At 47.8% G+C, this 118322-nt stretch overlaps 16 protein-coding genes across 20 annotated transcripts; 7 read left to right on the top strand and 9 right to left on the bottom strand.

The window, feature by feature from the left end:
• Positions 1–1791: 1791 nt before the first annotated feature.
• Positions 1792–2986, bottom strand: LOC6595916 (charged multivesicular body protein 5). The gene is made up of 5 exons (XM_026989569.1): positions 2828–2986; positions 2612–2763; positions 2385–2550; positions 2089–2319; positions 1792–2024 (listed from the first exon to the last, which is right to left on the bottom strand). The coding sequence occupies exons 1-5, from the start codon at positions 2894–2896 to the stop codon at positions 1956–1958; spliced, it is 687 nt and encodes a 228-aa protein (XP_026845370.1). The 5' UTR covers positions 2897–2986; the 3' UTR covers positions 1792–1955.
• A 1505-nt stretch (positions 2987–4491) lies between these two features.
• LOC6595917 lies at positions 4492–18662 on the top strand. Its single transcript, XM_026989446.1, has 7 exons — positions 4492–5339; positions 13753–15758; positions 15819–16429; positions 16496–16696; positions 16774–16945; positions 17419–17643; positions 17713–18662. Exons 2-7 carry the CDS (start codon positions 13770–13772, stop codon positions 17959–17961), a joined length of 3447 nt encoding a protein of 1148 aa, XP_026845247.1. The 5' UTR covers positions 4492–5339; positions 13753–13769; the 3' UTR covers positions 17962–18662.
• A 42-nt stretch (positions 18663–18704) lies between these two features.
• LOC6595919 (protein melted) lies at positions 18705–27569 on the bottom strand. 4 transcript variants are annotated; one of them, XM_026989447.1, is made up of 9 exons: positions 26763–27569; positions 22947–23158; positions 22630–22881; positions 20998–22557; positions 20693–20930; positions 20411–20580; positions 20214–20342; positions 19311–19592; positions 18705–19240 (listed from the first exon to the last, which is right to left on the bottom strand). In XM_026989447.1, the coding sequence occupies exons 2-9, from the start codon at positions 23049–23051 to the stop codon at positions 18983–18985; spliced, it is 2994 nt and encodes a 997-aa protein (XP_026845248.1). In that variant the 5' UTR covers positions 23052–23158; positions 26763–27569; the 3' UTR covers positions 18705–18982. The 4 variants fall into 4 exon arrangements, with proteins under 4 accessions (XP_026845248.1, XP_002021065.1, XP_026845249.1 ...); XM_002021029.2 differs by having other exon boundaries at positions 20411–20562; XM_026989448.1 differs by having other exon boundaries at positions 22947–23155.
• A 3626-nt stretch (positions 27570–31195) lies between these two features.
• LOC6595920 (acyl-CoA-binding protein homolog) lies at positions 31196–32392 on the bottom strand. Its single transcript, XM_002021030.2, has 3 exons — positions 32375–32392; positions 31737–31768; positions 31196–31572 (listed from the first exon to the last, which is right to left on the bottom strand). The coding sequence occupies exons 2-3, from the start codon at positions 31749–31751 to the stop codon at positions 31324–31326; spliced, it is 264 nt and encodes an 87-aa protein (XP_002021066.1). The 5' UTR covers positions 31752–31768; positions 32375–32392; the 3' UTR covers positions 31196–31323.
• A 464-nt stretch (positions 32393–32856) lies between these two features.
• LOC6595921 (acyl-CoA-binding protein) lies at positions 32857–33291 on the bottom strand. The gene is made up of 2 exons (XM_002021031.2): positions 33253–33291; positions 32857–33181 (listed from the first exon to the last, which is right to left on the bottom strand). Exons 1-2 carry the CDS (start codon positions 33259–33261, stop codon positions 32936–32938), a joined length of 255 nt encoding a protein of 84 aa, XP_002021067.1. The 5' UTR covers positions 33262–33291; the 3' UTR covers positions 32857–32935.
• Positions 33292–36789: 3498 nt separating this feature from the next.
• LOC6595922 (acyl-CoA-binding protein) lies at positions 36790–37314 on the bottom strand. Its single transcript, XM_002021032.2, has 2 exons — positions 37254–37314; positions 36790–37193 (listed from the first exon to the last, which is right to left on the bottom strand). The coding sequence occupies exons 1-2, from the start codon at positions 37260–37262 to the stop codon at positions 36954–36956; spliced, it is 249 nt and encodes an 82-aa protein (XP_002021068.1). The 5' UTR covers positions 37263–37314; the 3' UTR covers positions 36790–36953.
• A 519-nt stretch (positions 37315–37833) lies between these two features.
• Positions 37834–38232, top strand: LOC6595923 (acyl-CoA-binding protein homolog). Its single transcript, XM_002021033.2, has one exon. The coding sequence runs from the start codon at positions 37978–37980 to the stop codon at positions 38230–38232; it is 255 nt and encodes an 84-aa protein (XP_002021069.1). The 5' UTR covers positions 37834–37977.
• Positions 38233–38323: 91 nt separating this feature from the next.
• LOC6595942 (Bardet-Biedl syndrome 1 protein homolog) lies at positions 38324–40319 on the bottom strand. Its single transcript, XM_002021034.1, has 4 exons — positions 40043–40319; positions 39744–39979; positions 38847–39681; positions 38324–38793 (listed from the first exon to the last, which is right to left on the bottom strand). Exons 1-4 carry the CDS (start codon positions 40317–40319, stop codon positions 38324–38326), a joined length of 1818 nt encoding a protein of 605 aa, XP_002021070.1.
• Positions 40320–43336: 3017 nt separating this feature from the next.
• On the top strand, positions 43337–45760 carry LOC6595944 (protein male-specific lethal-3). Its single transcript, XM_002021036.2, has 6 exons — positions 43337–43482; positions 43622–43800; positions 43875–44435; positions 44495–44994; positions 45071–45155; positions 45217–45760. Exons 1-6 carry the CDS (start codon positions 43381–43383, stop codon positions 45329–45331), a joined length of 1542 nt encoding a protein of 513 aa, XP_002021072.1. The 5' UTR covers positions 43337–43380; the 3' UTR covers positions 45332–45760.
• Positions 45761–45833: 73 nt separating this feature from the next.
• Positions 45834–73185, bottom strand: LOC6595945 (FH2 domain-containing protein 1). Its single transcript, XM_026989956.1, has 11 exons — positions 72511–73185; positions 57693–58061; positions 57450–57624; positions 54370–54403; positions 51319–51466; positions 50122–51122; positions 49713–50063; positions 49273–49652; positions 48679–49213; positions 48105–48238; positions 45834–48032 (listed from the first exon to the last, which is right to left on the bottom strand). The coding sequence occupies exons 2-11, from the start codon at positions 57873–57875 to the stop codon at positions 46072–46074; spliced, it is 4902 nt and encodes a 1633-aa protein (XP_026845757.1). The 5' UTR covers positions 57876–58061; positions 72511–73185; the 3' UTR covers positions 45834–46071.
• Positions 73186–77473: 4288 nt separating this feature from the next.
• LOC6595948 (pupal cuticle protein Edg-78E) lies at positions 77474–77932 on the bottom strand. The gene is made up of 2 exons (XM_002021040.1): positions 77921–77932; positions 77474–77851 (listed from the first exon to the last, which is right to left on the bottom strand). The coding sequence occupies exons 1-2, from the start codon at positions 77930–77932 to the stop codon at positions 77474–77476; spliced, it is 390 nt and encodes a 129-aa protein (XP_002021076.1).
• A 4621-nt stretch (positions 77933–82553) lies between these two features.
• Positions 82554–83183, top strand: LOC6595949 (pupal cuticle protein Edg-78E). The gene is made up of 2 exons (XM_026989833.1): positions 82554–82565; positions 82632–83183. Exons 1-2 carry the CDS (start codon positions 82554–82556, stop codon positions 83181–83183), a joined length of 564 nt encoding a protein of 187 aa, XP_026845634.1.
• A 1417-nt stretch (positions 83184–84600) lies between these two features.
• Positions 84601–85076, top strand: LOC6595950 (pupal cuticle protein Edg-78E). Its single transcript, XM_002021042.1, has 2 exons — positions 84601–84612; positions 84705–85076. Exons 1-2 carry the CDS (start codon positions 84601–84603, stop codon positions 85074–85076), a joined length of 384 nt encoding a protein of 127 aa, XP_002021078.1.
• A 16316-nt stretch (positions 85077–101392) lies between these two features.
• Positions 101393–103352, top strand: LOC6595952. Its single transcript, XM_002021044.2, has 5 exons — positions 101393–102444; positions 102503–102647; positions 102718–102843; positions 102930–103079; positions 103147–103352. Exons 1-5 carry the CDS (start codon positions 102299–102301, stop codon positions 103333–103335), a joined length of 756 nt encoding a protein of 251 aa, XP_002021080.2. The 5' UTR covers positions 101393–102298; the 3' UTR covers positions 103336–103352.
• Positions 103353–103381: 29 nt separating this feature from the next.
• Positions 103382–104863, bottom strand: LOC6595953. Of its 2 annotated transcripts, none has more exons than XM_026989815.1 (3): positions 104304–104863; positions 103698–103892; positions 103382–103612 (listed from the first exon to the last, which is right to left on the bottom strand). In XM_026989815.1, exons 1-3 carry the CDS (start codon positions 104656–104658, stop codon positions 103389–103391), a joined length of 774 nt encoding a protein of 257 aa, XP_026845616.1. In that variant the 5' UTR covers positions 104659–104863; the 3' UTR covers positions 103382–103388. The 2 variants fall into 2 exon arrangements, with proteins under 2 accessions (XP_026845616.1, XP_026845617.1); XM_026989816.1 differs by having other exon boundaries at positions 103382–103609; positions 104304–104860.
• A 2646-nt stretch (positions 104864–107509) lies between these two features.
• LOC6595955 (GTP-binding protein Rhes) lies at positions 107510–110428 on the top strand. Its single transcript, XM_002021047.2, has 4 exons — positions 107510–108340; positions 108440–108633; positions 109506–109689; positions 109759–110428. The coding sequence occupies exons 1-4, from the start codon at positions 107772–107774 to the stop codon at positions 110165–110167; spliced, it is 1356 nt and encodes a 451-aa protein (XP_002021083.2). The 5' UTR covers positions 107510–107771; the 3' UTR covers positions 110168–110428.
• Positions 110429–118322: the final 7894 nt, after the last annotated feature.

Genomic DNA, 118322 nt, shown 5'->3' with positions numbered 1-118322 from the left:
CTCATATAGGAAATACTCGAAAGGCAAACAAAGAAGAGCTTTTGATAATAATATAAATATTTCTATATTATAGTTTCTGTCTGTCTCTACTGTTCATTTCGGTTTTATCCTAAAAACCGATCCACTCCCATTTGTCTGGATCCCTTTATCTATTTTTCTAAACTTGTAATAAGAATTGTATAAACCATAAATATCGTATATATTAGCCATATGAATTTATGTATGACCGACCGACAGTCGATGACGAAATAGAAATATAAAAAGCTTTTTCGCACCATTCGCTTCCTGCATTCGGGGCGACTGCTGGCTGCAACTCCCCCTGCACTCGAGTCGAATCGCGAATGCAACGCTGCGTATGAGCGATCTACACCGAAATAGTTCTCGTGGAAATTCTGTGCAATGTACTCGTATACACATGATATCTTACCATCTCAAGCAAAATTAATCCAATTGGCGGTGTATCCATTATGTTTCAGCATGCAGCAGCAAATTCAAATTCAATGTAATATTTAATGTTTCAAGTTTTTATTGGTGATATTTGTGTTTTCTGTTTTAAGAACTATTTCCACTTGCACAAAAAAAAGTATGTAAAAAAAAGTTGTTGTTTATGTAAATATGTACGTATTTATTTGGATAAACTTTCAGGCACTTGTTGGTTGATTGTTGGTGGGTGGGACGGTTGTGGGTCTGGGTCTGGGTCTGGGACGGGGGACCAGGAGTTAAAATTACACAAGACTCTCCTTCCTGGCTCTTAAATTACTCTGCCAATTTTCTGCAGCATTTTGATGACAATCAAAAAAAGGTTCACAAAATCTTCAAGATTTTTCAACCCGCGGCTCTTTTGTGGCGCATTTTGATGGATTAAAAAAAACGATCGGATCGGTTGGGGATTGCACTTTTGATCGGGGGATATTTTCCACGGCAAATCGTTTAATTAGCGACGACACTGGCAGTGGCAGTGGCTGTTGAGGGGGCGCGGGTGGAGGCACACACGCTTTTACAGTTACGTTTTAACAATTGATTTTTGTTGTTGGTGCTTTTTTTTTTTGCTGTTGTTGAAAAGCGAAGGTTTTTCTCTGTAAATTAGCTTAGCGTTTTTTTTTTTATTTGAGGGGGAAAATTGCGTCCGTTACAGCCAGCCGTCAAAAGACAACTAAACGGCGAACGCGAACGCTTTATTTTTGCACACAACACCGAGGGACTGCACTGAGACGCAGACAGAGACGGAGACAGCGCGCGCACACGCACACACACTCGGACAGCGGCGGCAGAGAAACACGCGCGCGTTTGCTCAAGTTCATGAGCAGGTTCGTTCATGCTCATGCAGAGAGAGAGACGGCGAGAGCGTATCTGTGTGTGAGCGGGGCTGAAAGGCGGGAGTGTGTGTGTGGGAGAGTGAGGTTAAGAGAGTACTGGCTGCAGTTGCAATCTGACTGCAGTGCAAAAGCTCTCTCGCGAAAGAGTACGGAATACGGTTCGTATGGGCGATATTTCGCCAAAAACTGGTGGTTGTTTTTTTTTTGTTTTCGGCACCCTGGCTCTCTTTGATTGAAATCCGCTCTTTTTGCTTACGCTTTACTTAAGATTAAGCAGTTGAAAAGTTTGTCACTTAAAATGATTGAAACCAAAGCTTCCACAGAGGAAGGGAGCGGGGCAGGGCAATCAGATACGGGATATTATATTCTTCATTCCGGGGGTAATAATGATCCGATCGGGAAGAGATTCTGGAATCTGGTAAATCCTATTTTAAATAAAACGTGGAATTGCTAACGAAAACAATCATAGCTGGGCTTTGTTTTTACCGGCTATTTATTGAAAAAAAAAAAAAAACAGAAAATGCATACAAAGGTGAAACTTAAGTGAAATCTTTGATGGATCCAACCATATTTTATATATAATGTACAAAGCGTGCCTGAAACAGTATGGAAAATAGTGTGACGCCTGCGGATCCTTCTCTACGTGGTCTTCAGGGATGCTGGAATCTTGGGCAAGCCAAACTCGTCCGTCTCGATACCAGTGGGGGTCTATAGAAGATTAATGAAAATGTCAGCTCATCCAAGCAGTCGTTCTTATAGATAGAACACAAACCTTTCCCGGGACGATGCTGTCGGCGCCTGGCTCCCGACTTGGGGCCTCGGGGGCCTTGACCACATCATCCAAATAGCTGGAGTCATCATCCAAAGCCATTTCATCGCCCAAGGCATCCAGTTCTGCCTGCAAGTCATCATCATCTACTTCGGGCATGCCGTAGGTGCGGCCCAGGGCTTCTTGTACCTCATCCGCCTGCTCGAACATGTCGGCCATGTCATCTTGGATGTCCTGCAGGAAGAAAATCAATATTAGCAAACATTTTAATTGGTTACTCTACAAAAATGGGAATCCACCTCGATTTGATCAATGTTGATCTTTTTGTATTCGGTCTTCATCTGCTTGACGCCATCCTTCATGGCAGCCACCGTGGCCTGAGTATCCTTGAGTGATTGCGCGGCATAGTTGGCCTGCTCCATGTTGAACGACTGGTTGCGCAGAGATTCGGACTGCTGTTCGTAGCTGTGGGACACACACCAATAGTTGCAGTAGAGGTCTGAGATCTATGTGGTCCTGCACTTACGCTTTCTTTTGTTTCAGCACTCGCAGGGCCTTTTGTTTGACGGAGTTCTTGGCTGGTCCCTCGCGCATCTTGGACATTTGCTCGCGATATTTGCGCAGCTCCGTCTCCAGCTTGGCGATCTTCTCATCGATGTTGTTGGCCCGAGCATCGACCTATTTGAGTAATTACAAATGTCGTCATTTCTTTGTTTATTGTCTGCATATTTGTTTTACTTACGCCCGAAATGCAGTCGTTTAGGCTTGGTCCCGGCTCCTTGGGCTTGCCGCGTCCAAAAAGGCGATTCATTTTAAAGTTTAAATAGTCTTACGCACCGAACTGGTTGGGAAATCCGCTGAATTTTCTGGGAATTTCGTTTAAAATTTTTGTTTGATGACTAATTCTCTGCTTCTTCCTCGCTGAACAAACAGCTGTTCGCCAGTGTTGCCCTTTTTAAGTAACAAAGTCACAGCCCTTGCATCGATATTCGATGCATTATTCGATAGTTGTTTTGTTTCAGAATTTATGCCGTAGAAATTATATATCGAACCATAGTTGAGCTTGTCATTTTGAAATAACAATTACGAAATCGGAGCTGGGCGCTTATATTGTCATTTTTTAAATAAAGCGTCGACCAATTCCACCTATCGCACAAAAATGTCAATATTTTGTTGCATCGATATGTAGTATCAAAAGTCGGTATATCTGATACAACGACGTGAAACAACAGAAAAATTGAGTTATTTTGCTCAGAGTTGAAAAAAGTAGTTCGTTGAAGACATATTCTTCAAAACTATGCACATTAATTCAAAATTCAATACCTACATATATATCATCAATAAAAAAACGTCTATCGATATATCATACATTTAACTTCCCTAGCACGGCTCTTCAGGGTGACCATTTAAAATTTGTTATCCATGGTTTTTGTAACGGTACGTTTACGTGATTTTTGTTGTCCACCGATGAAAATCGTCGAAACTATAATTCTCTTGACCTAGATAATTAACTATGTTTTTTATTGACTTTTATTTTATCACTTTTATTTTTGAGCAGCTTAGGTAAAAGGTATCTTGCTGTTTTTGTTAAGCGAAGATGAAGAATAGGATGGACCCACAAGAGTAATTATTTTTTGTATGTTGTTCGGCTTAACTTAAGTTATTATCCAGATCAAAGAAAGGGCGGTTGAGTGAGCTAAGTTCGTTTTTCCATCGTTCTTCTTACGTAGAAGTAGGCATTTTTATGAATTTTTAAATTTTCTATCGGACTGAAATCAGCTGAGAAAAAACCATTTATCGATTTCAGCTGAGAAAATCAGCTGAGAAATTTGTAGTTTTCCGAACTACTGCAAAATATAGCAGGTCACACTGGTTGTGCTCTGTCCTGCGACGAAAAAATGAGTCGTAATTTTGAATGGGCTATAAAAAAGGGTATGGACAACAGGCCAAAACAGCCAAAGCAAATTGCAAGGTTCTTACGAAATGGTATTTTGGTATATAAAAGTATAGTTGATCAAATTCATCTATTAAGTTTTTATAGGCATATTTAACAACAAGGAGTGTAGAAACTTCCATGCGTAGGTTTATTTTTGATCTCTCAAATCCTTGACGCTCATTCACTTTCCAACAATTTCTATTGGCGCGCTCATTCAGGGACTTATTTATATATTTTGGTATATTTTTGAGGGTCGGACGGTATATCTTATCGATAAGTCCGATAGCCACTCGTCCTAAATGAAACAACAAAAAAAATTTCCAACTCGAGCGGTCGTGTTGCTGCGCGCGCGCGATAAAGAAATTGAAAAGTCGCTAAAAGTGTACAACAAAAGTCAACTGAATCGCTTGCTGCAGGTTGTTGATAAGCTATTGTTCATAATATATTTATGCATACTTATACTATAAATATTTTATTAGTACATTTTTTTTCCTGTTTGAATGCTCTTTGCGCGCGCTTGTGTGTGTTTTTCTGTGGCGCGCGGCCCCTGAATGCGAACGGGTTTTCGGTTTTCTGTGAAGCCTTATGGATCGCATTCGCGAGGCTGGCCCCAGGCCCCAGACCCAATAAAAGCGACACAAGGCTGGCTTTTCCTTAATGCCAAAGCCTCCGCCTGTAAATGCCAAAGAGACCCGTTGTTCTTCAGGCTTGATTCAATCGATTTTTCCATTGAAACGCTGCTGCTGCTGCTGTTGCTGCTGTAAGCGCGAGTGTGTGTGTGTGCGTGGGTCCTGCGAGGACTCTATACAAATAAACCATTTGGTTAGGTAAAACGAAACGAAACAATAGGCCCCGGAGGAAGCCGCAGCAGGAACTCGACTCGTCCTTCTTCCCGTCCTTTCCAGCTGCTGCAGCTGTTGTCGCGCGCGTATTCGTGTGTGTGTTTTTGTTTTTGCGTACGTGTGAGCACTGGAACGATCATTCCCGTGCCTGTGCAGAAGTGTGTGTGAGTGCAGAAAATTTGAGCAAATTCCGTCCGCGAATCCGCAATTTCTGCACCAACGGAGCCACGCGCAAGAGAGAGAGAGAGAGAGGAGAAGGGGACGCAAGCGACACAGGCCATAGAATCGAAAGAGAATGCTCTGGGAGGCCCTCTGACATTTTCATCATCTTCTTCATAATCCTCCCCTCCGGAGGAACAGCGCTGCTCCCGTCTCCACTCTAATCGACAATCGACTCTACTCCCTCTGTTGCTGCCACATCGCTGCTGCCTCACTGCCGCCTCACTGCTGCTGTCGCTGCTTCTGCTGCTCTGTGGGTGAGTACTCTCAAAATATTCGCGGGTAGAAAGTTGTTATGGAACACCATGATGCGGGGGGACTAAGATGGAGGTGGAGTGGGAGTGCGAGCTCCCTCTGAGTGGGGAGGGGGCAGGTCATAGGTGTCTCTTTCTCTCGCCCTCTGCGGTTGCCTGTCGTCGCCTTGTCGTGGGTTTAAGCTCTGTGGCTGTAGCTCTGCTTTTTAGCAGGCATTAAAAGGTCAGGGCAACCCGACCCCCGGGGCTTCCGTATTGTGTATCCTGGGCACGTCCCGAGCGTGCTTCATTATGCCCCGTGTTGCAAGTTGCAAGCAGTTTGCATGACACCGTCGATAATCGATTTCGAAGCGACAAGGCAATCAGGAAGAGGTGCAATTGTCAATCAGCCAAGTCAATCACTGGCTTGGCCAATATCTGGTTAGCGTTTAGCATATTCATGATTATGCGGAGCGGACATTGCAACCGCTATTCCATAATGCGATACTTTTCTGTAGCTGTGGGCTAGCCATGTGGAGCTGGAGCTGGAGTTGGCGGAGTGCCGACTCCAGGAAGCCGCTAATTAAGCTTCAATTAATGCAGTTTCCGCCGAGAGTCTCTCCAATCTCCACACTCTGTTCCTTGCTTTTTCTGTGTGTGACACACGCCCCGATATGGCCGCCAATCAGCCACTTTCCGACTTACCACTTAATGTTATCTGGCGACTGCACTTTCACAGAACTCCCCCAACGCCACGCCCTTATCACACAGTCCGATAACAGACCTCTAGATTCCCGATTTGTGGCAGCCCAATCGCAATATGTACACACACACACATGCACACATACATATGTATGTACATATATGTAATTCGCGATAAACAAGTTTTAAATGTGCGAAATTTAGCAGTCCAGCCTGTTCTTTCCGTCGAAATGTGAAATGTGGTTATATATGGGCTTGATATATGTGTGTCTGGGGCTGGGGGGTTCTTTTGTGCCGCATTCAAGGTCAGTTGAACGCCCTGATTTAGGTCTTGTTTGATCCGGCAGCTTTTTGAAACCGGAGCAGATGAGCCCCGTCTCGGCTTACGTCGGACAAAAGGCAGGCCCTCATTGCGTTTCAAAGAGAGAGGGTAGAACGAGAGGACTAGTACCGCCCTGGAAAGGGGCCTGGGCCTTGGGCCTTGGGTCTTGCGCCTGGAACCTTGCCAAAGTTCTCGAGACACCACCACACAAGTTGACAATGAGCGAGGCCCTCAGGCGAGACTCGGTGGCGTCTCCAGCAGCAGCAGCTGCTCTTTGAAGTCTCTTTGCCGCTTTCTGCCATTCGGGTTTCTCGCTTTGGTTGGCTTTACGATTGCCTCCAGTCATGCCCAACAACTGTGCTCAGAGTCTCTGGTCTCTGGTCAATGGTCAAGACTGTCTGTGGCCCGACCCGCCCCACCACATGCCGCAAATCTCTCTATAATGGAGAGTGTCATGTGGCGCATGCCGCTGAAAAAGCGCTGCCAAGCGTGAAGTACACAACTCATTGTTTTTGCCACAGACCAGATTCGACCAGAGTCGGGGGCTCTAGATATACTATCTCCTATTCGTATTCGTATTCGTATTCGACCGAGTGGCGTATGGCGTATGGCACAGGGAGGAGGCGGCAACGGCATCCATCAGGTATGAAAAATATGTGTATTATGGCATGTCATAAAAAGCCATTTTCTTGATATCCCAAACACTTAAAGAGCAGCCAGTAGCTGCCATGAAAACCCAGACTCAGGCCCAGACCCAGACCCAGACCCAGGCTGCGATTGCGGCTGAGACTCAGACTCGGATGCACAGAGACTTTCTCTGCCATATGACAAATAATTTCAGTAGTTGGCGGAGTAATTGCCAACGCAATGAGTTGTTGATTAAGCCAAAAGAGCTCCGGAAAGAGCCAGAGAGAGAGAGAGGGAGAAATGCTAGTCACCATTTCATTCCGGTTCATTTCGGTCTATTCCGGTTCGGTTGGATTCGGTTTTAGACCAGGCCAATGAACGATTCAACGCCCTCGACAACTTAAGAACTCTTAAAACAAATCAAATTTGTCGCATACTCGCACTCCCATGGTTTTCTTGGCAATTTCGAAAGAGAGTCTGCATGGTTTCAAATGGTTTCAAATAATGAAAGGTTTTCCAGCAATCAGTAGCTTTTCTTAGTAAGCAAAGTCTACCAAGCCCTAGAGATTCCAAACCTTACTACAATATCCCTAAAACCTGCCAGAAAACCAAACCCTAGCTCTGATTTCAGACATCTTTCGTTGAATTTGGGACATTGGTATACATTTAAGGTAAAAAGGCAAAATAAACCCGGATTTTTAATCTAACAATAGCCTTAACTTATCACCCTTGATTAGCCCTGTTATTAGTGCGGAGGTTGATTTAGGGGTATTTTTTGTTTATTATAAATTGCCAAAAAAAACAGAAGAGGTTTTCGCCGCTCCAAACATCGAAACCAGCGCCAATATTTCAATGTGACTAATTTTAGAATTTATGATAAATGATTCCATTCTTTGTTAGCACTTTCGGGCGCCACGAAATTTGATGGGATTTATAAAAGTCTAAGAACTATAGCCGCTAGCCGAGATTGGGGCTAGGCATAGATGTTTCTAGGACTTTTCAAGGATAGTTTAATATGTAAAAGAGACTTTGTGGAAGAACTTTCATCATAAATGTTATTTCGTATAATAAAAAATCCCGATAAAATGAACTTTTACTGATTTAAAGAGGTTTTTACATCAAAGTTTTTGAAGTTTTTGAAAGTTTTTTGAATAAGTTTAGAAAATAATATTGGTACAGAATTATATGGACAGGTGTGTTTTATTGGCTTTAAATTTGTTGTTATGGATATTGGTATTTTCTACAGAAAAGGCCAGACATTCAATCGAAGGGTGTCCCCCCCCCAACAAAGCTCCAACTTAATTTGGTATATATTTTCAAGTTTTTTGAGACTGAAGCTACATCTGGTGTTGCCTAATCTCCGCCTGCTGCCAGACTTTCCTTCAAATGCAAAACGAAACTTTTGCGTGCCGCCAAAAATTGTTTATAGCTTGCGGCATCAACAACAAAAACAAAAACAATAACAACAACTCCATCAAATGGTAAATCAACAACAATCCATGGATCCAGCGATCCAGAGGCAACTTCAAAAGCGATTCAGTCGGCCGCTTCTTCCTGCTCTTTGCTGTTGCTGTTGCAAGAGCATTGCCTTGCCCCAATGCCCCGAGAGAGAGAGAGGGAGAGAGTCGAATGCCCGATTCCCGATACCCAGTGCGGCCGATCCCCAGTGCCCAATGCCCAGTGCCCAATGCCCCAAAAGCCGCGTTCGTGACAGCCATCACAGACCCGCCCCCGCCCCCGTCTCCGCCTCCGCCCCTGGCCTGGCCGTTCTTCTTCGATTCACGAAACATGCGGCAGCAACGCAACGGAGGAGTTACTGCCCCCAAAAACAAATTGAAGAAAGACTGCGAAGGCGGTGGAAAGAGGAGGGGCAGCAACGGAATCGGCTAAAAATTAGAAAATCATGCTTACAATTCTCTTTCCCGTTCTGTTCTGTGTGCATAATGCGCGATAAGTCGGCAGGTGCAACATACAGCAGCACCACTGAAGAAGGGGCAACACCCAGATGGAGAGGGAGGGTAACGGAGGAAGAGAGATGGATGTGGCATAGAACCCGGAAGAGTCGAAAAGTTCCCCTCCGAAAAGTGAACTCGTCGCCCAAGTCCCACTCCCAGCACCAGCACCAGCACCAGCACCATCACCAGTTGCAGTCGCAGTTGCAGACACACTCCCTGCTCCAATCCCACAGACATAAACTGTGCGCGCAACTTGCAACTGCAACACATTATAGCCGTGACTGCGAGGGGGCTGCGACTGCGACTGGGGGCTTGGCTGCAGATGCGGGCCTGCTTGATTGTAATTCGCGGCACAAATGTTTCACTTCATTGGAGTTTCGTGGATCGTCGCCAGAACAGGAAGTGCTTTGACAAACAACAAACGGGAACAAATCGGGGTGTGGAGTGGTTTGGGCCCCCAGGGGCGTGACCGGGCCCCGCGGGTCTGGTCTGTCCACCTGTTCAGGGAGGAAGACCCCCACGACACACGGTTCAATAGCATATCAATTGACGAGAGTCGTCGCCGCAATCAACCATCCAAAACATTAAGTTCCATTGAGTTCTGGATGTGGGGGGATCCCATGCACAGCCCAAAAGAGGTACTGCTAATCCCCCCTGTCACCCCCAGTGGAAATAAATTGCTATAAATACCCCGTTGTATATGGAAATAAATTGTTTCCAATGCAACTGCCACAACAGACATCATGTACACACATATGTGCATACGAGTATGCGTGCGAGTGCGATGTATGCCAGTGAACGTGCTTCCCTATGAGCATATGACACAGATAAACCAGGGAGATCGCCAGGGAGCTTGCCAGGGAGCTTGCCAGGGAGATGGGGATCGCATAAACATCCATCCATATGCTGGGCCCTGTATGTTTACAGTGCGTTTCGAACCTGCAAGCTTGACAGCCAATTGACGCGTGCTACCATCAGCAACAACAACAACACCTTATCGGCCTCCACAACCAACATAATTCAAATGTTCTACTGCACTGTATCGATTCATATTTTTCGTATATCTTATCAGTATTTCCAACGGTGCCTTCCTGGAAAAGAGACGAATCACTTAACGGAAGAAATTTACAGACTGCACAAGGCCTTGATCGCAAAAAATACCGTATAACGACTACGAATGTAGTTGTTTGAATTATATGGGATGTCACGCCACCAAAAGTCGCTACTGACGTAAAATACATTTCTTAGACTCAATAAACCAACAGTTTTTGTAAAAGAAGACAATATCCATTTAAGATGATATGGAAAAACATTAAACCAACGCTGGAGAGGCTTATGTTATGTGAACCTTAGAATCATATATGTACCTATCATACCAACCAACAATCCATGCAATATCATGCACACGATATGTATGTTGATCTTGTACCATTCTCCTGCATTCTCTTTTGGAGCATCTCGAGTGTGCCCTCAAAAACGATGCCCTTATAGTCATGAAACGCACTGCATATGCAGATTCAGATTCACGTTGGAACTGTGATGCGATGTGTCTGTGTGTGGGAATGCATAATTGAGGAACAAATTGCGAAAGCAGTTCCCAGAAAACAGCTTGACCGTGGTCCGGACCGAATGGCGTTGATCTGAGAAGTTCTCTCGAGAAGAGCATTTATATGGGATGGAAAACCTTTTCGTAATCCTGTGCCCATGAATGAGAGACGAGAGGATGGTGCTACCTGCCTGTATCCAGGCGGGTCCTCTTAGTGTCCAGCTGGCAATAAAAGAGAAAACTCTTTGTAGATCGAAATCAGGTATATCTTGTTTTTCCCAGAGAGCCTGCCGGAAGAGCCTGCCCGTACCCTCCGCTGTTCCGCTCTGCTCGATGAAAAGATGCTAATGTGCGGCAGGCAGGAGGAGGTGTCTCCGCTGTGGCGGTGCCAGTCGCAGGCGAAGACATCAAAGGCAGCAATTAGCGTGGAGCCAAGCGCTAAGCCGTTTCCCATCCACGCGCTTTTTGCACTCGTCGCAATTGTTGCTGTGGCTGCAGCAGCAATTAAGTTGGCATTGCCACGACACTGCCACGTTCGGGGCAGCCCTATTTTTGCTCCATCAAGCGCTTTAATCGAATTAGGGGCTATGCGGAGCTGATGGGGGAGGACGCTGTCCCAGCGACTGGCAATTGAGAGCATCGTCCATTGATTGGAGCTAATGTGCCGTGACGACTGGCCCTTGAAGGGTTTCCAGACGGTCTATTCTCCAGGCGGCACACCGCTGCGTGTGGTCGCCTTGAACTATCCGCCATCCCTTCGCCCTGTCCATGTGGCAAGAGCGTCAGAGAGCTCTCTCTAGAAGTGACAGAGGCGACTCCGATAAGGCGTTGCGGAACGAAACTTGTTTCTCTCGAGCTTCGGAAACTTGCATCTTTCACTGCCAGGGCCACTCGGATCGATTCTGTGGATAGTGGCGGCGACAACTTCATTCCCGACGACCCGCTGTCTGCGGCTGTCTGCTTTCAATATGTATCCAGTAGACACTTTTTGTGTGTCTACTCCTCGTATCTTTGCGGTTGCAGACATGTGTGGCTCCGCTTCGTTTCATTCCAGGCCCTAGTGGGGCCCCCATGCCTCCACGCGGCACTCAGAAGCTCCCCCTGCCCGTTGTGGCATCCTCAGCGCCTTCAAGTGGCCTTCATTAGACCGCTGTCGTGTCTAGGGCGGAGGCCTAGAGCCTGCCTGCTCTTTAACGTCTCTTTAAAGTCCACTCGAGCTAGTGGAGTGGCCCGACAGCCGCAGCGCCGCAACGCCGCAACGCCGCTTGAGACAGCCTTTAACATATCGTAAAACAAGGTCGTTTTCAGGATCCAAGCCCATTCTCGGGCTGGAAAAGGTGGATAAGAAACGGACCAACAAACCGGTTGGCACTCTGCCAAAGCTATTCGAGGCACCTTCGAGGCACATACTCGTACTAGCATTCATTCGCACACAATGTGTATTCGTAAAGTGATTCGCTTCAAATGAACTTGCAATTATCTGAAAACTGGAGCAACTTCATTAAGCTGATTCTCCCCTCGCCTCCCCTCCCCTTCGCACACTCTGCCGAAAACAACAGCAAACTCGTGATGAAATCTCCAAAATTTTTGGGCTGGGAGATCTCTGGGAGATCGCATAACAACATAACAACATGACACTAATGACGTGTGTGTCTGGGAGACCAACACAAGCCACAAGCCTCCGCAGGCAGAGGCAGAGGCAGGGTGGAGAATATCTGATACTCTCTCTCAAAGACGAAGCTAAACTTCCTTGTTCCTGGCGACGAGAGCTGTGGAAAATACATACAAAATATGATGTATGCACGGGTAGTAATCTATCAACTAGATAGATGGCAAGATGCAAAGATGGATGCGATAAAGTGCGAACTCCCAAGCGAATCTCTGGGACAACAATGTGCCACACGAAATTGGATGCGAATTTGGAAAGTTCCGCAATAATGCTTTGGCCACGAGAGTGTCTCGGCTGGGGCACAACCAAAACAGTTGGGTCAACGTGCCCCAAGTGCCACAGAGATGCGTTGTCAACGACACTGAGAGAATCCACCTTTGAGATCAGTCGGGAACAAAATGTGGAATAGCTGGCACTATTCGAAAATTCCCCTTCTGACATAAATTTGCATGGACTACCCTTAATACATATTGGATTATTATCATTGTTGAAAATTCTAAGGAGCAAGAAGTCTGTTTCTGCTCGAAATGCGATTAAAACTTGAAACAGTGAAGATATATCTTGAATATAGAGTTTCTAATAATTTGTACCTATTTTTTGTCCAATTGTTGGATGTGTTCTTAAGTTACCAACTAACAAATGGTTATGTGTTCTCTGAGAGAATACTTTGGTATAGGTATGATCCGGCATAACGACAGACTTAATACTAAAGAAAATTAAATTTAAGAAAACCAAAAAGTCTACTTTATTGTTACTAGTATTTATGCAAAGTTTTAAGTCACTAAAATACAAATAAAAATAATAATAATATGGTGTATTGATAAGGTGAATAATTTAGATTTGTTGTGTAAACTTCCCATAGGCGAACGGACACTTTTGTTCCGAATGACACGAATAGAGAGGATTTCACAACATGTCATGGAATGGAAATTCATTTGGTATTGGCTTCAATCTTTGTCGAAAGTCGAAAATTACCATTTAAATCTTGATTCTTGCTCGCCTGCTTTCCTCTCAGTGCACGAGTGTTTTGGCGACGAGACAATGGGACTCCTCATAACTTATTTATGCCCCCAGACCCAACTGAGAGCCAACGCAGGCGATGTGGTGTCCCAGTTCTGTTCGGTGCTTGGACAGGTGTTGCGGTGCCAGGCAGTGCGGTGTCGTGTCGGGTCATGTCGTGTGGCTGTCTGTCGCCTGTGAACTAGTTCGAGTCAATCACAGCCTTGGGGGCCTTTCCACTTTCCTGGCCGCAGAGCAGTTGTGCCATTCCATCTGCCAGATCGAAACGGATCCATGTTGCGTGCATGCGTGCAACTTGACCGAAAAAATGAATTGTGGCCGAATCGGTGGCGGAGGGAGGAGTAGGAGGAGAAGGAGAAGGAGGTGGTGGGGCCCGGCACGGGAGGAATACCTATTTTTGCATTCGGGGAAAAGGTCGGTGGCATGCAACTTGTTTGTGGGAAAGGAAATGGGAGCGGGATGCGACCGAAATGCCAGCATCCCAAAAATACGCAACCGAAATGTGGGTCGCCACAAGTGAATCACTCACGAATCACGAACCACACTCATACTCACACTCATCCTCTCTCTCTACTTGTTCTTTGTCTCCTCCTCAGTGGGCGAGTGAACGACCATGTCTGCCACGCTCTTCGACATGGCGGCGCAACCGGAGGAACAGCAACAGCAACTGCAACAGCAACAGCAACAGCAACAGTCTCTCCTGTCGACTCTCGAGGAGCAGCAACTGGTGGCCGGACTGGCCTGTCTGGAACTGAGCGAAGGGATCACAGCGACCAGCAACTGCGATGGCAGCGACAGCGGCCTGGACGTGGCCAGCAGCTGTTGCCTCTCCCGGGTGACGCTGCAGCGCGGCCTCAGCAGCACCAGCGGGGGCTACACCAGCAGCAATGGCCTGGAGGACATCTACGACAGCTGCGAGCTGAAGGTGGTCACCAGCGGCACAGTGGATCTGGCTCCCAGCGAGACTGGCAGCGAGAAGGAGTCGCCTCCGAGGCGCACGAGCACCACCAGCGCCGTGAAGAAGAAGGTGGCCCTGTTCGAACCGGAACAGAATGCAGAGAACGCCACCCCGAGGGCACAGCCCCTGGAGCAGCTGCGTGGCCGAGTGGCCAACCTAAAGCGGGCCGTGAGCTTGCCCAGAAACAGTGCGGCACCTCCGTCCCCGGCCACGCCGTCAGCCGGTAGCCGCGAAAAGGCACGGCTCTCGTCCTCCTCCTTTCGGGTGCCGACCACGCCCACGGCCACACCCACGTCCACGTCCGCGTCTACGCGACTGGCGCGCCCTCAGAAACCCGATACGCTGCCCAGCGCCCTCAATCGGGCCCAGTCCGTGCAGCGCCTGGCCCAGGTTCAGAGAACCCCATCCCTCAGTCGGGCACGGACGCCAGGAACCCCCTCCGACGATGGTCGCTGGCCAGCTAATCGGGGGGCAGGAGGAGCCCGTCGCGGAATGTCAGTGACCCCGGAAGTGAATGTCAGTCGCATGAGGGGCAGTCCGGCACCAGGGGGAACCCTGCCCCGCCGTCGCAAGCAGCAGTCCGTGGAGGATCTGACGGGCGGACGGCTCTCGAGGAGCAACTCGATCAGTCGAGCCGCCGCCGCCGCTGTGGATGCCAGGATGACGTCCTCGGTGATGGTGGTGCCCACGAGCAGGCGGAGCTTGGCTCCGGCCACCGCCAAAGTGAACTCCCTGCGGCGTCCCCTGCAGGCGGTGCAGGGCAGGACGAAGATCTATCACGAGACGGCAGTGCAGACGGCGCTGACCAGCGAGGACCTGGAGCAGGTCCTGGGCGGGGGTCTACTGCAGACGCGAGCTCTGGACGCAGTGGAGCAGAGGGATCAAAGTAGCCAGGCGGAGCCAGACCAGCGGGACTTTGAGCTGGAGCAACTGCGACAAGAAGTGCGCCAGCTGAGCGGGAAACTGCAGCGGGAGCGGGAGGAGAAGCTGGCCATGCAGCAGGAGCTGCACCTGAACACGGAGCGGGTCATGGGGATGCTGGAGCTGGCCCGCGTGGTCAGCGCCAGCGCTGGGACGCCCACATCTGAGGAGAGCAACGACGGAGGCGGCCACGACAGCCTCCTCATGCTGGAGTCGCAGATCCAGATGAGCGGACACGAGCTGTTCGAGCGCCAGCAGGAGATTGGCCAGCTGCGGGCCATGTGCCGCACTCTCCAGTTGGAGATGCGCCGATCACTGGCCACGCAGCAGCTGCTGCTCCAGGAGAAGACAGCCATCGAGCTGGAGTCCAGCGAGCTGCAGGACTTCCTGCAGCACGAGAAGGCCGCCCAGTGCGACGCCCTGCGAGAGCTCGAGGGGGAGCACCAGGCGGCTAGGGCACAGCTGGCCCATCGCGAGGAGGAGGCCAAAGTGCTGCGCGACGAGTGCCGGCACCTGGTGCGGCTGAATGAGCAGAGGCGCCAGGAGAACCGGCTGCTGCAGACCAAGTACGCGGCCCTGGAGACCAGGTCGCGGGAGCTGATCCACCAGCAGAATGCCTCGGTGGCCGGCGCCTCCACAGCCCTCTCCGGACTGCACTCCCGGCTGGATGGACTCGTGGAGCAGCTGGTCTACTCCTACAGTATTTCCGAGCAGGATTTGGAGGTAAGTGGACCCCAAAGTAGTGCTCTTGTGGTGGTTCTAATCCTTTGAAACTCCTTGCAGGACATCCGCTTTCAAGCAGAATCCGAACAGGTCCATAATGGCGTTAGGCCCAATGGACTGGACCTCCAGCTCTGTCCGGCCACTGCTGGCGAGGCCATGCACACGCTTGTCCTAGCCAGCGATGGCTCCCTGTCGCCGCAGCGCAACCAATCCTTCATAGCAGCCGTCATCGGTGCCATTCGCCAGGCCACCACACACTCTGGCAAGCGTCTCTCGCTGCGTCAGGCGGGAAAGCGCAATGGAGGAGCAGGATCAGGAGCAGGCGGCGGAGGAGGAGGAGGTTCCACTCAAAACGGGTCGGGAACAGCCACAGCAACAACGGGCCATGAGCAGCCAGGAGAAGACTCCGACTCGACGGAAATGCTGGACTCTGAGACGGAACCCTGCCTGCTAATGATGGACAATGTGTTGGAGGATGTGGTCCATCCGGACTCTCACTCACACAACATGGTCTCCTCCTGCACGGGAATGATCTCCCAGATCGAGCTGCCCACAGAGATGATCAGTCACCAGAACGGAGGCGACGACTCGCTGCAGCAGCTGTCGCAGGCCATCACCAATCGCCAGCAAATGGAGCTGCACATGCACAAGATCAGTGCACTTTCCATGAAGTAAGCCATCGCTACCTGTTGTTATTATAAAAAGCATTAGTTCTCATGGGTTCGGTCTCCTTGCAGTCCACGCGATCAATGCAACACAGAGGAGCTGAGCTGCCACGACTCGCTCGCAGAGCTGCCGTCTCTGATGGAGTACAGCACGGCCCAGGCAGTGGTGGATCAGGTGATCGAGGTGGACACGCTGGTCACCAAGCTGCTCAAGGTCCTGAGACTTGTTCAGCTGGACAACGACAATTGCATCCAGCAACTGATTGTGGACAAGTGAGTGGGGGGATTGTTTTGAGCTATTGAGCTTTGACTGATTGCTGATCGGTTGGTTGTCTGTGGTTTTTTCGTAGGAACAAACTACAACAGCATAAGGAGGACATGCTGGAGAAACTAAAAGACTTGGAGGACGTCAATCTGAAGCTGCAGGACGAACTCATGGATGCCACACAGGAGCTGATGATCAAGGGGAGTGACCTCAGCGGGGCCAAGGCCGAGATGCAGCGCCACCGCAACGAGATCGACGTAAGATTCTAGATCTTGATTTAGTGGATCCTTTTGTGTTGCGCATCCTTCGAAGACATTTCTATATATCGTTTTTCGTTTATCGGCAGATATATATACTATATTTTCATATGTTACAAACCAATCTCTCGACCGCGATCTTATTTTATTTTTTTTGAATCATTTAGTTTAGTTGTAGTCTTAAATCCAAATAAATCACTTGGCTTATTTATCTGTTGTGTTCGGCTTCGGCCTTGGCCTCGAGCTTCGAGCTGAGATCTTCGTATATAATTTGTTTCACTTTGTTTCCAATCATCACTCAATCATCTCCACTCCATCAACCACACGACATCGCTGGTACGGCAGTCACAAATCAAGCTCAAAAGCGCACTCTTTCGTTTAAAATGAAACCCAGAGCCCAGTCCAGAACTAACCAAACTAATTGCAAACGCTAATCCTTCAACCGCTAACCGCTAACCGCTTCAACCGGCCAGCGCCTCAACGAAGACATCTGCACGCTGAGCACCCTCTGCAGCAGCTACAAGAAGCTGTCGCCCACCACAGAGTTTCCGCCCATGCGCCTGCTCTCGCCCCCCAGCCAGGACACCGAGCAGGGCGATGTGGCGGGTATCCTCAATCTCCTAAAGATGTGGCAGGCCGGCGGTCAGCTGCAGGATCCACGCCTCAGTGGGTATCTGCAAACGCTGTGTGGCAGCCAGGTGAGAGCCATTGAGTGGGCCATTCAGCCACATCGAAAGCATCTAACTTATTTCCTTCCCCTTCCACAGGTCCCGAGTCTGCCGCAGGACAACAACAATGTGGAGCGCCTGAGGATCTACGCCAACCAACTGGAGCACGTCTCGCGAGTCCTGGGGGATGGCCTGCCCTTGGAGCTGCACACGCCCCTCCAGCAGCTGCGGCAGGACATGGAGACCGTCAGGCTAAACGCCAACTGGACGCAGCTGCTGGATCTAAACGAACCTGACCACAATGCCAATGGGGATGTGGACTTGGCCTCATCGTCGCAGTTGCCTTGAATCGTGTCAAATTGTTGTTAATTCTCTAGTTAACTATTAGTACTATTGAAAGTTGTTTAATAGATAGTTACAAATGTTTGCGTCCAGCTCTCGTCTGTAATGCGGATGGAAGTCACCAAACTCCAAACTCCAAGCAAAACTGTAGTTCTAAATGTTTTAGCCCCTCCAAAGGTGGAACTATTTTAAGAAAACAAATATTGTCTTACAAGCTGCTGCAGCAGTGCCATATGTAGCATTTTTGCTGAAGGAATCAGTTCCTTAATCCAGTCCTGGCGTCTCATTGAAAGTATTAGAGGCATTCCTGCAAGGAATGCATTAAACCTTGTTCCCAAGCCCAATTTTCAATTTTAAGCTATAGTCGATTTTAGTTCGATTGAAAACAGTTTCGTTTGCATTTCTAGTAACAAGATACACAGACAAAAAAGATGTTTTATCAATTCTGTTTTATCCGATAGCAACGATAGGTATTGCCACAGTTTATAAGTGTGTCAAAGTCACAAATTAACTCAAAAAGACGCGTCCATTTTCCACTGCGAATATTAGCAGCAGATATTAAGAACTCCCTACCATTACGGCCGTAGCTCTGATTGTATGTAGATAAATCTGCGTTAGCATTGGGCGTGGAAAGGTGAAACTCTCGATCCGACTTTGAAAGCAAGCTGTTTGTTTAATACACGTACAATAAATAAGCATAAACTAAATACATATGTATAAAAATCAACTATAAATGAAAAAACAATTTCGCAAAATTTTTGAAATCCCTTGAAACGGTAAGTACTTGCTAGATAAGTCTATGGATAATAAGTACATGTATATGTATGCTGTGTATATATAGAGTAATATATATATATATTGTATATATGGTGTATTTAGTGCGTGGAGGGGGATACAGCTGTCCTCTGGGCGCCGTTGTCCCTTGTCTTTTGTCTTTTGTGTGTGTTGTGGTTGCTCTGTCTTTACATTTACAAATAATCTCACAATGTGGGTGCTCCGCATCCTAACATCCTAGCCCTCTAGCATCCTAGAAGGAGGGCTTGCTGCTGCCCATGCTGCGGGCCGGCAAGCTATTCGTCTTTGCCGTGGGGTTGTCGCGGGCCTGCGAATGGGCCACCACGATGCTGAGGCACTGCACCCACTCCTCGGCATTCTTGCCGTCCTTCGGCTTGAGTATTAGGGTCTGGTCGGCGGTGAAGATCTCAAACGCCTTGGGTATGTTACGTGCCCCCCGCGACACCTTAACCGATCGGATCTGGTTCACATCGATGCTCTCTCCCCCGCTCTGAAGAAAAGAATAAACCCAATCGGAATTACGATCCTCTCGTATAGTGATTGCTCTGGCGTGCTCTTACCGATCCCTTGCAGGAGAGATGGGCACCGGAGAGCGTGAAGTAGCGCGTCCGCCAGCGCCTGAACAGCCGCCACTTGCCCTTCTTCTCCTTCAGCTGGCCCTCGATCATGGGCTGGTTGCTGCCGTTAAGGAAGCCCACCGCCTTGTCCGGATGATTGCACAGGAAGCAGCCCCACTGGTACTCGAGTTCGTTGCAATTCGGGTTGGATTTGTCGGTGATGGAGACCTCAAACACATCCAGAAATCCCGAGTGCCGCAGTTCATTCACGAGTATCTCGCGGTCCTAGAATTAGGTCAAAGATTGGATATATGCATAAAACGAGCGGGAACGTTTGTGAGCCGCGGCAAGGGCCGCGTATATGTATATATAGTCTTAAGATTTATGTAACCTACATATATCGAAGCCGATTACTCTCTCTCTCCCTCTCGCTCTCGCCGTTTTTTTTAAAGGCATTTGTCGTGACAGATGGAAATAGATAGATAGATAGAAAGAGAGGAACCAAGACCCGTAAATACTAATTCGTGAACTTTGTCTATCCTCCTTTCCACATATGGAATTATTTTATTCAAATTTTCCTCTACTGTTACATATTTTATATCTCGCTCCCTCTGAGGGCACACACTGCACGAGGAAGGGTGTGTTTGTAAGAGAGAGAGAGAGAATGAGTAAGCGCGTTTCGTAGTCCCTACAATTTATTTGTTCCTTCTGGCTAAACCGATCTAAACCAGATTACCGAATGTCATTTTCAATGATTCAGGCACATTGTGGAATCGCAGGAGACTGAGTACCAAATTGGATTGCTCTAGCTCTTATGGTCTCTGAGGTCTAGGCGCTCATCGAGCTGTCGGAAACAATTCCTTTTGGGCGTACTCTTTGAGTATTGGGTATAAAAAATGAACCCACCTTGACCTGGGGAAATTGGCTGGTGACCAGCTCCGTGAAACTTCGGTTCTCGCACTTGAGTATCTGCCAGATGTTCTTGAGATTGCTGATACCGGATTCGCGTGTGCTCAGCACGCACTTCTCCTTCACCTGAAATGGGAAGTGGGTGTCATGATTAGGTTCTGCGACCTGTACGGATCGGTGCGGATCCCACTTACAAAGTGCCGCACTTGAAAGTCCAGGAACATCATGTGTATCCAGGTCTTGGGGTTGCGGGTGCGCATCGTGAAGCACGTCTTCGAGTAGAGGCAGTGGGGTCCGCGTATCTGGCAGGCGAAATGCAGCTTGGCCACCTTTTTCGTTCGTCGCTCTGCGAATTCATTGGAAACTGTGTGATGTGTTTGTGTATGGATGTGTTTGGTGTGTGGGGTGTGTGGGGTGTGGTGTATACGGATGGTCAGAGATCGAGAGAGGAGCCAGAGATCGAAGCACAAGCTTACCCTCGATACTGCAGCGCGTGGGTGGAGGCAGGTGCTGCGAGACCTCGTCCATGTAGGACTTGATCGAATTGAAGTTCTTCTCGCAGAACTGCTGGACGGGATCGCGCATTATCTGGTACGGCTCGAAGGTGCTCATCCTTTGGTCCATCACACTGTTGGCATTGAGGAGGGTCCGACTGGTGTTGTCGCTGCGCCGCGGCGCCACATTGGTGGTTGGTCCCGAGACGATGACTTCGCTCTGCAAATATCAGTGGATCGTTAGCAATCAGCTTTCGTTATGCATTATCGTGCCTGTTTCCACTTACATTCCCGTTTACGGGCAGCTTCATCACCGACTTTGCGTTGCCGTTGCTGGAGGATGCGCTGGGCAGTGCTGGCGAGGCATGGTGCACGGACACCGCATTCTGCGGCTGCTGTGAAGGGGCCGCAGCCGCAGCTGCAGCCGCCGAGGCTGGAGGTATGGAGATCGATCCCACCGACTGATTCAGGGCATCCGTGCTGTACTTCATCAGCACCGTGCTGGAGTTGAGCAGTGTCGAGGGCCCCTGCGAATGGGGCCGCACCTTGGAGGGCGACGTGGTGACGGTCACTCCGCCAGAGGTGACGGGAATCCCGTGCTTGTTGTGGCCCGTGATGACCACGTTGTTGCTTAGCGGCGGCACAGGCGTCACGGGCGGGTTGCTGAACGTTGCCGGCGTCTTGGGCGTGGCCCCCGACTGCACCACAACGTTCCCGTTCGAGCTGCCTCCCGGCTGCTGGTTAATCTGCGAGTTGCTCAGCCGTGTCATGCTCTTGTGGAGGCCTCCGACGGAGCCGCTGGCCACATTCAGCCGCGTCACGCTCCTGTGGGTGTTGCTGGCTGGATGCAGACGTCCCGTGCTCCTGGAGTCACCCAGTTTCACGCGCCGCGTATAGCCCGCGTGCTGCGCCGTTGGCGTCGGCGTGGATGTGGCGATGGGCGCTGAGGTCGGAGCCGCACTGGGCGTGGCATTGACAGTGCTGCTGCTGCTGCTGCTGGTGGTGGCCGCCTGTTGGATGATCGGTGCTGCGACGGGAGCTGGCTTCAGGGGGGGACTGGGGCTGGAGCTGGTGCTGTTCAGGCTGACGATAGTGACGCCGCCGGAGGTCTTGTTGGCCGGGACACTGCCCACATCCTGCTGGGAGCTAAGCGCCGCATTCTTCTGCCGCACGCAGGCCAGCACCTTGTCCGTGAAGAGCACGGGATATGCCGAGCACAGCCGCGTGGCCTCCTGCTGCAGCAGCGCCTGGGTGGGCAGGTGCTGCAGCACGAAGTCGAGCGCCTGCTGGGCCGTCACCTTGCTGCCGATGCCCGCGGTGGTGAGGATCTGGGCGCACAACGTGGCCGTGCTGGGATTGGTCTTGGCCGCCAGACGAAGCTGCTCGAAGTGGTCGACGAGCAGGTGGGGAGCGTGCTGCGCCAGCTTGAGGAGGATCTGCATGGTGATGCTGGAGGTGTCGTTGTCGAGCAGAAAGCCGCACAGCTGGGGCACGCACTCCTCTAGCACCTCGGGCGACTTCTGCACGATCAGAAGGTAGAGCTGGAAGACGGCCATACGCTCCTGGGGGTCGCACTGGGGCAGCAGCGGCATGAGCAGCGGTGCGTGTGGCGTCACCGCCTCGGGGGTGACCTCGTACACCTGCGAGAGGACGCGCAGCAGTCCGTAGTTGCCGGAGAGGATGGACTCCATCACGGACTCTGTATGGGGACTCAACAGGATGGCGTGGTCGATGGCCGCCAGCGACAGGTAGCTGGCCAGGTTGCGCGACAGCTCCTTGTTGCCCTTCGGCAGGAACTGTACGGCAATGGGCAGCGCAATTTTCATCAGTTCTTTCTTATCGTAGTTCTGTTTGGGTTCAAGTAGAGTGGATTAGTATCTATGATCATGGATGATTCTATGATTCTGGGCGCCACTCACTAGAAATATGCTAGAGATAATGTCAGCGGCGATCTTGGCGTGCGGCGGCTCCTCCTTTGTGGCGCTGGAGGGCTGCAGGTTCCAGAGCAGGCAGGTCTTCAGCAGGTCGACCAGGGCGGCACAGTAGCGCTCCGCACTGCGGGTCTCCCGGATGCAGGAGAGCACCCGCGTCACGCAGATCTCCACCACGCTCTGGTCGTTGTTGTTCTTCACGTAGTCCGCATGGGAGATGATCGGGCTGATCTCCGATAGCTGCAAGCGAGTGAAGGAGAAGGTGGATCGGGGTTCATAAAAGACTTGCTTGCAGATAGACCTACCACCTCCGTTATGTCATCCACAATGTCCGCATCGGGCACGGAGAAGAGATCCCCGGCCCGGGACAGGTCGCGCTTGGCGAGCACTTTCGTGAACAGGTCGTGCATCTCGCGGGGTTCGCTGGAGCTCAGCTGGAGGTGGAGGCTCCCGGGAATGGCGGCTGGCGGTCAGTCAGTGGCCTTCGTGGCCAGCGGTGCCTCATCTGTGGCAGCTGCTGAAAGCGAAACGAACTCGAGTTAGGGACTTGCTTGCTGTTTATTTTAGTCGCTGCATTTTTTTCACTGTCATGTCTGGCTGGCTGGCCCATTGCCAAAGTTCAGGCGCCTCCGGCAACAACTTTTTTATCTTATCGGCCGGCACTCGCAAATGCGCGAACTAGTCCAAGTATAGCGGCCCCCGAAGCCCCTGCCGGGACTGCCCAAATATCCGAATCGCTCCAGAACGGTTTCTGTTCTGTTTCTATTCTGTTTCTGGTGCACTCGCAGTGCTCCAACATACCACAATAGCTGTATAAATAGAGACGTACTTGTTGCATTGTCTAGTCGCGTATTATCTGGATTTAGATGCCCTTGCATAGCTTCTGTTTGAAGCGGAAAGGGTACTAGGCTTTCCACTAATATAATATTACATCAGCATGATGATATCTTGTCTATCTATACGGCCACTCGATAATCGGAGTATCTTTATTGAACTTTCGGATGACTAGTGTGGGTATCCAATTCCATACCCCTCGGAACATCTGAGGGATCTAGAGGAATCTGCTGTTCTGCTGTTCTGCACTTTCTGCCACTGCACTACGAGACTCGTACAAGTGATTCCACGAACTGGATGGAATTCGGTTTTACTCAAATATTTCCGTTCAGTTCTGTTCTGTTCCGTACCGCACCGTACCGTGGGGTTTCCCTCTATCGCTTGCACTTGGCTCAGTTGTTTTTCTCTGATAGCAGGCACAAGCTGTTGACCAACTTGCAGCCGTCTTTGGGCTTTGGGCCTTAGGCCTGGGTCTGGGCCTGGGTCTGGGCATGGGTGAGGAATGGAATGCGTTTGGGCCAAGCTGTGGTTGGCTACGGATTTTGATTAGATGCGCAAAATTCCGCTGGGGGATTAGCCCCGACTTAACGGATCACTGGGGAATTTGCTTGGTGGCCACATGAGTGGGCGCCGAAGAGCTGACAGAGAGGGAAACGTCATTTCTTGTCTGGCACTGCAGTCGCGCCATCAAGGAAGCCAACGCCAACGCCAACGCCTAAGTTATTAAATTTTCAAATAAAAACCAAAAGTTGCATAATCCATAGAGGGGGCCAGTCCAGTCGTCCGTCAGTCGTCAGGCAGCTCTGCACGCGAATTGCAGACGGTCTTGTCTTGGGTTTGAGTTTGAGTTTGGTTCGGGCCTGGGACAGACATTTGCTTCCTGGAAACCGGGACAGCGACAGCGACAGAGACAGAGACTGGGACTGGGACAGGGACGGGCAGAGGGAGAGGGAGAGGGTAAGGAGACAGAGACAGAGACAGAGACGTAGCTCTTTGGGTTTCTTTGGTTTTCTTTTGGCTTGTGGTTGTTGTTATTTATGGCTCATTCGCGCTCAGGTTGCAGCACCAACAACAAACAGAAAAACTGGTTAAAAAATAAATAAAGAAGCAGCAACAAGTCGCAGCAAGCAGCAGCAGCAACTCAGAGCGCCCCGAGAGAAAATTAAAAGAGAAATAGAAACACACATATGCACATGCACATGTGTCTGTACGAGTATATATGTACATATGTATGCACGAGTACGAGGTATACTCGTAAGTAATGGATGGGATGGGATGGGATGGATGATGGCGTTGGCTAAAACATAAACCGAAACCGGTGCGGCAGGTTAATACACACGAAGCACGGACCACGACCACGACCACGATCACAGACCACGAACCAAAAGCCAAGAGCCAAGAGTGCGGTGGGGCTGTCGGGCTGTGGGGCTGTGTGGAGCGGCAGACACAGACTCGTAGCTCAAAGATTTTGGAGACACGAGTGGAAACAAAGGCTGTGCCAAAACCCAAGACAAGACTCGATTGGAGGTTCCATAATTCTCTGCTTCGATCTTATTTGCATTGCCCCTCAAATGGCAGGGGTCAGACCTGTCCGTCTGGCTATAACAAAATGGTAACAACTTTTAAGCCTTTTAATTACCAGCGTTTCGTTGTGATCGGTGTGCGAATGACTCAATTTCCACTCCGATCGAGAGATCGGGGAGACAGAGAATGCGTAACCCTATCTGTGAGGCCAGGGCTCCTCTGGTGGGCAACCAGGTGGCAAGGCCTTAGGCCTTCCTCTCCTTCTGCGGATTTTTTGCAAACCCCTCTCTGGCCCGCCCTAACTGTCCGCAGTCTCACATAACCGTCACACTGGTCGTATACGTATTCCGATACCAGGCTAACATTCAGCTTTTCCGACTCGCATTGCGTGCATTGCCAGTGTTTTGTTCTTGTTTGTGCATTCTTTTGTCACAGTCGCTGCTCTGAAATACCTGGCCAGCGGACAGTAGACAGACAGAGCCCGTTGCCAGCCCGGAGCCAGCGGCCAGGGGAGCGTCAAGTGTCTCGATCGAATGCAACGGGCAATGGGCGACGGGCAACCGACTGTCCAGAGATCTGGCGACTGGCGCGACTGCAATTACCAGTCAGAGTCTGCCACGGGGGTGGGGGCGGGAAGGGGCTAAGCGGGGAGTTTGGCGAACGGCAGTCATAGAGCTGGCCGCAAAGCACCCAACTAGCACGAGTATCAGTGGCCGATGTTGTGTCTGGAAACCCGTTTTCGATATTGCCTTTTTTCGTGCACAGAGCACCGACGGTCCACCCTACGCATGCGCAGACAGTCACCGTCACCGTCCCCGTCATTTCTGGGTGGATTGGTACGATAATATATTTGTCTGGCTGCTGAAATCTGGGTTGCAGATGTCATCAATGGATGATTTGTTTCTGGATGCGATATTCCTTTAGGTTAGAAATGTGGGGATTTCATCTATAAGTTTTTGTTTGCCAGCAGTTTCATGGTATCCGTTCGCTTATGGGAAATTATTCACACATAGCACGGATCGGATCGTTGGATAGATCGCAATGATTTCTAAAGATCTAAAAGAACTATCCTTGAGTTGATTACCGAATCAAGATCTGTATATCACAGAAGATAATGCATGTTAGAAAATATCTGAAGCACTAGGATGGCATGGCACTGCGCTAATATTTGCCTCATGCTATCACCTGGGGATTTACAACTTCTCTCTCTATCTATCTACCGCAAAACAACAAAACTCAAAAGAAGTATATTTTATTCGTCTTTCCCGTCTACGGATTGCTTGGGGGGAGGGGAGGGGGGGTTGCGAAAAGTAAAGACAACATCAACACGGTAATCCGAGAACCAGGGAATGGATAGGAAATAGAGATGGTGATAGGGGGATATGGGGATGGTTGAAAAATGAGCGGCGCGTGAAACTTATTAATGAAAAGTGCCGCAAAATAAGAAATCGCTGCGAATTAGCACAACAACAGGAACACGAATCACATTTGGGGAATATTCATATAGTAGATCCCGCCGCGTATGAGCCCACCCGTACACACTCAAACTCACTGAAACACACACACAAACACACCAATACTGACACACACACACGTAAGAATTTTTTTGCAGATTTGAATGAGGCTTGAAGCACGGTTAGAGGAGCTACCTGACTACCTGGCTGTCTGAATTGTGTCCGCGATGAAACTGAATTTGAATTTTAGCGTTGAATTTTGAATTTTGGATCCGATCACAGCCCAAACGGTAAATGGCCGAAACTTACCGAATTGCATCTGAGGCTGGCAGACAGCTGGCCATATCAGTGGTGGTGCAACAACTGCTGGAACTGGTCGAAGTAGCTCTCCCTCTCTCCCTCTCTCTCTCTCTCTCTCTCTCTCTCTCTCTCTCTCTCTTTCTATCTCTCGCTTGGCTCTCTTTGTGGCTGGTTGAAAAGGTAGAAAATGTTGCTGTTGCTGTTGGCCAAGTCAGCCGCACAGCCGCAGATCCGTGGTTGTATTTGTTGCCGTTGCCTCTCGCTTTGGGTGTAGTTCAATAATAATATAATTGTTGCTGCTGTTGCCGTTGTTGTTGCTGGTGTTGTTGCTGGTACTGGTGCTGGTGTTGCCGATAAAGCAAAAAACTTGGTATTGCCGTTAGTGTTACTTATTTTTTAGGGCCGTGCTTTGTTGCAGCGCCAGCGCATTGCTTTTTATGCAAATTTTCGTATATTTCGTCCGTATATTATGTATATTATGTATATTCGCGTATATCTTGAATTATTTGTTCTTTATTGGACCTCCTGATGTGTGAGTGCGCCAACGCTGCTGCCGTTGTTTTAGCCACAATGCCCTGCGTTCCACTACGCCTGATTTCTTTGTATTTTTGCTAATCACATTTTGTTAACACACACTCGCGCACACAGGCGCACACGTATCCGTACACACGTACAAAAAAAGAGAGCGGCCAGCGAGGTGAGGTATAGACCAGACCCACCGACGACGACGACGACGGCGACAGCGAACGAACGAACGAACGAAAGACTCGGTGCGCGTTGGCCAAACGAACGGCGTTAAGGCCCAAACGTAGAACCGGGAATGGCGAGGCCTCAGCAGCCCAATTGTCTGACTTGGCTCCGATCGCTCCGATCTGGCCATATATCTGCTCTTCCGGCCGCTTCTCTCTTGTTTGTTTTGCACGATCGCCTATGGTATAACGATTTATGTAGGGTAAGGAACACTCAGGGAGTGGTTTCTTCTTGAGGGACATAATTGCTTATACAAGCAGTCGACACTTACAATTGAGCAGCTTAAGTCCCTCAAAGAGCGGAATGACCGTACCATTTATTGATATATCATGATCGCCCGCTCTCTGCGCTCTTTATCTCTCTCTCTCTCTCTCTCCGTCGCTCACCATTTCTGTTCACCTTTATCGTCTCCTGACGCGTTGATACCTTTGCTGCAATGGGTAGCGAGTGGTATATTGGATTTATGGGAAGGCGCCTGTAGATCAACAATAAGATAAATACATGAGAATGATTCTAATGACTTATTTAGTACTATGAGACTAAGTATAGTTACATATGTATATCTTACGTTTTAGTGGGAATTAAGGGAGTCACCTGTACGTGTCAGGTGTGCTTAACGATGTAGGACGAGTGGGCTGATTACATAATCATTTTTACAATAAAACTTGTCATGGCCCTGATCCGTGCTGGTCCGCTGGAGATATATGCAGTTGATTTCTAGCAACCCTAACGTTTCATGCGCCTAATTTAATTATAATAATACACAATGGATCATATGTATACATATTGAGTTTCTAATTCTATTCGTATCCCAGCGAAGCACCACATGTGCACACATATGTATACAGGGCATCATATCGTCGATCCTTCTTGGTTAGCTTATTTCTCTTTTTGCCTACACAAATTTATCGCCGTTTTGCTTTTCGCCTTTCATTCATAAACAAAAAACCAAGCCTTGTTGTTGGTTTATGTTGCTCGGATTCTGTTCTGCTTCGGCTTCACCTGTTGCGCAGCCCGAGTTCTTGGACTCATGTTGCTAGCCAGCACAGAGATTTTTTATACCCGGTACTCGAAGAGTATATGGGTACTATATTCGGTTTGTGGTGAAAGTGGATGTGTGCAACACCCAGAAGGAAGAGTTTCCGACCCCATAAAGTAGATATATTCTTGATCAGCATCAATGGCCGGATTAATATAGCTATACGTTGGTGTGAGAAGAGAGAAAGGGATACAGATGTGGCGGGATAAAAAATTGAAAGAAATAAAATATTCTGAAATTCGAATCAAATAGGTCATTAGGTTAAAAGGGGTAAGCCGAAATGCAAGAACTAACAGTTAGGCTCTAACTAGCGGTCGTGGTTCCTTCCTCTCTCTTTCCTTGTATGTTTTTTGCCATCTCTCAAAAGTATCGGGAATACAAGAAGAGTCGCAGCTTTTATAGTTTCAATGTAAAGGCTTATAATAATGATTAAGTTTCATAAAATACAAATTTAAAAATAAAAATGATTTTATCTTCTCGTCAACGGTAAAATGTTTTGTGAAATGTGTTTTCTGCATCGCATCACATACCTATAGTATGACTCTTCTACATACTCTATGCCGTAAAATAATATGAATGGCAGGCAGACCAGGTCCAGGAACAGGAGCACTGCAGTGGATAAAACGAATGGAATAGAGGTCCTTCTTTTAGTCCTAGAAAAAGTTATAGATATTTATTAAACTTCATCAGAATTTTGATTACATTCTTGTAATACGAGCCTTCTCCGGTGGGGGTTTGATTAGGGTTATTATAAGCCTTAGAATAATTATTCTTGCTCTTCTTGTTGCGCTCTTAAGGGTACATGATTTCGAGCAAGCGGGAGCAAACCGGTAGCAAAACGAAAATCTTTCCTGGTTAAACTTCTTGACGCTTGTTTAGCGATGAATTGTGGCTTGCAACCACTTGTTGATGGACGATCTCGTGACCTAAACGAGAGATGTATTCACAGTGTCGCTAGTGGCATAAGCCTGGGGGATGTCACGAAAAGCTGCCTGTCTGCCATAGTTCGTACAGACCCTCCATGAATTACCTGATAATCGAATATTATAGGGATATACTGTTTTGTATTCCGCTACATCTGTCTCTCTCTCTTTCATTTCTCATGCCAACACCAGCCGCAATATCTCGCTTCCAGCCGACAGGGGGCGCACACTGCACGATTAAGAGTGAGAAAGATATATATAGAGAGAGAGAGAGAGAATGAGTAGGCGCGCGGGAAAGCTTAGCCACTCAAATGGATTTTATAATTTGGGCTTTAACAATAAAATAATTTAGCATTCTCGTTGATATGGTTTCTCTATGGATCTGCGTTTTTTGCGTTGTCGGTTTTCTCGTATCTTCAAAATTGTGGATGAAACAGATTTTCGTCCTTTGTGTGGGCGGAAGGAAAAGGGAAGAGTAAATAATGATAGCTTGTAATAGTGTGATATTACAGAAGTCTGGATACAATTTGGATATAGTCTCTGATATCTAGGCGCTCATCGGAACGAATAGACGGACAGACAAACATGGCTATATCGACTCGGCTATTGATGCTGATCTATTAATTATTAATGCTTTATGGGGTTGTTCCATTACACTTTATGTATTATCCATAGCCAATCGATATAGCCCTGTCTGTTTGTCCGTCCCAATAAGCGCCTAGATCTCAGAGAATATAAGAGGTAGAGAAAATCAAAATGTTCCATCCAGACTTCTGTGTTAACGCACTGCTACCAGTATATTTCAAAATTTGAGCCCTTCCACCTCTAAAAATTACGAAATTCTGTGGCATCCCCAGGTATAAAGATACGAGAAAACTTAAGACGCATAACTATAGAGAATAACTTATCTACCAGTTTGTCGAATCTGGATCAGATAGGATTATTAATATAGCCAGAAGGAACAAATCAATTCGCTTTTGCTAAGCAAGACCGCCACGTGCTCACTCTTTTGCTGCCTCTCTCTCGCCTACTCTTCGTGATGCAATGTGTGCGTCCTCTGGCGGAGAGGAGCCATACTGACTGGTATAAATGTAGAGTCGCGGCCGTGGCTGCAACTCACAACGTTCCTCCTTGTTTATCTGTGGAAATTACAAATTTCTGTATACGTTTTAGTACTATGAATGTATACGTACATATGTATGCAATAATCAAATAATTTTAACCTAATAATCTGTCCTATTAAACTTTCCGCCAACAGTTTTACGAGAAAATGAACTAATCAACCACTGTGCGACTGCTAGTTTTGCCGGCTTGGATGTTCCCGATGATGCACTTGAAATGTTGCAACCGATACCGCTGAAAGTCGAACTTTGTTTTATATAATTTTTAGAATAACAGCCGTTTAGTGGAGTTCACTTTTTCTGCCCTGCCGCAAATGGGTGACTAAAGGTCACCTCCATACTGTTTGAGAGCAAACCACAACAAAACTTAACCGGCAGATATATTCGCCATTCTTCCGGTCGACATTGAAACCCGTGCGTTTCGGCAAACATACTCATAGATCCATTAACAGTTTTCTGCTAACAAAACGCTACTTGAGCCGGTACAGGGTGCAGCACAGCCTTTTGTTTGCTCCGCAAACAGGGGAGGCAAGGTCAAGCCCGGCCTTCGAATGCAGTACGGTGAAAGGGGCCTGCTAGTGGGACTACAGAGGGGGAAAGCCAGAGAAGTACAAAATTAACATACAAAGTTTATTTTGCCTTCTACGAGTAAATAACATAGATATTGCATAGGGTTGAAGTCTCTCTCTGGTTAAGATCAATGGTGATGGGTAGGTAGTCCTGTCTGTTGGGACTCTCTAGGCATACTTGGCCACCAGACCCTCCACAAAGGTGACATACTCCTTCTGGGCAGCCTCGGTGGACTTGCCCTTCTGCTTGTTCCAGGCCTCCCACTTGGCCTTGCCCTTCAGGTCGAGGAGACCCGGCTTGTTGGTGTTGTTGTCGCCAACGGAGGCCTGCTTGAAGAGGGCGTACAGCTCCAGGAACTCGTCATCGCTGGGGCGCTTGGTCAGATTCTTCACCTTCTCGGCGGCGGCGTTGAATTGCTGCAAATCAAGAGTGGGTACATATGTATATAGATTAGCAGTCAATCGGGAAGGTGATAAGGCAATGGCTTATCTGACACGCTGTATCTGCTGTACAGTGAAACTAGTGCACCGTGCAGCAATCAGCAATCAGAAATCGGCAAACGTAGGAAGTGCGTACTTACCTCGGTGAGGGACATTCTGGTATAGATTTGATCTGCAAGAAGTGTGGAAGATTTGACAAAATATAATTAGTTGCTGTTGCGATAGGATTGGATTATAGCTGGTGTATCATTGATCGCTAAACCCGTTTGGAGCAAAATGTTTGACGGCCGGCGAAATGTTTAATGAACTTTGGCACGCATCGGGCGATCTTGGAGAACACTGCTCATATACCATGTATGTAGAGGCTATGCTTTGGGGTCCGACAAGTCAAACTTTCACCTGAATTTATGCTGCGGAAGCGGAGGCAACAACAAGCAGACGACACGCATATTTATCTCTTGGTCAAGAATTATGAAATATGGACCAAGCAACCGTTAGCCGCCTTTTCAGTCCAGTCAAGCGAAATGTATCCAAATATGGAGACGGGCGTGGGCCACAGTACACAGTACACAGTACGTTTCGTACATATTACTCGTGTGTATCCGCATAAGGCACACGCAGGTGGCCGAATTCGCACAGTTCTTACTATCTAAATGAGTTCGATATTTGTCACGCGTTGGTACTAAAGATTTCCTGCATAAACTGATAGATATACCCAGGCACCAGGCACCAGCCACTAGGCACCAGGCTACAGGCACTATCACTTGACTCGACTTACTTGTATGTCTCGGCCGTTACAGAACTAAACACAGTCTGAATTCCAATCTTGATTTGACTTTCAATTTAAGTATTTCCACATCGCACGATCGCCCTGAAGCCACAAAGCTTTCTTCCAAAGAGCGATAGAGAGCGAGACACTCTCTGGAGCTTTGCTAATGTTCTGTTCTGTGTTCTGAGTGGGCTTTATGGGTGGAACTCAACTCTGTGTTGCAGGCAGCTTTGCTCGAGTGGGTTGGTTGGGCAATCGTGATAGTGCAGGCGGCCCTGCTGATAGCAGAAGCGATTTGCTGATATATGTTTGGGAAACCTACCAAGGCAAGACCCGAGAGCGAAGCCACGTAACACGGCCACCCATCGGGTTAGGTTCGAAGTTCGAGCGGCTTTCCTATCGCAACTTTTGGCCAAAAGTACCGAATGTACTACAGAAACAGTACATGAAAGCTTCAATAAAAAGCCGCTAGCTGGGCCAACACTTGAAGATTACTGTTTTCATATCTCTGGTATCTTTATTGCTCGACTAGTTAGTTGCAGCAGTGGGAATTGGTAGCCGGTAACCGGTTTAGGCGTACTTGGGAGCATACTTCTCGTACACCTTGACGTAAGCATCCTTGGCGGCCTCCTTGGACAGACCCTTCTGCGAGTTCCAGGCCTCGTACATGGCCTTCTTCTTAAGATCCAGAACGCCGGGCTTCTCAATGTTCACATCGCCAACGGTGGCCTGCTTGAAGAGGCCGTAGAACTCCAGGAATTCGGCATCGGTGGGCTTCTTGGTGAACTTCTTGGCGAGTTCAGAGGCTTCTTCGAACTGTTTAAACATCGAGATCCATAACTGATCAACCGAATCTTGTAATATTTATCTATGATTTATTTACTTACGGACACCATGTTGTTAGTTCTGTGGTTTTGCTAGTAGTGCTGCAAGTAATTCAATCGGCGTTAGTATTTGGCTGTTGGGTCTATAAGGACTTGAGTGCTTACCACTTGAAATGGCGAAAGGCGAATGAGTACTTAGGGGCCTTACAGTCGAGCTTTTATAGGTTCAAATATTTCAATTGAAGCTCAAGTGAAATATAGACATATTTCGCTGATTAGCCCTGAGTTTACCTCACCCGACTCTGCCGACATCGATATCTTTATTTCGCCAATTTTGCTCCTAACATTATTGAAGGTAGCGATATGGAAGATAGCCCCCGGATACACTTATCATTTATAACACCAGCAAAGTCGCTGGCTGACCAAGTCTCTGAAACCAAGGGAACACTGTAGTTAGACACTCCCGCGAATTTTCGTCCCGCACTCTGAAGTTTTTACAATTGGCAATAAATAAATGACGTTAGTTGATATATATATACAAGCTGTAATCTGATGGATTATAAGATCTAAGAAATATATATTACTTGTCGTAAAAGCTGATGTACGTTTTGTAGGTCAGCGACGAAAGTCATTAACCCGTTTACAACTTTACAGCTTTATGTCTAAGAAGCAACCATTTTCGGCAAAGTTTGTTTTATCATAATATCCCTATTATCTTTATTCGAGCAATAATGGGGTTGATTAAAACCTTTAATTGGTCCCCCGGTCAATGTCTCAACAGCAGCTATGACACAAACCTGCAAGAAAGTTATTGAACTAATTTCCGATTGTGGCTAAACCGTTAAAGAATCTGCAGAAGAAGTGGCAGATTAAGATTAAAGATGTTCCTTTCTGCAGGACTCTTTTAGGGTATCGGTTAACCGCTTGCGGAATTACTAGGAAGATCCTAATTAGGGTTCTTACGAGATTCTATTGATCACAAAAACCTGTCTAGCAGGTTATTAACTCTTTTCCTACAAAATATGCATCCATTTGCTTTGCTTGACATGACATTACTTACATAACGGATAGTTCATTCTACGTCCTTTGAAACATATTTTTTATTAACAAAGATTTCAGTGTAGATAAAGAATATACATCGTGAAAATAAGCGCCGGAACAGCATGTAGTTTTCAGCTTTCGATTATTAGGTCATAAATGAATTCATTTTCTATTAGATTGGTTACTTAAAATAAAAACGAGGGGGAACGTTGTGAATTGCTGCGGACACCGCAACTCCCGCACAGCATTTATACCCGATACTTAGTCAGTATGGCTCTCCTCCGGCAGACGCCGCTACTATTAAACGACACGACAAAGAATGCGTGCGAGAGGGACAGAAAATCAGTCTGAGCGTGACGTCGGGCGCTGCGTAGCCACTGCAAATTGATTTCTTGCCTTTGGCTATACAAATTATCCGATCTGATCCTGATTCCGCAACCAGATAGATATGGTCATTCTCTATGATTGTGCGTCTTTAGTTTTCTCGAATCTACAATATTGTGGATGCAACAGATTTTCGTCCTTTGTGGGGGCGGAAGGGGGTGGGGCGAAATTTTGAAACAAACTCGTCTCGGTCCGATATCTTAGGAGTGTGGATACCAAATTTGGTTGCTCTAGCTTTTATAGTCTCTGAGATCTAGGCGCTAATGTTTTACTCTAACCAAAGCCGCCTATGCTACCTGTGTGTTAGAGAGAGACAGGGCGAGAAAAAATGAAATTGTTTTCTTGATGCTGGCTATAATAATAATACTATCCAATTCAGATTCTGCAGTCTAAAAGATATGGTCATTCTCTACGATTCTGCGTTTTTGGTTTTTTCATATCTGTAAAATTGTGGATGCCACAGATCTTCGTTCTTTGTAGGGGCGGAAGTGGGCGGGGCGAAGTTTTGAAATATTTTTGTAGCAGTGACATATCACAGAAAAGATCCAAAACATTGTTGCTCTAGCTCTTATAGTCTTTGAGCACTAGGCGCTGAAGGGGACGGACAGACGGACAGACAGACAGGGCTCAATCGACTCAGCTATTGATGCTGATCAAGAATATATATACTTTATGGGGTCGGAAACGATTCCTTCTGGACGTTACACACATCCACTTTTACCACAAATCTAATACACCCCAATACTCATTTTAAGTATCGGGTATATAAATGTTAAAGGCTAAGGACAAAACTGTCGTATGGAATTAATTCTGCTACTTGGCAACTACACAGAGGTGTTGCCGCGAATGGAATGCATTATACATGAACTCTACATGAAAATGAATTCTATACAAAAACTAATTCCAAACCAAAATTAATACTACACAAAAATGAATTCTACACAAAAACGAATTCTGTCCAAAGCCCCAAAAGTATAATTTATTTGCCAAAAGGTCGTTCCGAATGAATGTCTGGAGGTGGTGGATCGAAAGGGTATCATTTGATAACTATGTACATATGTTCACCGTGTGGAAGGCATTTGTTCCACTTCTCGTAATATTTCGTGGGAAACTTGTCGAATCGCCGAGTGAGCTATTACGTGGTAGACCTACCCTCTGGGTTAATTATGGTGTATATGTATATAACTGTGTTTTCGCTGTGGCGTACATTGTGGTTGCAGGGACAAGAAATGAGGATAACTAAATTGATTTATTGAGGTTAATACCGCGAGTTTGGAACTGATCTCCGACTATTACAATTTTCGAGAGCATGGGTTCGTTATCCCAAAGTTTTCTTCCCTTATAACCTTCTCCTTGCAAACACCAAGAAAAAAGCCGTATGATATACATATATATGTATGTATGTAGATTAATAAACTTTTTCTTTAGGCATTGATTTCTGCTTACTGATGATTAAAAGCCACGCGACGTATTCAAAAAACAATTTCATTATTATTCCATTTTGTAGGCGATTACATTCTTAGGATAATCTCATTGGAGGGTAGATTCTAAACATCCATTCAATGGTACTGTTGCACTTCCCTAACCTTTAGTTTGTAATGCGATTGATTGTGTTAAATTGATTACCATGAATCAGAAATGAGTAAGCAGTGACTAAAAGATGCATATATGTATGTACCTACATATATATCAGATATTGCTTTATATAGAAAAATTAATTATCAAGCAGTGGAATTTTTTTCTATATTTTACTAAATTTTCACGTTTTTGCCTTATATTCTAATTATTATTATATTTTGTACACCGCCTTTAGCTTTTATTTGGCAATTAATATGGCCATACCTTGAGGGTCCTAAAAAAAAGACTCTGGAATATGCATTAAAGGTATGTATTTGCTAATATCATTCTACCGAACCAAAATTGTTCATCCATAAGTAAATTGATTGTCGTTCCATGTGCATATAAAGAATCGCATGATAATCTTGGGAACCATCCGGTAATCTAAGATTTTTGATTTCCATATTCGCTGGACTTCTTCCTAGAACTTAAGCGAGAGTTTTACGATGGCCACCCACCTGATAAAGCATACCCATTATATGATAAGATTGGAGTTGGTCATATGATCGTATTTGGAGACGAAAGCGGAAAGTTACGGAATGATTCAAACACATTATCTATTTTAAATGCATGGGCGTTTGTTTGGTTTATTCCAAAATGACATTACAATAAATACATAACTCTTCAACAATGATTCAGATGCATCCAGTAGAAGGGGAAACTCAGTAGAAAAGGTCACAAAAAATAATAGGTCTACAGCTACGTATACAAAAATGCACAGCTTATTCGGATTGGGCAGCGTACTTCTTGTAAACCTCGATATAGTATGCCTTGGCATCGTCGATGGTCAGACCAGCCTTGCTCTTCCAGGCGTTGTAGCGAGCCTTCTTCTCCTCATCCTCGGGCTCCTCGATGTTGCAGTCGCCGACGGTGGCCTGCTTGTAGTAGCCATAGAACTCCAGGAAATCCGCCTTGGTTGGGGGGTTCTTCAGGGACTTGGCCTTCTCAACGATCTCCTCAAACTATTCAAAGGGAGAAGCATAAATTAAAATGCATTTCTATGGAAATGTAGGAAGACTTACGGTCAGCATGTTGTAAAATTGTTGTGGTTGTGGGAAACAAAAACAAACTGTGAGGATCGTCCCACGGACACTGTTATATATTGGCAAACATAGCTCATGCTTTTCGGTAATCTTATCGGAGTCCCAGCTGCAATAGTAGTTCCCACTTGGGCTTATCATAAAAGGCTCCCCATGTACGATTGTATTTTGGGGGTTGGCAAAGTGCGCTGAATTCCCGTCAAAGTATATAATTAGTCAGCTGCGGGGATTGGCTTATCAGAGTTGACAAGTATGCTCTTGCACTTGCCAAAAAAATTGAATCAGCTATGTATCAGGTATATGCATGCCCACAGGTATACGTTATCTGCTTGATTGATACGACTAGACGGCCCTAAGAGAGGGGCTGGGGTAACACTCACAAACTATAGCCAGAAATCGGGCTACTGCTCGTCACTATGGGTGAGACTTGTGAGTCAGGGGCTACCAATCAGGCCGAAGTCACTAATATTAGTGATAATAATTATAATGCGGCCAACATTGGAGATAGTACTATCGGCTTTTAAAGATTTCCAAAATATTAATTAAACGATTATAGGGGAGTCTTAGAAGATAGAAGATACACATTTGGCTAATGCCATATCCAAGTTAATTAAATTTCCTAATCCCAGTCGCTCGAAGGGAGCTATAAAAGTCAGATGTGAGGGGACTACAGTCATCATTTAGTATCACCAATAACCCAAGCAACATGGTCAGTTTTGAGGAAGCCGCCGAATTAGCCAAGAACTTCTCCAAGAAGCCTAGCGACTCTGAATTCCTGGAGTTCTACGGTCTTTTCAAGCAGGCCACCGTTGGCGATGTGAACATTGAGAAGCCCGGCCTTCTGGATCTCAAGAAGAAGGCCATGTACGAGTCCTGGAACTCGCAGAAGGGTCTGTCCAAGGAGGCTGCCAAGGAGGCTTACATCAAGGTCTACCAAAAGTACGCTCCCAAGTACGCCTAAACGCCACGTTTTGGGATTAATCTAACAGGATAAAATAAACTCGAAATCTTACCACAAAAATCAAAGACAGTTGACTTCCATTGTGCGCCCCTTAGAAGGCCGCCTCCGACTGGGGCATGGTCACGGCGGCTGCAATGAGGGGCTTGGCCTGGCCAGCCTTCATTAGCATGACGCGGATGAGGGAGTTGTCCAGGGTGAGGCTGGCGGGTGGGAGTTTGTCCAGAGGATCCAGCAAAGCCACCACTTCGAAGTCAACGCGCAAGGGGATGCCCGGCAAAACACTCGGCAGCCTGGCCAGGGTCTGTTGTATGGTGTAGTGGCGTCGATCCGCGTGGAGCAGAATCATCAGATTGGAGGCCATCTTGAACGTCGAAAGGTTCTGCACGGTGAGGTAGAGTCGAAAGGCAGGCCCACTGCCGCAAACCTCCGCCGAAAGCTTGACGGGAGCATGGGTCAGATCGCCGGATATCGTGCTCTCCGACGAGTTGATAGCGTCGATGGTGGCACGGGCTGCCGTGTGCCGCAGCCGCCAGAGCTCCACCTGAAAGCTGCCATAGGTTGCTGAGAGGAAGAGAAGTTGATGAAACGAGAGACAAGTTGCGAGCCACGCTCACCTTTCGCCTGCTGCTTCTCCCGGGCCGCCTGCTCCACAAATATGGAGCTCTTTTTGGGCTTATCCAATATCGTGGAGCCATCAGTGAGTTTTTGGTCACTAGCCCCCAACCGTCTGCCTGCCAAGGCCTCCGCTTTAGGCTCAAAGCGCGAAACGCGGCGCAATATCTTGACAATCATCTGGCCCGACTGCGTAACGAGAGTCAGCACGTGATCCTCCATGCCCATGCGCCCGTACAGCATGGCATCCACCGTCTCCTCCAGGACGAACTCGTCCACCTGATACCGCTGGAGAAAAAACTTGACGGCGCCTCCCTTCAGAGCAACGGCCACCAGAGTGATGCCCAGATGTGTCATGGTCAGTGGCAGGATGCAGACCGGCAAGGAGTCCAGCTGCACCTGGTAAAGCAGCTTGCCCCGCTTCGAGTAGCACTGGTAGCGGTTGTCCATGGTCGAGGCAAGTATCGTTTGATCAATGGGCAGCAGCAGCAGACCCGTCAGCGGTGTGCTCAGCTTGAAGATCTCCTGTCCCTCGCTGTTGGACTTTCGCAGCAGATAGACACCGCCATTCCGGGTAGCCACCACAATGCAAAAGTCCGTTTCATAGGTGCCCTGGACGGAGAGCAAGCTGGGAACAGCCGTCTGATAGCTGCAGGTCCGCCCCTGGTACACCAGGTTGAAGCCCTGGGGTTCCAGTATGAATATGTGGCCAGTGTCCGTGGCCAGCACTAGGTGGGAAGGGGGATTGGCATCGCTGGAGACGCGTTTTATGCAGCACATGATTACTATGCTGCCCACCCGCCCCACAGGCGAGTCCCTATGCGTGTTAATGAATGGCTGAGAGACAATTCGTGATGATATTGGTTGAGAAAATCGACGTCCAAATGGGGAAGACTCACAGCACGTTCGGCCTCAGTCAGTTGCAGCAGGCGCTGAGATTTCCTCGAGAGTTTGGCGTGGTCGATGCCCTTGAGCGACTCCAGCAGGGCGTCGTGGGTGTCGGCCTTAACGACGGGCAGCTTGCGCCAGACCTCCAGCTCCAGATCATCGGAATCAAGGGCGGGAATGGTGTACTTGAAATAGGGCTTCAGGTGTCGGTAGAACAGCACGGACTCGGCAATGGCCACAGCAATGACTGTGCCAGGGGATGAGGGGATGAGAACAGGCCCACCACTTTACGATGTTATGACATACGCACCCGGCGTCTTTGGTTCTGTTTCGTCGATGTAGAGGCTCTCAATGGCAGTCGGTATGCCCGGAAGTGGCTGCTCCTGCTTCAGTTTTAGTCCTCGAAATACCTTAAGGGTGGCGCTCGGCTCGTGCGCCTCGTCCTCCAGCGAAATGTCGGCTGCCAGTAGTCGGATGTAGCCATCGCACTGGACGTCGCTGAGCGCCATGCAACTTGACAAAGTTGTCAGACGCGGACTTTCATCCTCCGTTTCCACATGGAGCCAATTTGGAGCGCCACCAGCCATAACTTTGATCAGTTGCAGAAAATACTTTACGTGGCAGTGTGAAAATGAACAGATGATTTAATAATTGCTCCAAGGAGTTTTGTTTTGGTTTTCTGCGCCTTAGCAACGGCGCCAGTACATTTGAAATTTCTATCGAATTATCGATATCTCTGAGAAGTCGAAGCCAGAGTTGCCAATTCCGAAAAGCATGTTATACAACTGAGCATATGTTTGTCATCCCTTTTTAGTGCTAAATGGTATTTTTGTCAATTTCATCAATCTATTAATTTAATTTTCAATGTTATATAGAAATCCAATAAATGCAAGTATTTCGAATAGACCAATCATGTATAGAATTGATTCATCAATCGTATAAAACTGAGTGGGCATGGCTAAATGTTCCATATAGATAGTATTATTCAACGGAACAAAGAATTGGTCGTTTTTTGAAAAAAAAAATTTGGGAAATATTCGGTATTTTCCGGTGGTATTTTAAAACATGAAAAATTCGTGGAAAAAAGAAGAAGAAGACGAATTCACAGCAAAATCACAGCAAAATCATAGCAAAATCATAGCAAAATCATAGCAAAAGGAAGAAGAAGAACAGACCGCGGACTGGGGGTGGGGGTGAACAGCTGTTCGGCTAAAACGGCAACTGGCGTCTGGTGCGATGGAAAGACGTGGGGAATGGGGCATGTTCTCGCGTCGGTCCGATGCGGAGGCTCATCTCATCGAGATCACCCGCGTGGATGGCAGCCGTCGTGCTTTGTGGAAGGGGGGTGGAGAAGCCGCGTTCCCTCGTCCTCGAGACGCGTCGCGGGTGCATTACTTGAACAGAGTCGCCCCGGACTCCATAAGCCGCGCCACGATGGACGAATCCGAGCTGCAACCATAACCGGGAGCTCACATTCAAAAAAGTTCGATTTGGCGCGCACCTCTCGGTATATTTTTCAAGTGAGACCGTATATACTGTAGAAACTGGTTTTCGCCGCGCTCCCATGTGGTGTTTTTTAGTGCTAAATGGTATTTTTGTCATCTATTAATTTAATTTTCAATTTTATATAAAAATCCAATAAATGCAAGTATTTCGAATAGGCCAATCATGTATAGAATTGATTCATCAATCGTATAAAATTGAGTGGGCATGGCTAAATGTTCCATATAGATAGTATTATTCAACGGAACAAAGAATATGAGGAATTGGTCGTTTTTTTTTAATTCGCCGCAGTTCGCCGCAGTTCGCCGCAATTTCGCTTTAGCAACAATGAGTCTCGTTCCATACACAATGTTGCGCATTCCATGCACACATACCCTGGGGGAAATGGATGCTATAGAATTGTGAATACGTTTGTCATCCAAGGCTCAGTAGGTATCAGGATCGAGATAAATATATAAAAGATACTAATAATACACATGAACAAGTCAAAAACATGTCAATTTGAGAAAAGGTCTTAATAAATTGCGTTTGATCTACATGGAAAATTAACAAAATAGGGTGCACAAAGGCCTATACACGCATCATGTCTTTAAATACCAGCAACATTGCGGCTGATTTTTTGTTGAACTATTTTGTTTAAACCTTGTTTTAGTCAAAATACAATAAAAGCAAGGACTAAAAACTAACCAATTGTGTAGAAAATTGATTCATTAATCGTATAAAATTATGTGGGCATAGATAAAGGCCCGGTTGACAACATTTAAATCCTTGTCGCTCACATTCAAAAAATTTCGATTTGGCGCGCACCACTCGGTATTTTTTTCAAATGAGACCGTATATACTGTAGAAACTGGTTTTCGCCCCGCTCCCATGAGGTGTTTTTTAGTGCTAAATGGTATTTTTGTCATCTATTAATTTAATTTTCAATGTTATATAGAAATCCAATTAATGCAAGTATTTCGAATAGGCCAATCATGTATAGAATTGATTCATCAATCGTATAAAATTGCGTGGGCATAGCTAAATGTTCTATATAAATAGTATTATTCAACGGAACAAAGAATATGAGAAAATTTGAATTCGCCGCAGTTCGCCGCAGTTCGCCGCAGTTCGCCGCAGTTCGCCGCAATTTCGCTTTAGCAACAATGAGTCTCGTTCCATACACAATGTTGCGCATTCCATAGACACTGTTGCAGCAACATTTACTTGAAAACCGTTTTTTGGTCAAAATAAAATACATTAAGGTAATTAAAAGAAGCAATCTTGTAGAAAATGCATTTATCTATGGGATAAAGCTAAGTGGGCATCTATAGCTTGAAATATAGGCAATACCCGATTCGCCGCAGTTTAGCTTTTGCAACAATGAGTCTCATTCCATACACAAATGTTGCTAATTCCATGCACAAATGTTGCTAATTCCATGCACACATACCCTGGGGGAAATAAATGTTATAGAATTGTGAATATGTTTGTCATCGCAAAAACAATTTATTTCTAAAATATTTTAATATTATTCAATATTATTTATTATACTATTTTTAATATTTCAACGATATTTTGAAGCTTATTGTCTTCTTGTAGGGACCAAGAATAGGTATCAGGATCGAGATATATATACAAAACACTAATCATATACATGAATATGTCTAAAAAATGTCAATTTGAGAAAAGGTCTTTATTAGTTACGTTTTATCTTCATATCAATATATATACTTTCATTTACAATTAACAAAATAGGGTATACAAAGACCTATACTACGGCTTTCACGCAATATAGCGACTCTTTTTTTGTTGAACTTTTTCGTTTGAACCTTGTTTTAGTCAAAATACAACAAAAGCAAGTACTAAAAACTAACCAATTGTGTAGAAAATTTATTCATCTTTGTTCTAAAATTATGTGGGCACTGCTAAATGTTCTATTTAGCTGGTAATATTCGACGGAATATCAAAAACGAGGAATATGCATAACAGAACTTGACTTTGTCAGTATTTTTACGGTATATTTTCCAAATGAGACGGTATGTTTCGGTATATTTCTGAGGGTCGGACGGTATTCTTTATCGATAAGTCCGCGGTCACACTGAAGAAGTCGTCGCAGCATTTTTTAATAATAATAAGTGATTTGTTTAGGTTTATTTTGAAGTAATGACGGCTAAAGAGGACGAGGTACAGGTTTTCAACAAGGGCGAAAAGGTCCTGTGCTACGAGCCGGATAAATCGAAGGCGAGGGTTCTATACAACAGCAAGGTAAAAACACACAACAAACATGCCCACGCGCATACACACACAGACACACACCACCACAGCAAACGTCAAATAAACGTCAGGCAGCGACGCATTCGCGCACTTCGATTTTTCACTGAATATAGCACCGAATTTTTCGCAGGTTTTGACTGTTGTGGAGCGCAGAGATGAACATGGCCTGAGGTACTACGACTACAAGATCCACTTCCAGGGCTGGCGGCCGTCCTATGATCGAGCTGTGCGTGCTAGTTGTCTGCTGAAAGACACGGAGGAGAATCGTAATCTTCAGCGCGAACTGGCAGAGGCCGCACAATTACAGATGTAAGTCCCGTCCCCCCAACCGGTGGGCTGTGTATTTGTGTGCGAAGTGTTATTACCGGCTTTTTCACTTACAGAAGTGGAGGATACTCGTACAAGGGCACGCCCTCTCAGCCTCCCAGCAAGAAGAAGCGCTTGACTCGCGTGGGAGGCAACGTCGAGGATCAGGAACCAGCCTTGGACACCACTCAGGGACAGAAGGAACCAGAGGTGCCGCCTACAAACGGCACTCAACCCGCTGCCGGGAACCGCTCGCGGGAAAACAGTGGAGGCCGCAAAGCAGAAAAGAGTATCGGTGCCGAGGAGCTGAAAATGAGGAACACGCGTGGTCATTCTACAGGGAAAAAGCCAGCCAAGAAAGAAACGGTAGAAGTGGAGAAATATGTTGTCCAAGAGGATCGTGTAATGTTGCGCATCAGCGAGCGTCTGAGAGAGTACATGGAGTACGACTACAACATGATTGTAAAGTTGGGAAAGCAGCATGCAATGCCTGCCCGTATGCCCATCATCTGCATCTTGGAGAACTTTGTGAAGCAGCGGGCCGTGGAGCTGGCTATTGGAATCAAGCAAGACAGCAAGAGGAATACTCAGAGTCGGAATGCCCGCATGGAGCGGGAGTATGATCGGGTCATGTCCAAGTGAGTAGCGGCAGAGGTTCCATAAAAGAAATGGTTAAATAATTGTGCAACATTTGCAGCGTCTGCATGCTGAAAGAAGTCGTCGATGGACTGCGCATTTACTTCGAGTTCCATGTGGAGGATCATCTGCTCTACAAGGAGGAGAAGGAATACGCTTATAACTATCTCACGGACGACAACTTAAAGAACGTCAGCGTGAAGCTAAACAGCTCCTATGACTTCATCAACCCAAACTGCGACACAGAGCTCATCTCAATGGAAGGAACCCAAGGGGGGGCTAGTGCACCTGGCCCAATAAACAACTACGGAAGCCAAATTATCAACGGATTAGAGTACGAAAAACAGTTTCAAAGGTGTCTTCTCTACATCGCAAAGTCGAGTGGCAAGAATACGGCCAACTCCTATGATCCGCGGACATGTCCGTACACGGCTGCCGACAAGCTGCCCATGGAGATGCGTGGTTTTCTGCGCGAAACCTTCAAGTGGCGTCTGCTCTCAGCGGAATCTATGCCGGAGAAGTCGATGGTGTTTGGCGCTCCCCATCTAGCACGACTGATGAGTAAGTTTTGATTGTAAACTGAAACTGAATGCTGTGTCTGGAGACCTCATACCTTTATTTGTATCTGTATCTGTAGTTAAAGTGCCCGAGTACTTGAATATCTCGCCCATATCAAATCAAAAGCTAGAGGATCTGCTACCACATCTGGACTCATTCATCAAGTAATTCCCAGATCCCTGCCATGTTTTTGAACCCAAACTAAAATGCGTGTGTTGTTTTCAGTTACTTGGAGAACCACAAGGAGTGGTTCGATAAGGAGAACTACGTGCATCATCCCACCGTACACCAGGAGCAGCTGCAACGAGAGCTGCTCGTGTCACTGGAACAAACCGCATAGAATGGATAGAGCGATGGTCGTGCGGCTTTCTGACATTTTAGTTCAAATTAATGCTATGGTATTTTATTTATTATGCAGTTTAAAGCTTATTCCTCTTTTATTTCAAGATTTGTAATTGTCATTTTCATGATTTGGTTTCTTCAACTACACTTTGTAAATAACGCGCTTCTATAAAAAAAATATGTTTCCTACACATGTATAATCGAATAATGTCTAGAACTACATGTTAAATATGGAAAATACGAGTTTAACATTTTTTTAAACCTTTTTCTGTTTACTTAATCTTAGGTTTAGTTGAGTAGTTTTACATGCTAGTATTTTGTCTCTTTTTTTTTGTGCTCAAATATATTTAAGAATTTGAAAGATGTGTCTTTTAGCAGGTTGGAGGTCGGACGCGGCCTCCTTCGTCTGCTGGACTGTCGATTGGAATTGGAGTATGTTTTGGAATGTGCGGGGGAATCATTGGGTAGACACTAGAGTTTTGTATAACATCTCAAAATATCGCTTGCAACTGTAACAATTATCGGACGTGCAACGAGTGTGTGTTCTTTTGTTTGCGTGTGTGTGTGTGTGTGTGTGTGTGTGCAGGACGGATCCTGCCCGGAAATTCGAGATTGTTGCTTGTTGTCGTTCGCTTGGACGGCTTAGAGTAGATGCATTTGCGGTTGCTTTTGTAACTTATCTTTGTCATGGCGTTTGGGACGTTAACTTGGACGATGGACCCCCTACCCATCACCAGCTCATTTCTGCCTCTTGGTGGCACTGCTGGCCGTGGGACGCATGAAGCTGCTCACAGAGCGACTGGTGCTCGAGCTGCGCTGCTGCGGACTGGTCTTGGCCGCCTGCTGGTTCAACACGTTCTTCACGAGCATTGCGCTTCGGGCAGCACTGATCCTGGACTGCGACAGGGACTGGGGATGGGAGGCCGAAGCCCCCGATTGGTTCTCCTTGAAACTGGTGCTGCCTCCCAGGGATGGGCTAATGGAGACCGTGGTGGCCCTGGGGGTGGCGCTGACCTTGCTACGCACTAGAATGACACTGGGTCCCACACTGGAGCCACTGCTGCTGCTACGGCTCGCTGGCACCCCGCGTCCTGGCGTTGGGCGGGTGTTCTGAGCAGCCAGCGGCCGCTTGCTGGGGGACGAGTCCACGGAGACAGTGGCTCCTGCTCGCTGGACGGCTGGCAGGCGTCTCACCACGGTTTGGGTGGAGGCTCCGCTGTTGATGGAGGACCGCGAGGAGCGCAGACTGTTGCGGGAGCTGCTGCGCTCCACGCCGGAGAGGACCTGCTGCTCCTGCGGCGATCGTCGGACCGTGGATGCTGAGCGAATGGGCGTGGCACTGGGCAGTGGATTGCCATTGGGCATGCGCATGGGTCGACTGGCGGAGATGCTGCGCTTGATCTGGCCAGCACTGGTGGCTGGCATTTGGTTTTGTGACTTGGTTGCAGCTTGTGACGCACTGGAGGAGGCTGTGGAGGTGCCTCTGAGGCGTGCCACCTGCAGTCGGTCTGCCAGGCGGCTGCCCATCTGAGTGATACTGGTCGTGGTGGGCTTCTGCTTCTGGAGCGGGCGTGTCCGGCTGGGGGCATCGTTGGCCTCGTTGCACGACGAGTTGGTGCTCTCGCCCTTGCCGTGGGAGGGGGTGTCGGAGACGAGGCTCTGCGTCTCCTCGAAGCCCTCGTCGTTGAGCTCGTGGTGTCCGCTGGCGGAGATCTTCAGCTTTGTGGGCGTAATCTCGCGTGGTGGACTCCAGGGGCGCTCGGGCGTTCCCGTGGGTGATTTTAGGTTGCGTATGGCCTCGCGGACATCTTCCTGGTTAATGGAGCTGATGTGGCGCCCCACTTTCTCCAGTTTGGTAATCGTTCGCTCCTTCTGCTTGGCCTTTTCCGGTTGCTGTGCCTCCTGCTTGCCCGTGGACGGTTTCAGTTCAGGCTTGGGCTCCTCGTTGCCACTGCTATAGTCCGTAGGCCGCTTATAACGACGCGTGCGTCGTCCCAGTGCATGGCGGTCAAAGTGGCCGGGAGCATCGTGCTCTGCAGCCCCCACGACAATGCTGATCTTCTCCTCGGGCACAGCTTTGGGCTTGTCCGTCATGCTCACCGTCACCACTGTGGTCGTGGGCGTGGCTATCACACGACGGCTCGCCGGCGGCGTCTCGATGTTGTCGGCATCGACCTCCTTGGAGGAGCCCGCCCCACACTGCACCTCGTTGTGGCTCTTGTGGTGATTGAGTAGACTGGCAAAGGTGTCGTCTTGCTTGGGCTTTGGTGATTTGGGGGCCAGCTGGTCCTCAGCCTTCTTGGTCGCCTCAGTCGGCTGCGGGTCGAGGCCCGCGGGTCGTCTGCCGTCACGGTCGCCCAGCTTCTGGATGAGCGTCTTGCGGCGATCCTCCTCGGCAATCGAGTGCAGTACTCCGGGGCTCTGCTCCTGCGATCGCTGCCGGCGGTACTGGCGGAGTCCTTCGGCAGTGTTGGAGTGCTGTGCAGCCTCCGCCGTGCTACTGGCATCGGCTATGGCCTGAAGGTGGCCCACCACATCCGTCTGCTCCAGGGTCTTCGATGGCTTCCAGTCGGAGTAGACGCGCTGGTACTTGGACTCCTGGTCCTGTCTGTTAGTTGGGTTAGTGGTCGGCATGTTCGTTGGCGTCGTTGTCGGCATGATCTTCTCCTCCGGCAAAGGGTCCAGTTTTCGTTCGTTTTCTGCGCGAGTAATGGATATAGTGGATGATGTATCGACGGATCTATGGACGTGGCTGCTCTGCAGGGACTTACCTGTATCGTTTTCGAGCGACCGCCGATTGGCGTTGACCAGACGACGCTTGCGCTTGTACTCCTCGTTCTGTTTCTCGTCGTTTTCGTTGGACTGCAGCCACGTTTCGATCTTCTGGCGCCATTCACGGGATATTCTTGAAATGGAACACAATTACACGATTAAATATTTCAGGGCTTTTGTACTTCAAAAAGTAATAAAATCTAAAACCATTTAAACCAATATATAGCCCCATATAACGACTCGACTGGTCTTGGTGTATGTGAGAAGTGAAAGAGAGAGAGACGGATATATGGGAATAAAAACCAGTAGAGCCAAAATGGAAACAGATAAACTACTGGCGTTCTTTCACTTTTCCCATCGCTCTTCCCTCAAACACAGAGAGAGAGCGACTAAGAGAGGGAGAGAGCATGCGGCAGTTACCGGGTACAAAAGTAGATCCGCTTCCCTTGCCGCGGCTCACAAATTCCCTCTCTTTTTTTAGATGCTATAATGCAAAGTCTATGTTTTGGCGTGACCTCCACTCAACTCTTGTGGAGAGTCTATCGCCGGGGGTACACCTCTGGAGTTACTTACCTCGGTTTCGCATCCTCGTGCACTGCCTGCGCTGGCTGGCCAATCGTGTTGGCTGATGTTGTGGGCGTGACGGCACCACTGGCCAACGGGGATGGCAGCTGCTGCTGCTGTTGGAGCAGGGGAGCCGGCGAACTGGCCCGCTCCCGGTCTAGGCCAAAATCAATGTTGAGCAGATCGGGACGCTTGCGACTGGAGCTGCCGGAACGGGCGCGACGGGCCCAGGAGCGGTCCAGACTGCCGTAGGCGGCTGCCTTGCGCTCGCGACTGATGTGACCGTCGTGGGGTCCCGTGGAGCTGCGCAAGAACTCCATGAGGTCATCTTCCTCGGCCAAGACGCGACTGCGGCGACGCCTCAGGCTGCCGTTGGGCGTGATGTCCGGCGAGGCGCCGTCCGGCTCTAGGCGAATGAAACCATTGCTGATCTCCCCGGAGCCCAGGTGCCGTCTGCTCAGCGCTGGGCTGGCGCGCGGATCAAACAGGGCATCGCCCAGAAACGAGTGCTCCGAGTCGGACACGGGCGTCCCAGCCTGACCCACTGAAACGTGAATGATATTCGTCAGTCAGTTTCCCAGAGGAAGGGAAGAGGACACTTACTCTGCCTGGCTCTCCTGGCCAATTGCTCCTCGCGCTGCTTCCTGCGCAGCGTCGCCTGCTGCTCCTGCTGCTGGCGCCTCTCGTTCTCCTTGACCGCCTGCCGGAACTTATCACAGAAACTCTGGAAGATCTTGAAGCACTCCTCCAGTCGAAAGGTGGCCGCATCGTCGCAGAAGAACTCGGCCAGCTTCAGCCGCATGGCCTCCACCTGCTTCATGCCCGACTGCAGCACAGCCAGCTCCGACTCGGCGGCCTGCAGGAATTCCGCCATCTGCTGCTTAATGTCCGTGTCCGTGGCGGGCTGTTCGATCTGCCGCGTGATCCGCCTGATGCGGCCATCGAGCGTGTTGATTTCGTTGTTGATCTGCTCAGAGGTGGTTCTGAAAGGAAGGATCCCATTAAAAATGTTTCGCCATACGGTGTCTCTGTCCGTCACTTACTTGCTGGCATTCTCCAGGGTGCTTAGCTGTCCGGTGAACTTCAACAGCTCCGGGTTGCGTTTCTCCGCCTGCAGGGCCACAAAGTGGATGAGATTCATGCCTGGCTTGTTGGCCCGGATGTCGGTGAGCTTCTGCAGGGAGGAGAGTTTCACGCCCGCGGCATTGCCCGCATAGCCGCCGGAGTTGAGGAAGTTGCCGGCCACCACGACCATGTAGAGGACCTCCTGCAGGGTCTTGTTGTTCAGCAGGTCGTCGCCAGCGTAGAGCATGGCGTTGATGCAGGGCTCCAGGTACGCCACATTGGCGGCGAACTCCTCCTTGAGCAGCATGCTCTCGATCCGCAGTTTGTAGCTGTGGGAGCAGATGGATGAAATCAGATTCAGGATGCTGGACCCCCACGAACACTTACTTTGGCACCTCAAGCAGCCGCAGGAGAAACTTCTCCGCGTTGCCCAGACGCGCCTTGTCGCCATTGAAGCCCTTCAGCATGTCCAGCTCGTCCACCTCGGGCATGATTTTGAGGAGGCCCCGCAGCCTCTCGGCCCCGATCTCCTCGTGGACGCCCTGCCGTATCAGCTGGATGATGTCGTCGTTGCTGGTGCGGAACTGCTTGAGGAAGATGTTCACGTTCAGGCTCCGCTTGCCGTCCAGCAGGGTGATCTCCGTGCACTCCTTCTTGGACTTGCGGTCCAGGGTGTCGCAGCCATTGGAGGACGATGAGGGATTGCTGCTCTCGCGCCCCAGCTTGGGCGAGCCCTGCGCACTGGTGGACTGCAGGCAGAAGAGGCCCTCCATCTCGTTCCAGTCGATGTCCTTCATGGGGCTGTCCTGGTGGTTGCTGGCCACGATGCTCCAGATGTTCGGCTTGCCCAGCACCTTGTTGTGCGGAATCTTGCCCCAGTTGATGGTCTTCATCTTGGACTTGGGCGCCGGCGTGTCCTGCTGCGGCAGCAGCACCGCTACGGCACTTGGCTCGCCCGGCCCCGCCGTCCCGCTGGGGTCCGGCGTGCGTGGGCGGGCGGACAGCTGCATCGCGGGCGGAGGCGGCGGCGGAGGCAGAGCACTGCCATTCAGCATTGGTGGAGGAGGGGGCGGCGGGACGAGGGCATTGCCTTTTCCTGGGGCCGGCGGTGGCGGAGGGGGTGGTGGTTTGGCGGCCACCACTGGCTGTGAGGGCTTCCGGGTGGGACTGCTGGCATCGCTGCCGCGACAGCTCTGGCAGGAGAACTTCTGGCTGCTGGGCGTGCGCAGCAGGCGCACTGCATCCTCGTGGCTCTCGAGCAGCGTGGCCCGGTGCACCAGGCGCTCGGTGGTGTCCCAGATGATGTCGCTGAGCTGCTCCTTGGAGTCGATGCGCAGCAGGTGCTGCAGGATACTGAGGAATGGTCCTTCCTGAGGCGTATCAGCCACCTGTAAGGGCCAAATGGCAAATGGCCAATGCAAAAACAGAGTAAATAAACTGGTGCCGCCCTTGAACTGGCCCCCTTGAACACCCGCTCGATATAGCCTGGCATAGCGCCGAAATTGCTCTGTGTGCGGGGGACACTCTGCGTATACGTAATGCGCAGAAGGGCGCAGCCATTTGGACACTTGGGCCTGCACTCACCTGTCGCAGTATCGCGTAGAAGACATCAAGGTGCGAGCTCAGATTGATGCCGTCGGGGGCCTGCAGGCTCTGGGCCTCGTCGCATTCCTGCTGCTCCACGAACACGTCCAATTGTACGATGATATCGCCCACACTCTGTGCGACTTTCCTGCAATGCCATTGGCCAAATTGGAATTCAAACACCAGTCATTAGTGGGTTAAGCTCAATAAAATCTCTGTCTGTTTGTCTGTCTGTCTGTCCGTCCGTCCGTCTGTCTATATCTGTAAAATCCAGCTCATTATTTAATCAATCTGTAAGTTGTTTCCCCTGCCGATGACAATTCCGACTGCGAACTAATTGATTTCCCATTTACAATATGCGGAATTCTGTGCACAATTTATGGCAGACAAGTGTCGTGGGGGGCAGGGGTAGGGGCAGGTGCAAGCACTCGTGTCCGTCCACAAGTAGTTGGCTGACATTGAGTAACCTCCGGAGGCTGCCAAGAAGCCACCACTCGACTCCCATCCACTCACTTGAGGTTCTGCACCAGTTGCAGGGCGCCGCAGCTGTACCGCGACAGCGAGCCGCAGAACGTGAGCCGTCGCTGCAGATGCAGGGGCGATGGCACTGGCGAGACGGACGCGGAGGACGACGACGACGACGACGGCGACGACAGGGAGGGGGATTGCAATGGTGACGACTCCACGTTGCAGCAGCAGCCTTGGCAATCGGCTATAGGCAATGGCCCGGGCCAGGCCTAACCATATTTGCGATGTGCAAAATCGTTAGGCAAACGCCAAATAGCGAGACAACTGAATGGTGTCCTTGTTCTATGTCCTTGTGCGACGGCAGCGGTGGCGGCGGCGGCGGCGGCGGATCGGCTCAGATGGCTCCTTTTATGGCTTGACAATTGATATCCATAAATTGACTGGCACTTTTAATTGCTTTTCGAAATGATTTTGCAGTTTGAACGGGAGAAAAGCCTGAAAGGCAATGACGAGGACGAGGACGAGGCAGGACCGCGCGACTGCCTGGCACGACTGGAACGACACAGAGAGCGCAACCGAATCTCAGCAGCCGCTCCCTCTGCCCGCTGCCCGCTGCCCGCCCCGGCTCCGGCTCCGTCTCCGTCTCCGTCTCTGCCGAATGTTGTTCTTGCCGCGGCCACGTGCTGCGCGCGCAGGAGTTCCCAGTGGCGCGTGGAAGGGCAGAGGCGACTCTTTATTTTGACGAGCAACTTCGTCAACATCCAGCCCCTCGGCTGCACGGGCACGGGCACGTGCACGCTGCTCTCTATTTGCTTTTGCTGCGATTTCTATTTTGGGCAGTCACGGAAGTTTTCATCGACTCGGGCGCTCGGGGCGCTCGGGGCTCTGCGGCGGGGGCCGGCTGTGGTCTGGGGATTGAGGAAATTGGGCGGCCAAATTACAAGACTCACACCGGAAGCCTCAATGCACCCTGCATGCAGCCGAGAGAACCGAGAACCGAGAACCGAAAGTGTTCCGCTCGGAAGCGGTGGGAAATCTTGGAAACTCTGTTTCAAAGTCGGATTAGGGCCAAGCCAAGGGCTGACTGGCTCTGAAGTGGCTATATAGAACCCTGTAGAATACGGCCAAGAGAAATTGGATATCTTGGGAGTTTATTTTTAGCAGAAATTCCGAATTTGGTTTATTTTGATGGTAACCCAACACGAAAGAGTACGAGCATTCTCGTTTTACTAAGCTCCTTTTCGGACTTCGACTCGATTAGAGCCCCTCTTTATGGGGAGAACAATTAAAAGCCGCTTAGAGCATCTGGGCAGCTTCCAAGCTACGCAAAGACAAGACGCCAATGAATTTCCAGGGCCCGAAATGAACGAGAATTATGTTTATTTATGGAGGCATCACCCCACCCCCTACCCCCCCTTGAGAGAGGCGGCCCCAAATCAAAGCGCTTCTCGGCTCAATGGGAACGTTTAAAGCGATTTGAAAACTGAAATTTGAAATAAATTAAAAAGCGCGAGAAACTACGCATTTCATTTATGGGCGAACAATAGGAGCCGGAGGCGGCACACAATACAAATGGTCCTCAGCCACTCGAGGAGTGAAAGAGTGCCCGTGCCCCCCAGCCCCCCCTTCGCCAGTGCCCCGCCAAGACAATCAATTAGTCGACTGCTCGCGACTGACTGACAAGCGAAGGAATCTGCAGATGTGGTCCACGGGGTGGAGCTCCGGAAGGGGGGGCTCCGCCGGCTCTTGTTAGCTTAGTTTTGGGCCAGAACTACTACTACTCGCATTTGAAAAACTTAATTGAATTTGTGAGTTTCCCCCCAACACCCCCTGACCAAGCCAAGCTACAAATTTGTCAACCAGAGACACCCATAAATAAACCCGTTTTGCGAAGGGTGCCGGGGCGGCAGAGGCAGAGGCCGAGGCAGAGGCAGAGCAGCAGCTAACTAATTGATTTATTGTTGACTAATTAAATATTGAATTAATTGGTTGGACAGACTCGAAAGCAGCGCAAATTATTTGCATAAGACCAGCCGATCCGCCGATCCACCGATCCACCGATCCACCGATCCACCACTGATCATCCTCGCTTGTCCGTCTGCCAATCTTCGCCATGGCTGATGGATGTTTGACAAGCGTCCGAAGCGGGTCTTCATCGATCATTAGTGAGCCACCTCCGCGGCTCCAGTGCTCCACTGCTCCTCGGCTGTAGAGGGCTTTCGCATAGCCATGTGAAAATGGGCGAATGCTCGTTGGTACCTTGATCTTGTCTTGTGGGATGATCGTCGCATGCAAATCGAAATGTGCGTCCGATTCGACAAAAACAGAAACAGAAAGGCATAAAAGCAAACGCCGATCGTTAAACTGTTTGTGATACTCGTAATCGTTTGACTGGTGCTTGTTACTGTCCGCGTGGAGTGGAGTGGACGAGTGTATGTGTTGTGGGAGTGTTTCAGGGTTTCACCCAGCTCGGGGAAGGGGTCTTCCCATCACCCTCCAGTCTGAATACCAATGACGTCCCTGCGACACCTGTGGGTGTCCCACAATGTCTCGTCCTCATGATTTCTGCACTTCAGCACTCACCTTAGGTTGTTGAGCAGCGGCAATACTTTGAGACCTGCAAAGCCGAAAAAAAACCAGAAATGGGTCAATCGAGAAGATACAAAATAAGGACATTTTTATGCATTTAAAAGTTTTTAAGGGTTTAAGGTTTGGGCATCTGGGAGAAGATCACTTTCCGTGGATTGGGATGTTCAAAATCACAATTTACAGCTTTTTTCAATTCGTTAATCAGGAAAATATAGTAAAATATAGTATAATATAATAATACGAAGTATATATATAATGTGTCTCTTCTCCTCCATCACTTTCTCATACCATCTTCAAGATACACTGTTTTATCTATCAAATTATAATTATTAAGCTAAAAGAATACCGCTTAAACAGAATCACAAATAAAGATCTTAGATCGGATCAGTATTGTAGCTGGAATAAAGGAAACAATTTCCCCCTATCTCTCTCCCAGAGCAGCCTAGCAGTTAAGGGTGGGTAAATTTCATTTCAAGAGCTATCCACTTCCATTTGGGTCTCATCATACAGATCGTTTACTGTTTTGGCGCTCAATAAGAAGGGCTTTCGTGGAAATGTTTGAGAAAGTGAAGTCCCATTCAGACCACCATTCACCAAACTAAAGGCTTTCGAGTAGGTATTTTTTTGTATCCCAAGAAGGTACGGAACTTCCTTACTTCTGGAAGGAGTGTCCATATCTTCTACATACATATGTATATATTCTCCTGTATATAAGCCTTATATTTGCCACTTGGTAGAGGCAAGCTTTGTTCTACGTGAATCAGGTCTTCCATTGGCAGCCAAGGCCCGCCCAATGCATCCCGGGCCACTTCCGGTCAAGCTCGTTTTTTCGCCTTTTTGCTTTTATTTGCGCACTCACCAATCAATTTATTCACACACACACTTGGAGATATGTCTATGTGTCTGTCGCATGTTGTAAATACAAATAATAAATAATACTAATAACAATAAAAAATTTAATTACGAAAAGCTCGTGAAAGTCGTTGTCGCTTCTGTGTCGCTATGTCCCTCAGGCCCCGCTCCCCCTCGCTGCCCCTCTCTCTCTGTGGACCCCCTCCTTTGGGCCGCCTTATTTGGCGCCTTGACGTTCATAATTTCATTTTACGATCTCTCTGGCTGTCGTTTTATTTGTTTGAAATTGAAATCCATAAAAGGCGCACAATTAAAATGCGTGTGCGAGTGGCTGTGTGAGTAAAAGTACCCGTACCCGTACCCGTACCCGTGGAGATCTCCACTAGACTGCGGGATGGCTGGGGATTCTGATCGAGAGCCCATGCCCTATGGCCAGCCCAGGGAATGGGGCACGCCCCAAAGACCAGAATTAATTGTTTAATAACACGCCAGGCCTGCACAGCCCCAGAAACCAATTCTCGCAAACGATTTGAATATTTCACTCAATATTGTAAATCTGTTGATGATTTATAAATCAATTGAAATTCAATTTTATTTTGCCCATGAATGAGAAACCGCTGAGCAGCACAAATTTATGGCTCTGGCTATGGGAAAACTTTTGCGTGCCAAAGTGGAAAATCATGGGGCATAAATCCAGCCCCACTGCCGGCGGCTGTGGCTGCGGCCTGACAGATGACATACAGCAGATACAGATACAGATACAGATATGATGGCTATCTGGCCGGAGATCGGATCGGGCATACGGACCCAGTCAGAGCGACAGATAGAACTCCGATAATTGGGCACTTAAGTGGCATTAGCAGGCCCCAGAGATTCGAGTTGAGGAAAAATGCAAATATTTGCGGGGCGTTCCTGGAAACAGAAACATAAAGCACAGCACAGCAGAGCACAGCAGATGAGGAGGGAACAGAGATCGGCCCGGAGTGGAAGACAAAGTCAGAGTCGGGCCAACAGCCTTGAAACCGAATACATATTTTCATTGCCAAACAAAATGCGGCCGTTGCTTGTCAAATATGTCGCTCAGGAATTCGGACGGAGCCGCGGAGTCCCCTCTGCAGGAATCGAACTGGGCCGCGGCGGTGGGTGTGGAGCCGCCCCCCAAACAGAAGGGAAGGGGAGTGGAGTGCGTGACTTACATTTTGTGGCTGCCGCGTTGAGATTTCGAATTTGTCTTGCTACTCCGCTGCTTTATTATTATATTCCTGTAATGCTGAAAAAGCGCAGCTCAATTTATTTTAATTAAGAACAATAAAACGGCAGTTCCCCGCCCAGCCATCGCCCGCCAGTGCAGCCCCGAGAGCACCCCACGTTTCGGTGGTGCTGCGTCTGCGCACAGCGACTGCGACTGCGCACGCACAACCGCGCTCAATCAAAGTCAGAGGCGGGTTGACGACTGCCAAAGTATTGGGGGGCGGGGGGACGGCGGATGGGGGATGGGGGACAGTTCATGAACTTTGAACAGCCAAGGGGCCCAGGGCAAGAGCAGGGCGACTCTGACAGGATGTAAATGAGTCCCTTGTTTGTCAGCAGTCGGAGGCATCTTGAGTGCGAGTACATTTGTGCATTGTGCTCTCCTTCGGTTCTGGCTGCCACGCACAGGGGGGGGCTGGACCGGAGACAAATCAGTGGTGGCACGTCCGAAGCATATTAAAACTCTCTCGAAGCGACGAGGGCAGGCCCATAGTCCCCCATAGACTATTAATAACCAACAGAAAGCCGTCTAACGAAGTGTCACGTTTCCCGGTGCATAGAGGAGCATATAGCATGTAGATATGTAGTACATCGTATCTATCTACCAATATATGATCACCCGAACAATGCCCGATTTTCGAAGATCCAATTCAAACGACTTCGGAGTGTAATTATTGGCTTAGAGACGCGCCTCTGAATCGACGGCACGTGCTAAGGTTACGCGAATCGCCATTGCGCCAAGAGACAAAGGCGCTTTGGCATTTGCGACTCCATCATTATCCACCAGAGTGGCTCCAGCCGCAGTCAACGGCTTGCCCCGAGGGTCGCTGGTGGGGCTGGGACTGTGTGACACACGGCACAGGCGGTCAAGGCCACTGGATCCCATTAATCAATTCGATTCAATGAAATCCAAGACGAAGACGAAGACGAAGATGGAGACGGAGACGTGGACGGAGGGGCATCGCACTCACCTATAAATTCGTTGCGGATGCGTATGCGATCCTGCAGGGTGGCGGCGGAGATGATGACACAGTTGATGAAGGCCAGCAGGGCGGCCTGGTAGTCTAGCGGTGGCGCTGAGGAGGCACTCGCCAGCTCCAGTTCGTTGATGACGATCTTGAAGCGGTACCGTTGCTTCTTGAGATTCTGCAGGGTGGAGAGGGTGGAGGTGAGTGGAATCCCCTGGAATCCTGTGTGCTTTGGGGTGCACTTACCTTGTAAAACTCCAGCGTTTCGATGGCACGCGCATAGCCCTCGGCGCTGTAGGCGCACAGCGCGGAGAGCAGCTCGAAGACCTGCTTCTTGACCGTTGCATTCTGCGTGTCCAGGGCAGCGCCCAGCTTGGCAATGTAGTCACGATTCTCGACAATGTAGTCCAGGCCGATGCGTGAGTCCATGTTGGAGGTGGGTTCTTTCTGCTCTGCTCTACTCTTCACTGATCTGATCACGTCCCGCTCGGACGGTATTCAATGGCACTCGAATCGGTTCGATGGGGCGGCGGCTAGTGGCAAAGGGTTCGTTCTGTTCTTGCCTGGAATATCTGAGCAGTTCACGTCATGCCGAACGCTCCTCGTGCCCTGAATCTGTAAGAGGCAAATGGAGGGGGAAAACAGAGTTAGATGATGAAAGCCCAGCTCTGATTGCATTGCCCAGCCCTTCAATGGTCTGCCCCCGTCCCCTGCATAGAGTTTTAATTAATTTACGATCGGCTCCCTTGGCCCTCGGGCCAAAAGTGTCATAAATTGATTTGGCTTAGGCAGCGGCCCGGTGCCCGGGGACCGGGGGGCGTCACAGATTTCATAGTTGTTTGGATTTTCGGATTTGCCAACGACGGTCAATGGAGGCACGATCAAAGGCAACCTTTGGCTATGGTTCCGCCTTCTAGATCGGCATCGGCATCGGCATCTCAATTACCAGCAAATGCCAGCAAATGATCTCGTTAATTTGCTTACACTCAAAACACTCAATACTTTCGATTAGTCCGTGTCTAAGTCGCCGACAAAGTCTGTCGTTTAGGTTCTCGCATATTAAAATATAAATTTTCATTAAAATACAACAAAAAGGCCGATCAAATGCTCAGCATTTTTGTCAAGAGCTCCGATCTGAAGTGGCACTTTGCGATATTTGAAATTATAATTTGTGTGTGCGCTAAATGCTCATGTTATTGCCATTGTTGCTGTTGCTGTTGCTGTTGTTGTGTGGATATATGTATAGCTATATGGTCGCTGATTTGTAAGAGGCAGAGCCCTGAGTGAGGCAGCGTTTCGATGCGGCGCTAATGAAATCACATCAACCGACATCGAATTAATGGAGAGACATCAGAATGTGACATCCTTGCGATATGCCATATTGTCGGTCGTCTGTTCGCATGATATTTCCGATAATTCCGCGCAAAGTGCCGGGGTGCGGGAGTGCCGGAGTGGAGCTGAGAGACGGCTGGCGGATGCTTTCGGGACAGAACAGAACAGAAACAAGTTCTCAATCAAAACACAGAACCATTTGCATTTCTGTGTCATGTTCTGTGCCTGGCTTTCATATTCGGATTTGAATGAAGGTCAATCTATCGGTACACTGTGCGAAAAACTATAGATCTATCCTGATTTTGGGGATATACTATACTATATTCATGTGGAAGTTGCTTGAAATCTGTCACATCTTCTACGCCAATCACTCCCCTTCGATGGCCTATCCGCCACAGCCTTGTGGTCCGAATCCGCTCTGGACAACACCCGCGCCACGGCCGAGCCAGCCGGCGGGGCTCTCGCTGGCGATAGGACGATAAATTAAATGCTTATCGGTAAACTGGTTCCATTAGGCGGGCCGGCCAGTCCATCGGGCAAAACACAGCAGCACTGCCCGAAAGATCAGCCCAAATTGAGACATAAGTCCAAGGTGGAATGGATAGACATAGGCCTGCCGTGGGAAGGGGGACTGGGATTGGGACTGGGACTGGGAAATGTTAATGAACCCGCCAGCATTCGGGGGGAGAATGGGCCCTAGCTCTGGCTCTGGCTCTGGCTCTGGCTGGAACCCATTCATTTTGGAGTGGAGCCCAGACAAAAGCGGGGCGTTGACAGGCGCAAATGGTTTCTCATATGGGAGACCCACTTGGTACGGAGCCGACAGGTGGTGGATTGGATTGGCGACTCGTTGTCGTTGTTGTCATCTATAAAATGTCAACCACATGCCCACAAATTGCTCGACGGCGCGCCGCTATTGTGGCAACACACAGAGATTTTCGTCGTCATCGCCTCCCCGCTCGAAGCCATGTTAAAGTGCAAGTAATAATTCACGAATTTCAAAACTTTTCAATGTTTGTCTCACCCTCAACCTCAACCTCAACATACCCCTCTCCAGCTCCCTCGCCAGATCCCCCTGGCAGTGGTCGCCCCAATGTTCGATCGCTGTTGCTGTTGTTGTAGTTTTCAATGTCTCGCGACATTATAATAATGTTGTATAAATTATGTTTGCGTCTCTCAACAACGGCCCACGGGGCGTATGCCTAATGCCTAATGCCTAAACGTGATTAAATGTTGTGCAAAGTGCATACATTGTATAAAATATTTGTGGGCTAGGCCGGCTCCCGCCTCCCGCCTGGTAGGACCAGCACTCGAGAGAGTCCACTCCCTCGGAGACGTGAACAAACATCTCGAGCTCCGAAAATCAACACGGCCAAGAGGAGGCTCGAGAAGACCAGCAGCACGCGGCGCTGGCAGATCTGTGGCAAGGTCGTGCCACCTGTAACAAGCTCCCCAAAACCGAGACCTTGCTGGGTTTTCTGCCGGCGATTTGCGCGGGTGTGTCCACAGCCCTAATCTGCGGCTGTGACTGCACAATTTTCATCAATTTTTATTGGCTTTTGATGGCTGCATTCAGATGTGGAGACAGCAACCGAAAATATATCAAATAAATTCAACAAAGAGCCATTGACTTGAGTGTTTGGCACTCAATAATAAATGCCACTGATAAAAGCGAGATTACGCGGCGGCTGGTGTGGCATGGCAGCGAAAGGGACTCTTGGATCCATCATTGGGGGCATTAGCACTGCGAGGGCCACTCTCAGAGCTAATCCAATAATTTATCCACGTCATCTTGATCGCTTCATTCTTGTTTAATCTACAAACTTCATTTCTATTCCCATTTCCATTTCCACTTCGCTGTTGAGTTGTTTATAAGCCGCCTTATCAACAACAGCCACCACAAGCTGTGTGAATCCGTCTGGGGAGGCATGGGAACCGACTCGTGGGGCATGGGGCACAGAGAGTGGCTTTGTTGCAGCCAGACGGCTGGCGAGGGGGAGCGGGAGGGGGGCGGACAGGCGAGTCATAACACTTGACAACAGACGGCGACGCCAGCAACATCCACAGAAACAACATCGACGTCGACAACGACAACGACAACGACTTCGACTTCCAATCAAAACACGATCTTGGAGATTGGTTGGAGCTTGACTGGAGCTTGGCTGGAGCTTGGCTGGCGCTCAGCATTGACCTTATGACTTCTAAAATCGGTAAAAACATCTTTACAGCTCCATGCGGCACTCGCACTCGGCTAAAAATACAAAACTCAGGCTGAGATGTCGCGTACTTGAGGCTGGGATGCACTTTATAGCCTTTACATCTGTGCTCCATGTTCGATTGCACTCGATTCGCGGCGATTCGTCGCGACACTCATCCCATTCACGAGTAGAAGCGTTCACTTGGCAATGCAATAACTTTGCTTTAAGGATACTTCAATGCACATTTTCGGCTGCCGAAGGTCGCGACAGCCACAGGCCGTGCAAATTGAGCAATTAGGGCGTGGCAGAGTACGCCTCATTTGCACTTACTTGACTTGATTCGTCAATTAGCCAGCCAGTAAGCCAGAAAGCCAGCCTCTGGTGGGACCAGCTGGCCGGCTGGACAGCCGCATCATCAGCATCGCCAGCATCGGCTTTCGTGGGCGTCGGCCAAATTCAAGAGCACCAACAAAGCAAATAAGTTTAACGATTTACGCATATTTCTGTGTATTTCGGTGGATTTTCGTATGGTACAAAGAACGTTTGACTACGAAAACAAATAAAATGCAGCCCACGGACCGAAAACAGGAAAAAAAAGGTATAATAATGCGTAGGTTTTGCATTTCGATGATGACCACAGTGGCCGCCGCCGTTCCATAGGAAAACCACACAGACCAAGCCGGTCTCTGGGCTGTGGTCTCCAAACTAGATTCTTATGATCGGATGAGTGGCAGATGAGGGGGAATGTTGGAAATTCCCTAAACCAAAGCGGAAGTCCACTTGGAGTACAGTGAACACTGCATAGACGAGAGAGGGGTGCCCCTAGTTACCAGAGAATAGTCTCCCATAGGCAGTGCCTACTGTATTTGCAGGCAACTGCAACTAAAAATACTTGCCCCATAAATAGAATGCACTCTGGGTGCCACTCTTTCGGATGGAACCCGCTGCTCGATGCCCAAACATTTTCGGAAAGGGGATTATCCGTGACTCTGGCTTTATTGGATCTCATTGGAGGCGCCGCGTGGCGCTAGTTGACATTTGACAGGCAACCCGAACCCGAGGGGAACTCCACTCCCCCATTTCTGTGTGTGTGCTGTGCCATTGATGAGAATTTATGAATGGTCACAGAGGCGTTCGTGCGGGTTAAATGGTCTCAACTGGCAATGACAGTCGCCGAACCCCATGGAAAACCCATCCCATCGAATGTGTCAAAAGCCGCTCCATTGGAAGAGTTTCTATTGTTTTAGGGCCACATTTTGCGCAAGCTCCGCTCTGAAGTGTGAAACCCGAACAGGTTGAAGTCTGTATCTGGAATCTGGGCCTCTGGGCGTTGGTAAGCCTATAAAATGTGAGGCGCTAATGGGCGATTTTCACGCTTATTTACACAATGGAAAAGCGAAAGTTTTATTTATTGGCGGCGACTCGCACTCGGCCATGGATTGCTCTAGAGACTGAACCGAGGTTCACATGCAGCTGGGTGCTGGGTGCTGGGTGCTGCGTTCCAGGTGCTGGCTGGAAATTCTGGTAAAGTGCATAAATATGTTCAGGCTCTTGCACTTATGACAGCCCGAACATGGGCCACATTTACAGGTGCCACACAGCGAATACCGAACACCGAACAGCGAACACCTAACACCGGTCAATGGCCACTTGAGTGCCCCAAAATTGTTGGCATGCCGATTCCGAAGCGAGCCGACACTCAGGGCCAATCGACAATCGACAAACGGGCCGCACAATGAGCGCTAATTATGCTGAGATCGGTTTTGGCCAAAAGGTTCAATGCACCGCCACCGCCACCGCCGACGCCGCCGCCGCCGCCGCCGCACGGCACTGCAGCATTTCAAATCCCTTGTTGACCTTAACTTTGAATTGTCAAAATACAAAAGTTCAAATCGACACAAAACCCCAGACAATGGCCGTAAAGCGCACAAAAGAAGTGAGGCGATGGCGATGGCGATGGCAGCACTGAATTGTGGCTCGGAAACCTACATAGAAGTGAATCATTTGAATAGAGTTGGCCACAGTTGCTGCACAGATGCTGCCGCTCTGCTCTGCTCTGCGCTGCTCTGCTCTGCTCTGAAGCTGCCACCGCGTTGACATTGACTTGTGGTTTCAGTTGCCGCATTTCAAGTTTTCTTGTTTTCTTGCTTTTCTGTTTTCAGTTTTGGATTTCTGTGTGTGGGCTCCTGCAGCATGGAGCGCGAATTGTTTTCCTCACTTCATTCAGCATTCCCTCCTCTCCTCTCCGCTCCTCTCCACTCTCGGCTGTGTCCACGATTATGTGATTAGTCAGCTTCTTGGCTTTTTGGGGAGCAGCTTTTGGTGGGTGCGATTCTTGCCACAAGTTTTGCGTGGTGTTTGAGAGATATTTGTCCTTCGAAAACATTTGCTTGGCTCTGTTTGTGCTCGTACTTCCGCATGGCTTGTACCTGTACCTGTATCTGTATCTCTATCTCTATCTGTATCTGTACATCATACATGCTTATCGATGCGCTGTATCTGGCGACTATATTTAGCTTGTGGGATTCGGCGGGTATATGTTTGAGAATCGGTTTGTCATTGGGTCGCCTACGAAAGCCTACGAAAGCCTACGAAAGCCTCTGTGAGTCATCGAGGGAGTTCAGTCGTCGTCACAGTCCCGACAACAGCTACGTACACTACGAGCCACATACTAGCCCATTTTGGTAACTAACTAGGCAACCAGTTGCCATTTATGTAAGTTCAACATTTGCTGCCGCCGCCGCTGCCGCTGCACTTGTTTCTCGTTAGAACAACAAAGCCAAACAAAGCCCATAAAAAATGCATAAATTAAGCGCTGGCCCGGGGGAAAAAAGGTATCCAGTGACAAGCGTGAAAAGCGCTAGTCTGACAGGCAGACGGACGCGGACGGACTCGGACGGAGATTAGAGGCCAGCCCAGGCATTAGCCGAGATCTCCCTCCCTGCCCCCCAGCCTCTGTGCCCCTCTGCCTCTCTGGCATCAGCATCAACATTACTTTTACCTTTCGGTGGAGAGACGCTGCGATGCGCTTGCGCAACAATCCCCCAAACCGAGTCCCCAGCAGCGCCAACTCGAACTTGAACTACATTGCACTCGCAGTCGTACTCGCACTCGCAATAATAAACACAAAACCAGCGCAGATTGCTCCCATTTCTTGTGTGGCACAGGCCACGCCACGTGACTGGCGAATTAGTTGGTCAATGCTGGGCTTTTGGGGTTGGGTTGGGTTGCGGCACAGACCGAAGAAAGAGCTCCAGGCAGGCAGGCAGGCATCTGGGGCGTACAGTGCCGCTCGTTTGTGGCATTCAACACGAGACCTCGCTTCGATTTAGGCTCCTGTTCCTGCCACTGGAAAGCATCTGCCGTGAGTGCATCGGGGATTCGACTCGATGGATTCTGACGCTGTTGCCTCGTGAACTTGTAGCCAAGTTGTAATCCGATGCCCTGCAGCATTGCCTCTACTCTTTGCATTGTCTTCGCGGCGTTTCGCTCGCTTTGGGCTATTTATAAATAGTAAATGTGGCTATCCGGATGGCTATTGTCTTACAATTAAGATTTCATTGTGGGATTCGTGGCATGGGCCACACGGCGTATGCGCAACTCGATTCGCCGTTGGCTCCACTTGCAACCTGCGCTCCACACAGACACACAGACACACAGACATGCAGTAATTTGTTTAATTAGCCGTAAATGACGCTGACAGCGCAGTCGGCGCTGGCTCTAATGGAGCGTGGCTGATTTTAATGGCTTGTCGGGTCGCTTTAGCCTTAGCGCGAATTGTGGTTGTGGCAAGTGATTCGCAGTCGCGTCGCCCTCTACTCCCACCACTCTCTCTCTCTCTCTCTCTCTCTCTCTCTGTCTGTCTGTGTGGCTGCCACACCCCGTCGATCGATGGTGAGCAATGCTAATGCCATATTCTTGCAGGTTGCCACGAAAATGCCACAACACGCGGTGCAAGGCGGTACAAGGCGGTGCAAGGCGAGGCAGCGACCTGCCAAGTGAGCCACCGATTCAGAGATTGCACGGACACTCAAATTTGATTGCCGCACCGTCGGTCGATCGGTGCCGATCCGTCGATCGATCTCTGGATCTGCCTGTGCCATTCACGACGACAGCAGCAGCGCCGACGATAATTCAATTAATTGCGAAAATGTCCTAGAGACAAATTCATATTCATGCCACAGACAAAAGGCAATTGCAACAAAGTACGGCTGCAGCGGACTCCGGACTGTGTGCGCTGCACTGTGGATGATCGGTCGGTCGGTCGGTCGGGCGGTCGGTGTGGAGTCGTGTCTTCGATCGTGTAGCTTTTCATTAAATTTCATTAAATTCTTTTATGCGATAGCAATAGCAACCTCAGCCACAACATTGCAACATTTTGTGCGATTGGCAGAGAGCGGTGCGCGGTGAGGCCCGCTGATCTTCAACTCCCATCAGCAGAGCGATCGTCGCCACCGCCGATCCATGCCCCATGCTCCATGCATTTTACGACTTTGATTTATTTGAGCAAATTATTTTTAAGCTGTTACATGACTAGCAGGGATCTTTGGCTCTCGAGGAAGTGTTTGCATGTCTCCGGGAGAGCGACGATCGTCGATCGACGATCAGCGATCAGCAATTTGGCCATTTCTCATCGCCCATCGCTCGGTGCTCGGTGCTCGTCCAAGTTATTAGCTGTCTGCAATTGTCAGCATATTCGCTTGACGTCTGACGACTGCGCTCCCAATTCCCTGGCCTCCTTCCCCCCAGCACTCTGCTCCAATCCCATCCAATCCGATCCAATGGCGCATTTCCAATTACATAATCGAGAGATCTCTCTCTCTCTCTCCATCTGTCTGTCTGTCTGGAGGATCAGCTGTGCATAATTTCAATTTGACAAAGCACATACGATCGATGGCTCCGCTGATAGGCGCCGTTAAACGTTAAACTGAGTTGCCCTCGGGCTAGGGTCTTCCCCCACACTCCATGCCAAGAGCACAGAGCCAGAGCCAGAGACAGAGCCAGAGCCATTGCACGCCCATTCAGCGTGTTTAATTACTTTTGGGGGAGACTATCGATATGGTCATGGGTATGGGAGCTGGGAACTGGGAACTGGGATTGAGATTGGGCACGGATATCCGCGTACGTGCCGGGCATTGCAACTGGACAAGCGTCAGCTGTGGCTTCACCCCGCCTGTAAATGGGCATGGTGACCTATAAATTCCACACGGGTACTCCATCGTCTATCGTTCGTCATTATTGTGCCATTGGGGAGTCGAAACCCAGGAGACACTCCACTGCTATTCTTGTATTCCGACTTTGGAGAGGCTTTTTCTCCATGCCCAGTGACCCCCCCCGTCGAAAGAGTTATCCCAGGCACGCACGATCACCTCTCGCCACGGAACGGAATGGCATTGGCTTTGCCATTCTGCCTTCGTCTGTCTGCCACCCGGCGATTTATGGCCGAGCAGCGACAGAAACAGCAGCAGAAACACAGTTTACGCACTTTGCCGAGCCGAGAGAGCCTTATGGGCCGGGTGTATGCTTGAGTTATGGCTTCAATTTTGTGTAACTCGATCAGGGCAGCCGCATAAATTATTGTAATTCCCGTTACAGGGGGAGGGGGTGTGCCTGTGGTCATAAACAGAGGCAGGGGCAGCTTCAGGGTCCAAGGTACGCCCCATTTGGCGACAATCGCTTTGATCGATGGATCGGTAATGGGGTTCGGCGGCTTTTTGATGGGCCCAACGGAAATCTGTCAGAGCTTTGGCCCCACTGGCGGTGGCCAAAGTTCAAATTGGGGCTCTGCAGCTGTACCTTGGACCCATGGGCTGTTTACCGCCATGTGGCGCACGCAAAAATTCACTCAGAACAGCCGCAGCCACAGATACAAAGATACAAAGATACAAAGATACACAGATACTCCAGCCGCACACGCAGCTGCGGAAACGAAAACAATGTAGGTGAAACGAGTTCCCGCAAATGCCAAACTCAAGAGCTGCTCGCCTGCGAATACCCGTAGATGCAAATCAATAACAGATTTTGGGCCTTAATAGAATTTCGAGGCGGCCCCAGAAACCGCAACAGAAACGGCAACAAAAGCGGCAACGGCGACCGCAGATCAGACAAACAAAACCCAAAGGCGCCGTCGCAAACACTTTGCTCGTAAAGCACCACAAATCGGTCCGGTCCCCAGGGCAGCACTTGACGCACCACTCCCATCCCCCGCACTAGAGATTCAGAGAGAGAGAGGTAGAGAGGGGGGAGAGGGGGTTACTCTGTAAACAAGTTGCTCTAACTTATGCCGCCGATTAGCTGAGAATTTCCGCTTTCAATCCGCTTTCAATCCGCTGCTTCTGCTGCTGCTCATAAATTAACCGAAAATTTAATAAATGCAGGGGAAGTCGAGTTAGCTGCGATCTTCCAAGAATCTCAGGCGACCTTGAGAGGAGATCTCAGACATGCCAGGGGCGACTCCTTCTTCAGCGAATCAAGCGAATACCAAATATCCACCAGTTTGTGCACAATAAAACTTCAGAATTAGCCATTCCAGGCACAGAGCATAGCAGGGGGTAGCAGGGATAGGGGTAGGGGTAGACCCTCGCTAATTGGCCATTCAATAGATGGCCCATCGTTCTGCCAGGGGGCGGGCTGGGTGGGTTCTGTTATGTAACTTGTGGAGCAAATAGCACGAATAACAGCCGATAATTGACGATTAAACATGGGCTGATCTGAACACTTCCCCAAATGATAATCCCGGAGTCCCGGGTCTCCCACCAACCAGCTCCATGACGAGTTCTCACTCGCTCTCTCGCTCTCCATAAATGTGATTTGTTTGCTTATGCGGGAGGTAGGTGGGGAGGTGGGGAGGTAGGTGGGGAGGTAATAACATTTAATAATGAATTTCTGTCTCCCCGCTCGATTGCTGTTTGCTCAACCTTCGGTGCCTTCGATGCCTTCGGTGTTCGCTCGCTCGACACTTTGTTGACGCATTATTTGTCTTTTTATTTTATGAATCTGCGCTGTCGCGGGGCCGCGAAGAATGCAAATTTCCGAGATCGGCTTTGGTTATGGATAAATTATGCAAAAGACGAGGCGGGCGTATGAGAAATTTCACCTGCTGCTGCCCGCAAGGCGGGCCAAGGCAATCGAGTCCACGGCTCCGCCGAATATGGCCAAAGATGCCCTAGAAATTGGCAAGCCTGGCTAATGGCCAATGGCCTAATGGATGGATGGCTAGAAAGTTGGGCTCCACAGCTAATTGGGGGCGGGGCGGAAGTGCAAAACTGTTTGCTCGGCCCATATCCCAAGCATATCTGCGCATATCTGTTCTGTGTCGGCTCTCCACAAAGCCCCACAAGGCCCCACAAGATACAGACAAAGTCAATAATTACACAGTTCCCAGCGATGGGGCAAACGATGGGGCAAACGATGGCTTAGCGTTTCGAAGCGTGAAAAACGCTTCCTATTATTAGTTGAATTTGTTTTGGGCGCGCAATTTAATTTATATAACAATAATCGTTTATAAATGATAAATTAATATGGGAAACAAATGGTATGGGCGGTCTGCCATCCATCGCTCGTCGATCAAGCCAGAGACTCAGCCTCAGAGTCAGCCTCAGAGTCAGAGTCAGGCTGTGGCGGAGGCTGAAGCGCCGAGTGGTCGACAAGTTGCCAAAATTGGCAAGGCTTAAATGGACATAACAACAACTGCGATCGGAGATGGACAGAGGCAGAGACAGAGACAGAGGCTGCTGCTGCTTCTGGCCAACTTGGACTTTGTTGGCTATTTCCTATCCGCCTTTGTTCGGGTAATTTATGTGTGTTTGGGCGCCTTGTGTGGGTTGCCTTTCGGATGGGTCAGCACTAAGAAGAAGTCGAGTGGCGACGACTGGCGACTAGGCATTTGCTTTGATTTCTTATTTCCTTTTGAACGGACAGGCGAGAGAACTTCCATATAGGGAGCACCGCTGCCACCACTGCCACAACAGCCACAACTGCCTCACAGTGGCACGCAAATTTCGCTTTGTGGCGATTTCTTTTTCTTCTTCCAAATTTGGAGTGCCAAATGGTTGGGCGAAAACTGAGCTTCTAGAAGGTCTGCAGGGTTCCCGGCCTACAGCCTCCCAGCCCCTCTGCACCTCCCCCAACGACTCCCCGATGCCTCGGTCCGCCTGGTAGTTGGCGCGCTTCAGAAAATTTAAATGAGCTGATTTATGGCTATTTGATGAGCGCATTAACCGGAGTAGCCGCCTCCGCCTCCGCCCTTGCCTCTGTCCCCCAGCTGCCGCCTCCTCCTCCCGTAATTTATGCTCTTTAAAAGTTATTACATATTTAAGTTTTATTTGTTCTGTAGAAGCAGGTCCCATCGCCCATCGCCCATCTCCCAGCTCCCAGCTCCATCCGAATTCTTGGCGCAGGTTCTGCCAGCACTTTTTCAATACCCAACTCTTTCGTTGTTGTTGTTGCTGCTGTTGTTGCTGCTGATGATGTTGTACGGTGTACTTTATTATTAATTTTAAACGTGGGCCCACAATAGCAACAATACTGCCGCCCACACAGCAATTGTCAAGTTGCTTGGATTCTTTTCTTGGTCGTTTTTCGTTTGATGCCCGTATGGCGGAGGGCATTATGATTTTGAGCAGATGTTTGCCACGCACTAAGCGGGGCAAGATGCTCCAAGAGGGAACCCCAAAGTATAGAAGGTACGGGCATCACCATTTGTTAGTCTGTTTGATTTTCTGGCAGACAAAAAGCGTATGATAACTCTTGTAGATGGCATCACGGATTGCCCTCGTCGTAGCCACGTGTAGGGTATGCATAGCGCTGTCTAGGGTATCAAGTGATTCGACCCACGTGCCCAACCTTCGTTTCTTGATTTGTGTTTGTTCTTGCTGCTTGCTGCTTTGCTGGCCGCATTTGTTGTTGCTCTTTGCGGTTCTGTTGGTTGCTTTTTTGCGCTGCAGGTTTGTGTTTTTTCTTCGCGATTAATTCTTGCAATTTGAACATTTCAGCACGTCGACGTCGGCGCCTGCTTCTAATTGCAAGCGAAAAATTACTCATACGCCGCGCTGTGCTCGCATAATTATCGCCTATTTCCACATCAAATCATTTGTGCTGGCGTGGGCGTGGGTTGGCCCAAAGAACTGAATATGAAATCAAGAAACAAAACAAAAAACTGACGGCTGCGGCTGCGGCTGCGGCTGCGCATCCTCCCGTCAGCTGCTGAATAGTAATTATTCTCGCACACAGATAGCAAGTAGAGATACGTTTTGCCATTTATTTATTGTTTAACAAATATCTCGGCTCTCGGCTCTCGACTCTCGACTCCACCCTCCTCCACGCTCCACGCTCCCTTTGGCTCCCTGCAATGAATTGGCTTTATGCGCTCATTTGCATATTAAATAAGCGGCTGGCCCAGGTTGAGCCACTGCATCGGTGTTGGCTGCTCGGCAACAGCAGCAGCAGCTGTCCCGCCAATGCTAAGACGCTGTCGTTCCAGTCGTAGGTTGTGCCAGCGTATTACGCGAGGGAGCCGCGATCTTTATTAGTATTCTCGATTTGGCTTGTTGACGTCAAATGATTGAAAAAGGCAGCATTGCATAAGGTGGAAGTGGAAGTGGAAGGTGCCCTACGGAATGGAGTGGAACATTCAAAAAACGTAGAAATCAGATCACATGCTTGTCCAGGAAGAGGCACGGAGTTGCCTCTAGTCTCAGGACCATGTGAGTCGTACTGTGTGCCGAGTTTTGAGCGGGTTTCGATGCCTAATCCCGAAGAAACCCCATTCGTAATGGTTTAGTCATACGTGCATTCTATTGAAGATATTGTGGGATATCGGCCAGACGCTCTGCTCTGCCCGCTTAGTCAGAATGGGCTTCCAGCTAAGGCTGACGCGGCTTCGGCTCTTTTGTTGTGATCTCCGCTGGGTCTGGGCCCTGCGCACTCATCCCATGATTGGGCCGAGCGCCTTGTAGGGCGTCCAGCTTAGATAACAATTAGAAAATAAATTTATTTGGACGCATGCAAATTTCAATATTTATGGAAAGACACAAACGAAAGGCTGCGCGAGCTGGGTGACTATTTATCCGCGTTTTTGGTGAAACAAGTAGTTGTATTTCCTTTTTCAATGCCCAGCTATTGACAAGCAGAGAGTTACACTTATCTCCCTCCATCCATCCTCCACCGTCCACCGTCCACCGTCCTCCGTCCATGAGTGGTGCATAGATACGAGTGTGTGTGCAGGTATGTGTATGAGTGTGACATTAAACCACACACAAACAAGTCCGCCATATTTGGCAATTGACTTTGCAGCCAACAGCCACCAGCCAACAGTGCTAGCGAGATGTATATCTACGCGTACGGGGCCTGGGGATTGGGGATCGGGGACCGGGAACTGGGGACTGGGGGAGATCTGTGCGCTTGCTTTTTATTATTTCTTCTTTTAACTGTTTGCGCTGCCCACATGCGATGGCCTGTGCTTGATAAATAATTTTAGTTTTATAAACACAAATTGACACTTCAAATTGTTTGCCAAAAAACCAATAAGCGAACAAAAAGAAAAAGAAGCACAAACGTCAGAACAAAAAGAAAAACGAAATCAATTTGAATTAAGCCGCTTCGATCTGCCGCTCTGGGGAGTTGGCGGAGATTTCTCTTGCCCCGGGGACCCGGAGGGGTGGACCCGGGCTGGGGCATATCATGAGCATAAGAAGCACTTCTCGGAATCGGCCAGGCAGGTAGCGGTAGCCGCCCCACTTGTTCTCGGTCTCGGTCTCGGTCTCGATCTCGAATCTTATAAAAAATGCGAATCGAATTTGTATCGGCAAAGATCTGAAATATGTGGCTTCTAGCTCTGAGCCTCTGGGGTGTGAGGTGGGCATTGAATAGGAATGGAACCCGTCTGGAATTGGCAAGCCTGAACACATTTTATGATTTACAGATCTCAGGCATTCACAGATAAGCCATGGACCTTGCTGGGGCGACTCCAGATGTTGGCGATAATTAATTGTTTATTTGTCTTGCGATTACGTTGGTTTTTCGCAGTAAAAGTGCGATATTTGTACGTAAGCTTTGCTTATGGAAAAGTAGATATGCACTTCTAGAGCGCTAGTATTAGAAATTAGAATTAGAAATATTTATAATGTGTAAAGGAAATGGTTCAGAAATGATTTGTCACTCTTTTGCCACTCAATTTAGTTTGGTCTCAATTTATAACAACCATTTTCTATAGCCTGCTCGGACTGCCGCCTTTGGAACGTCTTGGGGAGGGCGCTACGGCGCTTATCAGGGCGCTATTGTAGCGCGTAATTGATCTAGTTTTGTTTTGATCGCTTTCCCCCTGGAAAGCCCAGTGCCTCGATAGCTGATAAATATTGTCTCAGCTGTTCGAGGCTGATCGCCGCTAATAGGGAAACAAAAGTGCTTAATAGGTCGGTGGACGGACGGACGGATGGACGGATGGACACGGTGGTCAGTGGATAGTGGACAGCGGACAGTGGACACCTGATAACAACTACGGGCTCAAGATATCGTTGAGCGAGGGGAACACTTACCATGGGAAATGAAGTTGATTGGGAAACCTGCTGCCAAACACCTGTTCTGGATGTTGCGCTGATCCAATTTGTGAATGAAAAATGGTTTTCGGTTATCGCCTCAATCTGGCACTTTGTTTCGCTTTTGTCAGAGTTATCGTTTCTAGTTGCTGCTGCTTTTGCTTTTGCTGTTGCTTTTGTTTTTGCTTTTGCTTTTGCGATGCAGTTGGTCTTGCTTGTGCTTCTGCTGCCGCTGATGCTGATGCTACTGCTCGCTGCTGCAGCTACTGCTTCTGTGTGGTTGTGGTTGTTGTTTAATTAGCAATACAAACACATTAGCTAATGCACACACGAGGCGGCACCGACACGGACGCGGACCTGCATAGACATGCACATGCACATGGCGCCCACGCGGCGTGCCAATAGCAAACGCGTTTATTGAAAATGCAACCGTGCCGACTGCTACGACTGCGCACAGAACTTGAGGCCGCGCAGCCGCCAAAGAGCCAACCCAAAAATTCAGGTAATACCAAGCTCTAAACGCAGCACCCAACGAGAGTACTGGCACAACAAAAACCAAAAAAAAATAAAAACACCGAGTATTCTAAAAATCGAGCAAATACCGAGTGCACTGCTGCACATGCACTTTGTTTATTATCTGCTCGTATTTTTCTGCTGTACCAGCGACTTTACCGAATCCCAAGGCGAATAACCGTTTCGTTTGAGCGATCGAAATTAACTTAAGTAACGGCAAGCTTGCGCGGGATCCCATGTTAAGCAGAGTGACCGTTCACGGTATTTTTAATACGCTTCAGTATTTTTTTAGGTCAAAATCCACCCGACGGTATATTTACGGTATATCGGTATATAATGGTATATTTTGTCAATTTCATCAATCTATTAAATTTCCTTTTCAACGTTATATAGAAATCCAATAAAAGCAATTATTTAAATTGGTCCAGTAAGGTAAAACATTGATTCATTGATTGGATAAAATTACGTGGGCACGGCTGAAAGATCTATCTAGCTAGTAATATTCGACGGAAGATCAAAAACCAGCAATATTTAAAATAGAACTTGATTTCGTCAGTATATTTCTGAGGGCCGGACGGTATATTTTATCAATAAATCCGCGGTCACACCGGCCAGAGCCGCAGCTTCGCCAACGACGTAAGTTTGAATGAAAACATCGATGTCGATGTCCATCGATGTTGTCAAAATCAAACATCGATGTTGGATTGACACATCGGATTGATTCTTCGATGCATCGATGTATGACCGACGTTTCAAAACTTTCCCATTTGGTTATAAAACGAATATTCAACAAAGGAAGAATTAAACTTGTTTGTGTTTGCTGCTTACAGACGACAAATGCGCAATGATTTGAAATTAAACCGCAAAAACACCGGAAAACATCGGTAAGCATCGGCAAAAACATCGATAAACATTCATCGAAGCACTGCCATCTCAATTTGATTTAGTTACGTTTTACTTACGTTTTCTTACGTGTTATGCTGCTGGCAACATTCAATTTGTATGGGCCAGACTCATGTGCCGTGATGTCGAGCAGCACTGTCCCACAACATCACGGGGATCGAGCAACATTTTGCATACCCTGGGGAAATGGATGTTATAGAACTGAGAGAATGTTTGTCATCTAATGCTCCAATAAAGGCCAAAATTAGTCAGTTTCTGTTTTAAAGGTATTTCAACGATATTTTGAAGGTTTTGGTCTTCATACAGAAACCAAGAATGGGTATCGAGATCGAGATATATTTACAAAACCCTAATAATATGTATTAATATGTCCAAAACATAACAATCCGAGATCATTTCTATATTAATTGCGGTTTTAAACAGCTTGGAAAAACAGTGTCTTCATAAATATCAACGAAATAGGGTATACCTGTGACCAAACACCGGTTGACGTGACATTTCATACTCCCTTACGTTACATTCCATACTCACTTACGTTGCTACTGTTTTTTTGTTGTCATTTTTTGCTTAAACCTTGTTTTCTACACTATACAATAAAAGAGAGTACTTAAAAGTAGTCAATCAGGTAGAACATTTATTCATCAACGGCCTAAATTTATGTGGGCAAAGATAAATGTTTTAGTTAGGCAGCATTATTCCACGGAATAAAGAAATTGAACAATTGGAACGATTTTTCTCTTACGTTTTATTACGTTTCATTTGTTTGACCATTTTCGCTAACACCTTTTTTACGCAAAATCCAATAAAAGCAAGTACTTAGAATAAGTCAGTTAAGTAGAAAAATGATTCATCAATCGTATAAAACTATGTGGGCATAGCTAAATGTTCAATATAGCTAGTAATATTCGACGGAATAAAGAATTGAGCAATTGGAACGGTACTCGTTTGTTTATGCTACTGTTGTATGAGCAAAAGTGCCTTGTGCGTCTGCCTACAGTGGCTTCAAATGATAGTAAGTCCTGATGTCACAGGGCACTCCCAAAAACAACCGCTGTTCCACGGCTATTCCGTGCTTTCCACATTCTTCGCATTTACAGTTAAAGTCGAGCCACAGAGTCTGCAGTTGCGAAGCCAAAAAGACCGGCGGCGCCCTGTTGAAGCTGTGGCCCACTCTCCGCTCTGCCTCAGCCCCCAGACCACCCCGGAGGTGCTCTACACGGACTGTTCATCAACAAGTAAGTGGCACAAGAGCAAATCGGGCAAAACATTTCAAACCATTAATCCGACCACAGAGCACACCATCGCTGAAACTGGCCTGGAAACTGGGAACCACACTGGCTACCGGCAACACCATCGTCCTAAAGCCAACCGATCAGTCAATGTTTTGCCTGGCTTCGGTGGAGCCAGCGCTGCCCTGGCCAATCACGCGGATGTCGCCAAGGACGTGCCCTGTATCCCCCCAGCTACGCTAGACTGCCTGAATGTGTCGCTGCCGGTGTCCGGCAAGAATATCCGTGCCCAGGTGAGGCTCTCTCTCTCTCTATTGAGCTGTGTTCTAAAACGTTTCCTCTTTTAGCTTATTGGGTGAACTCGCAGAAGTTATAGACATCAATGGAAAGAACAAGTAAACAACCATATTGGACTCCTCTGGACACGTGTTACCTCCTCTTCCCTCTCTACAGAAAAACCCTTGCTTCCATGCACATCTCGCAGGTGATCTCGCATTGCTGCTTTGGGGAGATTTGTGTACTGGAGAGGATCACTGTCAGCGGAGAGCGTCAAAATAAGCGGCCAGATAATTTAAAGTGGCGGGAGTAGTGACATGAACAACGACTGTAGCCAGTGGCTCAAGCACCCAAACAGGACACGCCCAAGCAGATCAATGAGATTGACTACACTCAGCCCAAGCCCAAATCTGTTGATTTCTTTGATGACAGTCCACCGTTGAGTCTTGAGTCTTTAAACAGTATCTTCATATTTTTAAAGGTATATTTAAGAACAAGGGGTATAGAAACTTCCATACGAAGATTTTTGAATTTTCGCTATCTCAAACCGTGCTTCCGTGCATCATTTATTTCAATGGATTGCCTTTCGCTTATTCACTTTCAAACAATTTCTGTTTGGCGCCTCAGTTTGAAAACGAGCAGCATTTCCCGCAACATGGGCAGCATTCTACTCTAGGTAAAAGGATATTATAGAATAGCCGCAATGTTTGTCATCCCAGGCTCTAATTAATGCAAAAACTATTCAGTCTCTGTTTTAAAGAAATTTAAACGATATTTGGCAATTAGTGGTCTACTTACAGAGAGCAAGAATGAGTTTCGGGATCAGAATATATATGTATGTATACAGGAAACTAATCAAATCTAATCAAGTCTAAGACATATCAATTTGAGAAAATTTCTTTATTAATTACGTTTAAAAACAGTTTGGAAAACAGTATCTTTATATAAAATGATCGAAATTGGGTATACAAATACCCATACTTCGGTTGAAAGCAGCATTGACGCGACAATATTGCGACTGTTTTTTTGTTGAACTTTTTTGCTTAAACCTTGTTTTAGCCAAAATCCAATAAAAGCAAATAAGCCAATTAAATAGAAATTAAGTTCATTAATTGAATAAAATTATGTGAGCAGGGCTGAAAGATCTATCTAGCTAGTAATATTCCACGGAATATCAACATCGAGGAATATGATCTCCAATCCTTGACGGAGAACGATTAACCTATTGTAAACCAAGGGGGTATTTCAATATTCCAAAAATAACGGGGGGCTTTTTGAAGTTCAGAGGAAAGATGGCACGGATCTACAAGAAGAATTGACAATCAGTAATATTTTCCGCCACTTACCTTAAGTCGTGGAACTAATTAAACAGAAGGGGCTTTTCATCGGTCTATTGGTCTCGATCCTTCTCTGTTCCTGTGCCCTGAATGCTTAGTCTGTTTTTCAATACCGAATGAAGTCAATTGCAAAAATGTATTGTATGATTGGATATTTGCCAACAAAATGCTTCGACTCTGATGTAATAATGAAAGCAATGGCTCAGGCGGCAGAGTCTGTAGTTTTCAGTTTCACTTTGCCATTGAGGCAACATAGTCCAGGCGTTTCTGCTGCAAGCTATAGGAATGCCCACAAAGAACGATTATTGCGCAGCATACTCCATTGAGCAATCGTACTGATTCAAATTCGGCGTCTCTGTATATCGATATATCGTGCCACAGTCAACTCTGGTTGACTGATTTGATGCTATTTTTTCAAATTTCAGCTAATTTGTAAGCCTATTTTTTAATTTTGACAACGACCTTGTACATTTTGTACATTTTGTACATTACAAGGAACAGTCGAGTCGAGTAGAGTCTGTTAAATGTGGTATGAACGTCTAGATATTAGATATTTTAGGATATAAAATGGTTAATGATTACCATATGGAAGTGTTTGCTATCTCAAGCGATATTTATTTTCAAATGTCCTAAACCTAACTCGAATAACGTACATACAACATTTCCTCGCTGGCACTCTCCACGCCAGTCGAGATTGGACTTCACTTAGAAGCGTCCCTGGCCCTGACGCTGCTCCTGGTGGGGATGCGTGCGAATGTATTCGAGGGACTTCAGGATGGCAGCGGGGATTGGGGGAGGCGTGGGGAGATGGGCACCGACGGGGTGGTAGCCGTTCTCATCGGCCGTGTAGGTCAGCTGGACCAGCTGGCCGTCGGGGGCGTAGTATGCGGAGGAGCCGCTGGCATAGTATCCGCCAACTCCCGACTCCTGGCCGGCAATGCCGTTGGAGGTCTGGTACTGGTAGTTGTAGCTGCCGTCCTCCTTCAGGTCGCTCTTGTACTCCCGGGTCTCGGCAGCCGCGTCGTAGGCGTCTGGACGTGCTTGGGCGCAGGCAAGGGCCAGAGTGGCAACGATTAGGATGAGCTGGTAGCAAGAGAGGTGGTTAGGATGGCGATGGCCTCTGACGCTCCTCCACTTTGGAGCTCCACTTACGAATTTGTTCATTTTGGATGTGGTGGGACTGAACTGGCTGACTGGCTGACTTGTTGTCACTTGGAACTCGCAACGAGAATGAATGGGACTGAATTGGTCTGGCGGCGCATTTATAGCGTTTTGGCACGCCAATGATTTCGGGCCTGGCAACGCACCTCAAAGCTGGCACTCGGCGACCTACGGCAACAACAACTTTTATAATTTTCAGCATTGAACATGAACTGCCCTCCCAGCCATACCCCGACCCGGACCCAGACCCAGACCAAGAGCCAGACCAAGAGCCAGAGCCAGGTCCGACTCTTCTCTTCCGTCGCTACATATCTTTTTGGTGATTGGTTTTTGGCAGAGCGCTCATAAATTTCGGTGCTTCCTTTGGTTTCAGCTGCTGTCGACTTTTCGCCGGTTAATCAATTCCGAGTTCTGTGGTTGCGGCTGTGTAGGGGATAACATTTCATTAGCACCTTCCCGAACTGAATAGTTGGCTTTTGTGGGGCACTTAGCACAATTTATAGCGGAGTTGGCCAAATATTGCATTTCGATTTCGTTCGATTTAAAATGCTTTCGTGCGCGAGCAGACAAATTGTTTAAAAGTGGAGAGGAGATTGGTTTAGGTTTAGTCCTTGAACAAATGTCCCAGCTGTCTAGGTTCAGGGACCGGTCATTTATTAATGTAGCAGGGAAACCCGCAAGACCTTTCTCTAAAATCATATGCGAAACTTTATAATAAATCGTTTGGCGAATCGGAAGAATCGATTAAGAATCTCACATGGTAGGTCAACGCATTCATTTATTACAAAATCATCCGTGGCACCCCAAAACTGAAAAGGGAAGGCGCCACGAAGAAGAAGCGCAACCAAAGGTCCCCTCAGCCATAACCTGCCTCGCCGCAACCTCAACTTTGCAGCAGACGAACGACCTTGCCACGGCCGACATTGGAGCACTGGCTGATGATGTCCGAAACTAAGGCATTTTACGAGGCGAGGGGAGCGGGCAAGTTTGTATTAAGTTTTGATAGGAAAACTCGAGATGTGGCACCGTTGGCGTGCCTCACGTGACTCGCATGGCTCACGTAGCTCAGGATGTATGGAGTTTCTGACTACACTCAAAAATAGGACGAATAACTAGTGAATGTAAATATAAACTAGGAAGGTTCCATCTCTATGCTATGGCCTCTAAGAATCCTACCTTATCCTGCATTTAAATTATAAAAATGCTAGTTTCCACAGAGGTTCGAATGACCATCAACGTGATCCTTTCGTTGATTGCAGTCATAATAATAATAATTATACATAGATGTCCTTTTTTATTGTTCATACAAAATGGATTAAAATTTAAGTTCCTAATACATTAAAATATGTGATTTTCTCTATTCAAGGTTAATCCTAATCTTATTACTTGGCAACATATCATCACTCCATTAAACTCTTTTGTTTTCTTTCTTCGAACTTGTATCTGAAGTTCAGAGTGTTGTGGAATGAATGATCCAATTTTCAACCTTTTTTCGTTAAGCTCTCGTCAAAGCTCCTGTTGAGGCACTTCCGTTGGACGGTGGCTGCCGTGTGTATGCCAGCCTTTCCATCACTAAGTAATGCGCCCAAAAGGCAGACACAAAATCATCGACAGCAACAAGAGAAGAGCGCATGCTGTTTCGCTTATAAGATTTGTGTTCGCATTTTATAAATACATGGGTTGGTTGGCAACAGGCTGGGACCCATACCCAGATTGGAGCTGGGACTGAAAATGGAACTGGCACTGGCACTGGGACATGGCCTGAAGGAAAGTGAATGTGCTGGCAGCATCGGCATCGACATCAGCAGCATCAGCAGCAGGAGCATCGGAATTATCTGCTTTTTTCTGCTCTCTGTTTTGTTGGCCTTTTCGGTGTTACTTTTGGCTTTGTGCTCGAAACCGGCTGTGCGGCAATTCGGTTTTTTTTTGTTGGTCGCCCGGCACAATTGTCCGGTGCCTGCCGCTTGGGCGGCTTTAAATGAAAGCAAAAGTTGTTACGTTTCGATGGCATTTCCTTGCGCCTTAAGCCGCTTCCGCTGTACTTAGTAAACCGCCCGCCTCTGCCTCTGGCACTGGCACTGGCACTGCCACTGCCCCTGCCTCACGACCTTCCTCGTCCCATCCGCCTCCTGCATCCATTAGGGCATCAATCCATCTTCACGCGCATTAACCTGGACAAGGGACAAGCGAAAAGAGTACTTGCTGAAGAGTGCGTTGAAGAGGAAGAGGCGAGCCGAGCCGACCCTTTGGACGGGACGTCCAGGCTCCTCACGCTCACCTGCTCCACATTAATTGACCCACATTCGGTGGCAGCGACAATTGCCGTCCAGTCCGGTTCAGTCCCGCTGAAGCTGAAGGTCACCCAGGCGTACCAACAGAGCAGATACCTTCAGATATCCGCCTTCAGGTCTTTGTATGTATTATACGACCACGCGCAGACAGGCTTCACTGTCGCCAGAGATTCGGGCAGGTCAGCGATTGCCATTTGAATTTTAGTTACTGCTCTACATTCGCATTCGCTCAACTAAGACATTTGGCAAATTTAATTAATTAAAATATTGTCAACATCTCGCCCTTTTTCCGCAGACGTAAAAGTGGATTTCCCTTTGCAGACCGCGTCTGCAGACTCGTTGGCCACGTTTATGGTCTATTTATGGAGCTCCATTCATTAGTTAGTCATCTCGTCTCGTCTCGTGTTCCCATACACAGGCAGCTCCCGATGTAATCGTCTCAGATCTCAACCAGAGAGCGTTGGGCTTGGGCTTGGCGGTGGCGTTGGCGTTGGCGTTGGGCGTGGAAGGTCGGTCCCTTGGGGGGTTTTATTGATAGACGACGAAACAAAGTCAACGACTTTCGAAAATCTTTCGGCCACGACCTTCGATTGATAGAGACGAAATGTGTGTTCACTAATTGTTTGTACCAGTAGTTGCAACTTTCATTTCGATTCAGTTCGGTTCGGTTTGTCTGTCCGTCCGGGGATTTTAGCCAGCCGCACTTGCAGGCCCAATTTAAATTAGCACAGGGCTTTATTGAATAACTCAATTACTTCGACTCCATCATTTAATTTATGTATGTACAGCGTCGCACACGTGCATTCATTTCTGGTTTGGCCAATCTTCGCAGCTGATGGATTTTTAATCCAAACTTGATTCAATTTGCATGTTTCAAGTCCGTCCCGCCCTCCAATCGGGGCTATCTCCACTGTTTCAGATCTTTGGCCATTCATTTGCGATGGCATGGTAATACTAATTGATTTGACTCGTGGGCAATGCAATAAAAGCTTTGAACAATTCAAAGCAGCTTCGAGCAAATTATGTTTTATGGGCGCCTCATTCGGATTTGCATTTATTGCTGGCCGATCGAATAGCACTGCGACGAGACATTCATTCAAAGTCTCTAAAAGGAATAGGAATCTAGTTAAGAGAGGCACTAAAATTGATTTCTTATGTGGAAATAATGATTGGCATTTAGTCTAGAAGTGTTTTTGTCATTATCCTTGCATCGTCGAATATAAATTAAAGTCAGTTTGCAATTGAATTAATTTATCGAATTGATTCAGTTGCGATTCGAAACTCGCTTGCAGAATGCCCGAAATAGAAATCCTTCGGCAGACATCACGGCAGATTTGTATCCATGACCTACATATCCCAATCCAAAGATGGCAGAATTAGCATGGCATTTTCCTCGAACTGAAACTGAAATTGAAATGAGCTTTGTCTGTGGGCATACCTGTTCAATGAACTCGAATTTGAGGGAAGTGAAGCGGCGGTCGGTTGGAAATTAGCAACAATTTGCTCGAGGGTAGATGTTCCATCAGACATTTCACGCCTCTCGCACCCACCCACATCCACTCGCATAGTCCATAGGGAGGGAGTCCATATCTCATTATTGCAGCCACTTATCTCGATCCGCTCCTATTGTGCCACGCTCTATAGCATAATAAATGTTTGGGAACCTCGGAACACATTACGGAGTTCGTAAATGCGAAGCGAGTGGCTCATCCCGCAGCTCGTGTTACATGTATGGGGTATATGTATGCCAGAAACATATACAGATACCGATGCAGAAGCAGATATACAGCGTAGTTATTCATAGATAATTAATGAATTAACTCAAACACTTAATTACTCAAGTGCCGGCAGCGGAGAGCAGTCGAAAGAGTTTCTTGAACCGCAGTGGACCAGCAGTGGACCAGCAGTGGACGGGTCATCCGGACAGGTCAGAGTTGTTGGTTTCGTTTTCACTCAGCGAGGCATTCATGAAAATCAAAATGGAAATGGTGGCTGATTGCCTTTGCCCAGCCACCTAGAGCCGATCCGAGCAGAGATAATTGGCGTTGCAACCGTTGCTGGCTCTCGGCTAAAAACTCCAAAAGTGAACAGAGTGTATAGCTGGCTCTGAGATGTGTTGATGGAACCCCATCATCATCATCATATCATCTCTAATGGTTGCACACACTCACTTTCCTCACTTTCCTCACTTTCGTGGCAGATAAAATCGGATTTACCATTTCCAGGCTATATAAGCGGCAGGTCGAGGGCACCGAGGCATCAAACATAGCTTAGCTCTTAGGGTTAAAACAACAATAAACCATAAACCAAATCTCAACCTAAGCCAGGCGAAAATGTCGAAGATCGTAAGTCAAGAGAATATCCTTCATCCTCCGGAGTACACTTAACCCATCATCATTTTGCTCTGGCAGCACGTTGTCGTTCTTGTTGCTGCAGCATCCGTCCTGATGGCCGGAGTGCGAGTGCTGGCCCTCCCCTCGGACTCGGCCGATGCCCACGCCGAGATCCGCAGCTTTGTCAACGAGCTGAAGCAGGAGGATGGCAGCTACAACTACCAGTTCGAGACGACCAACGGCATTGCCCAGCAGGAGCAGGGAGTGGGCGGCTACTACGCCTCGGGCTCCTCTCAGTACTACAGCCCCGAGGGCCAGCTCATCCAGCTGACCTATACGGCCGACGAGAATGGCTTTCAGCCGCAGGGCGAGCACCTGCCCACGCCACCACCCATCCCGGAGGCCATTCTCAAGTCGCTGGAGTGGATCCGCAACCACCCAGAGGAGAACGAGGAGTACGAGCACCACGACCAACACGACCAACACGGTCACGGCCATGGTCATGGCGCCGAGCAGGGCAAACAGTATCTGCAGCAGGGACAGTCGCAACAGCTGCCAGTGGGCTCTCTGCTAGCTCCGGCCTCAGCGCCGGCAGCAGCTTCTGGTCTTCCCTACGAGAGGAAGATTTAAGTTATTCTCGCCCCCAGCTCGGGCCCAGCCCTGTGCTCCCATTCATCTTGTCCATCGGTTGGCTCTAAAGTGTGTGTGTGTGTGTGTGTGTGCGAGATGTCATGTCATGTCTGTTTGCATAGTCAAAGCATCCAGCAAACAGCACCAGCATCCAGCAAACAGTACCAGCATCCAATACCAACACCAATACCAGCACCATCACCAGCACCAGAAAGAACATCAGCTGAACTACATCCTCGAAGCACATTCACTCCACACACACACACAAATTGTATATATGTTTACGTAGTATAGACCCCACATACATCCACATCCACATCCACATCCACATGAACATGAACATCAACATGCTGCTGGGCCGCTCGCCTGCGTGTCCGTGTCTGTGTCCGTGTCCGTGTCCGTTGTCGGCTCGGCTGACGTTGACATTTATTGCCAGAGATAATAATAATGTAATAAAAGAAAAATACAATTTAATATTGTTGTTTATACTATGAATGCCTCTGCTCCAGCTCCGGCTCCGGCTCCAGCTTCAGCTCCAGACCCAGCATATGGCCGGGCCTTGAGCGACCAGTTCCCTTCGGGTCCCAGCTGCCAGCCAGCCAGCATGCATCTCGGTTCGAGTGTCTCTCTGCTGAGGTTTCCCTTTAAACAAAATGTTGGGGAAATTCAATTTAAAGTTCATAAAGGCGCGCTTTTCTTTTTTACTGCCATTGCATACTCGTATCTGTATTATGCAAATTATCGATGGCGCTTCGCGTCTCAGACTCGGACTTGGACTCGGACTCGGATGAGAAATGTTGCAACTTTAAATTCGAGTATTATTGTTGTGTTGATTAAATTAACAAATTGTTGCTATTGCTGTTGGTGTCTCCGCTTGTTGTCGCTGATATCGATACGGATTGTTGTGTTTTTTCGGGCGTTCCATTTGATTTTGATGCATTGAGGTTGTTTCATCAGCTCCATCTTAGCTTTTCAGGGTATGCAAGGTATGCACACTTTATCAGAAGTCAAGACACACAGGATTCCAACTGGGATTCATTTACAATAGAAAACTAAGAGCCAGAAGCTAGAAGCCCTCCCTGAGGAGGAGACAACTCTGTAATTTTGTCTATGATAAACAACCAATGTTGTTGAATTGGTAGATTCATTTGATATACCAATCTTAAAACGTTGAAAGAGTGTGCAGCATTCACAATACCTTTTCGCGCCACTTCCATTAATGGCTCGAAGCGTGTGGCCAAAAGCTGTTTGATCGCCGAAATATGGGTCAGTCTGCAGCTCGGCTTATTTAAATACTCGGAGTCTGCAGTGCCGACCGACGCTTTGTGGAGAGCTTTGTCTATCTGAGCAGTATAAATAGTAAATGGACGGTCGAGTGGCACAGTAGTAACCTCAGATTCCCCAGCCCAGCCACATCATGTACAAGCTCGTAAGTGGATAACAGAGTCTGGCTCCGCCACCGCCTCCCCTCCGACTAGCGAACGATTTAATTGACTTCCTTGCTTCCTTCCCTTCCGACAGCTGCTCCTTGCCGCACTTTTGGGATGCGCCCTGGCCGCCCCCATCAACGATGATACCATTACGAAGTTCCTGTCCAACGCGGATACGGACGGATCGTACGGCTACAGTGTAGAGCAGGCCAGTGGCATTGCCTTTGGCGAGCAGGGCCAGGGCGGCATTGGAGCCCGCGGCTCCTACTCCTACATCTCGCCCGAGGGTATTCCCGTCCAGGTTACCTATGAGGCCGACGAGAATGGCTTCCGCCCGCAGTCGGAGCTGCTGCCCACCCCTCCACCCATCCCAGAAGCCATCCTGCAGTCCATCCGCTACATTCAGGAGCACCCCACGCCCGAGGAGCTCGCCGATCGCGCTGTGCGTGCCCAGCAGATCTAGATCTGGTCTCCCCTCGTAGTCTTAAGTTTGCCTAAGTGTCACCCGGATAACGTATTCCCCACATGTCCCACATGTCCCACATTCCATCAAAGTAAACGAGCGTAAGCTGCCCCCCCGATAAGCATCAGCTGGTGTTAATTTCCATGATTTGCCCAATCCAATTCGCGCCAAGGCGAAACCTAATTAGTGCGCTTATAAAGGCCTAAGCCAGCAGCAGCCGAAATCGCTCGGTCCGGACTCCGAACTCCGGAGACAAAGCCCAGCACTGTGCGGCTTGAGCCCGAATATTGAATATTTAATATGAGCACTATTTTGGATGAGTGCGCGCCAGAGCCAGCGTCCGGATACAATGGAGCCAAGCACAATGGTACAGTGGTTCGAATTTCTTGAGCTTGAACATGTTTTTAGTTCAAATCGATCAGAGCAGTGGGATTGCAGGAGAGCTTCAGTACGACAGCCAATGGAGTTAGAATTTTCGAGATAAATATGCATAAAATGGAACAGCCCTTATGGACTAACATCCAACTCCGACTCCGACTCCGACAAGCATCTTCGCAATCAATCTTCTTCTGCCCGTGTCGGAAATAAACCAACATTCATGTTTACAGCGGATGAGCCGAGATTTCCGCCACTCTGTGCTCAGCTGTGTCGCTGTCTCCGCTCTTCCTCGCATATTAGCGGCCCAAAGACACACAATTTTCGGAGGCGGAAAGTCAAACGAAAGTACCCATAGAATACGAGTATTCCCAAACGCATGCCCTGCCAAATTGAAGACCTCGAATCACAGACTGGTGGCAGTGTGCAAAGGGAGCAGAGATGGTAGCGTGGCTGGCTTCTCATTAACATTTGACATGAGGCACGTTAATTTTTGCTTCGACTGCGATTTCATCGCCGGGAATTCGATGAGTGCCTGCCTGTCGCTGGAAATGGAAATTCATTAAGACACTTGGAGGCACACACTCGGCAGAAGACCCTGACAGAGACCTCCCATACGACACGCACATAGCTCCATTGAAGCGAGCGTGGATTTGGGGCAACACAGGACGTAGACTGCTACGAGTCCCCATATCCCCATATCAATTAGGCACGCTCCTCGCCGGATATGAGTAGTTAATTAAAAGGATTGGGGAGGCACGGAGCGGTAACGTAACGAGCAATGTACAAGGTGCTATAAAATTCGACTTACTGAAATTAAGATACGCGTGTAGATACTTATTTCAGCACGATTTTTGGCTTTTATATCGGTCCCTTCACTGCCAGCATTTATGTAAATTTTCAGGGCACAGAACACCTCGTTCTCCCGTGAGGGCTGTGGTTCCGCCCGTGACAGTGGATCCGTGTGGCCACTGCGGTCGCCACTTAACACAGGTGTTTTAGGCTCCGGGTTGCTGACGACAACACAAAGCTGCTGCTGTGTAATCAAAAACTTTTATTCATAATTTTCATTTACATTTTGTTTAAAATCTAATTATAAATGCGCTGTAAGAATGTGGCTCCTCTTTTGTAGACCCTTTGGGCAGGAGTATTATGATTTTTAAGTGATGTTTGCAGCGGCAATTTAGGGCCCACAAGCAGTGTATTCCAGACTTGCATTTAAAAGCTGTCATCTGTGAAAACCAATAGTGTCCCAATTTTGTGCATTATTTAATAACGAATCAGCTGGAATCCACACAACGGCCGCACAACAGCCACGCAACAACTACAAAGCCTTTCAAGAACATGGCCTGATAGCCCTGTGCCCTTCCCGGGGATATGGCCCATATATAACAGCATCAAATAAATGGGGCAATAACCCTAAGCTCAGTAACCGTGCAATTTATTTTTATAGAGCGTATAAACTATGCACAAAATTAGCTTCTGCGCTCGTCGTTTATTTGCCCATAACTCAACCAACTGTAGCGCATTCGGCTCCCTGTGTGGCTCCAGTTCCCCAATCCCGAGTCCCCGAGTTCCCGAGCTCCCGAGTCCTGACTCCCGACTCCCCACACCCAGGATAGACAGATAGAACTACCCTTTTGTGGCCATTTCAATGTAAATACATTTATGGAGTGTTCGGGCTACCTTTCTATTTGCCGGGAGTGGGAAAGGGATTGGGAAAGGGAGCGGGAGCGGGAGCAGGGGTGGGTCCAACAGCCACATGTCCATACTTAAGCAGCCCCGAACAACGGCGAACAAAGTGGAAAAATTACTTTGTTTGCGGGCCTCGGAACATGGTCACGGCATGTGTCACGTAGCTGCCAAAATATGCGAGCTAGTGCTCGAAAATGACACGGAGCGGATCCTGAGTGGCCCCGCCCCAGCTCCAGCCCCAGACCCAAACCCAGACCCAGACCCAGACCCAGACCCAGTCCCGAACAAGTGGCACTATCCGGAAGAGACGAGCATTTCAATTAAGACAAACTGAGAACGAGCACTGGCCGAGTGCTGGAACCGTTTTATTAATAATGGTTCCCTGGAAATTAAATATCTTTAAAAATACTTCTGGGCCTCCCCCGCCCCCAACGACTTTAATGGCCGCTCCGCTCCGCTCCGTCCGGCTCACTTTTCATTCAATGTGCAATTTTTTTCGCACTCCGCTTTCCAAAGAAAAAGAAAAACGAAAAGAAGTGGATGGAAAAAGCGTTCACTGGCTGTATTAATAACAATAGTTCCGGCCATTTGCGATAGTCAGTCGGATAGTCGGATGGTGTGTCGGTCCGACGTGGCGATCGGAGTAACCGGAGAAGGAGGAGGGGCAGTGCACAGTCGACAAAATGAAAAATTATTTCAAACAATAATTGCAAAGGAAAACTTTTGGACAAACACAAAGAGTGGGATATCTGGCCAGCGGTGGATTTCAGGATTTCAAGGAAACGGTATAGGGCATGGGGCATGGGGCATGGGGCATGGGGCGTGCCAATGCCCAACAACTACACTGAACAGACAAACGAAACCAATTTATTTCCAAGTAAAAATCAATAGTCAAGACGAAAGGCGAAAGACGGAAGAGGGGACACCAAGGGGTGCAGGGGGGCCAACTAGCGTAAAAAACGTCAAATTCAAGAGTGGCGACAAAAAGCTGTGTGCAAGAGTGTTGGCCCATTCCCATCAACATGTGAACGTGAACGTGAAGATGCCACCACGTTTCGTGGGTTTGCCGGACACACTCCTGTCCACTTCTCAATAGTATTCACTCCCCGTGCAGTTCCATCCGTATCGGGTCTTCCGGGTTTCCGAAATCCGTTTTCGTTAACAACTGCGCCAAGTAGCGTCCAACAATAACGATCCACCCGCCATCCAGCGAAAGGGCAGCAACGAAGGGAGCTTAATGGTAAAATATGCATTTGACATGCGATGAAATACTCGTACAATAAAAGCCATTGCCCATTGCCCATTGCCCATTGCCTAGCCCTGCCTCTGCCCCTTCCCCTGCCCCTGTTCTTGTCCCTGTCCCAACCTCAAGACCGACCTCAACCCTCATCCTTCCGCTGTTTCCAAGGGGTTGGTTTTCCGTGGTCATTTGTTTAAAGTTCCAATTAATTGGGCCACATTTGTCGGGGGCACTCGGGCGGATACTTGATAAGCGAGAAATATTTCTCATATCAATTATGACAATTTGATTGCGGTCTGGTCTGCCTTACTTTTCTGTAATTTCAGTCATTTTATACCATTCAAATGTGGCTTTAATTGAAAAGTAATTACTTTCAAAGCTAGGAAAGAAGTTCTAAAAATAAATTAAGATATATGTATGTAAGTACGAGTATACACTTACATGAATTATGATTCTTAGAAACACATCGTCGCTGTAATTTCGATTTCATTAATATATTATTAGACCTGCTCCTAGAAAACGCCAACGCCAACGCATTAGGCTCTGTGTCTGTTGGCTAACAGCTACATATACACTCTGTTAGTTAACAGACCCAAACCTCTCTCAGGACTCCGTTTAATGGAATCACTTCTGGCTCGGCTCCTCAGTTGTTGGCTGCTGTTCGTGGCGCTACATTCCGGTCGCTCCCGACTCCTCTCCGGCTTCACAGCCGACTCCGGACTGCCTCGATTCCGTACGTAAATATTTGTTTGGTGAAACTCGTATCCTTACACCCAGGACTCACAGAAACTACGTTTAAAAGTTCACACACAAATTGCATTATTTTCGCGCTGCGATATATTGGCGCGTTTTTTACTTCGCTTTTTCTCTGCATTCTTTCTTCGATGAAAATGGAACAAAAGCGTAATATATACGACTACGGGTACGGGTGCGGGTGCGGGTATGGGAATATGGCGAAAAAAGTTTAGTACGATTGTTGTTGATGTGAATTTTGCATAAGGACCTGCCATGGAGTTGGAGTGAGCCACGGCACCCAGGAGACAGGGAACATGCTGGGGGAACTGTAACTGAAACTGGGAGCTGGGAGCTGGGAACTGGCAACTGGAAACGGGGGCCGTATCCATTCATATCCATATGTACGAGTACTGACTCGTACACACGTGGCTCTGGCTCTGGCTGTGGCTGTGGCAGTGGCAGTGGCAGGCGATACGCTTGCTGGTTTACTTTTTAAAATTTCCATTAAAAACCACTGGGTTACTTACGAGTATGAGTACTCTGCCGACCCGTCGGCGTGTGTGTTCGTGGATCAAGCAACTTGTGATTCTTAAGACCTGGCTAAGTCGATTGCCTGAGGCTTTGTGGTTCCTGGGTACTACCTGGAAATTAGTTGAAAGCACTCTGATTTACAGCAAATTTAAGTGTATTAAGGCATTAGGCCGGGGCTCCGCTCGAGGCGCCCCATCCTTCCATTCATGTGGGCAAAATGTAATTTTCTTAGCACTTTTGTTCACGCCCGACGACACATGTTGTGGTTCACACACTAACAGGCGCCCACAACACACACAAAAACACACACTGACACTGAGTGTCTCTCAACCCCACAAAGACACTGATACAGTGCCTCCCGGCAGCATTTACATACTCGCCTAAACATAAGCATAAGCGCAACTTAGCTTGCCAAACTTTTCTGTTCAACTTTCGGTTGCCGCAAGCCATGTTTCGGCAAAGTGGCGTCGACTGGGAGTCGACTGGCTGATGCCTCGTGCTGCACACTCGTCCAACAGTTGGGAAAACAACGCCAACCGGACACCAATCGATTATGCTTTGCCATACCCTGCAGCGTATTTAAATGCTCCAAGTCTCAGGGCTCGGGACTCGGGACTCGAGACTCGACACTCGAGCTGGAAAGTAGCTGCCAGAAATAATGCTTATGGTACCATCTACGTCCACAAATCGTTTGGTTGTCACGCTCTGGTGGACTGCTGGCGAAATTTAATCGATAGCCATACGTTAATAGTTGGTCTGTGCGACATATGTGAATATTTGATGGGCTACTGCTCCTGGCCGCCAGGGGTCTGCCAATCATTTCACGCTTGATTGGGGCCCGGGCCTTCGGGCTTCTTCTCTCGATCCCGCTACTGTTCCTCCTGATGTTGTATAAGGGATTTGGCTGCCAAGTCAGACATTAAGTCCCTCCCAAAGCCCTTGCTGAACCAGAATTGCTGGCAATTCGTCTAAATCAGGGGAAGCTGCTAGGCCCAACCAGCTCCAACGTGGGGCAGCTGTGGTTGTGGCTTCAATTAATTAAAACAAATTGTGTTTGGCCCCGGGTTTAGCTCCAGCTCCAGCTACAGGTCCAGCGGCGACTCTGGCATTGGCCTGGCTGATGATGCCCGGCTCTTAGTACGAGTATACACGTTCATTCTTTTTTCAATTAATTGTTATTTCATTAGCTTTCATTACTCGCAGAGTTGCGCTTCCCACGCAGTCTTCTCTGCCCTGCTATTAATGAAGTGGGCCGTCTGTCCCTCTCCCTCCCCCTGCATTCACCTGTTCAGAAAGGGGAAAACGAACCTGCGTTATAATTTTCACTTTTATTGGCTTTTAATGAATACGAAATTGCCGGGGATTATGAATACACTTGCCCATTATCTGTTGCAGGGCCATTAATAGGATTACAAAACGTTTTACGAGCATTACATGGGTCGGTCTAGGCCTGTCCCCGTCCCTGTCCTGGGCCCTGGGCTCTGGGCTCTGGGCTGCGGCTAGGACTGGGACACCCATATGGTCTTGGTTCCATCAAGTGAATGTGCAAGCGGATCGCTTTGGTGTGGCATTGTCATCTCTCAACAGAGAGAGAGAGGAACTGCAGCTTTGTGCCGGTCTCCTATTCAGGACGCGTTTCATTGACTTGTCAAGTGATGCTATCAAGTCGGGCTTGTGCTTGTGGTCGTTACTCTGTACGAGTACAAGTATTCCCCTGTTTATGTGCTCGCACGGTTGTTGATTCACTTGTCTACTCTGCTCGACAATTGAATGCCCCTCTCTGTGACTGTTGTCCTGTGAACATCTCTGTCTGTCAGTCAGTCTTTCTGTGTGGGTCCATTCAACACTTTATCCAGAACACCACAATCGCATTCATTGACTGACTTGCAATACGAGATGTCGTGCCTCAGGCTCCACCTCCACCTCCAGCTCCAGCGCGACAACACACGTCACTAGATGGGTCTCCAGGTATTCCATTTCCACTTCCATTTCTATTTCAGCCAGGCCAACACTCGGCTGGTTATTGCTTACTTATTGGAAGCAAATCCGATTCACCAAGTATGCGGCAGAAGCTGAGATAAGCTCGTTCTCGTTCTCGGTCTCAGTCTCCGCCTGCCCAGCGAAGCGTGCCTTCCGAGCCAGTTAGCTGACAATACCAGAGATGCCTCCGCACATTCTGCAGATACTTTGACCCCGACTCTGCACTAATTATACATACATATGTACTTTGTGCAGGGGAGGAGATGTTGTTCAAATTAAGAATTATTCTGTATTAAATATGTATTAGTTCATTCTTCTGCCATCGGAATTCTTAAATTATATTAAAAATAACTTTATTTATTGCGAGTACTTGGAAAAATTTCATAAAATGTCAACTTCCGGGTCAGGAAAATTCCTAAAATCTCTCATAATTTCTCAGCTGTGGGCGATTTTAAAACGAAGAAGCTGCCCACGGCATTTTCAATAAGTTTGGACACTCTGGACTCGTTCTTTCTGCTTGCACTTAATAAAGTTTTCGAGGACATATGTACCTAAAATGTGATTTAAATAATGCATGCACTATCAATCTATGATAACACTTTTCGTCCTTTGTCCACGGTCTTTTTCGATTTCGAGGGTATGTACATATCGTGATTATGGAACGTTTTCTCTCATCCGAGCACATGCTGATGAGCACACCCTTAGCCTAATCTCTCTTTAGGCAGTTAACTTTTAATTTCCTCACCTGAGCGGAAGAGGCACTTGCCGCACAGCGGGGGACTCCCACAACTCACAGCCCGCACTCACGCTCAATCGTGAATGGTGAACCGTGAATCAGGACGACAGGCCGCAGAGGACATGCCACAGACCACAGACAACAGTTGGCAGATAGGGGCAGATACATGGCCGGGGGGCAGGGCCCGTTGCGGCAGTTAAGCCCGGCTTGGGGCGGAGGCCATTAACCATTCAGGACAGAGACTGGCGCTGCTTTATTCTCATACTCGTAATTGCCGTGGGTCTTAGCCGCGATCTTGATGGAGCATCGTCCAGGAGGGCAGGACTCTTAATTCGATGCGATGCGGGGCGGGGCGGTGCGTTGCGGTGCGGGAAGCAAGACAGCAAGAGCGCAACGACCTAATCAGTCTCCCCCACTCGATAAATGACTTGATGAACATGCTGAAATGATTACAAAGTCAACAGCTTATTTGCCATGCCAAAGACATTTCAAAATTCCTCCGACTTCGGCATTTGAATCAAAGTGTGTTGAGAGTACGCACGATTTCTTAATTATGTGTACACACGAGTGGGTGAGTGAGTGAGTGAGTGAGCGGGCAAGTGTGTGAATGAGTGTATGAGCTGAGAGTGGGTTGTTGACACTCGAGTTGGATGAAGTATAAAGTATCCTGCGATGTGGGAAAGGGAACCCAACCACTCGCTTGTTGCTGGCGCAAACTTTTCATTATATTTATGATACAGCTTGACTTTTGTTTTGTTTGTTTAACTTCTTGTCAACCTACATAGTCAACCCATTCCACCCATTGCCCCCTAGAGTCCCCAACAGAAACACTCTCTGGCGCTGTTAGGTCGCTGTTAGGGAGTGCTCACTGCGCAGGCCTCAGGAGTTCGAGTGCTCCAAGAGCTGCGACTGGCAGAGGTTCAGATAAACATTCGTCGGCTCCCGAGCTGGACGGTTGGGCGGCACGCGATCCAATTCAGAAACGGGAAACAGAACCAATTTGCCATCCATCTATTCATTCATAAAGCGTGTTCTTTTACGCGAATCACACTACGCGGCACGCTGTTGTCCTAGAGGACAACGACACTCTGCTGTCTCGTGCTTTTGCTATTTTTTTTCGTGTCCTGGTGTCCTGGTGTCCATGTGCTCGTGCGACTGTGACTTGTGTGACTTCCCAGCCATTGCCAGCAACGTACTCAGAGGAAGTGCTCGCACCACAAAGCAAAGCGATAAAGGAACACATCATAATTGCAAAGGACAACCAATTTCGTTGATGTCCTTTCAGGTGAGCCCGAATTTGTCCAGCCCATGTATCTCGGAAACCTCACCCTCCCAACCAAACCAATGAAGGAGAGTAGGGCATTGTTATCGGGGCGCTATTAGTTTGTGTGATTTCTTCTAATGCAATTTGGGGACTGTTTTATTTTATTTCGTTTTATTTGATTTTATGGCTATGGCTGTTGTGTATTTGATTTGCAGCCGGCTTGGCAGGTTTTCCCCGCCTTCGGACACCTGCGGGCCTGGGCCAGATATTTGCCTTCAAGACTGTGGTAGTCCAACTGTCCGACTGTCCGACTGTCCGACCCCATAAAAGACTTCTGGGATTGGGCTACACTACCTCTCCATCGCTCCGAGCAGTCCGAATACTTTATGGTCCACCACTCGAGTGCATAACTGTTCCGGCTTTTGTCTTTCACTCATCCCCTGCATCCCCTGGCTGCTCTTTTATAGTTGGTACTTGAATTTTAAACGGCTGTCATGTGTCTTGCTGATGTTGCAGCTCTTATTGCTTTTGCTTTTGCTGTTCCTGCTGTTGTTCCAGTTGCTGTTGCTCTTCCTGTGCCTGATGTATGCTAAGTAATGCCCCGAGCTGCTGCCAAGTTACTCGTAAATCTTTGCTGATTAAGTTGTTGCTCGGCAAACGGTGGAGGGACGGGGGGACGGGGGACCGGGGGACGTTTAAAATTTAACATGCACAGCAGAAATATTTATACGAAAGCAAACAGAACCCACATGCAGAGCATTTCACATGCTTTGCATATTGCTTATCTAAATTGTTTTCATTTTTGGAAACACACTCTCCTGCCACCAAATAAGCGAGAAAAGCCAGTCGGGCCATTAAGCAGAACACTCCAACTCTCACACGCACACGGCACGAGGCCCAGGAGCAGGCACAGGCAGAAGCACAGGTCCTGGCATTTTGATGTACATCCTAGGCAATTTTTCAATGTCATTTGACGTCAGCCAACATCTGACATTAGCCATTAATAAATTAGAGAGCGAGAGGCTCGTGCAGGAGCATGAGGATCCCCTGAAGAAGCCGCTGCTCTAAACGTATCGCAGTCTGCTAATTGAGTGGTAAATGCTTTGAAGGATGCTTTGAAGTCGAAGAACGGCCCCAGGCAGACCGTGCTCGTGCCCCTGCCCAAGTCCCAACCCATCTCATCTCAGAAATCACAAATGCCACCGCCACCGCATCACGCAAATCCAAATTAGAAGAAATGTTGGTGCCTTAGATCGAGAAAACATCAACAGCTGCGCCCACGCCCGAAAGTAATTTGAGGAGCTGGCTCAACCTTTTACTCGGAGGCAAGCCTTCACTTCCGTCGCAGCCTTTTGCCGCCTTTCACACATCTTTTAGCACTTTGGCCAAACTTTGGAGCAGCTTTATAAATACAGACCCATACACATTCTTTATGTTTGCGCTATGTATGTGTTTTCGTGCCTTGTTTTCCTACAAATCTTTTCAACAATTCAAAAATGTTTACTGGAACGAATTTATGGGCTGCCTTTTGACAGGCCCTCACCCAATGCTCCACAGCTGTCCCAGTTCCTCTACTCTCCTTGGACTCGCCTTGGACCTTTCCTGTGAACCCTGAAGAGGGCATACGTACCGCTCTAAGCAGCTATAAAGCTGGCATATCGAAGGGATTTTCACAATCACATTAAAGACAAATCGTAGAAAGATAAATGCTGGAGTATTTTAATGGCCTCAGCTGATTTTGATATGGGGTTTTCACGATAGCCTGGAAAAGGGAATAGATCCATGTGCTTCCGTACTGACTCTTTAAGGGCTATAACTTTGATTGGATATTGGACATTGATTCAAAGTAGAACCCCTTATCCCACTCCTCAAGCTGTTCATTACATACTGAAAAACGATTAAATCAAAAAATCAGAGTATAGATACATCACCTTGATTCTCCAACCATTCCTTCTCAAATCAAGCAATCTATCACTTCGGAAAATCCATTCAAACAGGCTGTGTCAGATCTGAAACCGCCTTTCCCAACTCCCGGTGGGCCGGCATGTGTTGTCGCAGTAAGCCATTTGATTTGGCCACATTCTAAAAGTGGGTTCTATCTCGGTTCTGGCACGGGTACGGGTACGGGTACGGGGCGGGAGCTTTGTTATGGAATTTATGTATCCGACTCAACGATTTCAGAGGGTACGCTTTAAAGCGCCAGATGGAAGCCGGATGCTGCTTACTGCGGCCGTAAAGTGAGTTTTGCGATGACGATATCTCTGGAAATGGGCCTGACAATAGCAACAAATGTCTCGCGTGTTGGGTTTCTTTTGTGCAAATTCATAAGTGCCTGTTGAGCCTGTTGCGAGTGTCCAAAGTATGGCGCCACCAGGACCAGGACGTGCCGGGATTGCCGATCAAAAAGTGGTGTAGCACATGCCACACACCACGCCTTTTCTGAGGTTCAAGGTTCTCTGATTCCAAGATCCTCCCGCTACACTATCCTTCCAATAGGTTTGCTCTCGAAAGCGGATGCTGATATGAAGATGGTCTCCGATTCGATTCATCATATGTACTTAAATTAAATCCATCTTTGATGAGCACTTTGTATTCGATGCCCTGTAGTTAACCCGAAGATTATCCTTATCTCTATCGTTGTTGTATCAATTTCAAGCTGGGGATGTGCCCCATTGAAGACGCTCTCAGCGACTGTCCGCCACTACTCATCTGGCATCTGGCACAAAGGATTCCCCAGCGTGGAATATAAATTATCGCATTATGCTCCAGGTCCAGCTAGAGTGTGCTCTAGTCCCTTCACGACGGGCTACCAATTAGTATAATTACCAGGGGAAGGAAGATTAAAAAAATACTTTTAGTGGATAAACACTCGTGGCATTAGCTCGTGAAAAGACCCTGCAGTGTCCCTGCAGCTGGCATTAATTCATATTAAATTGTTATAATTTTTAAGCAGCTTATGAATTGACCACAGACTCTTACTCTTCTCCGGAATTGGGGGCATGGTCGACCCACTCCGGCTCGGTCGCTGAGAGTTTTTGGGACAGGCACTGCTGCGGCAACCACTCAGGATGTCGGGCGCCTGCTAAGCCGACTCGTCGACATTATAATAACATCCATCATTCTGGACCATATAGAAATGACAACAACTGCCAAAGTAGCACAGAAGTAAAAAAAAAACAAAAAGGAGAGCTTCATCGTGACGAACTCTTCATACCCTTGTACCTCGACAAGCAGCAAAAGTAGATGTAGCTACTAGCAGGCTGTGTAGAGCAAAAACTATAGTTTCTATAGAGATTATGTATAGTTATAAATTAGAGTTTCTTCATATATTTTCATATGCTCAAACAACTTCCTCACGACTGAAGCTTCTTCCGATCTCGATCAGGAATATATTTAATCGTACTTGATAGTGTCGTAGATGCATTGCAAGCATCTTACAGATTTTCGAATACCCTTATGCAAAGGGTATAAAAGCAACAAACTTTGGACTGCTCGCTGTGTAAACAAGATGTATTTTTGTTTACCAAAACGTTGTTTCCGTTCCCACTGTTGTTGGCGGTGCTTTTAGGCCGGGAATAAATGCGGCCATTTAACCTGCTGTTTTCGGCCTCTCATACGTATACTTTTTATGTGGACAAATACACACTCTTGTGCGTGTGTTTATGCATCCAATAATAAGCAATTTCGTGCACATAATTGACAATGACCAGCGCTGAAACGGCCAGACCAGAGTAAATAGCCATAATTAATGTATACAACATGAATGTGACCTGACCGAAATACGAAAAAGTGGCAGTGGCAGTGGCAGTGGCAGCAGCAGGAGCAGACGACATGGCTATGCCACTGTCCTGGCTCTGACTTTGGGCGAGTGCGTGTGCGTATGCAGGAGCCACCAACTTTGTTTGTCTCCAGTCGCGAACAGTGGGTCATAGTTAAGCTTACGTGTTGGATACCTATTAAATTGTAATTGTAAAGGTTCATAGCACATACAATACATATACATATACGTACATGACGTCTTAAACCATTCGATTGCCGGAACGGAATCTTAATTTGTATCCTTTACAGATAAATACATATGCTAAAAATACGCTCGACCTCTAACAAATTGCTTTACATAATTGAAATCATCTTAGAAAAATCAATTCGATTCTAAATCATAGCACAGAGGAGCTTAAATTGCTTGGGACTTCACCACTTGATTGATGTCCCATGAAAATCTGAATGATTTTCTTTCTTCATTTTATTGTTTTCAGGAATAATAAATGAAAAAATAGATTGCTTTATCCGCAATACGTATATGTGTAAAGCACCAATCTGGCTACACTGGATGTGCGAATCGATAAAGACTCTTCCAGTGTCCCACTGTAAGCATCGATGTGCCATAATGCGTATACGCCACGTGGTGCACATTGAAAAATGTGCAATAAAGGCGATTTCTTCATTGATACGCAAAGCAGCGATAAGGTCGTCTGTACTCATATTGTATAATGCAAACGGTATATTGAGTGCCGAATGTTTGAGCCAGAAAAATCTGGAGGGTGGGTGGGTGGTGTGGAGTGGAGTGGTCGGAAGCAAAAGAGCATCAGCCACAAAATTGGCAAAAAAACAACAGGAAAATGTACAATATTTCGACGGAGCTGCCATGCTGGCACGCTGGCGCTGGTTCGCCAATGCTTCTCCGGGTGATTGCGTTGACAAAATCGCATTGACAGACGGGCGAGAGAGCGGAGCAGACAGACACATCCTGCGGATATTTGACGGCCTGGGGAAGCGTGCAAATGGCGGTGCCGGAAAGTGGTGGTGGTGCTGGTGGTGCTGGTGGTGCTGGTGTGTGGACACCCCTGGAACACAGGCACAGTGCATAGCCCATTTTCATTTTCATTAATATAAAAAGATGTGGAGGAGCTGTTTGTGCGGGGCGGACTCAAATTAGATTTGCATGTTGTGTCAATGGAGGTTTACGCCGGCTGGGCGTCATTTGATTTTCATTTAATTTGGGAAAACACATTTAGGCGAGCGGCGAGCTCTAATCAGGCGCAAAGCCTTTTTATTCTGATAATAGTAAAATTAAATAAATGCAAACGGCTGGGAAATTTGAATTTGAATTTTGGTTGGGTTGGGTTGGGTTGGGCCTTGGATTGGGCCTTGGACCCACTCACAAAAGATGTCTGCCAAATTTATGCGCCCTCTCTGGAGGGTAAGCCATTTTCATTGTCAGCGATGGCGATGGCGGTGGTGCTGACAGCTGGGGAGTGCTTCCCCTGCCCCCGTAGCACCCACCTCCATCAGGCCCCATCAGCCTCCACCCGGTTGATGGCTGCCTTTTGTAGCCTCCTGCATCGCTAGGACGCTGTGACACTTTTATTACAAAGGCTCATGAATTTTATTTGGCTCGCGAGCTTTTATGGCAGCTCCTGCTCCTCTGCCGTGAATTTCCCCCTGGCCGGCCACCGCGGAGGGTGCATTGTTCCTGCGGAACTATTCGCCCAAGATGATCGAAAGAGAATTGTTTGCACACTGCGCTGCCCACAAACAACTCTAATTAAAAAAGTTTTACGTTTAACCACTTGAGTGGGCAGACACACACACGCATCGCAGTCGCACTGGCACTCGCATGAGGCTGTGGCATGCGAGCCGTGTTTGTGGCATGTGAGTGTGTGGCTAGACAATCAAAACTTTTGCCGCAACCAAAGAAACTTCAAAGCAGAGACAACGACAACGACAACGAAAACGGCAGTCCAGGGAAAGCTGTGGGAAATCCTGAGAAAAGGCTGAGCAAAGACAGAGGGGGGAAAGCCGAGCGCTGGGGCGGCAAGGCGGCAATAAAATTAATGAAGCGCCTCGGCTTTTAGCCGACAGCCATAACAGAGACATTAAAGCGGTTTGCTGGAACAGTTGTAGGTCATGTCGTTGCCAATGTCTATTTAAGTATGCGCACAAAGGCAGGCCCATCTCCAGGCCCAGCCCAATCCCCAGCCCCAGTGTCCGCGTTCGCCTGGCATGAATTACAAGGACTGTGCCCCTGCGGGACAGCGCCAGCACCCGCCCTCGATTCTGTTGAATGCGGCGGCTAATCTCTGATGTACACTTAATTATGTGGCACACTTTTGATTGCTGGGGGACTCGAGGCAATGGCAATGGCAATGGAGAACAGAGTACGAACCGAGCCGAACCCTTTCAAAACTGAACCCTTTCCCTATGTCTTTTCCTTTTCCTTTCCCTTTCCCTTCGTCTTCATTTGCCTTTTTCCCTACTCTGACTCTGACTCCGGCTCTGACTCTGACTCTGGCATGTAAATTTCATTTAGTAAATGCTGTTAGCCTGGCAGCCAAGTATGCTGCTCTTTTTGACATTTTCATTTGATTTTACCTCCGCCTCCGTCCTGCTGGCTGGCTGGATAGCATCATTGCCAATGCAAACAAGCTGAGCAGAGCAAAAGAGAGCTCTGGAAACTCATGAAGCACACGAGAGGCAGAGGCAGAGACAGAGACAGAGGCAGAGACAGAGATAGATGCCGAGACAAGCGACACCGGGCAGAGCTTAACTAATCCGGAATCCAGCTGAAAAAGTTCCGAGCCAAAACTTTTCGTGTGCACCAAAAATTCTTATCAAAACTTGCACTGCATTCCATCAATTTTTCACAGCTCCTCCTCTTGCACCGCCTCTTGTCCCGCCTCGCTGTCTGACTGCTGCAATAAAGCAATCAATTTCGAGGTACGCCTGCCCCCTGCCCCTGCCACACCTGAGTGACACCTTTGACAAGGCCCAGTGAAAAGGAAAAATGCGAGTATCGACGAGCATCCGTGTTGGTTGATGTTGTGCGAGCTGTTCAACCGAATACGTAATTGTTTTTAAATGAAACTCTTTGTCCTTGGCCGTGGCAACTCCCTCCGCTCCGTCAATTCAGACGCTCAGCCCCCAATCAATCAAACAATCAAGCAATGTTTATCTGAAGCGCTCGATTTCTCCAATAAATACAGTATACCCATCCGCCTTGCATGTTCCTCAGCCCACGCGAAGGACCATAATGAACGCAGAGTGCGAGTCTGAGTCTGAGTCTGAGTCGCGGCTTATCCGGCTGCCTGTTGTCTATCCTGTTGTCCCCATTTTGTCTGCTCATTTGGACTATTTCTGTTTGCATTATGCGCTATTTGCACATTTGATTGAATAAAGTTATATACACTTGGCATGCAATAGAATGATTAGGGCCCCAGCCAACGATGGTGGGTACGAGAGTGCTTGGTGCTCGAGACACCCCGCAAAACACTGCGGCTCGTGCAAGTACTCATGGAGTACAATTGGAACAATTCCGAGCCTTAATATGAAAACCTACTTACCTACATAAAGAAATATATTTTTAAATTTTTAGCGTCTCCTAAGGCGCTGAGTCTTTTGAACAACTCAGGAAGGAACTATTCGGTCCTTCAAGTTTTTCCCATACTGAACTACTTCCTTCAATTCTTTTGCCTTTTAGCTAATATACTCCAATTGATTTTTGAGAATTTTTTCTACACGACTACAACCAATAAAAATAATTTGCACTGTGACTTTCATTTTCAAAGAGCATCACTTTTGAAATACGAAAATTCGAGTTATTTTAGTTGAATTTGTTCGTTAGTCTCGTTTACAGAAAATTTGTATTAGTGTGTCGCATTCAAGTGTTAGGGCGTGTGTGTACATATATTTTTAAGGGTCGTATTCAAGTGTCGCGGAGTGTGTGTACACTTGCTTGTTAAGTTTATTAAATACTAAATTAAGCTAAGTCAAATCGTAAATGGTAAATCACACTCTTTTCGAACGCCTTTTGTCCGATTTGCTAACCACACCACCTCTACAATCAGCCGGACAACAAGGCAGTGTACAAGAACAACCACAACAACAGCAGCGGCGTGGCTCTGACCTCTGCCAGATCGAGACCATCGACGACGGCCTGGGCGATGAAATCCATACATCAGCCTCACCGCAAGACATTTTACAACAACTACAGCACCAGATGCAGGCCGGATCGCCACGCATCTTCCTGATCCTAGACGCAAGGAGTACTGGCAATGCAGTCGGGCTGAAAAAATAATTCTCCAGTATACATAAACTACTGTATTCCACAAACTACTGAAATATTAGCTGCCTATGTTGGATAGTTGCCAATTGCAGATACATGGCCATAAACCGCCAGCCAGACTACAAAGTGCGCATACGCACTGTGGACCAGCTGCAAGCGGCAGTTGCAGTGGCAAGTTTTGTGCAAATTAATGTGACATGGCAGCAATTAGTCGGACACAGTCCCGGTCCGATCTGCTGCTAAATGATTTAAAACTTGTGCAAACTTTGGTCCTATGCTCGCACTGTTTGTCTGCAACATTTGCGAAAACTTTTAATTACTACACACTTGCGAGTTGTTGTTCAATTTGTGCGCGATGCTGCCAGATTATAAACTTTTGTCGAGTTCAATTATGTACGCCGAATCGAAAGCATTGTGTGTTCCAATTTGCTGAGCAAACTTTTCTGGCGGCTTTCTGGCGGCCCATTTTGATGTGCAATTAGTGCCCGAGAGAGGCGGAGAGCGAAAATGGAACCTGGGCAGCGTTAATTTTGTATGGGCTCATGCTCATTTCGGCGAGCGCCAGTAGCCCTAGCATTTTATGTCAGAAAATTAATCGGTCGCCATGTTTCAAACCGGAAGACACTTTTGGCCCTTCAAATCGAACAACCCCGAGCATCGCCGGCGGTTCGTTCTAAAGGTTTACCTACAGTTTGTGTTCTTTTTACTGATTGCTCTTTTTCACTGGGTCCTCATGATAACAGTTTTGGGGTAAGGTGAACTGTAGAAAATCCCTCTGTCTATAATGCTCCCCCTTCGCAATTGACAGAACGTGGACCGTTTGGCTGGTGCGCGACCATTCTGCAGCCCTCATTCTGGCATTTGCCGTAGGCATTTTCCTATTTCTGCTGTTCTCGCTCAGCCGTCAGATGAGGAGCCTGTGCTTCTTGAACTGGCTGACGACTTTGGTTATCGTGAGTACACGGAAGCATGGGTTCCTTATATTGCCCTGGGCGTGTTGTCTATTCAGGGTCTCTTCTCTAGGTGGAGTTTCTGGTGCAGCCCATGGCATTGCTAATCGTTCCCACGGACCTTCTGTATCTGCTGGCCGGCTTTCTGATCGTCTCACTGGTAGTCGTCCTGTTCACGCTCCTGGCAGCCATTATGCCGGTGAGTATCTGAAGTCTAAAGCGACCCTTAACTATAACACTGCCTTTGTCTGTGACTGTGACACACGTCTGTTCCATCTCACGCAGTGCGATCTTACTGAGGGAGGGATCTTCTTTTTAATTCTGTTCATGAGTGTCTTTTTGCTGGGCGTGTACTGCATTGTGCTTTATTCAGTCATCGGCCTGAACTGGTCGTTTTACGTCTTCGCTTTCCTCTTTGCCGTTATGCTGTTGGCCGTAAGAATAGAACCCTATCCTTCTACATATACCGCCTGTCCACGGCATACTCACGAATCATTTGCAGTTCCTAATGTATCATGTGCAGTGCATCATGGGAGGCAGAAGCACTGAGGCCGAGCTCGCCGATGACAAGTACGCGGCGCTCCTATTGTTCAACGAATTCGTGGCTTTGTTTATGCTATGCCTTTACTGGCGACCCAATATGGACCACGTACCAACAATGAGCATATGCACCACCACAAGTTCGTCTTAAGTAATCTAATGAGTGCCCACCCTTCACGTTAATAAATACACTTTGGAACCCTTCTACTGAATGTCTTTTTGGGTGAAACACTTATTCATTCGTCGCTCGGCCAGAGCGGCTAGGGGCTTTCCCATGCGGCAGCCCGTGGGTCCGTTCAGGTGCAACATTACGTGATCCCGACACCCAATCAGCCCGTCTCCATCGCAGTCATAGCCGAACCGCTTCACATAGCTCCGCACAAGCCCCTCGGCGCAGCTGGCAACTGGCACGCATTCCTCGTAGTCTGCTGGGGACGGTGAACGGGAGAAGTATCTGGTTAGAGCGTGGGTGTTCTGCGGCAGTTTGTCAAACGGGAGTCGAGTCTGCATTACCCTGCGTAAGTGCGCTGTCCGGGTCACTAGTCCCCTGGGCGTCCATCCAGTACAGCCATGAGATGCGATAGATGCCGCACGGCCTCCCCCCGCACATTGCTGGGTGGTTGTCCGTGGCGGCGACAGCGATGCATGGCAGGCAGTCCCCGCTCGGCTCCAGAACCGATGGCCGGAATGTAGTTATGCTCTGGGCAGCTGAGAATGCAGAGAAACTATTAGCCAAGCTAATTAAAACGATTAGCCACACATACTCTATATTCTAGCTTGGAAAATGTGGCTGTAAGTAGCGGCCATCGATTTATGAATATTTAAACATGCTTTGTGCTCTGTGCTTCCTCTATATTCGTCTACTTCTGCAGAAGTCAGATTATAGTCGAACCTTGGCACTGCCTCAAGTCTGCCCTGCAAACACTAATCATTACATATAAGAATAATAAATAAAAAACTCAAACGTTTCTTTCTGAACGGAGAGCGATCATTGCTAGCAGGCAATGAACAGATGACAGATGGTGGCAAAAATCAGCAAACAAGCGTCGCACTAAAGTTTCTGATTAGGAAAAGTGTTGCGACATTTCTGTAAGAGCGTTTGGAGCACTCGTCACTTACCCACGCCAGCTGCAACATCCAGAGAAACGGGCAATGACTCCGTGTCCACGGCCACCAGCTCCTTCTCCTTCTCCTTTCGCGTGATGTGCAAGCGCCCCAGATGGGGCCTCTGCTTTAAGTGCATGTAAATGGCGCCTAAGATGAGCAGCAGGGCGGTGACGATAGCCGCCACAGTCAAGAGATCCAGGGTGCTCCACGAGCACGAGCGAATATTCCACCTCCGCTTGCGAGGCTGGCTGGAAAGGGACAGGGCCTCGGCGTACTCTTGATGGGCCGTCACCGTCGCCTTGGCCCCCCCGGCAGCTCCATCGCCTTCGCCAAGTTCTGCCACACTGCTGCTTGAAGTTGGATCCATTCCCACGTCTAACCGCGTCTAAATCCAGTCCAGTCTTCCCCGCGGGCTGTCCGAAACGCGACTGAGATGGCGTGCTCTCTGCGCTCGCCGCGGGTGGTGGACGAGATAACCCCACTTCGATTATCACTCAATGTTCTCGGGTAATTGATGCTCGTTGGTTGCGGTCGCTGTTTCTGTTGCTTCTCTCTATCTCTTCTATCGTTCCGTTCTCTGACCCGCGGTCCCACTAGACCTACTGCCATTTCATTTCGATTCTCACTGAACTTGTCGGATTTCTCCCTGCCACTCAGTGTCTCTCCAGATGTACTCGCCAGATTAGGTGTCGATTGCATCTCGTTCCGCTTGCCACATGCCAACTTATGGCAGCCCAGGCCCAGCCGCATATCGAATGCTGGATGTTGGATGCTGGATTCTGGACGGGGGGAGCACGGGAACCAGTGCCAGTGTGGGAGTGGGAGTGGGTGTGGGACAACCTTGCGCATTTATATGCGCGAATTGTAAACAAATATGAGAAATTGTGTAGAGGAGACTCTCGAGGCGAAATTGGAATGAAAGTGGAGGCAACAGCAGGCACTTTTACGAGCATAGTTTTGTCCAGAGGCGGGGATGGGGCAGGGTCAGGGGCAGGGGCCCAGGGTTGAGGGTTAGCAGTGGAGCTGCAACAGACGTGCATGTATTCTGCGTGAAGTGCCACTTGTCATACGCAAACTTACACCATAAGTGCCATAATCTGTCAACAGCAAAGAATGTGATGCATTTTGCGGGGTGTTGTTGTGTCCATTGTTTTATAGAATTCTAAAAATTGAATACATTTTTAAGCTTTGTGGCAGAGAGGAAATTTATTTTGTCGAAAAATGTTGGCAAAATCGAATTGTTTTTGTTTTCCCAGAACATGGCCACTCTTGTAATCAGTGACACTGTAAACGGTGTTTGTGAACACAAAAATTTTCCAATACATATGGCTTTTTTCTCCCTATAAAAGAGTTCGATTGAATTGGAAGTGTTTAAAGATTGGGCGTTTGTGCGGTGCAATTGAATAGACGTCTTACCGCCGGTATTCATCCCTTCGAAGGCGCGCCCCTGTACGAGTAGTTGGACTTACGCTAACATGGCCTCCTGCACAGGTGCACAACAAATAACAAAAGTGCGACGTCATTTAGTTGATTATTCCTTCTTCGCATTGTGGCATTCCTGTTTTCGCATGGCACTGCCACTGCCACATGCCCCCGCAAATGTCGCCATTGTCTCAGGGCGTTTCCGCTGCTATTTTTGCGAAGGCGAAAAGTCATTTGTGCGCTTTCCCACACGGAACTCACACACACACACAAACACAGGCGGAGGCGGAGGCGGATGAAAGGACGAGCAGCACAAAAAGCCAAAATCAATTATGGAAAAATTACCAGTAGTTGCGATAAATGTTCTTTGTGCCCGGTGCTATTCCCAAAATGCTCGGATTTCAGCTCGAACTTGGACTCGGACTCTGGACTCGGCTCCGTCTCCGAATCCCACTTCGAGTGGGTGTCGCCTTGGCCCCATGTGCGACAGCCCCAACTTGTGTGTGTAATAATATGCGGTGGATTCTTTTCTTGCAAATTTTCCACTCGAATTCCTTTTGTGAGCTGGCTCTTAAAACCCTATGAACGAGGAACGGGCGAACGGGCGAACGTGCGGCATGGTCGCGGAAAAGGAGTGTACGAAAATGAGGAAAATGAGCTGAAATCTGAACACGAGTACGAGCACTTGGTGCACTCGATTATGGCGAGTGTCGAGCACCCAAACGGCGGTAACGGCACTTTCCGGTCTCCGTCCTGATTTCTGTTCTGTTCCGCTGCTCCGGTCCGCTACCGGGCTGCTGTGCTGCATGCGATATGCATGAGTTGAGCCAATGTGGCCATTCCGGCTGATGTATACGGAGCACGTAGCATGCTGAAACAAAGTTAATTAGATTTGCGGCAAGATGCCCATTATCGGTCGATAAGGACCACGGGTAGTGTAGGGGTAGCAGCCCTTTTAACGGTCCAAGTGCAGCTAATTTTGCAAATATTCTATTTATAAATATGGTTTTGGGAGTACTAACTCAGTCGATTTAAGATTTAACCAAAAAAGGATGACTTACGAGGTCTATCCTTAGGGCCAGACATAGTTTTGAGTTTAAGCTGAGGTAAAACGTGTCATTTGGGAGACCCCGAAAGATGGAATTCTTTAAAATATTTTGTTCACTCCATGGATTTTATTCCCGTTTTTTAGAATTTTTCTTGCTCTTGCTTTAGGATATAATCAACTGCAAATGACTTTAACTAAATTCTTGGGGAAAAAACGGATTAAAATATATGTTCAACAAGAACACGCTTATTCATTTTTGGGGTTCAGTATTAACCCACTTTTAAGACCAGATGCATATGATCCCAGTTTGGCTGCCTGCTGCCGGGTATATCCTAGTCGAGGATGCTTTGACTGGTGCATTTTTCCTGCTTTTCTTGCGTTTTATGTGGTTTATTCGCCTGGAATGGGCCTGGGGCAATTACCGTGCTTAATGGCCTCCGAAATGTTTGGTTCCCCTGCTGCCCGGAGACCTCTTTATCCCTGGCTTCACTCGGCTCCATGCTGCATGCTGCAAGCTCCATCCTCCATGCTCCATCCCCCATCCTCTATCCTTTTAAGCAGCTGGCGTAACTTTTTTATATTTACGAGCTGAATGCATTTCTACGTTTTACATCTTTCTCTTTTTTGCAGCTGGAGGAGCAGGCTTGGCTAATGCATTTCATCCGACCCGACTCTAGGCGGTCTGAGGGCTAAGTTATAGCATTAAAGCAGCAGAAATCGTTCAGAGTTAGTACAACATATGCAAATGTTAGCCTGTTAACGGCAAAGTTGAGTGATTGAAAATGCAAATTTCACAGAAGCACGCCAGTGGGAGTGGCAGTGACAGTGGCAGTGGCAGTGGCAACCGCAACTGACTTCCGGAAGCTGCACTGAAAACAACCAATAAACTGCAGAGCGTATCGCATCATCGCACCATTGCACCAGCGTACCATCCCACCATCGAGGCAGCCAATTAACCCACCTACGGAGCCCACGACATCCATTAAAGTGGCGGAAATGACAAAGTCAAAATGTATCGCTGCAAAAATTGGTTTTGTGCGCGCAGCAACAACAACAACTACGTGGATGTTGCACTAAGCGAGCCGGGAACATTACCAGCACCCTCATCAGCCACGAGCACGGGCACAACTACGGCCAATAGCTTTGGCATCGGCAACGCACGCAACAATAACAACAGCAGCAGTGGCAGCGGCAGCGGCAGTGGCAGTGGCAGGATCAAAAGCAATCAACAGACAAACGCCACCGCAGCACCAAACAGGGCCACACCCACCGCCGATGAGGCATCTTCACCACAGGCCGGAGCCGGAGCTGGAGCTGCAGCCGGAGCCGGAGCCGGACCCGGAGCTGCTCATGTGGTCACCTTTCTGGATGATACGGCAAGCGGCAGTAACGGAACCGTAACCAGCAGCCGTATAGTGACCACGGCCGAACTACACCAGGCCCACATGCTGGAGCATCACTCCAACTTGGATGCCATCGAGCAGGCGGATGATTTCATCTACGGTCCCGGTGCGGGCCTATCTCTGTGCGATGATAGCCTCCCCTCAGCCAAGAACTGCTACCGACTGGTCATGCTTGGGTGTGTATAATCAGAATGGACCGGACCACTGTCCGCTTACATCTCAATCTGAGCCTCCATCTCAATTTCCAATTTCCATTCCAATCTGTCGCTTTGCAGCTCATCACGCGCCGGCAAGTCATCGATTGTGGCACGTTTCCTGGGCAATCGGTTCGAGGAGGCATACACGCCGACCATCGAGGAGTTCCATCGCAAATTGTATCGCATACGAAACGAGGTCTTTCAATTGGACATTTTGGATACTTCTGGCTATCACCCGTTTCCCGCAATGCGTCGTTTGTCATTTCTAACTGGTAGGCTACCCCCCTCTTGCCCACAACCCACAATAATCGGGTGTCTATGGTGGCTATGCTGGCTATGGTGTCTATGGTGTCTATGGATCTGTACGTGTGTGTGGGCTCACCGCAATCGTATGAGACGCACGTTTCATCGCTTAAGTCGTCGACTGCCTTCATCGGGCGCTATTTAATGTCCTATAAATTATCATCAAAATCAGCCCCATCTGCTGCCAAGCTAAAGTTTGCTACTATACCCTTTGAAAGGATAATTTTGGTAACAAATCGCTTTTGCTATGTCAGATGTATTTGTGGGGTTTTATGACTAAGTTTTCAATTCAAAATTGTCATAAACAGTTCAATAACCATAGATGGTAGACGTTGAGACACTGATCCTCGATATATCACACATTTATCCAAGTTAGTCCTTTGAAACTTTTAAGCATATTCTGCCCGGCCATCTCTCTATTATACAAATAAGTTTTAGACGGTCGTCCGATATTTTATAGGCGCGAGCGGGAGGAGCAAGTGATCCGGGGGTCTAGTCTATCCCTAGTCAAGTATAATCTCAGAGTTATTTATTAGAGCAAGTAGGGTATTGATGTCTCAGTGGCTTTCAGCTATTGATTTACCGTCCAAGTACGTTCATCCGTCCCATTTAGCCAAAGCAAGCCCCCACCCCAAATCCAAATCCCACTGCAACCCCCCACTTTGCGACCTCATAAACACATATATTAGCATAGCGGAGATGAGCTTCTGGTGCTGGGGGCGCTTTATATAGTGTCTGGGAAATTGCGAGTGCGTAGGTCACAGATGTGAGACCGTAAATAAGCAATAAATTTGCATTTGCTAAATCAAACGACGATTAATGTTCCTTTTATGGCTTCTAGGAGATCTCTTCATACTTGTCTTCAGCATGGACAGCCGCGAGTCCTTCGAGGAGGTTGTGCGGCTTCGCGAGAACATCCTAGAGACCAAATGGGCGGCCCTCAACCCCGGGTCGGGCTTCAAGAAGAAGAGTCTACCGAAGATACCCATGATACTGGCGGGCAACAAGTGTGATCGTGATTTCAAGTGAGTTTGTCAGATATTTGAGGGTAAATACGAGTAAAGCGGACTAATTTGCGTTCCGGTATCCTGCAGAACCGTGCAGCTGGACGAGGTGATGGGCTACATCGCTGGCCAGGACAACTGCTGCACCTTCGTGGAGTGCTCGGCGCGCCAGAACTATCGCATCGACGACCTTTTCTATGCGCTGTTCATGGTTTCGAACCTGCCGCTGGAGATGACCCCGAACCACCATCGACGCCTGGTGTCCGTCTTCGGAGCACCCTCGCCGCTGCCGCCGCACGGATCGGCTGTGGGCGGGACCAAGAAGAATGCCCTCTCGATCAAGCGGCGCTTCAGTGACGCCTGCGGCGTGGTCACGCCCAACGCCCGCCGGCCCAGCATCCGCACGGACCTGAATTTGATGCGGTCCAAGACGATGGCCCTCAACGAGGGCGAGACCGTGCGCACCACCTCCCGCTGGAACCGCTGCGCTCTGATGTAGACACCAGAGCGGTGTGATAGTAGTATGAGCGGGATCCAAGCGGGATCCGGACGGACTCGCGATTTGCGATTTGCGATTCGCGATTCGCGGCCATGCATGGAGCCGTATTTAATTATAAACGCAGCGTTTGGGTGATTTCGATATTTTTTTTATAGTGTAAATACTAGTAGAGGGCCAGAAATGTGTGTTTGATCTATTAATTAATAATGCATTTAGCATTTTCTCGCAATCGTTATCGTACTATGAACAAAGCAAAACAAGCAGAGCGTATTACATAACAGCTACTGGTATGCTATGCATAATTTATCACCGACTCGCGGTCTGCATGGCATTCCATTCCAAGCCACCCATCCACTCACCTTTGTCCGAGCATCCCCATCCCGTGCCCATGTCCCCCCGAATGTTCGTATGCTCTTGAAGCTCCGTTTTTCCATTTTCAATTTTCATTTTAATTTTCACAATAAATTTTCCACTTTCGATTTGAATTGTAGTGTAATGGTAATGGTGGTGGTTCTGATTTGATTGCACATTTACTTGACGCACACAAAAACCAAAAAACCAAAAAGCAGAGGACAATAATGTTAAAACGTACTTGGAATTGTGGGATTCGAATTGTGGGTGTTATCCAATTTAATTTTAGATTTAACCAATTGAATTTACATGAATTGATATCGAATAATTATAATTATTTAATTGTTATTGTTAATTGTTGTTGAAGATGCAATTTTTTGGATATCTGAACATTTGGAAAATTGTTATTTTCTGTTCTGTCATACTACACTCCTGTGTACACTCTACACTCCTATATATACAATACTCAATACTCTACAGACGATTGCATATCATCCAAACCGTAAGCTGTAACCGAAGCACACCGAATCTTGACCAACTAGCAGAATCTCTACTGTAACACTTGTACACCGATCAAAGCAAATCTAGCCTAAACTATAGTTAACTATATTGCGGAATGCAAATACTCGTACTTATAAAAATCAAAATACATACTATATGTAAACACTTTTAGCGTTAAACCGAATTTATCAGATCTGTTCTCGATTGGGCGAATCCCGCGGTGTTCTTGCGGTGGATGGAAGGATGGATGGACGGACGGACGGACGGACGTCCGATCGGGAACAGCTCCGGGAGGGAGTTTAGCAAATTCGAGTTTCAATGTACCAGTAACCTAAGCAACAGCAACAATTTTCGCGAGTTTAACATTTAACATTTATCAAAGTATTATCGATAATGGAATTACAAAACATATGCGTTTCATTCCCGGCATGAAACCAAGACCAAACTTTAAATGTAGCTATACAAGAGGAACATAACTAACAATGGCATAAATATATGTAAATGCCAACCAAAAACATGAATTAACATACGAGTTACTGAAACTTCAAGCATATTTTAGGCGAATATCCTTAACAGAAAAAAATACTCGTATCTATATACATATTATATTATTACAAAGTGCAAATATTTACAATTTTCGCGTTGGGCCAAAGTGCAAGAATATTAATTAAATTATTACCCCGGATAGGGTCAGGACATATTCTGGCGATTGTTCTCTAAAGTTACAATGATTTACGATTAACCATGAAGCTAACTTTTTAATGCTTTGGAGTTGCATTATTTATTTACATATTATGTATATTATATTGCAATGATTGAATTACGATTAAATACAATTTAAAATATTAAATCCGTTTTTGATTGTCAAATAAAAGCTTCATTGGGTTTCGAGCCAGATAAAGTTGCAGCTTTGTTCTGCAAGAATGAGCTTTTAAGTTTGTTTCACAAGCTTGTTTTTTGAAGCTCTTCCCCTTAGCTTTATATCCGTCATCAAGGTACCTAAAAGCTCCGTTCCGTGCAAGCCTTTGAATAACACTTTACCTGAAAAAGCTCTAGCGCTCAGAGGAAATATCAAACTATCATTATTAATCTTAATTTAATTTTGAAAATATTTGATTAAATATATTTCATGTTTATAAAATATGTATTTAAATCCGATATACATATTTCATAGAAATTTAAGATAATATATTTATTTAGGATTGTATTTTATATTTAGCTTAAATATGGGCTTTTTAAAACATTTATATATAAATCAACGTTAACTCTATCAAGTTTCGCTATGTGTGGATTTAGTAATCGAATATTTAATTTAATATTATTAATATTTTCACCCAGTAAAGGAGTTAACGAAATAATTTAAAAGAGGTCCACTGGGTTGCGTGCACATGCACTTGCACATCCAACCTACTTGGCCAACCAACTGGGCTCACATCCGGCCAATCTTTGTTGTGCATGCACCAGATGCCCTCATATTTCATGGCAAACAAATCAAATTCCTGTCTTGTTCCATCCAATTGTCACCTGCCCAGCCGTCGGCCACACATTGTCCCAAATTACAAGGAATTTTCCCGGAAAAATTTATGTTTTTCAGACGCGCCAGCAAGGTCCTAAATAATTGCCGGTTGGCCGTGGCAGCAACTGCAGGAGCACGTGCACGTGGCGATGACGACAACACATTTACGCCCAATTGAACAATGTTCCGTGAAAAGGGCTCCGGAGAAAGCGGAGAGCGGAGAGCGGTGGCCGGAGGGGCTTGGAACCGGGACGAGGACCGAGCCCGGCATCCGCTCAAAAGTGCAGTCAATTTTAATTGCTTGTCTGATCGCAGACAGGGGCTATTAATAGGCTTATGGCTTGTATGATATACTGGAACTGGTAACTGGGGCTCAGCCCATGTGGCTTTCGGGGGCGTTAGCTGACGCTCGCTTATGCAAGGGACTGCTGCCGCTGGTGCTGCTGCGGCACTCGATAATCGCTGTGGTCGGATGGTTGGCCCAGAACTGCAGGCCACTGGGCTGCTCTCTGCTCTGTGCACTCCCCTGACACCTAATACAATTTGCATATGAAATTTCCGTCTGCCAATTACGATTCGGCCAAAACAGATTAGTTGCGAAAAGCCAAATCATAATTTGAATTATGCATTTCGCTGCCGAACCCGAACCGCCTCGGCTTCTAATTAAAAGTTAAGCATTTTAAACCATTTGTTTCGATAGTTTTATTTGCGCCCGGCGATGATCCCAGATAGTTTAATTAGCGCGGAATTGGCTATGATTTGAACTAGTTGTGCTGTCAGGGCCATTGCCATTGCCATTGCCATTGGCGTTGCATTGGTGGGCGGCAAATATTTGCTCGGCAACAAAATGGAAAACTTATACGCACGTTCCGCTGCCAGACTTTACTTAGAGCCGTATAACTATCCGCCGGCGGGCGGAAAAATAAACGTAGAACAGAACAGAAGAGAATAGAAAACTTTCTATGCAAACAGGACGATACCGTCTTTAAGTCTACTAGACCTAAACCTGCACCTGCCCGCGAACAACAGTCAGCAGTGTCGCTTGGCGTATTTGCTTATTGTCTGTGTTTGTAAACATGGCTAACAACTTGAGTAATGCCGGTGACAATGCTGGTATTGCCACTTGCCGCTTGGCGCAGAACGGTGTGGCGCCTCGCCCCGCCCCGCCCACACCTGCGCTTGCAACACCTAATAGATGATGAAGAGAGGGAGAGTCGCTGAGTCGCGGAGTCGTCGAGTCGCAGAGTCGCCGAATCGCTGCCTCGCAAGTTGTAAGTGCTCAAGTTTTTCAATTAAAAGTTGCTACACTTTGTGTGTTACTGCGGCGGCATAACATAAATACGCATGTGTGAGAGTTCCTATATCTAAGCGAGCATTTCCTGACTTTTGCCTAATCACGATGCCGCTGATATATCAATAAACCACATGGCAGGGCCAAATCGGATCCCGTGGGGTCTGCATTATAAATCAGCATAAACCAACAAGCAAAACCCAAGGAAAGCAAACAAACAAACAAACAGTAAATGACAGGTGTTGAAGTCGAGGGCATTATAAATTCATACGAAAAAATACCAAAACGTCAAACAAATTGCAAGTTTTCAGTTGCATTTCCGCAAAACGTAACTGAAATAATACGTTCGTTGCCAGCAACGCAGCAAAGTATGCAACAAAACCCGTGGCATAGTGCCCGACCCCGACCCCGACACCGGCTGCGGCTCAAGCTCCTCCTCCGTGGTTATCGGATGGCGGAGCACAGGGCACAGAGCACAGAGCACAGAGCACAGAGCACACGGAGCACACCGACAAATTGAAGGTAGGCCATGTAGCAGCCTGGGGCAACGTCTTCGACTTTCAGCAAGGGGAGCCCCACTCCCCCGACTCTGTGACCATCCCGTGTATGTGCGCCACTGCCACTGCCACTGCCTGTGCCACTGCATGTGCCACTGCCACTGCCTGTACCACTGCCTGCTCGCATGACAAGTTGAAATGTTGACGGCTCACTGACATTGTCTGCGCGTGTGTATAGGATGGGGCTGCATTAGTGTGTGTGAGCGACATGCATGTATGAACGATATTGTGGCTCGACGTTGCCGCTCAGCGCTGGAGAATCTCATACAAAGTTATGCAAATTCCGATCCGCTGTCGCTGCCGTGTTGACGTCGCTGGGGCTGTGGGCGTTGCATTGGTTTCTGCGGTTTTGGCATGCATAATTGTTGGTTTTTAGTTACACGTTAGGCGGCGGCCCTACAGTCTCACTTTTTCCCCATTTTCCCCATACTCCTACTCGTACTGGTACTGGTACTCGTACTCGTATGTGCACCTGTTATTTGTCCGCTGTAATTGTGAGGCTTACTTGCAGTTTGGCTGTTGATAGCATTTAAAAGTGAGTTACGCAATGCAGATAAATATACGGATTCTCCACATTATTATACTCTATATCCTCGCACTAAAGTGCACAGAAGAAATGATCCCACTTTGCAAGCCCTTTAACGATTTTTTTGATATTATGTATATCTTTTTGTGGAGTTCAAATTGTTCTATATGTAGTTACTCTCAAAGGTGAACGTTCCTTGTACAATACACCAAAAAAATAGGCTCTCTCTTCTTCCCACTCATCATTGGAATACGCGTATGAAGCACATTGAACTCCTTCGAGTATTCTATTTTGATTGGAAGCCATTCATAATTTCGGGTAATTCGAAACCCCAATCTTATAGCTGTGATAGATTGTAAATCACATACGAGCAGAACAATAATCATTTCTCAGACATTTGCTATTTTTGTTTGCTCTGCTCGGTGGCTACAGGGGCTACAGGGGCTACAGGGGCTCCGGGGCTTGGGGCTATCATCAAAAAACAATTCTCTGCGTTGCGTCCGCAGAATAATGGACGTTAGGCCGCGCGTCTTGATAAGCTAAATGATAAATTGTTTTTATCCGTGACATATGTATGTACGTGTACGTGTGTGTGCCTGCCCCTGCATGTGTCATGTGTGTGTGTGTGTATGGAGAACTTGTTACGGATGCTGGATGCGTAAGTTGTGTGGCTTGCTGAGAGAAAGTTGTTGGTCGGTTGTTTTGTGCTCCGCTTTCAATGAAAAAAGCACAGTGAATTGGAAGGAAAACGCCGGAGTTGGGTGGAGCCGGGTGGAGCTGAAAAACAAGCTCGGAAAACTTGTAAATGCGCTTGGGCACAAAAGTGGAATCTAATAAGCTCACGGCTAAATGTGTTATGATGAATGACATTGTCAGCCGCACACGGAATTTAAAAGTTTGTATGCCCGGAGACCACCCGGAGACTTCCTCCAGCACGGCTTATAATTGAAAACTCCAGTTTGGGCCTCTGCCTGAATTCCGGCTATGGATGATGGCTTACCACGGACTCTGCTTCTACGACTCTCTGGCCTCTCTGGCCTCTCTGGCCTCTCTGGCCGCACAGCTAATCAACTAATACAACATTTTCGTATTCATTCATTAAATTAAAATTTCATCCCGCTCATCTGGTTTGATTGCCTTGCGCCTAAGTGCGGACGACCCATCCCCATCCCCATCCCCAACCCCATCCGCTCCTGCGGCGGCTAATACTGTGGCTTCTGCCAGTCCCAGTCCCAATCCCAGTGCCAATCCCAAGACCAATCGCAACTGTTGGCACTCTCCAGCTTCCTGGATTGTTTGCTTATTTGCTGGCTTCTGACAGGCATGGCTGACAGTCGCATCTCCGGCTCAGCGTTGCTCTGGCCCTGGCCTCGTGCATAAGTATCTGTATCTGTATCTGTAGGTGTATTTGTATTTGTATCTTTATTGGTATCTGTATCTGTTTTACCGCTGTGGCAACGACCAAATCCGGACCCAGAAAACCTCCCCCCTCCCTCAACGAAACTATGTGCTGTGCTGCCTTGCCATTGAAATTCATAAAGCATCAATGGCTCCGCAGAGCATCGAGGGGCGCGTGGCTCTTTTTGTTTGAAATCATTTGCTTTAATTCAAGTGAAAAATTATTTAAATTGGTTATCAAACGTGCGGCTCAGACAAACATCGATGTGACTACGGATGCAGATACAGATACAGATACAGGACGAGATACAAATACAGGTACACGTGGCATAGACTTTCGTTCATTTTTTGGGGGAATGGTTGGGGCAGCCGCAGCGGCAGAATTTTCTTTGTTTTTCTGCCCTCCATATAAAAAGCTTTGCTGCCGGTCTGTGCCATTTTTGTGTGGAAATGAAAATTGATTCCAAGCTAAATGAAAAATATTGATCAAAGTAATTTCTTGGCATTCTCGCCCACGTAGATGAATTCGTAATATTTTTTATTTAGTGAAAAATGTATGGGCCACATCAAATATTTTTCAATGGCTATAGAAGGCAGTTGAGTCTGGCTCCAAGGGGATTTGTCGATATGCCAGAAGTGTTCAGCTTCCTGTTATCCTTATATATGTATATCAATGCGTGTTTATGGATATTAATATTTCACGGCCATATACTCGAGGCCAATTACACTTGATTGCATAGGAATATATATTTACAAATACCTTTCAGAGCGCCCAATGTCAAACTTTAATTGATCAATCAGTACATCAGCTCGGATAGTTCTTATTAGGGATTGTCCACTCTTCTTATAAGCAAACAAAAAATACTCCTCTCAGCATACCTTCCACGTTTCGATGGTGCACATTTTTTCTCTAAACACTCTCTAATAAAACCATTTTCAGTGCATTCGATAGTTTAGTTTTTATTATTTCGTATTATTTATTTAAGTTATATTATAATTTATTTCTGTTACGCTCTTTTCATTTCATCATATTTTATCATAGTTTAGGCTTACGACTAGAGGGTTCTGTTCTCGTTCTCGTTCTCCGCTTCAGTTTTGATTTCACTAAATATATATAAGTATAGTATGTTACTATAATGCCGTCTTCTGGCTGACTCCATGCCATCTATCCGTCCGTTTGTGTTCTGCTTTTGTTGTTTGTGGTTTGTTGTTTGTTGTTTCTTGTTTAAATTAATACCTTAACTGTCGTTACAATTACATTTAATTACAATACAATGTTTTAGTTGGAAATGCATTGATTAAATGCAAAGAAATTATGTAACTAACTATAATTAGAATTTAGTTAAGTATCCGTATTCGAATTTCAATAATTTACGAATATTCCATACATGACACGATTGCGGATATATGTATGTATGTATGCATGCTCTTCTGTGAGTGTGTGTGTGTGCTGGGTTATGGCTATATTTAGTTTAATTAACTTTTTTTATCATCGGATGCATATAAAAACTGGATCCGAACTTGGATTTCGAGTATTCGTTTGAGTTGCGCGCTACACTGTAGAAAATCTCCCTCTGACCTAAGAAGGACTCTGTATAGAAAACGTTCATAAAACATACGCTGTAGTTGCAAGTATATCCTACGAGTATGTAAGTTCTTATAGACAGGATAGAGTGGGGAGTGAGATGCATGCGATAGTTTAAAAACGCTTTCGTATCGTTCGTTCCTTCGGTTCCTTATAATTACACACACTTAGAAGTCTTGTGGCGAAAAAAAAACACATTTATACACGCATATACAGAGTCATGTGGGATATGGGTTGTAGGATGGGGAATGTTCCCCGGGTGCACTCCCGTACGAGCTAAGTAGGAGACTAATTTGGCCAGTAATGCGTATGCCCAGACCCTGGAGGCCTCTGGGCTCTTCCGTCTTGGTAGTGATGCCAGTGATGCCGTTGCCTTGCCCTGGCCCTTGCCCTTGCTCTGTGATCGAACTTACGTAATTACAAAAAATTG

Source organism: Drosophila persimilis, unplaced genomic scaffold, assembly GCF_003286085.1.
Source record: "Drosophila persimilis strain 14011-0111.01,24,50 unplaced genomic scaffold, DperRS2 tig00000431-arrow-pilon, whole genome shotgun sequence".
In the NCBI taxonomy this organism is placed as follows: domain Eukaryota; kingdom Metazoa; phylum Arthropoda; class Insecta; order Diptera; family Drosophilidae; genus Drosophila; species Drosophila persimilis.
The sequence above is the reverse complement of the archived record's forward strand: the minus strand, read 5'-3'. Positions and strand labels throughout refer to the sequence as shown.

Bases quoted from the DNA above. Each gene is read 5' to 3' on its own strand.
- LOC6595953 (XM_026989815.1), bottom strand. From the start codon at position 104,658: ATGGATCCAACTTCAAGCAGCAGTGTGGCAGAACTTGGCGAAGGCGAT. The intron at 103,893-104,303 runs GTAAGTGACGAG...CTGCATTCTCAG, and splicing joins GGATGTTGCAGCTGGCGTGG to CTGCCCAGAGCATAACTACA. The intron at 103,613-103,697 runs GTAATGCAGACT...CACCGTCCCCAG, and splicing joins GGACAGCGCACTTACGCAGG to CAGACTACGAGGAATGCGTG.
- LOC6595945 (XM_026989956.1), bottom strand. From the start codon at position 57,875: ATGGACTCACGCATCGGCCTGGACTACATTGTCGAGAATCGTGACTAC. The intron at 57,625-57,692 runs GTAAGTGCACCC...TCCACCCTGCAG, and splicing joins AAACGCTGGAGTTTTACAAG to AATCTCAAGAAGCAACGGTA. The intron at 54,404-57,449 runs GTGAGTGCGATG...TCGGCTTTGCAG, and splicing joins CATCCGCAACGAATTTATAG to GTCTCAAAGTATTGCCGCTG.
- LOC6595942 (XM_002021034.1), bottom strand. From the start codon at position 40,319: ATGGCTGGTGGCGCTCCAAATTGGCTCCATGTGGAAACGGAGGATGAA. The intron at 39,980-40,042 runs GTGCGTATGTCA...CCCCTGGCACAG, and splicing joins AACAGAACCAAAGACGCCGG to TCATTGCTGTGGCCATTGCC. The intron at 39,682-39,743 runs GTGAGTCTTCCC...ATTGTCTCTCAG, and splicing joins TGACTGAGGCCGAACGTGCT to CCATTCATTAACACGCATAG.
- LOC6595955 (XM_002021047.2), top strand. From the start codon at position 107,772: ATGTATCGCTGCAAAAATTGGTTTTGTGCGCGCAGCAACAACAACAAC. The intron at 108,341-108,439 runs GTGTGTATAATC...GTCGCTTTGCAG, and splicing joins TACCGACTGGTCATGCTTGG to CTCATCACGCGCCGGCAAGT. The intron at 109,690-109,758 runs GTGAGTTTGTCA...GGTATCCTGCAG, and splicing joins AAGTGTGATCGTGATTTCAA to AACCGTGCAGCTGGACGAGG.
- LOC6595952 (XM_002021044.2), top strand. From the start codon at position 102,299: ATGTTTCAAACCGGAAGACACTTTTGGCCCTTCAAATCGAACAACCCC. The intron at 102,445-102,502 runs GTAAGGTGAACT...CGCAATTGACAG, and splicing joins CTCATGATAACAGTTTTGGG to AACGTGGACCGTTTGGCTGG. The intron at 102,844-102,929 runs GTGAGTATCTGA...CATCTCACGCAG, and splicing joins TCCTGGCAGCCATTATGCCG to TGCGATCTTACTGAGGGAGG.
- LOC6595923 (XM_002021033.2), top strand. From the start codon at position 37,978: ATGGTCAGTTTTGAGGAAGCCGCCGAATTAGCCAAGAACTTCTCCAAG.
- LOC6595917 (XM_026989446.1), top strand. From the start codon at position 13,770: ATGTCTGCCACGCTCTTCGACATGGCGGCGCAACCGGAGGAACAGCAA. The intron at 15,759-15,818 runs GTAAGTGGACCC...AACTCCTTGCAG, and splicing joins TTTCCGAGCAGGATTTGGAG to GACATCCGCTTTCAAGCAGA. The intron at 16,430-16,495 runs GTAAGCCATCGC...GTCTCCTTGCAG, and splicing joins ATCAGTGCACTTTCCATGAA to TCCACGCGATCAATGCAACA.
- LOC6595944 (XM_002021036.2), top strand. From the start codon at position 43,381: ATGACGGCTAAAGAGGACGAGGTACAGGTTTTCAACAAGGGCGAAAAG. The intron at 44,995-45,070 runs GTAAGTTTTGAT...CTGTATCTGTAG, and splicing joins CCATCTAGCACGACTGATGA to TTAAAGTGCCCGAGTACTTG. The intron at 45,156-45,216 runs GTAATTCCCAGA...TGTTGTTTTCAG, and splicing joins CATCTGGACTCATTCATCAA to TTACTTGGAGAACCACAAGG.
- LOC6595919 (XM_026989447.1), bottom strand. From the start codon at position 23,051: ATGCACGACCTGTTCACGAAAGTGCTCGCCAAGCGCGACCTGTCCCGG. The intron at 22,558-22,629 runs GTGAGTGGCGCC...GAACCCAAACAG, and splicing joins TTATCTCTAGCATATTTCTA to AACTACGATAAGAAAGAACT. The intron at 19,241-19,310 runs GTAAGAGCACGC...TCTTTTCTTCAG, and splicing joins ATCTCTCCTGCAAGGGATCG to AGCGGGGGAGAGAGCATCGA.
- LOC6595916 (XM_026989569.1), bottom strand. From the start codon at position 2,896: ATGAATCGCCTTTTTGGACGCGGCAAGCCCAAGGAGCCGGGACCAAGC. The intron at 2,764-2,827 runs GTAAGTAAAACA...TTACTCAAATAG, and splicing joins TAAACGACTGCATTTCGGGC to GTCGATGCTCGGGCCAACAA. The intron at 2,551-2,611 runs GTAAGTGCAGGA...TGTGTCCCACAG, and splicing joins GTGCTGAAACAAAAGAAAGC to CTACGAACAGCAGTCCGAAT.